We start from the raw sequence: 121778 nt of genomic DNA, 5'->3' as shown, positions 1-121778 counted from the left end.
CCCAAGCGTGGCGTGGAGGCTCACACGCGAACCGCGCCAGGACCCCGAGACGGGCGGGGCCCGCTCCCGTGCTCCCGGGCTGCTGGCGGCCCCTTCGGTCCCCGTCGTGGGCCTTTTCCTTTTATCGTTTCACTGACAGTCACACAGGCCGCACCTGTGCCGGGTACCAGGCTTCTCGTGGCGCCCTGACCAAGGCCGGCGCCCGCCGCGCCGGGCGGTGCCCGGAAGGGCCTCACGCGGGCGTCCACCCTCTGGCGTCACCACCCCGGGGCCGGGAGGAGGCGCCCCGAATTTTCATTCCATCAGCATTTGAGCAAGGGGCGCCGCACACCTAGTAACGGGTCCTGCCCGTGAGGTTAGAACGGCTACCGCTCCCGTTTTGCAGGTGCAGAACCTGAGGCAAAGAGCGGCGAAGGAGCTTGTCAAGGTCGAAGAGCGGCCCCCGGAGCCAGGGCGGGGGGCTGCACCCTCGGGGGACGTGGGAGCCGCAGGCCCGGCTCCAGCGGGTCCCGCGGCTCCCGCCGAGGTCACGTATTGAAGGAATGTGGGTTCCACGCCTTCCTCCTTCGGTCAGCGCTTTTTATAGATGCAGAACTGCAGTGGATAAAGAAAAGGAGATTCTGCATTCACAAACAAGCCAAATTTGAAAAAAGAACTGCTTAGCCAAATGAAAGATGAGAGGTTTTAAATGGCCATGGCCGGGACTCAGCTATTTAAATGACAAGCAGGCAGGGTCCCTTTGGGGCTGTTTCAGCTCTGGTCCCCAAATTAGAGCTTTTAGGAGTGGGCTCCAGAGGCCCACGTGGGGAACACCCAGTCAGCGGGCCTGGCGAGGCCACGGCAGAAGGGACACATCAAAGGCGCTCCGCTTGCTCACTGCCTTTTATAGACACGAAGCCGTGAACCCGTGGCCAATGGGCAAACAGAAATAAAAGGCTTGCATCAGCTGAGGATCAAGTACTAAAAAAAAAAGAGTAAAGATTTCCTGGGGGCTGGGGTCAAAGGTCAAGCCTCCTGTGGGGAGTCATCTGTCCTGAGTTTCCTGCCTGGCCCTTTCCATCCTGGCTTCTATCTAAGGAAACTGTGGGGGTGTTGCTTTGACTAAAACACAGGTACAAGGATGTCATTGCTGGATGACATCTTTATATTTCTGAACTTCAGTTTACTCATAACCAAAGAGAGAAATAATAGCAATTCACCCTGCATAAAGTCGTCATGAATATTCTGAAATCTAGCTCAGTGCCTGGCAAATGATGGTTTCCCTATCAGTTAAGACATTTTCATTGGCCATTAGCAGAATACTCAATGAAAAATGTCTTAACCAATGGACAATTATCTTCTCACAGAACAAAAAGTCCAGACGCAGGATGGGTTCATTTTATAGCTCAATGAAGTCGGGGTTTTTTATTAGTTTCCCTGTTGTTCTCATATCTGTATATCCTCATGGTCCCAAGATGGCTGCTGGAGCACCACACGCCACATCCTGCATATGACATCTTCAAAGGAGGGTGTGCGTCTGTCCCAGAAGCTCTCAGCCCCAGAACTGGGTCACATGCCTACCCTCAATCACTGCAAAGAAAGCAGGTATTTTATGATTAACTCAGACCGCTGTTCAATCTGGACAGAGCAGCGACAGGAGAGGCGATCGCCCTTGCACAGGCCGTCAGCAGTTTCTATGCTGTTCGCTGCCCTTCTGAAGGTCCACCCTCCAGGCCAGGCCAGTTTTCTCTAAGCGGATTTCATCACATCCCAGGATTTGAACACCAGCCACCTCCTCCCCTTAGCAGTCAGCCCGAAAGCCCCACGCAAGCCTAGCTCATCGCGCAGCCGCGAGCCTGGTAGAGGGGCTTGGTCAGAGCAGCGAGGAAGAGCCAGGATGGGTCTTGAGTCCCAAAGACAGAGGACAGGCAGTGTCTGTGGGTCCTCATGGTGGCTCAGGGGCAGACAGCGGGGCAGCCAGAGCCTCCAGCAGGCTGGCCCCAGGAAGGGTCAGGGTCTCAGAACCAGAACTAGGTGGGGAGTGGTGCAAGACACAGAGCCAACGCTGCCTGGTCAGAGCTGAGTCAGCTGGCGGCCACGGTGTTTCCATTCCGGGACTTGGGATTCTGGACTCTGCAGCCGGAGGTCATGGTCCAGGGCTGCCCTGCGCTTGTGTCCAGGGTGCCTGTGCCCCAGCCTGGTGAGAGGCAGGGAATGGAGAGGGGCCCAGCTCAGCTCTGCTCTCCAAGCTCTGGCCCGTGGCCGAGCTCCACCTGCCTGAAGCAGGGGCGCCTTTTCTCCAGAAGGACTCCCTTTTGGTGCTCACAGAGGACCTGAGGCCTGCCATGACCTGGGCCACCCATAGGAAATCGCTTTTCTGAGTCATGTGGGGACCCTGTGTGTTCCCTGAAGCCTGCACGCTGCACCTGAGACCCTGGGGCCTGGGATGGTGAGAAGGCGGGAGGCCCAGGACCCCCCGGGGCGGGAAGTCAAGGCCCAGAGCCGGGCGCCAACAGCCTGCGGCCTGCTTTGGGAGCTATCTTCAGCGACATTCCGCGGAGCAGAGCCTCTTCCGGGCCTCACCCTCCGCGGAGCCCTCCCGCAGGGGCGCTCGCAGAGGCGGGAGCTGCCCGGGCCAGGGGCCACTCTGGGCAGGACGCACCCTCAGCCCTCTGATGGAAAGCGCCCTGGAAGGTCACCGCCTCCGGGCCCCCTCTGAAGTCTTGCCGAACTTCCTGAACAGGAGCTGTGGAAACAAGGTCCCTACAAGAGGGCTTGTCACAGGTCCTCCCAGACCAGAGGCGGGTTCCCTGGCCTGCACCGGCGCCCCGCGCCCCCTTCCCCGCCCACTTCCCCTCCAAGTCAGGTCCTTGCTGCTCCCTCCAGGGCCCTCCGGGTGGCCAGGAGCACATCTCCCTGGGATCACAGTTTCCAGGGGCCACTCCACAGCTGGTCAGGGGACGTGGCTGGAGCCCAAGCGCTGGTGGCCCCAGACAGAGGCATGAGGGGCAGCACCTGACCTGCGGAAGGTGAATGCTCAGCGCAGGGGTGGGGCAGGGGGACCCTGGCAGGAGCCGAGGCCTGAGACGGGTCAGAGAAAGGCCTCCCTTTCCCGTTGAGTCCCCTTCCAGGATGGGGACCTGGGGACACCCAGCGAAGGTCAGGATCTGGGCAGAAGCACGTGAGAAGCGGCCACAGCAGGGCTCTGGGGCCGAAGACCTCGGCGGGGACCAAGCAGGGGCCGCTGACCAGGGCGGCATCCCTCGCCTTAGGAGCCACGTGCCTCCGGTGGGGAATACGCCCGATGCCCGGCCGCGGCCCTTCCCTGGCGCACAGCAGGAGAGCTGGTTATTCACAAATAACCCTCCGATAACTGTTGTCTGTACCGGAGGGAGCAGAGCTCGGCCCGAGTGACCGAAGGGGCTCAGAAAGGACACCGCTGGGCACGCCCGGCCGCGCGCCTGGGTCGGGAGGGCGCCCCAGGCGGCTGCATCCCCACGCGTTCTGGGCGACGCCTCCCACAGCTGCTGTCGGGTGGCCGCGCACACAGCCCTGATCCTGTGCGACTCCAAACGCCGCCGCTCGGGGAAGGGGTCGGTTTCCGCTCAGGGCCTCGCGGCTCCAGACGCGCCTTGGCTGCGGGCAGAGGTTGTTCGCCGCCCACACCCGCGGGGCGACCGCGCGGTGCAGGGCCTCGCACAGCAGGCTGGAGACGTGGACGCATCTCAAGGTGCACCAGCCGGTTCCCTGCGACACAGCAGCAGCTTAAACGTAACCGGGGACCTGCAGGGCTTTTCTGCAAAGGAGAGCGGAAGGAGCTGCCGGGGGAGCCTGCGTTTTCATTCGGATGTAGCTGACTGCACGTTACATTGGCATCAGGTGGGCAACCTACTGACTCCATATTTGTGTACATTGAGAAATGATCACCATAGCGCATTGTTACCAACAGCAACAATTACTTTGCTTGGGATGAGAACTTTTAAGATCCACTCTGCTAGTAACTTTCAAGTAGGCAATAGAGTATTGCTATCTAGTCGCCCTGCTAGATGCCACATCCCAGAACTCCCTCCTTTACAACTGGGAGTTTACATTTTGGCTCCCTCGCCCATCTTGCTCAGGTCCACGACCCCTGCTTCTGGCAGCCACTGGTCCGTCCTTTGCATCTATGAGCTCAGTTGTTTTGTTTGTTAGTTACTTTATTGTTGTTGTTTCTAGATTCCATACAGAAGTGATACCACATGGTACTTGTCTTTCTCTGTGGCTGACTTCACGCCGCACAACGCCCTCTAGATCCATCCACGCTGTTGCAAATGGTAAGATTTTGTTCTTTTTACAGCTGAGTAACATTCCACAGCGCATGTCACACTTTCTCTGTTCACTCATTGACGGGCACATGGCTGCTCCCTCGTCTTGTCTGCTGTGAATCGCGCTGCAATGAACACAGGGGTGCACATGTCTTTTCGAGTTAGTGTCTTTGTTTCCTTCAGATAAATACTCAGAAGCAGAATTGACTGTTGTTCTCAAGGGATCATTCGTGGTGGTGCTGATGCTGTGGATCCAAGGACCACACTTGCAGTAACATGACCTTGGAGGACCAGGAGCCAGGTTTGCACCAAAATGTGTCTCAAGAAGAAAAGAAATGTAAACAGCATCAGAGTTCAAGTTTATGTTAATGGGGACTTTCAACACAAATTGACAGCACAGATGCCACAGAGGGCTCGGGAGCCGGGTGGATGAGAACTGACCCAATCCAGAGGCGTCTGGCAAAGGCTCCTAAGAGATACACACAGAAATACCTTCTTTACCTTAATTTTGTCATGTGACCCCTGGAAGTCAAGGTCTGTTACCAAGAGAGCAAGCAAGAGTGTCTTATGCAACAGAAAGAGCCACCAAGCTTTCATTTTGTGTTAAATCCAACCCAAGAAAGGAAGAAAGTGCAAAATGCAAAACCTGCCCAACCCCACCTAGTCCCTGCCGGCTGCAGGCAGAAAAGGGTCCCAGCAGCTCAGGTCTGACCCCGCAGGTCAGACAAGGTGCCTCTTCACTCCCGAGCCCGCACACTGGTCAGAGCCCGGGCGAGGGTTGAGGCCACCACGAAAACCATGGACGTGCCTCCAGCAACTGGGGGTGCTCTTGGGGTCCATGTTCCTCCCGGTCTCTGATCCACGGAGTGGCCTTAGAGGCTCCAGGGACTGGGCAGCCCACACAGCATGTCCAGGCTCCCTCCCTGTGGGGGCTGCTGTGGTGGCCGGGGAGAGGCGGGGGAGGGTGGGCAGTGGCAGAGAAGCAGAAGGTGGAGGCAGTTTGAGGTTTGGTTCCAAAGATCCTACAATGCACCAAGCTCCACTGGCAGGTTCCCCAGCTGCTGCAACAATTAATGTTTTTGAGAGGAATTGGGCTTCTTTTTCTTGCGGAATTACTTTGTTCAAGTAGACAGTTGTATAATCAAGATGATTTTAGGTACAAGAAACAGAATCTCCAACTCGAAGAAGTAGTGCAGGAAGGGGAGGTACTGTCTCGAGTGCTAGGGAGAGCTGGGGTGGGGCAGCTCCAGAGCGTTAGTTAATTCAGTGGCTCGATGCTCCCCCCCACCCCCGCCGCCCGCCAAGACCCCATCATGGCTGTCCAGAGAGGCAGAGCCTGTCAGCTCTCCACTGATCTCTAGAAAGGGGCGTACTGCGAGAGATGGCCTCGCGCAATCATGGAGGCTGAGCAGGACCCAGAGACCCTGCCTCCCGCAGAAACGACATGCTGCATGACGTCTGCGGCAGCTTTGTAAAAATACTGAGCCCGCGGTGCCCAGCAGAGCCGCACCCAGATTCCTGACCCACAGAAGCTGTGAGACAAAAATGGTCACTATTTTAAGCTGCTAAATTGTGAGGCTATTTTTTAAAGCAGCAGTGACTGGTATACTCTTCTAAAGGATTTGTAGGACATGTCTCTAAACCTGCAACAACCAGCAGCCCTGCAAGCTGAGTATCAGCATCCACCATTCACAGATAAGAGAGGCTTGGAAGGTTGAAATGTCTTTCCCAAATTCAAAACAGCTAGCGAATGACAGGGTTAGAATTTTAAACCCAGTTAGGCTTCCAAAGCCACACTCGTTCTCACTAACAACGAGTTTTTCTCTTATCGTGCTCTGTGACCTTGGACAAGTGACTTCGACCTCTGCCATCCAGTTTTCTCATCAGTACAACTAGCGCCCCTCCTGCAGAGGGAGGAAGCCCAAGAACACGTCTCTTGCAGGCTCTGATGATGTTTGGCAAGGCAGTCCGGCCGGATGCGAGTGGACTTCGCTCTCTGACCCTCCCTTCATCCTCTCCCGCAGCAGCCCTGCCACTCACTAGCTGGGTGGGCACAGACCAATTATTTGCCTTCATGGAGCCTGAATACCCCTGTATTATTGTGAAAATTAGAGAAGATTATGTGAAAGAACAGTGCAGAGCGGTGCAAATAGTGGGAATTCAATAAATGTTTGGTTTCCTTCTTTTGCATTCTTTTTGTTCTTCATCAATTTACTCTAGACCTACGTTTTTAAAAGACTGCCCGGTGCACGGCAGAGAATAAACATAAATGGAAAGGATGAGAGTGGGAGGCCATTGTTGTGGCTCTGGTGGGGGTGCGGTGGGGCCCAGACGGTTTGTAATAAGGCCACCAGGCGACTGTGACCCACGTGAACATTGAGAAGCACTGCTCCCAGGGAGGGCTCTCAAGCTCTGCCCTCGTGCCATGTTAGGACAGACAATTCTTAGCTGTGGCGCTGTCCTGTGCATTGCAGGACATCGGGATGAGCCTCGGGCCTCAACCCACTAGATTGCAGCACCACTGCCCCAATATGACACCCAAAAATCTCCCGATATTGCTAACCACCCCTGGGAGAAGGGAGAACAAGGTGCCTGTAGCTGAGGACCCCTGCCCCGCAGCGGGAACCAGGATGGGGTGGGCCCGGCCCAGCTCAGGGCCTGTCAGCCACCACGGTCACTAACACACACACGTCCACGTGTTCACAGAGATGCAACACACTCCCATAAACAAGGGCTTGAATAGTTTTCAGTTTCCAAAGCACTTCCATCTATGCCAGTTCTTCGTCACATTCATCCCATGAGAAAGGCTTTATCATTCTCGTTTCCCGTGAGGAACCTGAGGTTCACAGGGATGACTTCATGTGCCCATGGCCACTGCCTGCTAAGGGGCAGCGTGGGAACACAAATCCACAGCATTGTTTTTCACAGAGAAAGAACATTATCTTATTAAACGGAGGCGATATTTCTAGCCTTGGACAAAACTGTTGCTCTTGGAACAAATATTCGCTGAGACGTCATAGTTGTAGCAATTCTTAAACAGAGTGTTCAATAATAGAACATAAGTTGTGTATCCAAGGTTAGAGTAAGCCAATCCGTAGCTGCTGGCATGAGCTCTTACTTGGAAATAAGAGCTTTATGACAGTTACCATGAGCCTTAGTCAACAACATCAGGGAGGTTGGTACTCAAAGCAGAAAAGTGAGCAAATAGCACAATTAAACAAACTCAGGAACAGCCTTTCTCCTCAAAACCACAGCCCCTGATGAGAAAGGGAAGCGCGGTCAGGACCACTGACTGAATGAGAGAGAAAGGGCGCCAGGCCACCGCGGGGCCCCAGCCCCGCTGACCCACGGCTCCCAGGGAGGGGTGCCGGTCTCGCCGGAGCTGAGCCGGGGGTTTCCAGGGCACAGAGATAGACTGGCTTCGGAGTGACCATCCAGCCGCCAGCAGCCAACCCGCTGACCTTTGATGGTCCTCCGACCTGGCCAAGCTTGTCTCAGAGCCTAAGGCTGACGTGCTAAGTATAGATCAAGGCCAAATCAAAGTCACGATGAGACAAATGGCCCCAAACAAACCTTTTGATATCAGTTCTTTTTTGACCTGAGAAGAATTTGAAACCTCTCGCCTCCTCCTTAGAGAGGACCGTTAATGGTCCTGTGAACTGGAGTTTAAATCTGGAAACATCTCTGCCTCTGGGTTTGGAGTCAGAAGGCCTGGGATCTAGTCTTGGAAGTTCAACAGAGAAGCCACTCACCCTCCCTTGGCCTCAGGGTTAGGCTTTAATTTTTCCTGTAAGACAGAGAGATCTGATTATAGGAAGTCTGGGATTTCTTCCACAAGTAGAATTCCAGTCTTTACCGACGTCCTACACTTGCAGTTAGTGCGCCCACCACTTGGGACACTGCACAGGACGTTAACGGAGCCACGATTTGGAGTCTCGCAGCCCCAGCGTGACACCCTCACGCTGCCACATTCTCGCCAAGTCACACTGGACAACTCCAGGACTCTCTGTGTCCTCGGTTTCCTCATCTTTAAAATAAAGGCGGTAATAATAGTACCAAACCCAAAGGGGTATTTTTGACTATTAAATGGGAACACATGGATAAAAGGTTATTACACAGTCCCTGGCAAACAGGAAGTAAGCAATGGATGGTCATCATTGTCATCTATTTGCAAATGGACACAAGAATAAAATGGAAGGTTTTAACATCCATACCTCCTATTGAAATAGAGGGAATTAGAGCCACTTAAAAATTGACTGGCCAAGAACTATTATTCACATTCTGTTAGCAAGACCTCAGACCTGGGAGCGACAGGCTCTCCGAGGCCCACGTGCGATTCTCAGGTTTGCCGCCTGGTCCAGGTTCGTAGAACATCGGACATAAAGGGTCCCTGCATGCATAGCTCCATTCCCTAACGCGCCGGCGCCCGCGTGTTTGGTGAGCGGTGGGGAAGCTGTGACTGAAAGAATGAAGGTACAAAGCTATGCTGTCCAGTTCAGCAGCCACTGGCCACACGGGGCTGTTTGGCGTTGAGATGCGGGCCATCCAAGTCCAGATGTGCCGTAGGGTAAAACGCGCACCGGGCTTGGAAGATTTCGTACCAAAAAAGGAATGTGAAATATTTCATGAATATTTTTCTATTGGCTACACATTAAAATTATGAAAATTGGATACATTGGTGTAAATAAAATATATTTTTAAATTAATTTCACCTTTTTTTACTTTTTTAATGTTGACTACTAAAAAACTTTGAAATTACATATGCGGGTTGTACTATTTTTCTATTAGACAATGCTGTTGCAGAAAGAGGGAAGAAACACGCACACGCGTGCACACACACACACACGCACGCACGCACGCGCGCAAGGAAGGAGGCGTCTCAAGGGCGCAACAAACTGAAACCCGCAGTCCTGGTGGGAGGACACGGTGTGGGGTGGAGGGGGCTCTAGCTCCCCCTAAGGGGGAAAAGTCTTTGGGATTGGTTTATCTATTAGCAAAAAACCTGAAAGAGGCCGTATGCTCTGTGCCTTTTTACACATTCTGTTCTGTAACATTTGGTAGCGGAAGAAAAAAAGTTGGGCTGACCCCCACCTCTTCTCATTGGGTAACAGTTTTCATCTTATAAAACACCTTGTTCCTCTTTTGGTGGTGGTTGGAAAGACCCAAATTAAGGAAAGTGCACCCTCTGCAGGCTCCTTGGTAATACTGTAAAAGAAAACCAGGCACAGTGAAGGAGACTGTGCACAGCACAGAACAAAGAACCGAATGAGCGAGTCACATTCCACTTCGCTGCGTGTACAGCTTTCACTCAGCAATGGCGAAATTAAAAGTAAAGAAACAGGCTTGATAGTGTGGAACCTATTTTTAGGTTAGATAAACCCTTTCTGTTTCTCTCCCCTCCTCCCATCCCTCCTGCCTTCCGCCCTCCCTCCCATTCTTCTTTTTCTTTTTTCCACTCTTTGAACTGCTGAGACACTCTTTTTTTTTTTAATAAATCCTTTATTAAAGACAGAGCCATGAGGTCAAATTCAACTTTAAGATGGATGCTGCTTAACTCTGTACAATGTCTTTATGATACTCATGTCTCTAAGCCCAACCTCGCAGACAAGGTCAAGAAATAGTAAGACCACAGACTCCCACCAACTACAGGCTCAGTCCTGTCCAGTGGGATGCACAGCCTTTGACCCCAGGAAGGCCTGTCCTCCCAGAGGCAATTTATGTGCTGGTTGTTCAGCCACTGGAAATCTTTTCCTCCTTTGTTCCCGGGCAAGTTTGCAAATATACAAACACTCACTAACCTCTAAGGTAGCTGGGACATACCAGTAATAACAATACTATTTCTACTCTACCAAACGTACGTAACAATATGTAACAGTATTTCGATAGGGAAGGACACATGTGAGGCCCAACTGAGATGCAGGACCCCACCCTCTGTGCCCAGACTCTTGATTTAGGGAAGAGCAGTACCTCTGGGAGGCCCATGTCCCAGGGCCCCAAGCCAGCCTCCGTCAGCTTTCTGCACTGCCGAGAACAGACAGTCATACCCCAAGAATTCCCAACTGGAGAACAACAGAAAGTTCTCATTATCATGAGATCAGAGAAAGCAGGACCCCAAAGGGTGGGCTGTCCCTGCCTCCTTTTACACTCACACACACATACTTTTTCCTTTGTTGCCAAAAACTCAGTTCATAAATTGGCCAGTTGCAGACTAAGAAGGCCTGTAATGACAGCAGAACTGGGCTTCAGTATCCTCAAGAAATGTAGCATTAGTGTTATGGAACATATTTCCTATTATCATTTTTATTATTAGCAGCATAATTTTTTAAAACCAAACTAATTCCTTTTAACCTACCCAATAAAACTAGCTTAGTTAAATTAAACTGCAGGGTGTGAAATAACTTTAGGAGAGCTTCTGAAAAGGAATATGGAAGAACTCAGAAATCATATTTTATTCCTTATACATCCTTCAAACCATGATGAAAATGTAATGCAAGCCTCACACCTGTACATTCTCTCAACTATGTGTCACATATTTTAAAATAAACACTTGCGAGAGAGCATGACAGAAGGTGGTAGGATTTATTAGTTGCTGCTTCTTATGCTCATACTTAAACTTCTTAGCGGAGGATATGTAGACCAGCCTTAACAGTGTGCCCACTTAAGCTTCACTTTTCATAAACTGCTGACAAAAACAAAGGCATCTATCCTTACCTAAGTTATTAGAACGTAAGTGAACTATTTTCACAGCTCTGCTCTCTCCTGATGGCAGTCTGGAAATTCAGCACTTTTGAGAAATATGGGCACTATTTAACGCTTAACAGTTCAATAAAGGTGCTCTTTCCCACTCAATTAATTTAGGAGATTAAAGCAGAACCGGCAGGCCCCACCCCCTTTTTGCGTAAGGGTTCATGACAAGCTTCACAGGGGTCCAGGGTCGCTGGAAAGAAAGCTCTGCATCAGGGCCCTATAGCACGGTCACTAAGGAATCTGGAGTCCCCAAACACCGGTCACAGTGATAGCGCATAAACAGCCACGTTTGCTCTGGAGCATCCTTGGGCCGGTGGAGGGCAGCTGGAGGGCAGGTGCAGGGCATGTGGAGGGCAGGTGGAGGGCCGGTGGAGGGCAGGTGCAGGGCAGCTGGAGGGCAGGTGGAGGGCAGCTGGAGGGCAGCTGGAGGGCAGCTGGAGGGCAGGCGGAACGTGAGTGCAGGGACCCATGCAGTCTCCCAGGCCCGGTGAGGAGCCTGCCTGCTGCCCGGAGCAGTGGGCAGCAGACGTGGACCCAGCCAGGCTGGGCTATGAGAGTCCCAAGCCCGTCTTCTGCCTCGGGTCAGAGCCCACAGGTTCATTGGGGGATTTCCCGTCCCTCTTCGCTGGCTGCACCTTCTTATGTCCCCAGAGCGCCATGTAGAGCGGCCCTCACTCTGTGGGTCATCCCGTTTACTAAATCATGGTTTATTTATTCCCCAGGATATCACATGCTATTTTAGAGTCAGTTTTCAAAAGGTCTTAAATGACTTGGCTCGAAATTGGTTTTGTATTAAGGGAAAGAACTGCCGTCCCAGAGTTTCAATCAGCACCTTGACCAACAGGCAGCTGACCTTCTGCAAACTGCCCAGAGAGGCCAATAGGAAGCGTTTGCCAGGAGACGGCCAGGGTTTGTCTCTCTGCTGTTTTGTACATTTTTTCCAGTGTTTTCCATGGAAGCAGGATTGCAGTTGATAGTCTTATAGGAAGAGGTAGAGGAGGGCTAGGACAGTAAGATCTGCCGCCATACCCCACAAACCCACTGGGGTTGCAGAGGTCACTTGATGAAAGTAATTTAACTGCCTCTGTTGTCTTTCACAGAGCGAGAGTTAAGATTCTGCCTCAAATCCATCATATGCTGCTTCAAATGACACAGCAACCATGTTATTAGCATTCAATGAATGTCGAATATGGTACAGCAGCACTTCAGTGCTCTGTATCAGAGGAGTGAGGTTTTCCCTATAAATGAATTTTTCAGCAACGTGAAGCCCACCCTCCATCAAGAACCAAAAGATATTTTGAAAAATTAAATCATTTTTTACTTTAATTATATTTTATTGATTATGCTATTACATTGTCCTCATTTTCCCCCTTTGCCCCCCTCCACCCAGCACCCCCCCCCCACTCCCTCAGGCAATCCCCCCACTTTGGTTCACGTCCACGGGTCATGTGTGTATGTTCTTTGGCTGCTCCATTTCCTAGATTGTACTTTTCATCCCCATGGCTGTTCTGTGACCACCTATTTGCACTTACTAATCCCCTCACCTTCTCACCCATCCTCCCCCACACCCCCTCCCATGCGGCAACCATCAAAATGCTCTCCATATCCATGATTCTGTCTCTGTTATTCTTGTTTCGTTTTTTAGATTCAATTGTTGATAATATCTATCAACAATTTTATTTTTGCCATTTTATTCTTAGTTTTGATTTTTTTCTTAAATAATTCACTTTAACATTTCATATAATAATGGTTTGGTGATGATGATCTCCTTTACTTTTTTCTTGTTTGGGAGGCTCTTTATCTGCCCTTTAATTCTAAATGAGATCTTTGCTGGATAGAGCACTTGGCTGTAGGTCCCTGTTTTTCATGACTTTGAATGAGTCTTGTCAATCCCTTCTAGCCTGCAGTTTGTTTTGCGAAGTCAGGTGACAATCTTATGGGAACTCCCCTTCTTTTCTCTTCCTTTTTTTTTTTTTTTTTTTTAGGTAAATGACTTTTCTCTTCCTGTTTTTAAGATTCTCTCTTTATCTTTAAACTTTGGCATTTTAATCATGATATTTATGATGTCTTGGAGTGGGCCTCTTTGCATCCATCTTGTTTGGGACTCTCTGTGCTTCCTGGACTTGCATGGGTATTTCCTTCACCAAATTAGGAAAGTTTTCTCATTATTTTTTTCAAATAGATTTCCAATTTCTTGCTCTTTCTCTTCTGCAACCCCTATGATGTGAATGTTGGACCTCTTGAAGTTGTTCCAGAGGCTGTTTATACTATCCTCTTTCTTTTGGATTCTTTTTTCTTCCTGTTGTTTGATTGTTTTTTGTTTCCTTATGTTCCAAATCATTGATTTCATTCTCAGCTCAATCCATTCTACTGTTGTTTCCCTGTAAATTGTTCTTTATTTCAATTAGTGTATCCTGTTTCTGACTGGATCTTTTTTATGCTGCTGAGGTCCTCGCTAAGTTCCTTGAGCATCCTTGCAGCCAGTGTTTTGAACTCTGCATCTGATAAGTTGCTTATCTCCATTGTGTTTAGCTCTTTTTCTGGAGTTTTGATCTGTTCTTCCTTTTGGGCCATGTTTGTCTCCTCGTTTTGGCAGCCTCCATGAGTGTTTCTGTATATTAGGTAGAGCTGCTTTGACCCGTGTCTTGGTAGTGTGGCCTAATGTAGTAGGTGTCCTATAGGGTCCGGTGGCACAGCCTTCCCTATCACCCAAGCTGGGTACTCGAGGTGCGCCCTTCATGTGGACTGAGTACTCCCTCTTCCTGTAGTCGAGCTTTGGTTGCTGTTGGCAGATCAATGGGAGGGATTTTTCCAGGCCAGTCAGCTGCAAGGACTGGCTGTGACCACTGACCACCACCTTCTGCCCTCTGTGGAGGATCAGCTGTGCAGGGGCAGGGTGGTGGTGCTCTGACATGGTCTGTAGCGGCCCGCTGGGTGCACTGGCCCTGGGGTTTCTAGGGCAGTGGGAGCAAGGTCAGCCCAAACTGTGTTGTGCCTGAGCTCTAAAGCCATCTGAGATGGCTGCCATTTGTGCTGGGCTTAGAGATTTCCCAGGTGAAGCCAAGCTGTGAGTCTAGGCTGGCTGCTGCTAGTGCCAGGCCTGGGGCTCACTGAAGCCAGCTGCTGCTTGTTTGAGAGGATTTAGGAAGTTGTGCATCATGAGCCAAAGCCAGGCGTTCATATGGAAAAGCATCTTGGATGCGTCCATCAGATGAGTGTGGCAGAGCCTCTGGGCATCTCCTACGTAGGTCAAACAGTTAGCCAATTTGATGGTGTGTCAGATATGGCACCAGCTTGCCGGCTCCATGACTGTTGGGGGGAAGGTTTGGAAAAGGGACAATGGCCTCTGCTTGCCTTGATGCCAGACACTTGAGTTTCTCCCTGTATACCACTGGGGCCTTTTAAGCCACTACCCTGGTCCTGAAGCTCGGAGTGAGCCTGAGTAAGTCTGTTTGTGGGTCCTTTAAGAGGAACTGCTTGGGGCTCTGGAAGTTCCTTCCACCCACTCAATTCCTGCGGGTTTTTTCAGTCAAAAGGTGTGGGGACTTACCTTCCTGGCACTGGAACCTTGGGCCGCGGGCCTGGTATGGGGCTGGGGCTATTTGCTCCCAAGACATCTCTCCCACATTTTTATCTATTAGACATAGGTGTGGGACCAGGCTGTTCTGCACCTGCACCCCTCCTACCAGTCTGATGGATGTGGTTTCTTCAATTCCATAGTTGCCAGATTTCCATTCAACTCGATTTCTGATGGTTCTGAGAGATAGCTGTTCTATATTTTAGTTGTAATTTTGATGTAGCTGTGCAAAGAGGCAAGCCATATCTGCCTATGCTGCTACATTGACCAGAGGTCAAAAAAATTAAATAATTTTTTTATAGAATTTAAATTTGACATGTTCCATGACCACCTAAGAAGATGCAAAAATCAATTATTCATAGCCAAGGATCACCTTATCGGCAACTCACCGATACAGGTGATGGCTTCACTAAAGAGCCCCAATTATGCTTCTCTGGTTCTTCCTTAAGCGGGTCCAGCCCTTCTGTCTGGCTCTTATCTGTCACTTGCACTATCATTCGGTCTGACTGTTCTCATCTGGGCTGTGCGAGGAATCAGACATAAAGCTTTTGGGAACAAGTAGCATTGTCTTACAATTCTCCGTTCAAAAGGCCCCACTGAGGGCCTCAGTCTTTCCACATCGCCAATGAGAAGAAAGTGCATCATCTGGAGACAGGCATTTTCCTTGGTAACTTTTTTTATTTCCTTTGTAACTTCTTGGCAAAGTTTGAGAGTCATCTTGAGATGAGTAACTGTGTACCATGACATTTTTCTATACATATTCATTTGTATCTCTTATTTCTAAATACATTTTTTATTTCATCTCATAAAGTTAATTTCTAATTGTTGTTAGAGTACACTTTCCTAAATTGTCAAAAGTCCCCATAGGATGATGTAGGGGTGAAACAACCTTCTACAAAGGATTTTCCTACCATTACCCTCCTTCTCCATCTGGATTCCTGGTGTGACTTCGCCTCAGTGGTGCAACTGGGCAGAGAGTCAGAACAGTGAATGTGTTACAGAAGAGAAACAGCTAAATCGAATAGCAAAGAGAAATGTAATTGTTCTAGCCAACCACCACATAAAGAGATCCTTCCTTAATTTTATTCTCCTGAGACTAATGACTGACCCTAACGAAAATCCTAGTGGAAATAATTTTAATAAAAATAACCAAAACATTAAGAATAGGACAAGTGAGGATGACAATGGCTGATAAGCATTGTGATCAGACCACCTGTGTTTCTAGAGCGGGACCACTCATACATAGGTTCCTGGGGAAATCCTCTACTTGGCATCAGGGATGCCAAGACATTTATTGTAAAGACCCAAAAGGGTGGAGTACCCCACTTTGAAGGTATAACTAGGCAGGCTCCAGACCACTGCTGAGACAGATGAGCTCCACACACCAGACTGCTGCTCTACACCATGCTGATCTCCCTCGGCATCAGCCACTGGAGGCTCTGTCCTGCTGCCCCCCTGGCTCCAGAGATCCCTCCTTGCAAGATGCTGATGACTCCCTCGCCCACCGTGCTGCCTCCCGGACCCGCAGACTGAGACTCTGGGACTCGGGTTCGTTATCCCCCATTGATTGCTCTGTGTGTGTGTTATAAATTCTCTTAGATTGTTAGAATGTGAGTAGGATACTAATGTACGTTGATGTTCTACTTTGAGTGAAACTGCATTCAATGAAGGCTGAGCGGACAGCATAGTGACTGTGTGTGACTTGTCTGTTCCTCGGTGCCGGGCTGCTCCGCACCTGGCTGGCCGGCTGCCTGACAGGGAAGACTGTTACAAACATAGACTCGTGACACACGTTAGTGGGAAGTATGAGGGTATGGACCTCAGGGACATTCAGCTGGGGGCCGTACTCAGGGAAAGTCTCTGGACAGAGGAGAATGGTACCATTTCTTACTTTTCTGAAATCCTTATTCACTGCGCCCTCTGAATAACCTCGTCCAGTGCAAGAGCCTGCCCCTGGCATCGCTGGCTGCCCCCAGAGCAGAGGGAAATGATTTCCACTTCTTTCTATTTCCTACTTATTAAGATTAATGTAAGAACAATTTTTATTACAAACTTTTCATGGCAATTTGATTCATTAACTGTTAACTCACGTTTAATTTTCCACAGTCCTTATGAAGGTTTGATTCCTTAGTCCTTTTAAGGTTAAATTTCATCAAGTGTCATTTTAACCCCTTTTAGTTTTAGTTTGTGTTGGCTGTAAGTAACACTCCCTTTGAGTCTGATGTTTTTATTTACATTTGAGTTATCGGTAAGAAAAATCGTGTGTTCTATTGTTTGGGACTGATCGATTGCAGGGGTTCCCTAACTCCTTGGGCTCAGGACCCCTTTACTCTTAAACATTACTGAGGTTCTCAAAGAGCTTTGATGTGGGTTACAGCTAACAATATTATCTATATTACAAGGTGAAACTGGTTTTTTAAAACATTTAACTTAAAAAATACAGTAATTAGCCCATCACATGTTAACGTATTTTTAATTAAAAACTGTCAAAACAAATAAAAAATGGGAAGGTGGCATGGTTTTACGTTTTTGTACGCGTCTTTTTATATCTGTCTTACTCGAAGGCAGATATAAAATGCCCTTCACGTTCCATCTGCTTGGCTCACGCTCGTCGCGGCGCCGCCTCCCGGGCACAGGTGCGGCGGCCAGGCCTGCGGTTGCCTTGGAAACAGGCGGGTCGCGGTCTGCAGGCTCGGGCGTCCCGGCCTCCGTGAGGCTTCCCAGCAGGTGTCCACGGACCATTTGATTTGATGTGGCAAAAAAAAAAGCATTTTTTTATCTTAATAATTAAGTATTTCTTTAATAGGAAAAAACTAAAAAACGTTGTAACGGACAACAGACATGAGACGTGGTTATTCCTCCAGGAACAGAAAACCTGTCCCAAGGTGAAGGAAAGAAGGAGTTGGCACCTGCCCGTCGGAGAACGCCCCGCTTCGCGTTTCCCGCATTCCCGGCGGGGCGCGGCTCTCCAGGGCGCTCTGCTGCCACCCCGTCTCCTTTAACGCAGCCCGTGTCCGGGGTGAAGCCACAGGCACCAACCAGGTGGCTCATCTCCAGGGAGAGCCAGGGAAAGGCGTCCGGACCGGGCGAGACGCGCGCGGTGCGACCGGGGTGCTGGACCGGTCCCCACGGCGGTCTCCGCTTCCACCGCAAGGAGGGAGCGTCGTCGGCTCCCGAGGCTGCAACCTGTCCGGCGAGGCGCCGCGCAGTGGGACCCTCGCTGCGTCGCGACCCGCACGGGCCCGGCTCCTCCCGCGCCCGGGCCCGAGAGCCCCGGCGACCGGCTCGGCACCTGCGAGGAAAGGGGGCCCTACCTGGCCCTGTGGGCCTGGAGCATCACGTGCAAATTACTCTCAGGAGGCAGGCGAGGCTTCCAGCTCAGAAACGGCAACAACGCGACGCGTCACGCCCGCATCTCCACAGCCGCGGCTGTGGGGAGGGAGCCCAACGGTCTCGCCGCCTGCGCGTGCGCAGCGCAGAGGACCGAGGCGCGCTCTGCGATCGGCCCCACCCCTCGAGTAAAGCGGCGCAAGTCTGTGTGGTTCCGGCCGCGAGAACTGCTCTATCTCGCGAGGCTTCAGGCCAGCGGCAGGGGAGGGGCGGGTCTAGCTAGAGAGAAAGGAGGAGCGTGAGGCCGCGCACGCTGCGTTCCCAGGAGGCTGTGCGGCGCACGCTCCTTCTGGGGTCCGGCGAACCGCGCGTGAACGGCTTTCCCGGTGCAGCCATGGCGCTTCACGTCCCCAAGGCCCCGGGCTTCGCGCAGATGCTCAAGGAGGGAGCGAAGGTGAGAGATGCGGGCCGGGGGAGTGGTGCAGGAGCGGGGGCGTGGGCCTGCGAGCGGGCCGGCGTGCTCCCCCATGCCGGGGTCGGGCGGAGAGAAGGTTCCAGAAGGGGAGGTGCCCCGGGGCGGCGGGCGGACGCGGCGATTCCTGTCCCACCGCGACCCCGGACTCGCGGCCCGCGGGAGCCAGCGGAGCGGCGTGACGTCTCCGGATGCCTCCCGCTCAGGGCCCAGGGCCCGACGGGGGAGGGCCGGGCCGGTGGAGTCCCCCGGCCGAGGCGGCACCGCGGCTGCCCACGTGGGTCCTGCCCCCGCCAGTGACCGGCCTTGTGCGGAACGCGGCCCTTCGGCATCTCGTTGTCTCTGGCCGCGGGGGGTGGGGGCTTGACGGTGGCACTTTTGAGGTGTGACTCGCAGGGTACCTGACATCCCGGCCTGAATAAAAGTTGGATGGCCGGACCTGGAATGTTGCTTCAAGCGCATCATTTTAGAAGTATTTTCGTGCGCTGCTGATGAATGTGTCCGTTGGCTGTTGAGCCGTGGTGTCCGATTTTCGTCCCCAGGCTTCCTAGAGGTTGGCGAGGTTCGGCGTCAGGGAGCTGGCGTCTTGTCGGCAGGACGCACCTTTGGGACAGCGCGATTGTAACTGAGTAACTGTCTCGGTTTGATGTAAATGCAGGTGGAGCAGCTTTGCCGAAAATGATGTCAGGCTGAAAACTTCGTAGTGTTCATTCTAAGGCAGAAATAATAGGCAATCAGACGAGAAAGACAGTAAAGGAAACCAAGAGCGGGATGGTGGAGAATGAGGAGTAGGATGCGGGCAGGAAGCTGAGTGGTGCCCAGCGGTGGGAGGGGCTGCCGAGGTCGGGATGGAAGTGTCCAGGCCGAGGGGCCAGAGGGCGCAGAGCCTGAGGATGGGGGTGTGGCCATGAGCTTGCCGAGGAGGGGCGGGCCTGTCGCCGAAGAGGGTCTCAAGGGGTCTGGCTGGTGTTCGAGGTGCCGGTCCTGCCAGAGCCAGTGGGGAGGGGCGGGAAGCAGGAGTTGGGGTGGTTATTGCACCTGAGACCCGGGGACAGTGCCGTCTGAGGCTCGGTGGTGACAGGCACCCTGTCCACTGCAGCGTCCCTGCACACGCAGCTGCTGGGCATGAGGACTGTGGCCCTGCACCCAGGGACGCACTTGGCATTATAGTTGCATGAGGCTGAGGCAGCCACGGTGGCTGTTGTGCTGGGCAGGGCAGCGCTAGACACATGTTGTTGGCGTGAACACGGCCCATGAAATGTGCGAGGCCACGGTAAGTCCTGAGTCTAGGGTCCAGAATTAAACAGTCCAGCTCTGGGCGCGGTTCAGGAACTGTGGGCCGCGTGCCCTGGAGTGGACGTGCCCCCCCCCCCCACCCCGAGCGTTGGGGCAGGTGCATGCGAGGGACTCCAGTGACACGCAGCTGCTGGCCTTGGCCTTGCAAAGCTCAGGCTCCAGCACGCGAAAAAAGCCGTCCACCCGCGTTTCGCCTGTGGCCAGAAAGGCATCTTCATCTGAAGTAGCGTGCGTGCCCCGCCTCCTTGGGTCACTCCTCCCTTCCCTCCCCACTGCACCGAAAACAGGACGGGCCTCTGGTTTGAGGGAGCGGGTGTCCGGGGTCCTTAAGAATCCTGTGTTTTGTTTGCTCCACTAGTGAGCAGATGTGTGGGTCATTGATGGACACCGGGCGCCATGCTACACGTGAGTCTAGCCTGGTTCTCGGGACGTCCCGGCGTCGGTACCGAGGTCGGCGCTGTCATCGTGACCCCATTGCTCACAGAGGAGGACAGTCCCCACTCTGTTGTCCAGCCTAACACAAAGTCTGCGTTCACAGCATTTCTCAGGACTGGAAGAGGCCGTGTACAGGAACATACAGGCCTGCAAGGAGCTAGCACAGACCACGCGCACTGCGTACGGACCGAACGGTAACTTCCAGATCCCTGCGCCCAAGAGGCACAGCCGGGGCTGGGTGTGCTGCTCCCCTGGACGCTTTTAGAGGCTTTAGCCTTTGCTACGCACAGGGTGGCGTCCCAACTTATGTCCTAGTGCAGCAGCACCAGCCGGGGGTTCCCGTTTCTAATGAACATGTCGGATAATCTTCAGAAAAACAGGAATTGAAATATTACTCTTACTGTATCAAGAGGATAGAAAAATCGTGGGTCATTCACCATTGAGATAGTAGCTGATGTTCACCGTTACAAATGGCCAGCACTTCACGCAAAGTAACACTGGTATAAGGGGGGGAGAGTCTCTCTTATCTTCTGTGTGAACTGAATTTAATTAACACAGGTTTATGGAATAAGCAAAAACCAAATTTACTTTTAAGTAGATTAGTTTGTATATTTTAGTATAATTTATACTTCTCAATGAAAAAGGAGACAAGATCAGCATTACCCTGAGTAAACTGGGGAGACGTAGCGTGCTGTGCTGTCCAGGGACATGGACGAGGGCGCCTCTGTGACAGGCTCTCCCACGGTCATTGAAGAAATGCCCAGACGCTCATGTTTCTTCACTAGATTTTCCTGGGTATTTGGAGGAGGATTTGAGTAATAATGGATTTGTTTTTGTAACTTATTTTCGAGGAATGAACAAAATGGTTATCAACCACCTGGAGAAGCTGTTTGTGACAAATGATGCAGCGACCATTTTAAGAGAGCTGGAAGTAAGTCCTTCTTTTCAAACAAAAGTCAGATGTTTTGGTGAAATCAAAAATTAATTTAACATTTTAGACACTCAGAAAATTCTGTCTCCTAAGTTAGCGGCTTACAGGGGGATTGATTGTGATTCCGCGTATTTGCTAATAATGGCACCAGATAGAATGGGTTGTCTGGTTCTGTGTTGTGTGACACTGAAATGGCAGGGACAGCTGATACTCAAAACAGTGGCTTTAAGAAAAATCACACCACTGGTTTGCTTTGTGACAGTAAAACTGCGTAGTTCTGGTGTCGCAGTCTGTAGCAGAAACAGTCTGCAGGTTACGGGGACCGTCCCGCATGTCACTGCTTGCCCGTGAGGGCTGTGTGACCTTAAAGCACCATGATGTAGTCCTTCTTCGTAGAACTCGAGATGTGTTCGCACTTCTGACTTGAGTAGGACACGCGGGGGCCTGTCACCGGGGTGTCGCGTGCGCTGTGCTGTCTCCCAGTGCCGCTGTAGTGCCGGGTTTTTCGTTTCCTCGCTGGCAGTGGTTCGTTACCCCTTGTTTGTCTCTGAAAAGCATCGAACTTCCAAGGGGAAAAATTTAAAATCTTGATCTACTGTTTTGGAAGAAATAAATATTTTATTGGACCACAGTTGACAGGCGCAGAGTAAGAATATTTGTAGAAACACACCCGTGACCAACCTAACTGGTAGCTGTCAGAGTTCTCATGAAGCTTTTTTTTTTAAATGTGCAGATTTAGTGGTGGGATCACTTTAATTTAGTGAACATATCATAATGGTCTGAACCGGACACGTGGAGATGTCCATGCCGGGTGGCCGCATGTGGCAACGTACGCACTTGGAGGTCATTTCCCTTCGCAGTGGCCCTGTGTGCCCGTGGGCCCCGGGGACTTGGTTGTCCCGTGCGGCCACGCCGTCCTGTGCTGCCGTGTGACTGGGGGGTCCCTGGCCCACTGGGAGAGTGGGGCCTGCTGACAGAAGAAATGGGGGTGGATGTTTTCACATGGCTGGCGAGAGCAAGCGCTTGAACTTGGTGTTTAAACCCACACCCCTCCCCCAGGTGCAGCACCCTGCCGCCAAAATGATCGTGATGGCCTCACACATGCAAGAGCAGGAGGTTGGCGACGGCACAAACTTCGTGCTGGTGTTTGCGGGCGCGCTGCTGGAGGCTGCCGAGGAGCTCCTGCGGGTCGGCCTGTCGGTCTCAGAGGCAGGTGGTCGTTGTAGAGGGTCCTCCCACCTAATTTTTGTCTCTGTGTGTACCTGTGCACACACACCTGCCCACCTGCTGCAAATAAGACCCACCCTCGTAGCAGCAGTGAGTGCAGAGCCTCACCTGGCGCACCTGCGGGACACGCGCTGTCTTATCCTTGCTGGACACCCTGTCGGTGAGGCCTATGAGAATCAATGCCATTTTAGTTTAAATGAGGAAAATGAGGCCTAAGTTAGAAAAATCTCCCTCGAGATCTTGTAGCTGGTAAGTGGCAGCTCGGATTCAAGTTTGGCCTGTTGTCCAAGCCTTTACTCTTAACTGGTAGGTTCTGCCATGAATGTTACTCTCGATGAAGCTTTGCTGTTTTACCTTGAAAATAAATACCCATATTCTTTGGATTGTCAGAATTGAGTCTTACTAAGAAACGTTTTTGCACTTCACATTTAAGGTCATTGAAGGTTATGAAATAGCCTGCAGGAAAGCCCATGAGATTCTTCCCAGTTTGGTTTGCTGTTCTGCAAAAAATCTCCGAGATGTTGATGAGGTCGCGTCTCTACTTCACACGTCCATAATGAGTAAACAATATGGTAACGAAGTCTTTCTGGCCAAGCTCATTGCTCAGGCGTGTGGTGAGTGAACAGTGAATGTAAAAGTCCAAAATAAGATGTCCTAACATGGCTAAGATGTTTCCTCTGTTGTCCCATTTATATCTCTTGATGTGTCTTATTTTCTTAACAGTATCAATTTTTCCTGATTCTGGCCACTTCAACGTTGATAATATCAGAGTTTGTAAGATTCTGGTAAGTTTAAAAAATGCATTAATGTTATCTGGATAGGTAATTTGTTTTGGGAGGATAAATTCTGTGTTAATCACACCTAAATCTGACTCTAGGTTTGGACACTTCCTGCCTTTTGAAGCATCATTTATGTAACACTTTGATTTTGTTAGGATGTCATGGTTATATTCAAAAGAGAGTTGGCATCTCCATGTAAAGTGACCGTTTTCCCGTGACAGTTTGAAGGGAGAGTAGTGCATAGACACGGTACTTTTGCTTTCTTCACACGTGCTCAGTAGGCACGGAAGGCCGTCAATGAATGCGATGGGGCTGTCCTGCTCTGCGGTAATAGAATTCACTTTAATGTTAGTATTAAAATAAGAGTGTGTTCTTGATAAAAACGACTGCTTGATAGAGTAAAACCTGAAACTGTAGTGGTTTTTGCATATCCGCGTGTGACTGTCCGCGTCGCTGGGTGTTGCCGACATACATACGTGTGCTCGTTCTGTGCGTCCGCGTGTAAAGGTGTGTCTGCACGCTGTGTTTTCTGAGTCGCTCCGTCTGGCGCCCTCCCTGTTCAACCGTAAGCTCGTGAGAACTGAACCTAGGCCTCATGCCCGAGTCTGTCCAGTCCTGACAGCGGTGCCTCGTCCCTGAGCACCCCACACTGCGTGGATGAGGGGTGGGTGGGTGGGTGGCTCGGGGGCGGGGGGCGTTCTCAGCCTTCGGTTCCTCCTACGATGCGGAAGTCCCTCTCCCCTCCCCCATGTCAGCGGCTTGTTCCCAAAGTGGGTTCTTCCCTGCACCACCCCGCTCTCCCCGGGAGGGCACTGCCCAAGACAAACGTGTGCTGCTGCGCGTAGACGGGGGTTTCGGGAAATGGCAGAATCCACACCGTGGTCCGGGTGGTGGTACCCCGAGCTCATGGGTGGGTTTGCCGTCACTCCTCAGGGCTCCGGCATCTGCTCCTCTTCAGTCTTGCATGGCATGGTTTTTAAGAAGGAAACGGAAGGCGATGTGACATCGGTCAAAGATGCAAAAATAGCAGTGTACTCCTGTCCTTTTGACGGCACCATCACAGAGACGAAGGTATGTGGGCACCCGGCCCTCGGCGTCGGGCGAGGCTCGCAGGCACCGCTGGGAGGGTGAGCGGACGCTGCGGGTCCCATCTGGGTTTTAAAACCAGGTTTATATCCTTTGACTGTGTAATTCAAGTCTGAATGTCGAATCTTCACGTGGTGGCAGTGTAGTTTATGCTGTGGTGTACAGCCCCTGACTTCTAATGGAACTCATTCATTCAGCAAGCAAAGTGCTCACTAAAGAGAGTTCCAGTGCGTGTGTGCCAATTGTTAAATTTACAAAACATTGTCAAGGTTCTGTAGCATCCTAAAACAAAAGTATGCTCATATAATTTGAAATTGATAAGTTTGGTTTAAAAAAAAATGCATGTCGTATGAAGTGTGAAGTTTATAGGTTGCTATTGACTTTGCCCCTAGAATTCTTGAAATCTGAGTAGTTGATAGTTTCAAAAGTTAGGCTTATGGTGGGGTATTGGTTTTTCAGTCCACATTTTAGGAAAAGTTCGAGAACTACAACATCGTTGTTTTGGTACATTACTTGACAGTTGTCAAAAGTCACATTCCAGGACACCAGCCAGCGTACCTCAAAGTGAGGTCTGTCTCCAACCAGGTGCCTGTCAAAGACAGAATGCGTCAGTTCTGGGAGCGGGATGGTCCGGGAGCAAACCGAGTTTCCATTGTTCCTGTAACGGCTTTGTATTCTGCTTCATGATACAGTTCTGTCTGTCTGCCGAGTTTCTCCCAAATCTTTATGTCCTCAGTAATATGCTATTCTGTGCCTTTGAACACCAAAGCAAAGTGGTTTTAAAGAGAGGGCTTCCTTGTTTGCTAGGGAACCGTGCTGATAAAGACGGCCGCAGAGCTGATGGACTTCAGTAAGGGAGAAGAGAGCCTCATGGACGCCCAGGTCAGGGCCATCGCTGACACCGGTGCGAACGTCATCGTCACGGGCGGCAAGGTGGCGGACATGGCCCTTCACTATGCAAACAAGTACAACATCATGCTGGTGAGGTGAGAGCCCTCTGCTCTACCTGCCGGAGCTGGGCGCGGCTGTGTGCGACACGAAACAAGCTGAGCGCACCTTGAGGACGTGAGGGGGGCGGGGAAGCGTGACGTGGTGGACCCAAGAGCAGAAGGACCTGCGCGATCTCGGCAGGCAGGAAGCACCTCTGAGAAAACGTTCTTTTCAGCTCAGAGCTGCAGGAGCAATCAGCAGGCGCTGCCACTTGGAGGGAGGGAGGGGCGCAGGCCCGCTGCCAGTGCACGGGAGTCGGGGGCACACTTGCAGGTCAGGAGCACGCACGTCCGCAGGACCACCAGGCAGCTTCCCGACCCACTCCCGCCCCTCCTCGCACCTGAGCGGACGTGCGGGCCCTCCCTGTTCCCCTCCTCGCGTGACGTGTCTGCCCAGAGTACAGCGAGAGAGCCCTCGCGCCAGGGCTCCCCTCCCGTTCCGCAGCTACCAGCCCTTGGTGGCTCCGGGGGACTTGGGCTCCTGGTTCGGGAAGATGCTGTGAACGCCTGCGTCTGGGCTGCGCGGTGCTGTCTGGACCTTTTCTGAGCTCGAACCTTTAGGTCAGAAGTTGTGACTTGGGGACCACTGTACAGTCTCCCGTTCAGTCTCTGCATTTTATCCTCTCTGATAGAATTAAAGCTGCTATTAAGATTTTTGTTTCTGTTTCGTGTTTTTAAGGCTGAACTCGAAGTGGGATCTCAGGAGGCTGTGTAAGACGGTTGGCGCTACGGCGCTGCCTCGGCTGGTAAGCACCGCGGACGGCGTTCCCAGGGGGTTGAACCTGGTTGTGGCTTTTATTACAACAGCTGCTTTCTTGCAGACTCCTCCCGTTGTTGAAGAAATGGGACACTGTGACAGCGTGTACCTCTCAGAAGTTGGAGACACGCAGGTGGTGGTCTTCAAGCATGGTAGGTCGTGCTGGCGAGGGGTGGTGCGCGCGGGGAGTTCGTTTTCTTCACTGATACCGTGTGTCCATCAACAGAGAAGGAAGATGGTGCCATTTCTACCATAGTGCTTCGCGGCTCCACAGACAACCTCATGGACGACGTGGAGAGGGCGGTAGACGATGGTGTGAATACTTTCAAGGTTCTCACGAGGGTCAGTAGTAGAGGAACCTGGATTTAGTGGCTTGCAAGGCCTCAGCAGCCCAGTTCCCAGACTCCTGGGCAGTCTAGAACTTCAAAATGGGTCACTCATGTAAAGCAAAGCACCTTTTTTACTTAAGATTTTTTAAACTGTGTTGAAGGGGTACTTATGGTTGTTCTCAATTATAAGCATTGTTTTTAGTGCTACATCTGGAAAAGCAGGTAAGGTTCTATTTGCTTTGGTCCTTGCGCGCAGATTCCCGCATTTGTTTACAGTTTGTACTTAGCATTTGACTAAGAAACGGTGGTGGGGGACTGGCGTCAGAGGTTAGGCCACGGGAAGCTGCTCCTTAGTGACCTTCTCTCACCACACGTTACAGGACAAGCGTCTTGTGCCTGGAGGTGGAGCCACAGAAATCGAGTTAGCCAAACAGATCACGTCATATGGAGAGGTACCACTTTCTCACTGTAACTTCGTTTTCTTCTCGCCGCTTGAGTCAAGGAGGGTAATGAACTTGCATTTGCTTTAGGCGTGTCCGGGACTTGAGCAGTACGCCATCAAGAAGTTTGCAGAGGCCTTGGAAGCGATTCCCCGGGCCCTGGCAGAGAACTCGGGGGTTAAGGCCAACGAGGTCATCTCCAAGCTCTATGCAGTACATCAGGAAGGAAATAAAAACGTTGGCTTGGACATTGAGGTATTTGGGGGAACAAACACTGAACTTAAATTGGTTTTCTGATTGCAGAACCTAAAAATAGAGATAATAAATGTAAAATGAGTGGGGATAGTGTTCTTCCTGTTTTTCTAATAAGTTTTTGTTTTGTAGGGTATATAGGGTAGTACTTTTGCCTCCTTTTCTAGTACAAACATTTTTACATAAAAGAACTTAAAGTGAAAGAAGGAAAATGGCTGTGTTGACAGGCTGAAGTTCCTGCTGTGAAGGACATGCTGGAGGCCGGGGTCCTAGACACTTACCTGGGGAAATACTGGGCCATCAAACTGGCTACGAACGCCGCCGTCACCGTCCTCAGGGTGGATCAGGTGCGTGGCAGGGGAGGTCTTGCTCTTCGGAAATACCCGCTGTCCTGCGGCCCCGTGGTGTGTTCACAGACCGGACAGAACAGAGTTCTCATTCGACTCAAAGGAGGGCCCCCCCCCCCCCAACAGGGGCTGCAGGGCCCTTGGCAGCTTGTGTGTGTTTGACCTGGAGTCTGAGTGAAGACCCTGCTGTTCAGACCCCTTGCGGCCCAAGGGTCCCTTGTGGGCAGTGGTGAGGGGTCCGGGAGGAAGGGAGCCTGTCGCTGGCCCGTTAGCCCTGGAGGCGGCAGGACCCGGGTGACAGATGATGTCTAGAGGCACTGCTAAAGGTTTGAAGGTATTAAAAATCCACTTTTCTGTGCGTTTTTAAAAAATTAAGGCAAAGAGGAAACATGGTTAAGACTGTTCTGGGCTCAGAGACAGGCTAGAATTCGTAATTTTTCAAGGTGTTTAGTAATAAACTGAAACTCATTTTTCTGCAAAACTCTAGAAATGATTATTAAGCAATGAAGTATTTGTAAGTATATAGAAATTTTAAGTCCTGGGAAAACAGTGAAAATCATGCTAAATCTTAGGATTAGCAGGTGAGGTGTAAATTAGGCCATATAAGTTTGGTGGTATGGGAATACAGATTTAATCTCAGTAGAAGGAAACACTTTTTTCCTACTGTAACATGACCCAAAGTGAAACTGGGTAGTTGTGTACTAAACTTATTAATAGGGTGCTTTTATAGTGGTGTATTGAACAGTTTTCAGTGGAAGAATGGGTATTTTCTGGTTTTTAAATAAACATAATGGATTCCATTATGCTTGTTTTAAAAGTAAGGACCAAAAAAGGAGGAAAGGAAATGGTGGCAGAGATTCTAATAGTGGAAGTTCCTTTTAGCCCAGATCCTTCGTGAGTGTCCATTGTCCAAGGCACTGCTGGGTCCCCGTGTGGACGGGAAGCTGGGGCTTTGGTTATTCGTTGTTCTCGCCCCCTGGGCTGCTCTTGGGGAAACAGGTGCCCAGCAGCCCACCCGACTGTTATGCGGACCAGCTTGTGTTACGGTAACAAAAGTGTACCTGATTCTGTGTAGCACCTGTGCTGGGACAGGACTTGGAAATCACATTGTAAGCACTGGATAAGGTAGAAGGGCTGGATTGATCTTTGTCAATACTCACGTCACTAGTTGTCAAATTATGGTCCACCCATCGGCAGCGTCAATATCAGGGAAAGCTTGGTAAAAATACAAATCCTTGGGCCCAACCCAGACTCCCCGAGTCAGAGCCTCTGGGGCGCAGGCCCCGCGACTAGCGGGGGGCAGGGGGTGGGGGAGCCCTGCAGGGGCCGCACTGCCCGGGGCGGCGGCTGCTCTGTCTCTTCAGACAATCAGGCTACACTTAGGTTCTGAAAAACGTGCTGCCTTTAATTGAGGCTGAACATAACTCTCAGTTAATAAAACTATTTCAGAAATTGAAGGTTTGGATTTCTTAGTGGAAGCTTCTGAAAGGGGTGTGGACTCTGCCGTGGGTGCCGGCAGTGAAGGCTTTTACAGCTTGTGCGCTTTAAAGAGAAGCCGAATTGCAGACCCTCTCTCAGAATCCTGTTTCCAGTTTTGAGATTCAAAATGTATGCGTTTGAGATTTCTACTTTGAGGAAGCCCAACTAATTTAATTTGGCTTCTCCCAAAGTTATTGGAGCCCAAAGTTTAAAGGATTTCAAATATGAATCCTTTAAAACTGCTAGATGGTTATACTTGTGAAACTCCGGTTAGCACATTGTAGATAAACAGGCGGCTTCTGCTGGGTATTTCTTTATGGACACACACTTCAGCCACTCGCACGATTCTCGGGACAGGTCCTAGCGACCTGCGGTGCTGGACTTGGTGTTTCCGAGTCGACCACTGTAGATTATAGTGGCAAAACTGGCAGATGGACCTGAAGTTCCTAGCCCACAAGGAAGTTGGGATAAAGATGGTTGGCAAGACAACCCTTGTGTATAAATAGCAAACCAGGGGCCAGGTGTGCATGTCCTCTCAGCTCTTGCCTTACTGACACGCACATGTGGAGGGAACAGGTGCCCTGCAGCAGCACATGTGTGTGCTGTCCCTGTGAGTGTCCAGAAAAGCAGGGAACTCAGGCTGCCACGTGCTGACAGACCTGCTACTGCGTGTGACACTGAAACATAGGATTTACTTGTAGGTGGTGCTTGATCTTGAATCAGGGTAATAGGAAAATGTTCCTTTCCATCCTTCTGAAGGTTAAAAGTTGTGTTTCTAAGTGTGTTCTCGTCCCCTTTTGCTTCGCAGATCATCATGGCAAAACCAGCTGGGGGGCCCAAGCCTCCCAGTGGGAAGAAAGACTGGGACGACGATCAGAACGACTGAGCGGGCGGCTCTCACCCGGGTGGCGTAGAGCTCCCAGAGTTGGCGGGTGCTTTCCTGTCCGTAAATTGTCTCCTCGGCTGCGTGATACAGTAAACACGTTGTTATCAAAGCCTCACTGTCTGGTGACCAGTGTCCTGGGGTCTCAGTGACCTGACTCAGCCTTGTTCCTGACACTACCTGGGGGCCGTCAGGCAGGTCGCCGCAGTAATTAGGGGCCTGTTCTCCCGCGTAAATTTCAGGGGCATGCGGTTGTGCTCCTGGGGAGGTCGTGGACGCTGATTTCCAAGGGGGAGGCAGGGCTGAGAGGTTGTGACACAGCAGGTGACCCTCCCCCCCAGACTATAGCACATTTTCTGTCTGCTCTTTCCTGGAAGTCTGTTGCCTCCTAGGTTACATTTTTCAGTGTGTGTGTTTCCCCACAGCTTGGGAAATCTAAGCAGAGAAGTAACCTGTTTCACTAGCAATGAGTACAAAGATGCTGGCAACACAACTGAAACGGCGTCTCCTGGCATGTGCAAATGCAAGCAAGTCAGGATCCCAAAGCAGATCTTTAGGATCAGGAAAGTTAACATTTATGGACACGTGATACTGTATGTGCTGGATAATACTTTGAAATTTCACATCGTTTTGGGTATGTCAGGAACTGGGGCTGACTGGGTTCACTGTTTGTCGAAGCAGCCCTGATAGACCTACGGGGAATCCACAGGCTTGGTGTCCTTGCAGCTCTCGGGGGTGCATCAGCTCCGAAGCGCTGGCTGCCTGGTCGAAGGAGCTCCTGGGGGGACAGCCGTGGGCTCTTCCTGGCAGGCTGGCGGTAAGAGGCCCTGGTGCCCTGTCACTTCGTGCTACAAGGGTGGCCTCGGGCCAGCTCATCACACACAGCGCTGCAGTCAGCCTGAGCACAGCTGCGCATGTGGTAGCATCAGAATTGCAGACACGCGTTTTCTGCCAGTTGCCTACCACTGCTGACATCCAATACCTGTGCTTGTAAAGTGAACACACGCGTGGTGACGTTTCATCAGCTATTCCAACGCTACCTGGTAGGGCCAGGCAGCGTAACTTCAAATATCCTTAGTAACAAAACAAGGTTTGGGGGTAAGTCAGTTTATTGATGCAGTGTAACCCACCACCAGACCCGTGAGCCAGAGGACGTGACCCAGAGTCCTTCCAGGACCTGGAAGCAGGAATTAAAAGCCACTGAGGGTACAAAACCACAGTCAACCTGCAGGCACTTTCCCTTCAGTATCTCAACGCACATGATTTCTTCTGGCATGGACTTAATTGTAAGTGGACATGATTTAGTCTTTACTTGTTTATTATTCTTACAGCTGTTATAAAAGCCATAAACGTGTTTCCAGAGAAAGCACTTGCTGAAACTCAGAGTATTCTCTCGTAAAACAGGAGGTACGCCTGTGAGTTCAGCACTTTAGCTGTAGACACAGCTTGTACATGGGTGTCGCTGATGTGAAACCACTGCCCTTTGGTTGATTCCATTTCAGAATCTGTCAAGGAAATGGAAAATGAGGTGTAAATAGAGAAATTCAAGTTTATCATTGGTTTGCCACTTACAAGCTCAAGCCAGAACTTTGCAGGCCTCACCTTGTGGGATGTCCCCATGGAGAACAAGATGAGACAGACGAGCGTTGGCCATTCTCGCCTTGACGTAGGCGGTGTAGTGCCCAGACCGCATGGTGCCGCTGTGCTCCACGACTCCGTACAGGGAGTACAGCACCCTGGTACTTTCTTCGGCAACATTCTTGAGAGACAGGATTCAAACATTAGTTCTAGTTCTGTTTACACAGAAAACAAGGGCAAGGCAGCTTTACCTACACAGAGCCTGACCCCACGCCGAGACCCCGAGAGTCTGGACCGGAGCCCCTGCCTACCTTGTCGGGTCCCTCTCGTTACTTCCCAGAGGCCACCTGCTGGGACCCGTCCTTGCCTAGAAACTTCCTGAGAGCCTTCAGGAGTGTCAGGGTCAGATAATGTCAAGACCTCAACCACGCGCATCCTGGTTTCTGCCCGGAATGGGAGTTAAGCCGCCTCCAGCAGGAGGACAGCACTTGGGTGACACTTGAGAACCTACCCGGGGTTCCGTGACGGGCGCTCAGCCCCTGTGTGGAGTGAGGGGCCCATTCCTCTGCAGCGCTCGTCACGGCTGAGTGGGTGTGGACAGGCCTCGTCCCCGCTGGCCCTCTGCCCCTCAGTGCTGCTGTGCTTTACCCCAAATCGGGTCGCCCTCCTCAGGGACCCCAGGGTCCTTCAGTGACCCTTGGCGCACTCACTGCTGTCCGTTTCAGCCTCATCGCTCGGAACTGTCCCAGATTCTTACTGGACACCCAGGCTCAGCTCACAACCCTTGTTCTTCCAACCCTCCCGGCCCCTCCCACCCCGCAGGACCTCCAGCCTCGTTTTCTCCTGGTCCCTTGGGCCTCGTTCCCAGGTCAAGTCTATCTTCAAGATTGAAAAGGTAATGTGGCAGCAGCGCTGGCGTTACCGCAGAACCTGTCCCCCAGCCCCTTGCCTCACAGCCGACCTCACCTCCCACTGCCGGGAACAAAGGCACCACCTGACCCACAGCAGGGCGCCCGCTCTCCCTGTTCTGAGATGACGCTCCAACTGGGTGTCACCTGCCCCTTCCTGCCTCCTCCCGGGTCTTCCCCTTCTAGATTTTCCTCCTGGACCCCAAACCTACTTTAGTCTCTCAGACTTAAGAAAATTCTCAGATCTGCCATTTTTCCTTTTCAAGGACAGTTCTAACAGGTGGTCTGTGGCCTGTTGGGAACCTGGGCAGCACAGCAGGTGGTGGCAGACGAGCAAGTGAAGCTTCCCTCCCGTTAACTGCCTGAGCTCCACCTCCTGTCTCCCGACTCCCACCTCCCCTCCCCGACCCCCGGGGAAAAATTCCACGAAACTGTTCTCTGGTACCAAAAAGGTCAGGGGCTGCTGCTCTGACATATCTCCCTGCTTTATCTCATTCACGTCTCAACCCACAGAAATTACTAGCGCTTCTTGAAAAACTAACGATGACTACGCTGTCTAATACGTAACTATTGTCTAGCCTTTTTCTCTGATACTCTGACACAGAACTCTTGGCCTTTTCCTTGGAACCCGAACACAGAGCATTGACATTTTAGGCAAAAGATGGATTCTTTTTGACCTTGTGTTCAAAAAACGAATGCCACCAGAAATTGTTGACCAGCAAAAATGTCAATAGCCTATAAACATACTGATTACAATTCACTCTAACTGTAAGGTCTGAATACATTTCTCGGAAAACTTTAGATTGGGGAGGAAGGGGGATTTCTATCATTTCAAATGTCACAGATGAAGTAAGATGTTCAACATGTTATTGCTGACATAGTCTGATTTTCCAGATCCTCAGCCTGGAGACCAGTGACACCCCAGACTCTCCTGCTTTGGCTCCCTGCGCACTGATGCCCAAACCCTCGCATGCAGCCCCAGCCTCACTGCCCTGGGCCTCGGACCTGTCCACCCAAACACTTTCCAAACACAGCCACACAAACAGCTGAAGAATGCCTGAAAGTCGACGTATCCCAAGCTGAACTCCTTATCCTTTCTCCACCCTCCCCGCTTCCTACACTTCCCTCCCCAGTTTACGACATACCCTTTGCCCACATGTCCAGTCACAACCAGGCCCAGCCATCACGCTCGACCCCTCTTCCTGGGTCACCTTCAGCACCCACGGACCAACCGCCCACTGTCTGGGTTCATCCACGGGCTGACTTTCAGCAGCCTCCCAACTAGTTCCCCTGCCTCTAGTCGACACACAGATCCGCTGTGACCTGCTTCCATGGCTCCCCACCGAACACCTCACAAAGCCAGGTGCCTGCAAAACCTCGTTCCTCGCCCAGTTCTCGAGCTTGGTCTTCCCTCCCTCTGCAGACATCGTACTGGGAGCTCCAGAACTGCTTGCACCCCTCACCCCACTTCCCATGGCTCCTCTCCGCACCAGCCCTCCTCCCCCAGAGCGGGCCGAGGCGAGCCCGCGCCCCAGGGCCTCCCCGGTACCACTCCTGCTCAGTGCGCACGGACTGACCCGATCAGCCGCGTTAGATGGACACTGTCCGTTACTCTATCTGCTTGGCTCTGGGGACAACGTCTGCCACAATAATGGGGGTTCAAAAAAAAAAAGTGAAATGACAAACCTAATGTTCAAAACAATGCATCACTGATCTTGAAATTATAAAGGAACAGAAATCAAAGACCACTACCCAGTAATTCTTACCAACTTCACCCTTATGCAAGTTGCTGTTGCAGTACTTGTTAAGATATGATTTCCTTTCAAAAGGATGTTCCCAAAAAGACCACTTGTACCTACCTTACATTTAGCAGTACAAAAAGGAGCCAAATCTAAGATTTCCGGAAATCTTATGTGTTTGTTAATTTTGCGTAGGTTAAAACCAGCCTGAAAAGGAGGGGTAATGGATTAGGGTTTTTCCTGCAAACGCAGTGCACGCTAAGTAAAGGAGCCCCACTCCAGTGCCCGAGAGCACAATGTCCAGCCCTAGTTCAGTCTTCTTAGTCTCCCCCAACCAGCAACTGATTTCAAGCCGCTGATCTTGCTAAGTGCCCCACACACATGCACACTAAGAAAGCTGCTCCTGCAAGAAAATTCTCAATGTTTCTGCCTTGGCTGTCCAGAAAAGCCAGGTCACACCTGATAGTTTGATGCTTAAAGCTAAGCCACAGCCAGACACTCTCTGCGGAAGCACTCACCATGCCCACGCCGAGGGTCTTGTCCCCAGAGACCTAACCCCTTTGCCAAGCCCATAGCTCCCACACGAGGGGACATTCCAGAGGCACTTCGGGAATTTGGAAGTGACAGTGAAGCCTGTACCGCTTATAGCAAAAGTCTTCCAGAAGAGACCGGGTCACCAAAGGTAAAATCCAAAGTCTGTTTATTAAGTCAGTTACACAAAACAGAAAAATACCACTCCATCTTCTAAATGTGGCATGTGACTAGTAAACTGGGTTGTTTTTTTTTAACCTAAAATTAAGGTTAGAGTAAGATGCTAATATTACTAAAAAGAGCAACAGGAGTTATAGAAAAACCGAGGAAGGATTGTGCCTAAATTTCTCCTCCACCTCAACAGGTGTCTTTATCAGAATGCTTATCTTACCAACAGGAATGTATTTTACTTTCCTACTATTTTTAAGTTAGAACTGAGAAATAACAGAAAACCAGAGAAATAGTGTATCTTGAGACATTAACAAATAAAGCAGGTGTTACATGTTTAAAACAAATTTTAGGTAACAAATGAGAGGTACCTGCTGAAATCTTTTTAAATGAAGGGTGAGAACAGGAGGAGCAAGAGAAATGAGCATCTGCTTTTTGGCATTGGTGTAAACATGTTTCTTTTCACCTAAAGAAAAAAATTATAGCAATGTGAAACTCAGTTTAGAACTCTAAAGCATTCACTTGGCTATAAAATCATTTCAAACATTGAAAACCAGGATAAGTATACTTTGAAAAGGACCAGGTAAATATTTTATGCGTTGTGGACCTAGAAGCCAAATATTTTGTAAGGATTTATATATAAGCTAAACACTTCCATAAATTTTTACTGAAGGAATTCAAAATATAATAATGAAGTATGACCGCAGCCTGCTGAAGAAAAGAATGAACTTATTTTTGGAGGTAACAGTTAATTCATTAGGGTTCAAAGTTAGTGTTTTCTACCACAAAAATCATTTTCAAATATGCATCTATAAAAACCGTTTTAGCTCAGAGGCAGCAGACCACTGTGACCTGCTCTAAGCACAACTGCCACGATATCAACAGTCCGCTCTCCGCACTGGCGTGTAAACACACAGACGCTGGACTTTAGGACACTCAGCGGGCCGCCGCGGGCGCCCCCAGCTCCTCCCGCTCCGTGCTGGGGGGGGACCGCAGGAGCGCCTGGGCCGGGGCCTCCCGCTGGGCGCGCCCCTTTGTTCAAGGGCGCCTTCCTGGGCGCGGGCGGGGGGCCTCTGCGGGCTGCCGAGGAGCCGCAGGAGCCCCGCAGCCCCCCCCGCCCCCCGCGCCTGCTGCGGCGGCCGCACGCTGCGTGCTCGTGCGCGCGCAGGGCAGCTCGTCCACCCCCGGGGGCCGTGCCCGCGGAGGACGCCGTGCACGTGCCGACCCAGCTCAGACGGCGCTGCCTACCATCGCCACGCAGAGCAGGGCCCCAACACTAAGTGGACTTTCCGTGAGGGGCCCAGTACCTTCCGGATCGGCCTCTGGGGCCCCGTGGTGCTGCCTCCGGGTGCACGCCTCACACAGCAGCTTGTTGGCGCCGCGGAGGTCCTCGTTGCGCGTGAACTGGAGCAGGCAGTGCTGGACGGAGCCCTCGTCGGCGCCCACGGCCTGCCTGCTGGCGAGGGCGCAGAACGCGGTCGCTGGGTCTTGGTTCACGGCCTCACACACCCTGGTCCCGCGGGCAGGGCCGCCACTCAGAACCTCTAGATGTACGTCGTCAGGGTGAAGAGCGGCCCCCAGGTGCAGGCCCCTGAAACCCCTCACAATGTCCTCTTCCCCGGGGCTCCCCTCCCCCACGCAGGCACCGTTTAAATTCCCGGGGTGTTCGGCGGGAGGTGACAGAACCTCCAGATCATTATCCATATCCACTTCTTCTGTGCGTTTCTGATTGTCAGTTACACTTTCTACCATCTTTTCTTGGCCATTCAAGTCTTTCTGATTAACACAATATTCTTTATTGATAAAGTCCTCTTGTGAGACGTCATCGGATCTAATATCCGTTTCCACCTGAACTGACATTTCAACGTCACATTCATTATCTTCAGGATGGTCAATGGTACAGATATCACTTAAATGAAAAAGTTTTCCTTGAATTTTTTGTTGCCTTCGCTGGTTCTGTGTAAAAAGCATAAAAGATTTTTTAAAGAAACAGTCCTGGTGGTGTGGCTCAGTGGACTGAGGGCCGGCCTGTGAACCAGGTGCCTGCCAGTTCGAGTCCCAGGCAGGGCACAGGCCTGGGGTGCGGGCCAAGTCTCCAGGAGGGGGTACACAAGAAGCAGCCACACACTGATGTTTCTCTCCCTTTCTCCTTCCCATCTCCTCTCTCTAAAAATAACAAAATTAAATATTTAAAGAAAAAATAGAAATGAGTGTATATGTACCACATCAAGTTCTCTTGCTTATTAATAAAAATAAGTTAATAATGAAGAGTTTGTTCCTAGAATTGATCCTAAAAGTTCCTTTACTATCAGGAATAAAATAAATTATGGAGAAAAGTTTCTTTAATTGGAATTAGGAATAAACCATCCCCAATCATCAGAAAATTGTCACACTGGGGCAAATGAAAAAGTACAAGACATGGTGTCTGTCCTAAGAGAAGGACCTAGACAGCACCCTGCTGTGGCTCCAATGCCACACGTGACCCGGGTCCAAGTTCACCAAGGAGACAGAACCTGTACTGCCTTGAACAGGGCTGCTTCAGACAGCGGGAGGAACACCGTCTGGGGAACAAGTGGCCCCAGGTCAGGGAAGAACCAAGAATGCCACGTGCACAGAGGACAACAAAGGACTTTCCCCTGCAGTCACCTTCTTTGCCACTTGCGGCCTGTTCCCAAGTGTAGAGGAAAAAAGGCATTTCATCAAGACTCCTGCCTCTGTTGAGAAGCAGGCCTCACCCCAGGGCGGTGGCTGAACAGCTGATGGGAACAGCAGAAGCTGAGCAGCGGCGCCCAGGGCATAAAGGTGCTCTCAGAGCTTCGGCTGAAAATGGTTCCACGTGAAAGAGAAACTATACCCCTGAAACCTGTGTCATTTTACTAACCAATATTCAATTTAAAAAATTTGCCGATAAGTTCAATTTTAAAAATGGAGAAACAGGATAAGCTGATACTTGAAAGAAAAGGAAACACAAATAACTTTTTTAAAGAGATTTTAAAAATTTATTCTTAGCATGGAAGGGAGGCCAAAGAGAGAGAGAGAAACAGTGATGGGTTGTGTCTTCTGTGCCCTCCACGGGGAGCCTGGTCTGCAACCCAGGCCTGTGCCCTGAATGGGAACTGAATTGGTGACCTTTTCGGTTTGCGGGACGATGCCCAGCCCACTGAGCCGTACCAGGCAGGGCACGAATGACTCTTAAACATAAACATATGATTAACTTCACATATTAAAATAAATGGAAAAAAACTTTACTAATATTTTCCAACTCTCACAATGGCAGAAATCCAGAAGTCTGATCACACAGTGCTGTCAAGGATAAGGAGAAACAGCTCCTTATCCTAAAGTCACACATATTGCTTCTAGGAATATAAATTGGTACAACCTTTGTGGAGGGCAATAGGGTAATATTTATCAAATCTGCAAATGCAATCCCTCTTCTCAAAATGTACCCTACAGACGACCTACGTGCTCAAAATGACGTTTCAGTAACAACTGGCCACCGACATGATGGTGGTCCCATAAAACAAGGGGGACACACAGTGAGGCTGTGGTGCGAAGTCCGTGGAAGCGCCAGGCTGCTGTGGAGACGGGGAGCAACCCGGAGCGCCCAGGCGCGGCCCCGGGGGGCCGGCTAACGAGCAGGTGTCCGAACTGGCACAGGGATGCAAAGCTGAAGGGGAGGCAAGGAAAACGGGGACTGCAGAGGAAAATCAAGAATCCTCAAGAAAATTCACCGTGAAGAGCTTAGCAGAAGCTTTTGCAGAATTCAACAGGCTCCTTAGAAAGTTTGAAAACAGGGACCCCAACACCAAAAGGCTTTCATTAACATCACGGTGCACTATCTGCTTAGAAGCAAATCTACGATGAGAAAAAGCAGCAAACCAAGCCGCCCACCATGGACATGTTTCTAAGTCGGGTGACACCCCTCAGGAGGAGCCTCGGGCAAGCCCACCAGGAGGTGCTCCCGAAGGAGGCCCGCTCTACAGGAGGGGACGGCTCCGTGCATGCTGCTGCCCCTGAAGACCTTCCGGGGGACTGCGCGCGGAAGTGGGAGACACCTGACCCTGGGTAGTCCTGCCTGTGCGTGCTTGTGTCTTAGTTTTTAACAAAATAAGTTTTTAAAAACAGAAAAAAGCTTATAGGCCCTGGCCAGATGGCTCAGAGTATCTTCCCAACACGTCAAGGTGCACTGCAGGTTCGATCTCCAGTCAGGGCACATACAGGCAACCAAAGAACACGTCAATAAGTGAAACAAGAACAAAACGACCTTTTTCTCTCTCTTCCTTCCTTTCTCTCTAAAATCAATTTAAAAAAGACAAAAAGCTTATAGAATAAGAATATGAAAAAATGAAATATTTTTGTATAGCTTACAATGTGATTTTAAGCTAACTGTTATTACAGGACTCAAAAAGTTTAAAAAATTTTTAAAGTGTATCAAGTAAAAAGTTACAGTAGGCTAAAGTTAGGTTATTATTATAGAGAGAAACTACACTTTTATAAATTCAGTAGAGCCTACGTGTGCTCACAGCATTTCTAAAGTCCACACTTGAGCCTAGTCTGCCTATGCTCACCCCAACTCACCCAGAGCAACTTCCAGTCCTGCCGGCCCCGCCCCGTCCGTGCCTGGTGCAGGTGACACCGTCCCCCTGTGCTTCCATGGCACCCACTCAAGGTTACAGACACCTGCACGCACTTGTGTTGCGATGGCCTACAGGGCTCAGTACAGTGACCTGCTGCATGGATGGCCCAGGGGCGTGCAGTGCACTCTGGGACATGCGCACAACCAAGCAGCCCAACTGTCCTTTCCAACACTGTATGATGCTGCTAAGCGACACCTGACTGCACAGGGTTAGCGCTGCAGCGTGGCCGCTGGAGCAAAAGAATACGAACCACCTCTACCAAGAGGGAGGGAGGTGGGTGAGCTGCGGGACAGACGGGCGTTACAAAACTGATCTGTGTCCTAAAATGTAAAGACCTCCAAGAATATAATTAAACAGAAACAAACAAAAACAATGTCCAGGCCCACGTGTACAATTGGTAAAAGGAGGAAAAAAACAAGACTACATACTTGTACTCGATCATGTTTCCCAAAACAATCTCTGGGGGACACGCGCATCCACGGCGTGGCTGTCAGTGTCACGGAAGGACAGGGCTCGGGCGGGGTCACGGGGACGGCCTCCACCCGCCCAAACGCATCTGTAAGGCCGGCCTGACCGGTAGTGAAGAGACGAAGCACAGCCAGCCGTCTCTTCCCTGGAAGAGGCCCCCGGCACAGAGCGCTGAGCGCTGCAGGGACGGGCGTGCAGTGAGGCGCTGGGTGTGAGGGCGGCCTGCCGGCCCAGGCAGGTCTGACTGCAGACCAGCAGGCCAAGACGCGGCCGCGGAGGGCCGGGCCGTCTGCCTGGTGACTCACCTTGGCTTGCTTCTTGGCCTGCTTCTTGGCCTGCTTCTTGGCTTGCTTCTGTAAGTGCTTACTTGTTCCCGACAGAACGTCATTTCTCTCTTTTCTTTCTTTTATGTAACTGTCGTTATCTTTTTCTTCATCGCTCTCTTTTTCGTCATTCTCCATTGTCTTTTTCAGATTTTTATCACTTATGCTTTTCTTACCACTCTTAAAATATGGAGAAAATATGGGCCAAAAAATAAAATTTTACAACTACTACTTGGCGAACAGATTTCACGTTACCTAAATATTTTTCTACTCCTATTACATACTAATTTATTTATACAATGTTTGAAAATATATCCAGGACAAAATTCATTCATCTCAAACACTAAGAAGCAACCTTCACATACTAAGAAACAAGCAAAGAGTGAAAGAGCTAACTGCACATGGAAGTGCCACGGCAAGAACAACACGCTGTGCCCGGCGCCCACTGCGCCGCCGCGGAACGGCGTCCGCTCCAGGGCACTCCCTGCCACAAGGGCCTGCACATCCCAACACAGGCACTTCTTTTTATTCACTCCATTCTTGGCATGTAAGTGACAGTTTCAGACAAAGAGAAAATAAAGTAGATTTGGTAAGACTTTAATCACTAAGTTACAGACATAAACTAATCAAGATAGTCATCTACAAAGAACTCTAAACAGTCTCTTTTTCTTTGTAAAAAAAAAAAGTATCCCATTCTTTGTCTAACTATTAAAAATTCTACCTATTCTACCTCAAATACACTTAGAAAAATTCTCCACAGGTGAATTCTCCACAGGTACATCTCCATTGGTGATGTACCAATTTGGAAAAGGTAACAAGGCTTCCCCACAAAACCTAACACAGGAAAATGTATTTAAATAAAATGAATCTTACCTGATCGTCTAAAACTGGTAGTGACAAGTCAAGGAAAGACTCATGGACCAAGGAGACCTTAACCAATCAAAAAAGAAAATGTAAAAGGAAGGAAAAAGATTCTCTGTAAACATTATATAGTAAGATCACGGGGGTGGGGGACTCAGCTTTAAGATAAAGACAAAAGAAAACGAAATGGAAAATACAGCACTGAGAACTCTGGGTTAGGGAAACAAAGCAACATGTTAACTAATTTCTTCTAGTATCAGAAATTATGCACATTTTCCCGCAAAGAACTATGCACATTTTGGTGGTTCTACCAAGAGTATCTTATGGAACTAGACCTTTCTGGTTTTGATAGCCACAAATGATAAACTGTATCTATGTAGTGAATCTACCCCGCACGACCCCCGCTTACCGTTCCGCATTCATCACACATGATCGTGCTAGTTAGTTCACCACCAAAGATGCGGTCCACAAAACTTGGTACTGATGTTTTCTTTTCATAATCTGATAAGGGGAAAGAAAGTTTATCAACTATACTTGTAAAATTAATCGAGTAAGTTCAACTTAACCTCTCTAACCCTAAAATTGTATTTGTAACTTCCTATCTCAGACTTGTTTTTCTCTATTCATAATCACCACAATTTTATTTTATTTTTTTTTGCTAATCAGTGGCACACACTGCACTTTGGAGCATTAACAGAATTTCCTACTTGGTCTCGTCACATGTGGTAAGAAAGAAAAAGCTCAGAAACAGTTCCTATCTAAGACCCAGCGAGTGGGCAGTGAGACCGTCTGTCCCTTTCTCTACTTGGAAAACAAGCAGAGGAGTGATGCAGGATGATGCTCGAGCTCCTGTTCAGCTCTACGAGGGGGACCCCCAAAACTGGAATTACCTTCTGGAGGGCGGGCCCCTTGTAGTCGAGGCTTCCCCCGCTAACCCCGTATGTGTCAGTGCACCAGCTGGCGTTGTTGCGAGAGGCTGAGTTCAGCTTCAGTGAAATTATTTTTGAAGACTCTTTCAACGTGTGTGCCGTTTCATGATGGGCAGCTAATGGGCGCACCTGCCCACACTGTGCTGCGTGCTCAGCAGGTTTTGACCACAATGGCATGACCCCCATGCCCCACCCTCCCTGTTCAACCCATCTCGCCCCCAGTGACTTTTTTTGTTTCCCCGGATGAAAAAAACCCTCAAAGGAAAACATTTTGCCCATGTGGATGAGGTGAAACAAAAAATGGCAGAAGCACTAAAAGGCATCAAAATCAATGAGTTCAAAAACTGTTTTGATCAGTGGAAAAAAAATGCCTTGATAGGAGTATTGCATCAAATGGAGAGTATTTTGAAGATGACTTAAGTTTAACATGTAAGAATAAATACGCAATTGTTTATAAATAAACTCCTTTTTGGGGGGGGTCCCCCCTTATAACATTCCAACATGCAACTTGCTTGGTGAACTCTAAGACTAACTCCATTTAAAATCAAAATAAGCAAATAAAAACGTTCATAAAAATGCTTCAGACAAAATTCTCTTTTATATCCCTTTGTTTGAAAAATAATCTTGGTAAACTTAGTATAAAGTGACATAACTTTATTACCTGGTCACCCCTTTTACTAAGTACGTGAAATTCATATGCTTTATTAAAGTAACAGATGCCAGTTTATACAACGGAAACACATTTCCTGACAGATGGTGGCAGCAGGAAAGACTCAAAAGGTGCCGAAGAGGTAAAGAGCTGCCCCTTTACTACTAATTCAATTTAATTAAAATAAATTAAAATTTAGCTCCTCAGTGGCACCGATCACATTTCACGGGCTCAAAAGCCCTGTGGCCATGGCACCAGACAGGAGACAGAAGCGCCATCACCCCAGCAGGCCCTGCTGGTCAGAGTGACGCCTGCCCTCTACAGGCCACACGGCCACCTGCCAGAAGGGGCCCCACAATTAATACACCAGCCGCTAACAACGCACCCGGACGAGTGCGACTCACTGACCGCTGCCGGTCAGAAGTCTAAGCTTTCGAAGAATAAAACTGTGATGTCATCTTCGCTGTATCTTTGTAAGTTTCACTATAATATTGCACAAAAAGAATACACCCGACTTTCTTTAAACTTTTCTGAATATCCACCTTGGGCGCACTGAACCAATTTTTTAAATCAATGCTAATAAAGAGAAGTGATATGTTAATAACTGTGGGTGCAAAACACATGTGCCAGCACTCTACTGCTCAGTACAGTGGGGTTCAACTACCGTGGTTTAGTTCAAAAAGTAAGACATTACCTTTAACTTTGTTTTTTAGTTCTTCATCCAATTTTTCAGTAGAATTACCAAATGCTTTAAGAATTCCTTTACTCACTCTCTAAAAGTAATGAAATGAATATATGCATACTATTAAATTTAAAACTTTATAACTATTTTCTTTAGAAAATATGTGATCAAGTCAAGAAAGTGATCAAAATTTAGCTCCCCAAACTTACTGAATAAAAATTAATATTTTTAAAATTGCATTTTCAAAATTAATTAAAGAATCTAAACAGAATTACAGTTCTAAAACCATGAACCCACGAATAAAGCCACTGCCTCATCGCTTCCTGACTGTGACCCACAGTAACTGAAGCTCTCAGAACATGCCCCACCCCGAGAGGCCGGGAACACAGGGAGTCCTGGAGGCGGGACGAGCCAGCGGGAGCTAAGGGGCAGCCTCCCACAGGAGCAGCCCAGCTCGGTCAGCACTGGCTGACCCTGAACCAGGCACGGGAGTTTCCTGTATCTCTGCTCCCGAATCTACGGGGAGAGAGAATGGTTGCAGGGTCTACCTCGCAGAATGGTTGTGAGGTCTCAGCCAGATCATTTGCATAAAATGCTAAGAACAGTGCTTGACATAAAATATGGCCAAAATAAATATTAGTTGTTATCACTACAGTATGACTATTGTTAATTATATTAGCATCCCCAAGTACATTCATTTCCATCCTGGAAATTAAAAACTTCAAAATGCAACAAATATTCCCCTGACTTGTACAAAATGAATGAATATACAGTAATTCCTCATTTACTGTGATCAATAGGTTCTGTGACTTTAAGCAAAATAACAAATAATGACACCCATGTTACCACTGGCTAACTGATATATAGAAGAGTTAAGTCCTGACGCGTCTCATCAATGTTACAAGGAAAGGGCGTGGGATGGAATGACATTATTCATTATTTGAGGGCCGCTGCGCTGAGTCACTCTCGGAATCAGGGCAGGGGCACCGCCACTGGGACCTGTGCTGGGAGGGACATTTTCTAGCTCGCTGAGCTCTTGGAGGACAGGCCTGTACGACAGAGCCCGAAGGAACAATAATGCAGAAAGTGTCATGCGACACAGCATCACAAAAAGGAAAGTCATTTCTGATTCTCTTCATTCATTCTCATGACTGAAACATAGTGGCCGAAAAGGCCGGTGTCGAAAACATGTCTTCAATCCAATGGCCTCAGTAACTAGCTTTCATTGAGTTAACACCCTTAAGATATCAAATGACAGGCAAGGCAATGAGGTGAAGTTATGAAATGCATGGTCGGAATATGCTAACTTGGTGTTCTTCTGCTCTCATGCCGTCCAGTAGATATCGGAGCAGCTCCTGGCTGTCTTGCTGCTGATAGCCTTTAAAACGCACTGCTCTACGGAAAAAAAAGGACAAAAAGAAAAAAGCAATGATGAGTCTACAAAAATATGAAACCCATTTTACAAAGTCATAGGATCATATTCCAAATCTTTCTCAAAATTTGTTTAGTCCAACAACACGCTTGGCAGATTTCATTTTCACATAAACTACATGTTTTTTAATCCAAATGAAATAAATGGCACTTTGATGTATGTACTGGGCTGCTCCTATGCTGTGAATTTTTCACAAAGCTCCTTGCCACCTGACCCCGCTCTAAAAGCCCAAGTGACGCAGATACTCACTTTCTACAGACCTGGGAGAACAGCTCCTTGGGCGTGACCACACCCTTCTTGGCCTCCTGCATCTCAGTGAGGAACTGGCTCATGGCTACGGTCAGGGGACCTGGGGGCTCAAGGTGGATTTCCAAGGGCTCCTGGATGTGGGAACAAAAAATGCTTTCCTCATTCCAACTTTAGAATCATTTATCTTAGCAAACTGTGACGAGTCAGCCCATACTGCCCATATTCCTGATAGAGCTGTCCATTTAAAGGTTCAAAATGCATATCAAAAGACACACAGTTTCTGGTCATACTGTTATTTGAAAGACTTCAGTTCTACTGTTTTAGTTTTAGATTATCAGGAACTTACACTGCCTAAGATGAAAGACCTAAAACAAAATGTAAATACAAAAATGGATAGGTAAAATTCATTTGGCTGCGCATTTGTATGCCTAGGGCTTCACAAATATCAAAAATATTCCCAAGAAGGCAGGCAAACACAAGAGCACAGCAGAACACAGCAAAAGACACAGCAAATAAATGTAAAGGCTCCTGATAACTTCTGCCTTGGCTGGCGTGGCTCAGTGGATTGAGCGCCGGCCTGCAAACCAAAGGGACCCACTTTGATTCCCAGTCGGGGCACAGGCCTGGGGTGCAGGCCAGGTCCCCAGCAGGGCGTGTGCAAGAGGCAACCACATGTTTATGTTTCTCTCCCTCTCTTTCTCCCTCCCTTCCCCTCTCTCTAAAAATAAATAAATAAAATCTTAAAAAATTTTTTAAATGTAATGGCCCCTGATTTTTTAGTCTGATTGTCTTTAACTTGGTAGTCTAAAGCCAAACAAATAAAAAAGGTGAAAATGAGTATCAATGCTTTAAAATAACTTAAAACATTGATATTCGGAGAAGAAAATCACTGATTATAAAGAGAATTTTAAAGTACATACTGTTAGTGTCAAGTCAGGTGGTTCAATTTTTACAATGGTTCCAGACATTTTTACTTCTTTTAGTAGTTCTCTCAGCGCTGGTGTCTGTGACAAATTCTGGAATACAGGAAGAAAAGGAAAGTTGTCTAAGGAAAAAGCAATCCATTCTATCAAAACAGAAGGTCGTTGCCAGCGCTGCAGCCTCTGCTGTCTCCGTCTGGGGAGCAGAGGGCAGTGGGCACTCCCTGGCCCCCAGCACTGCAGCTCGGGCACCGGGTCGCCGCCCCCACCCCGCGCTCTCACCACCACACGCCCAGCGGTGCCTGGCAGCTGCTCCCGAGCCGGGCTGGCCTGTGCTGCCCCCCGCCCTGGGGGGGTTCTCTGAGGGCAGGGGCTGCACTTTTTGGACCCTACTGCACCTCAGTGCTCAGCACAGTGTTTTACTGCCATGCAGAGTAAGAATTTCCTTGAGTTTTCTTTGAAAATGTAGAAATAAATTACTTAGGGGGAAAACCTCAATCTTGTAACAAATATGGAAACACGATTTTCACAGAAGGAAAAGTAAGGCTGGTACCTGCATAACCGCATTGAAGAAACATGTATTTCCCAGATTACTGAGCCCCTTCACAGTCAGTTGGGAAGTAAAATTCGTGGGAGTTTCTTTAGCTGTGTTTTCCTTTTTCTCTCTCTCTTGTTCATTTTTACTCTCCTTTTCTAATTTTTTATTTTCAAGTTCAATGTTACCATTATTTTTTGTTGCTTTAGGAAAAGTAGAAGAGAAAACGATTTAGCAAAATGTGTAATACAGCCACACGAAATGCAAAGTTACACTTGGGACAGAGTACTGGAATTTGTGTATTTTACCTAATATCATTATTTGCCACCTGTTTGATTTTAAATGTTTTCCAATTAATGAAATATATTCAATATTGACCTAAGTATTAGTCTGACAAATAAAACCAAACAAAACAGGCTTTTCCGCATAAACCCTTTTTTAAATGCACTAAAGTGTTTTACAAATGACCATACCTTACCTTGTGAAATTGGAACATAAAGATATCAAGTAAAGAATGTGGACATTAAATACATTTTTTAGTGAATTCTATGGGCCAAAAAAAATCCTGACGGTAAGAATAAACAATCATGGCTCTGCCAAAGACTCTTCTGTGATCATAAAAATCTAGACAAGCTTAAAACTAATAATGTATACCAGCCCAATTAATTACGTGTGAAAAACGGCTGAGAGTGTCTGGTCTTTTGAAGGAATTACAAGCACTTCACTTTTACGTCATCCACACGGAGGCACCTTTGGTCAGGAGCAGGGCTCCCTGCAGCCCCGGAGCCAGGCACGGGCACAGGGCATGACTGCCCACTGCTGGGCCCAGACTTCATCACGTCTGACCAGATTATTTATCAGATTCCCCTCTAATTCTAATACCTTAGAATGACCTACACTCTTGGTTTTATATTCTTAAACCAAAAATAGTTCCATGCGTTCAAAACCAACCATAATTAATGTTATTCAGCTCTATGCAATGCTGGGTAGTACAGTAAATTAACCTAAACATCAACAGACATATAAATCAACATTATAGTATATATCAAGAAACAAGTGATTTTTTTTACCTGACTCTGGTGGTGTAATGCAGGCTTGTTTCCTAATATAATCAACCACCTGGCCCAAACGGTGTGACGTGCAATACTGGACCTCATCATCACACAGGTAACACCTGTGCCCCAAAAGACCAGAGAGAGGAAGAGTGACAAACTGACAACCAGAAAGGGGGAAATATTACCATCCCTGCAATCCAAAGTGTGTAATCATCAAATGATTCCACTACAGAAAATGAAAACTTGTATGTTTTCTTGAAGACTATCCATCTTATAGCTACATATAAATACTGTGAAAAAAGCCCAAATAAACACTTTACTGAAATGGCTATTTATAACATTAAAGTCAAAAGTTTTTTGTATACATATTTCAAAGTACAAACCTACATTATCAGAATCAACAAATTTTATAACTGACAGATAATGTTCTGTGCACAGTGCTGTTTAAATGGTTTTCCACCTAGTATGGTTCGGTGGAGTGAGCACCGGCCTGCAAACCAAAGGGTCGCCAGTTTGATTCCCAGTCAGGGCACACGCCTGGGCTGCAGGCCAGGTCTCCAGTTGGAGGTGTGCAAGAGGCAATTAATTGATGTTTCTCTACCTTTCTTCCTCCCACTCTCCCTCCCTCCCTCTCTCTCTGAAAAGTAAATAAAAATCTTAAAAAAAGATGTGAAAATTTGTTTTAATGATGTTAAAATATAGGAAATACACAAGTCAGCCTAACATTTCTTTTCATGCAAATTCATTGTCAAAGTTTTACTATATTCTCAGTATATCTGGAATTTGTTCTTCATGTCTCAATTTTTAAAGTGTCAGTAAAAACAATCTACCATTCGCTTCCCAGTATCACAGGCAAGACAAAGAGTGAAGCTCTCAAAGCCCCCCGTGCACTGCCACTTTCATGTCTTTACAACACTAAACCAAAGCGTCCCATAGCAGTACGTTCTCTTGCCTTCTGAAAGTGATATTTAAACAAGTACGAAAGCTTTAACTTTCTTGTTCCTTAAACATTTCTAATGCCTCTGCCCTCCGGCACTTGAAACGACCTGTAGGCCATGGCCCAGAGGCGTACTCACCACACACTCCAGCTGTCCAGACTGAGGACCAGACAGTGAGTGTCGGACCTCGGCGTCATGTAGTGCTTCAAGGCGTGCTGCTCCTGAGAGTTCCGGCCACAGCCCTAGAGAGTCACAGTCAGAAATCTCAAGGCCACGGAAATTCACCAGGGGAGGAGAGAATTCAAAACCTATGATGAACGTGGAAGTAGTTCACAAAATTCTTCCTTTCTTACAATTTCGAAAATAATATGTTAGACTCCAGAGTCTAGACATTGTTAAAACTTAGTTATGTAGAAAACCGCACACTAAATGACCTGTTCCTCTCCAGCCTGCCCTCTCCCATCCTGACCAAACTGTGCTGACGCAGGCGTTCCCTGGGTCTAGTTGGTTCGGACTCCTTGTTGGCTTCCTAAATAGCATTTCCTAACTTCAGCCTCTTCCATGACATACACATTGGGTTGGCCAAAATGTCTGTTTAGGTTTTTCCATAAAACAAAAGACACAGTTTTCATTTTCACCAATGACATACTGACTTGGGTACTTTGAGTATGTTGGCTCTCCCCCGCTATTGGCTTCCAATACATAAGGCAGTCCCACAGCAAAGGACTGGGTGGACTGCGTATTTGCTGGCACCAGGCCAAGCGACCCACGCTGCACGGCAGCAAGTGGTCCTGCTTCTATTGCAGGTACACTATACTCTGCAGGGGAAGTCTCTGTCAGTGGCTTATAATCCTTTAACTGTGATACCAAACACTACCGATTTAATTTATCCCACTCCACATTTAATTCTAAAATGAGTTAAATTTGATGTTAATTTTGAGAATTATAACACCATTGGAGAGCATTCGAAACAGAACAAAATGAGTTGTCGTAAAACAAGCTGAGAATCACTTGCTAACAATGCAAAACATAGTGGGATGAAAGGGAGCAAAACATAAAATGTATATGAAGAAATATCATCTACAAAATAGTCATTCTCACCACACGAATGTAAGAGTTTCAACGAAAACCTTTCAAATACAGGTAAGTAAATATGCTCTTTGCTAACAAGTTTTAAAAAACTGTCTATCATGAGATTTCACTGCTCACCTATAAGAATGGCAGAAAAATAAAAACCGAATGAGGCAGGAAGCCTGTGACAACACCCACGGCTGCAGGGTCATGGAGAGAGCGCCACCCCCACTGTTGGTAGGGACGCAAAATGGCACAGCCTCTCTACACAAGTTTGGCCACTTCTTTAAAAACTAAACATTTAATTATTGCACGATTCAGCAATTGCACATTTTTTCCAGAGAAATGTAATCTTAAATTCACATAAAAACTTGTACAGAAACGTTCATAGCAGCTTTTCTCAAAACTACCAGAAACCGGGGTCAGCGCAGACGTCCCGCCCAGGTGCACAGTCATACGCAGCGGCAGGGCGCCAGCAGGCAGCGCCGCTCCGCAATAAGAAAGAGCAGGCTGCCAGCATGGCGCTGTGATCAGTCTTTGGTGAGTGTGCAAGTGAGGGAAACGCCTGAACTGCTCCATGGTGCCTTATATCCGACATTTCTTAAATGACAAAATTTTAGAAATAGAGAGCAGACAAGTGGCTGCCCGGGGCTGAGGGGAGGGATGGCTACACAAGGGCCACAGAGAGACCCACGTGATGCAGGGACCAGTGTCTGCTGCATATACACTCCACGAAAAGTAAAACTCGGGAGATCTGATTAAGACTGATGGAGTGTATCGATGCTATATACTGATTGTGCTATTATAGTTTTGTAAACTGTTACCACTGGGAGAAATTGCAAAGTGTACAGTGATATTTCTGTATTATTTCTTCTACTCCAAGTGATCTATAATTATCTCAATAAAATTTCAATTTAAAAGAAAATTAAAAAAAAATAAAACGTCTCTGACTCATTTTCAAGCTTCATGACAGAACTGGCTAGCAGCCCAATTCTCTAACATGAACCTAACTTGCCACCAGGGAGGTGACTGAGAGTCCCTGGCCGCTCACACCAGGGCCTCTGATGTCTGTGAGCTGTTCTGCCACCCAGCTGGCCACCCCCCAGGACCAAGGGACTCCTTCCCCAAGCTGCCAAGAATGTGACTGACTGACAGTTCACAGCTCAGTCTGTCCATCCCCAGGAATTATCCTCAAAGAAAGGGAGCTGCCATGGCTAAGGTTGGTCCCCCCTCCTCACCCCAGCCCCCCACCAGGGGCCGCGCCACCCGAGGACTGTTCTGTGCACAGGTACCAAGGCCAGAGCTCGTCCTCAGATCAGCTGCACCCCACAGCTCTGTGCTGCCCTCCCTTGGCCTGACCCTGCTTCCCTCACAGCCTTCCTGGTGAAACAGTGGGCACACAGCCCAGGAAAGTGCCCAAATCTCTCACCAATCTCAGTCTCAGAACCTGTTCCCCAGGCCACATGGCCCAGGCTAGCTGGCGCCCTGCTTATCCACCCTGTACTTAGACAACACCTTCTGAAAGACTTTCGCAGAGTGTAGAAAATCCCACACTGATCAGAATCTAAGCATACCTGATGGCCACATTTCAGACACAGCCAAACTGAAGGGCTTTCTTCCGTTGTTTCTTCAGATTTATCTTTTACTTTACTGTCCGTCTTACAGTCTTGGCAAATATTCCATTCCACGTTCACTAAGGCCTTTCTCAAACCACCTTGTTCCAACCCTTTTCTAACGTGTCTGCACACAGGCTCTAGTAAAACAGACAATACAGGAGGACGTGAGGTGAAACACAGCTTTCTTCAGAGAATCTCAAAGCTTGCCCTTCATTTGAACTTCAAAGATGAATTTACTCTATACACAAATTGTTAGATAATCTGATAATTTAAATATTATTAGACATTTGAATGGGTTGATTATGTGACAGATTTTACAGAAATTTGAAATTTCTCTTTTTTTGTAGTCTGAGGTATAACAACCACCACCACCAAAAGTTCAATTTATTCGACTACTTCCTTTAACTAAGGCCTGGTATCATATTTATTATTCTCTTTATTTTAAAATGTTTGTAGAGAAGGTCTTTCCTTAAGCTGGCAGGCCCAACCCTCAGTGCCTCTCAGTGAATAAATACACATATAGGTAAATAAATACATGTACAGGAATCTCCAAAACACAGCACAGCTGCACAAGAAGAGAGGGCAAAGGTCCCCAAAAGTTTCACAATAGACAGTACACTCAACAAATGTTGCACCATCTGTTCAGTCTCAGAAGATATGAACTGCAACTAAAATTTCTGATATTAAGTACTTACTATGAGCCTGAGATCGTGCTAAATGTTTTGCTCACATTATCTCATTCAATTCTCACAACTATCCTTGCAGAAGTCACTGTTCTATAACAGATGAGAAAACTAAGATTTCGTGCCCAAGGTCATGTAGCTACTAAGTGACTAAGCCAGAATTTGGACTCAAGTCTTTTTTACTTCAAAACTCATATTTTGAACTATAACCTCAGGGATCAAAAACAATCTGAAAGGACATGCCCAAGGAGCAAAGGCATAGGGTATAAAATGTAGAAGTGCATGCTGTCTACCCAGAATGGCTGTCACACGTGTGCAGACACAAACGGCTGAGCCTGTGTCTAAAAGCACTGTTGGGACCAGGTCAGTAAAGGGCTTTGAGAGTCACTTGAAAGGCCTTCAGTCATCTAAGAGACCGAGGCGGCTTGGAAACAAGTCAAGTGGCCCACACAGCTTTATGGCCAAGGAACTTGCACCAGGAGACTATACATGTAAACCAGATCATGCAAAAAACTAAGTCCCAGTAAGTAGTCAAAGAGACATGAACGAAAAAGAAGATGACATTTTCAATGAGCAAACCAGCAAAGATTTTTACAAATCATATTAATCAGTACTGGTAAAGGTTCAAGGAAAGGGGCCCTGCAGTGTGCTGCAGGGGGTGGTGAGTCAGTGAGACATTTCTGGAAGGCAACCTGGCAACAGAACCAACAGAGCCTTGAAAATGTTTATGCCACTGGATTTGGCAATTCTCCTGCTAGAAGCTGAACAAAGATGATAACTGGCTGTGCACAGAGGCTTAGCTACAAGAATGTTTACTATTGCTCCATTCGTAACACCGAAAAGTTAAAGTTTCCCTGAGATTATAACAACAGGTTCCCTAAATAAATCACAAAAGACGCACACATCCATGGTCTTTTTCATCAGTGCCATTAAAACATTGAAGACTGCTGAATGACATGTACTAGAAATAAACATTAGGTTGAAATGCAAATTACAGAACAATAATGTACACTTTGATCCCATTTTTATACATTAAAATGTGTCCATTTAGGGACATAAACATCACTTTAGGGGTTCAATTGGTGAAATATACCTAAAGATTCAGAAGAATCATCAATTGGAACAGTTTTTCCCTTTGTCCGTTTCTTTCCCATGTTGGAACTTCATGGATTACTTACTGACATAAAATAACAATCTAGAAAACAAGATAAAGTTAGCTGGATTTATTTTTTAAAGTTTGTTTATACTTCTCAAAGAGACAGTAATAGAACTCAGCCAGAGATAAAATTTTACATGTCTATCACACATTTTAATTTAAAAAGACCATCCACATGTATCATGACATTTTTAATAAAAACTCTGACGTAGACAGAATAGATGGTATTACCCTTATTTCATAGCTTAGGAAACTGATTCTTAGTAAGTTTAAGAGGTTTTCAATAAACGTGAAGGTCAGGAGAGAACCTGAAAAGCCTCAACACTTGACTCTGCTTGGAATTCAACGTCTCACTACACATATGTGGACTGCTGGGGGCACAGGGATGATATCCCTTCCTTCTAAGCTACCCTTCTTAGTTCTGCAGTCTATGCAAATTGAATTTATAATTTCTCTTAAATAAAATATAATTCTTAAAACAAATTAACAAATATGAAATGTGCTGAAAGTACAGACAGGTCCACCTAACTTTAAAATAATGTAATGATTTTGGAAAATTGTATTTAACATACATTACAATAACTTAACAGCAAAATCACTTAAGTGTCTATAATAATTATTTGCCCTGTGGTGCTTATTAAAATTCTGGTAAGAGCAACTTTCAAACTTTTTCATCTCATAGCACGCATAAACTAATCACTAAAATTCTGCAGTGCACCAAAGAATACATTTTCTTTGCCAATCTGACATAAATGAAAACAGGTATAGTTTTCATTCATTCACACCAATGGTTATTGTTGTGTTGGCTGCTGTCATTTTTTTTATTTGACACTCTGAGGGAAAATGAGTCAGTGTTCCTGACTAAAGAGACAGGTACTGTATATTTTAAAAATTCTTGTGGGACACCAGTTGAAAATCACTGACATAAGTAAAAAAGACGTGAGCATGTTTTTTGTTTTGTTTTGATGAGAGAAAAACATCGATTTGTTGTTCTACTTATTTATGGATTCAGCGGTTGATATATGTGCTCTGACTGAGCTCCAACCGTGCAACTTTGGCTATGGAGACAACCCTCCAACCAGCTGAACTTTCCGGCCAGGGCTCCAATGTATGTTTTGAAAACATTTCCCAACTAATTCTGTTACAGAGTTGTCACCTTAACCTGTCTTAGAGTCTTACACGCATTTTTCTTTTAGGCCTTAACAGATTAATGTACTTACAGGTAATTCAGAAAGGTATGTCTGAAAATTAGTGCCACATCAAGTAATTGTTAACCTTTCCAAAGATAATCTAAAATGTAACAAGCTCCCATGTTTACAAAGTAAATAACAAAAGAATACAAAGTATATAGGTACAGATAATACAATGTATATTTTATGTTCTCTTTCTCACCCTAAAGATAACATGTAACATAATTTCTTATCTAGAATTGCAGGTTTAGTGGGGAAACAATAGCGCCCAGGCTTTTGCCTCCCATCGAATTCCCTCTAGGCGGTGCTGCACCAGATGCACCTTCTGACGAGGCCACTTCCAGCAAGTCACTCTCCTGAGGAGAGCACTTCCGGCACGCCACTCTCCTGAGGAGAGCACTTCCGGCACGCCACTCTCCTGAGGAGAGCACTTCCAGCACGCCACTCTCCAGAGGAGAGCACTGAAGAGTTTTCCGGCCCACACTGCGGAGTCTTGCCCTCGTGGTCCTCTATAAATTGTCCCCAATGCTCCAGCCAGCCAGATTCTCATTACTTCTCAAAAAGAGCCACTAAAGTTTAATTATATGGTGCTTCTGATCCCTCGAAGCCCCTTCATGATCATCGCATTTGCTTCCGCAACAGCCTTTTAAATGGAGCATTTCGCTAAAGGAAGAAGCTCAGAAACCAGACGATGAAAGCCCACAGACTGTCACAGACGAACCAGAGGGCAGGTCTGTCGTTCCCGTTTCCAGCCGGATCTCTGGTAGCCTCGCCCCCAGCTCCGCGCCTCCGCGCCTCCCTGGGGCGTCTTTAACCTGGACCTGCGCGGTTTCTCTGCTGGAATCTAAAGCCCCAGGAGAGAAAGGTGGTTTTCCGCATCACTTCTGAATTGCCTACAGCAATGCAGGTGTTAGCAGGTCCTCAAGAGACGCTTCTTGCAGGGACACAGACCGAGAATAGTACCTCACGCACAGGCCGACCACCACGTGCAAGGGTGTGCACCCCAGAACGAGGCAACCGCGTCCCCGCGGAAAGACTAGGGTAAAAAGGCACGAGGAAGCGCGCGGCGTGGAGGCAGCTCGGGGCTGAGGGCCGCGGCGGCCCGCACTCCGCGGGGGAACTTCACAGGCGAAGAGCGACTGCTGCGGGGCGACTTTAATGCTGTGGAAAGAGCACCACTAGGTTTTTGACAACTATAAAGAGCATCTGAGGAGACCTGACCAGAGAGTGCAGTGGTGCCGCCAGCGGTAAAACATCCACGAGTCACACTAAGTTTTCCAGGCGAGTCTTGAGGTGACGATGGGCTTCTCAGCCAATCCACACAGAACTTAAAGGAGAGCCGGTCGCGCCGGCTCTCGCGTTCATCCAGCCGCTTCTCGGTCTGCCGACCCGGGCTGCCCACGCCTGCGCGGCCGCGTTAACAACGGAAGCGCTGCGCCCACCTTGGCGCAGCCCTGTTCCCCCTCTGGGGCCATAGCCGATTAGGGGCCAACCCCGCACGTCCCGCAAACCAGGCCCCTCCCTGCCCGCTGCCGCCCCCCGCAGGACCCGCAGGGTCCCCCTGGTCGAGAGGGGCGCCAGCACCGACAGCTCATTGGCCAGCTCCTGGGACTGACAGGATGTGAGGCCAATGAGGACGCGGAACCGGGCCGAGGCCGGGAACCGCGCCTGAAGCAGAGGCCGTGGAGTGGAGAACGAGACCGGGCAGGACCTTCGTGCTCCCGGAGCGCAGGAGGTCGCGCGGGCGCCGCCTGCGAGTCAGCGGGACCGAACTCACCCACAGCGACAGCACCCATAACTGCACCTCCTCGTGGGCCTCTGGGCAGCCAGCGCCGTCTTCCTCCCGGTGACGAATAGAAGCGACAGAGCGGAAGCTAGAGTGGCCACCAGAAAACAGCAACTTCCGCTGCGCGGCATCTTGGGAAGAGGCATCGGCCCACCGTCCAGCGGCGCTGACGCCGCTTGCGCCTGCGCCTGCGCGCGGCTCGCGCCGGAAGTCCAGACGTGAGTGAGTTTCCCGGCTGGGTCGCGGGTTGGTTCCCTGCTCTGGAGGGTGGGTTCCTCGGGCGGTCGGAGGCGTGCAGTCTCCTCGGTGGCAGCTTGGTCACACGCGCGGCGTCGGCAGGCCAGCTGAGAGGGCACCTTTAAATCTCAGCCGCCCCTAACCCTGCCCAGTGCGCAGGACCTTGGGCCTGCGGACTGGCTGCCCCCACCCTGCCGGTCCGTCCGCTCCGGCAGGACCTCTGGCGCCACGCCCTGCGCGCGGTGGATCGGAGGCCTCCTTACCCGGTCAGTCTGACACCGAAACGCGGTAATACGAAGCAGGAAACTGCAGGTGTCCCCAGAAACACAGGCCAGGGACGGAAAGGAACTCACAGCACAACCTACAAACGTCATCCTTATCAGCCCCGGAAGGAAAGTGGCCCCCAGGCCTGTCGAATGGCTGAGTCGGAGGGCACTGGCCCTCCCGCCCGGTGCTGCTGACACTGGGTTCCCAGCTGTTTTCACTAGGCACACAGGCTTTTGTTTCTGAAGCAGCGGTGTGGCCCTCCGTCGACCTGCTCCCGCCGCCCGGAATTCTGTTCCCTCGTGCTCCGTGGACGGCATCTCGCTGCAACTGTGCGCCGCGAAAGTCACCATCTCAGAGAAAACCGTCTGGGCGACCTAGGAAACCGCTCCCAGCTCACTCGCCTCACCCCGTGGTACTTCTTTGCCCAGCAGTTATCACCATCTGGTGTTTTTCTTACACACCTACTTGTATATTTACGTCCCGCCCTCACCCCCATCCCATCCAAACAAACGGGCATTTGTGAAGCCCTCAGGAGCTGGGACATCTTTGTCTTGTTCGTTGCTGAATCTCTAACACGCAGAAGTGTCTGGAACATAGTGTTTTATACTTACTGAAGAAATAGTCATTATTAACGAAGTGCTTGTACAAGAATGTTTATAGCATCCTTAAATGAAACAGCCGCGTTTTCATCAAAAGAATGGAAAAACTTCGGTATAGTCATGCGATGGTATACCACTCAGCAATAAAAAGAAACTACTAATACAAGAACATGGATGAATTTGTAAAATAGTCTGATACAAGTCACACACCAAAGTACCTACTGTATAATTCCTCCCTATGGAGTTCTAGAATAGGCCAATTTAATTATGGTGAAAAAAACCAGAGCAAGTGGCTGCCTCGCGGGGGTTGGGCAGGGTCTGACATAGGGTTTGAGTTACTCAGGTGTACTCAGGTGTCAAAACTCAGCGTATATACGTTTAGGATGTGCATTTCATTTTTACCTCAAAAGAAGAAGAATTTACATATTCATGTTATACATGCCGAAGTATGTAAGGAGAAGTATACTGATGTCTGCAATTTACTTTGAAATGCATCAGAATGGGTGGGTTGGTAGATGGATTAGATGTATGAGAAAGCAGGTAAACGAAAATGTTACAGTGTTTAGATCAGTTTCTTGACTTAAGCACTGTGCACATTTTGGACCAACAAATTTTTTTTGTAGGGGCATGTCCTGTGCATTGCAGTAAGTGGAGCAGCATCCCTGGGCCCTACCCATTAGGTGCTGGAAGCACCCCTCCATTGCAACAACCCAAAATATCGTAAGAGTCACTCTCCTCCTTCCCTTGAGGATTGCTCCACTGTTTCACTCTAAAATTCTCAACTTTGCTATATGCTTGAAATGTTTTATAAAAGTTGGAGAAAAACTAGATTATTTAATGAAATTTAAAAATGCCTACAAAACACTTCAAGTAGAAGATGCACCTAAGAAAATCTATACACTTAACTTATTTTTGAAAAAAAAATGTGTAAGTTAGCAACCATAACTGATACCAATGAATACCAGTGTTTACAAAGTATCTTATCGAAGATTTCCTAAAATGAGTATGTAACACAAAGAAAAAAGTGCATTGCGTATATTCAGATGGTGAAGAACAACATTTCTAACTACTCTTGGATTGTAGTCACCTGCAAACTGCCTTTTTATTTTCTGGGATAAATGTCTGTGTGTGTGGAGGGGCCTTTCGGAGGTCACGAGGCCATCACCCACACTCACCGAGCCTTAATGCCCTGCTGCTGTGTGTACACAGATCTGGGACCCCCACTGCCCAGCGAAACCCAGTCTGCACTAAACTAAGGTGCGTGCTTGTTTCCTCCACAAGTTCAAGTTTGGGAACGTTGCTTTAATAGACCATTCCTTGTCCCAGGCATAGCGCTGGCTGTACTTATCCCAGGCAGTGGCAGTGGCTGGGCGATGCTGATGGGGTAAAATAAAAACTGTGACTGAAAGGACATGGCCGGGCCAAGGAGTCTCAGTGGTTGCTGCACAGATGCCAGAGGAGACCTGAACTGTTGGTGCAGCCAGGAAGCCCAGGTCACCACATGCAGGGCGCAGGCTGGAAGTGAATCTCTCTGCAGCCGTCCATCCCTTGTCCTGGGCTATGGGGATTGGTGGCACGACCTGCCCACCTGCTGTACACTGCCCAAGGTTGTAGTCTGCCACCCCTGGCTCCACAGGGCCACTGGATCCCCAAACCCCCTGTCGTCAACACCACAGCAGCTAGGGTGGGCCGCTGCTTCACTAAGCCAACCCCTTAGGTGGCCTTCCATATAAGCCAGGATAAAAAATTTCCTGGCTCTGCCCTGGCTGGTGTGGCTCAGTGGATTGAGTGTCAGGCTGAGAACCAGTGGGTTGCTGGTTCGATTCCCAGTCAGGGCACATGCTTGGGTTGTGGGCCAAGTCCCCAGTACTGGGGGGGGGAGCGTGTGAGAGGCAAAAACACGTGGATGTTTCTCTCCCTCTCTTCCTTTCCCTCTCTAAAAAAGTAAATAAGTATTTTTTTTTTTAATTTTCTGGATAAAAAGCCAGGATAAAAAAAGATTCCTGGCTGTGTCTGAGTCCCCACATAAACGGTCCCATTTTTTCTCTCCAGCCTTGTCTGCTAGAACCCATCTCCCCCCTGAACTGCTGTAGCCACTTGGTGCAGCATCCTCTTACCTTCACCCCCCACTCGCTCTTTATCCCAGTTATACCTTTTCAGTCTTCATAATGGTTCCCCGTGGATTTGTCTGGTCTCCTCCCACTAGATGAAATCTCTATGACAGCAGAGATATTCTTGTACTTTTGTTCAGTGTTACAGTCTTAGCACCAAGGACAGTGCTGGGCACAACAGGTGCTTAAGAAACCCTTGTCGAATGAGTGGCCAATACCAGTAATAGCAGCACTTTTCGAGCACTCACCCTGTTGCCAAACACTGTTCCATGCAGTTCCCACATAGCCTCAGCCAGTCCTCACTGCAACCCTGTCGTTCCATTTTGGAGACTGAGACACAGAGAAAGTAAGCCAGCTACCTATGGTTACAGTTGTAAGTGGCATTTTGGCTGTCTGGCAGGAATATATAAACTATGACCAAAGTGAATTCATTTCTTCTAATAACCACCCAATGAGTTGTTTCCTAGAGCCTTTAGCTCCAAAGCAGGCTAGAAAATATATTTGTGGAATTCTAATAAGCCTAGGAATTGTAAATATTTATGGAGATTTTTTAGTAACAGAGCAAATGCTTAAGTTAGGATGCCAAGTGAAAATAGTGGGACATTAAAATTATATGAAATAACTAGTTAGTAAAGAACACATTGTGTTTCAAGGACTCAGTGAGGACTGTAGGTAGCCTTGGTAATTACCTAAATTGAGGTGATGAAATGACAACTAGGAATTCATGATCTGTGTAGAGAACAGCTAATGTCATTAGGTCTGGGGGGAAAATGATCTAGGTAGGTCTGGGATGCTATGCGTATTAAATCCTCATCTTAGAAAAAAAAAATCCTCATCTTAGAGATTCATGGTATGTATTGGGATCTAACAATAAATCCACACGCACAAAAAATGTGTCCATATAATTTACTGTCCAAATGCAGTCTTTTTGTCTAAGACAAATACTAGATCAGTCAGGACGATAGGATGGCCTATGGTCACCCTACAGAAACCTGTTGAACTTTGTGGTGGTCTGCATTTTAAGAACTTACTGAAAACGCTGTGTGTATTTTCCCCCCCAGCGTGGCACTGGCACCCTGGACTTCAGTGGGAATGACATGGTGTTGGCACTGATGACACCCCGAGGAGTGCAGGAGCCTGGCATGTGCGAGAGCACGTCATGTCTTCCTGACTCACGCCCAGTTCGCCCTAATGCAGTCCATACCCCCTCACACTGAGTCGTCCCCATAATCTTTGATGAGTTTTTGACAGGATTCAGGGCAGCTCATGATCTGTCACCTTGAGTAATTCACTTTTTTTCAGTGAAAGGTTTTTTGTTCTTTAAAAGGACCCTACTGTGAGCCAGCTAAATTGTTGATCAAGTACCATTTTCTGATACTAAAGAAATGATCCAACCATATTGGATGAAACAAAGAAGACTTGAATAGAGAGACACGTTCCTAGAGGGCTTCATAAAGATCATCTGAGGCAGCCAGTGGGTAGTGGATCCACCCTCAAGGTGTTGACAATTCCTACTTCTGAATCTGTGAAAGTAACAGCCAGATGGCAAACTTGGGTGAACTCACTTCCCTGTGTATCTGTGGGGTTGTCTGCTAGCTTGCCCTCCCAGCTCCCTCCCCTCAGATCGCAACACTGTTGCCCATCCACCAGTTACTTTAACTTTTTTCTATCATAGTTAGTGCTCTCTTGCTTGTCTCAGTATACATCTGTTAGATACTGCACATAGTCACTGTAATGACAATGTTGAGCACAAGTTAAGAGAACTCAAGTCTGGAAGAAAATAAACACACTCAACTACGAAACTTGGAGAAGACTTTAATGAAGGGGGTATTTACAGAGCAGTGGCCAAGTTTAAGGGAACCACCCCCACCCCTAGGCACCAAAGATCTGCTGGACATGCGGAACAAGGGCTGCCTGGAGAAGATGTGGTCTTTAGCCAGTCTCAACCTTTGTCCAAATCCCACCAACGCAGAGAAGAGCAGTGAAGTAGTACCCTGAACTCTCTCTCATTCCATACTCCCACTTCCTGCCAGAGCATTGGCTGAACCCAACCACAGGAAAGACAGGAGAGTTAGGTGCTGTAGGCTGTGGACATCAGCTGTCCAGAGGGAAAAGAAAGGCCAGAATAGGTTCAGGGGACAAACAGGAAGCAATGAGCACAAGAGACAATGATCCAAGTCATGAGCCTCTGAATTAGGCCTTGGCAGTCGGGTTTGGGAGGAAGGGACAGGCCCAGGCCTGTGCTACTTCGGTGCCCTCCCGCCTCACAGACCTTTCTGCCCTCCTGCTCTGTGCCTCCCCCTCCCCTTGTCTAAGTCTTGCCTTTCTTTCAGGGCTCCACTGAGATCCTGCCACTGTCACCAAATCTTTCCTGGTGGCTCTTGTCATTGATTGTGCCCTCATCTGCATTCCCATGAGAACACGTTGACTGGTTATTTAACACCAAGTCTTTTTATCTTCATTGTTCTAGGTCTTACTAGATTTATGTCCTGGCCCTCACACAAAATAGAAAGCTCTCAGAACGACTGATGGGTGAAGCTCTGCATATAGTAGCAGCTTAGTCAGCCTTTTCTGAAGAGGAGAAAGACTCCCGCGAATGTACCACTGACCTAACTGATGGTGTTTGATTGCACAGGGTAAATTCTCTCTGAGAAGGTAAGCCATGTTTTCTTTTACAGAAATGGGATTGAGAGCTTTCTTTCTTTTCAGAAGTGTAACCATTCTTTCTCCTTGCTGGATTTAGAACTGCAAGCTAATCATGAAACTTCAAATGATGTTGAAGCACCCGAATTGGAAAGTTAAAGTCCTTTCCTTCTTCCTTCTACCCACATTTAGCCAACTGTTAATAGTTGTTTCGTTCCTCTTAGAATGTTTTAATTTCCCCTTCATTCCTGAGGGATATTTTCACGGGATATAGTATTGTAGAATAGTCTTTCTTTACTTTCAGCATTTGAAAAATACTATGACTCTTCCTTCTGGCCTTCATAGTTTCTGATGAGAAATTCCCTCTTAAATGAATTGTTTTTCCTCATAGCTAAGGTTCATTTCTCTCTTGCTGCTTTCAATATTTTTTCTTTGTTTTTAATTTTCACAACTTTGGCTGTGATGTATCTTGATATAGATTTATCTGGGTTCATTCTGCTTGAGATATGTTCAGCTTTTTGAGTTTGTTTATGCCTTTTGACACAGTTGGAAAGTTTTCAGCCATTATTTCTTCAAGTGCTTTTTTTGGGGGGGTGGGGGAAAGGAAGAGAAAGAGATTCGTTGTTCCACTTATTGATACATCATTGGTTGATTCTTGTATGTGCCCTGACAATGAGATGGAACCTACAGCCTTGGCGTATTGGGACAATGCTCCAATCTTTTGAGCTACCTGACCTGGGAAGGAACTATATCTTAATTTTAAATTTCTCTCTACTGCTTGGATTTCCTAACCTTGTACTTTTCTAACGGTAACAGTGGTTACTTGAGCTGTGGGATAATTACCAGTCTTTATTTTCTCTTTTCACAGTCTTCTGCTTTTTAAAAACTAATACACTTAACATCCATATAATTAACTCTCTTACTCTGTTCATTTTAGGTTTCCTCTTTCCTGGCTATGTCACTGATATGGCCTTTGACTCCATAATTAGATTTCTTTTATGAAATTGCCTATTTTGATAGCTCGAGATGCCAGATCAACTATCTAGATACCTAGGAATTGGTGCCTAGTTATTATTAGAGTTTCACTATTCTTGCCGGATTGTCCCATATTTTAGGTCCTTAATGTATTACATCTATTACATACATATTACAACACGTTACAAAGTAGAATAATGGGAAAGATACTCTGATTAAATTTCACATTTTATGAAGAAATCAAATCTATTTTGAATATGCACCTTTAATCTTTCGAGTTCTTCCAAGATTGGATGTGTTAATTCCCTGCCTTATTTTTACCCCTTTAGAAACTTACAAGTAGCTGAAAATGGCTGAGCTTGAACAGGCTGCAGCCCAGCTCTCTGAGCTAGACCTGCTAGCCAGCATGTTCCCCGGTGAGAATGAGCTCGTGGTGAACGACCAGCTGGCTGTGGCAGAGCTGAAAGACTGCCTTGAAAATAGGTCAATGGAGGGCCGATCTTCCAAAGTGTACTTTACAATCAACGTGAACCTGGACGTATCTGCCGGAGCAATGGTAATTCAGTTTTGCTTTTGGGAGAACTGAAAAAGGTCAAGACTTAAAGCAACGCTTAGGGCATTTTTCTTCTCTTTTGACCAGGTGATGTTTTCTCTGGCCTGTATTCTTCCCTTTAAATACCCTGCAGTTCTGCCTGAAATTACTGTCAGGTATGTTACAGAAAGCTGGCTAACTTTAGAGTTCAAAATTAATCAGGGAATAAAAGCAATTCTTATATTTGTTTTCTGTTCCAAGAAAATTGATTTCATTTTCTATCCCATATATTTTCTACCAGATCAGTGTTGTTAAGCAGGTCCCAGCAGACTCAGCTGAACACGGATCTGGCCGCACACCTGCAGAAGAACTGCCTCGGAGACGTCTGCATACTGAATGCCACTGACTGGGTGAGGGAGCACGCCGCTCACTATGTCAGCAGAGACGCCGCCCCTCCTCCCGCTCCCAGAAGTGCAGTCCAGCCCGTCCGTCTCATTCTCACAAGGCTCTGGATCTATAGCCACCACATCTACAACAAATGCAAAAGGAAGGACATTCTGGAGTGGGCAAAGGAGCTGTCCCTGTCTGGGTTCAGCATGCCAGGGAAACCAGGTGTTGTTTGTGTGGAAGGCCCACAAAGTGCTTGTGAAGAATTCTGGTCCAGGTTTGCTTTCATAAGTTTTGTATGCTGTGTAAGTCATTTTAGTACTGAACTAGAACTGGAGATGTAGAACTAATCTCCCTGAAGTTGTATCTCCTGGGAGTTCAGTCTCAGGTCAGTGCATAAAATAGAACCCACGTGTGGTCAGTATCACATCCCTCACCTGACATGGTGCCCCTGGGAAACATCTGTAAACAGATGGCTGGTCAAGACCCTCCATTTCCATGGGTCCGATTCTTCCCTCGTGTTGATCTGTGTGAACCCTGTGAAACAAGGGAATTTCTGATCTCATTTCTGCACAGATGCCCTAAGTGTGTTTCTGAGAAGTCCCTTTTAGGAGTTTGAGATTCAGCAATATCCACATCAGTGATAATGGCAATAAATGAATTTGGGGATGGGATTATGACCAGAATCATAGTTGATTAAAATAAATCCCTGACATAAAAGTAGTTTTGTTCACTTCTAGGGAAATAATATTTTTAGTGCCCTAGAATAAACAACATACTTTCAAATTTTCTACTTTGAAAATTTCTTTTCAGACTCAGAAAATTAAACTGGAAGAGAATTTTGATTCGCCACCGAGAAGACATTCCTTTTGATGGCACAAATGGTGAAATGCAAAGACAAAGAAAATTTTCAGCTTTTGAAGAAAAAGTGTTCAGTGTTAATGGAACCAGAGGAAACCACATGGACTTTGGTCAGCTGTATCAATTTTTAAATGCCAAAGGATGTGGGGAGGTTTTCCAGATGTTCTTTGGTGTGGAAGGACAATAGCTGAGCACAGAAGCAATTGAAAGTATTTTGTCACTGTTGGCCACTTGTCTTTTTACCCACTGTTTCTTCAGATATTAAGTACGGTTACTTCAATCTCATTCTGGAATGTTAGGGGTAAAAAAAGAGGAAAAGTAGTACAGCTGAAGTGCGTCTGTTAAACATCCTGATTGAAAACAGAACTGAGTTTTAAATTATAATCTTAAAATTATTGACAGAAATGTCTTGACATATCTACCCATTTTGAAAAAGAAATTAATCTGAGTTGAGTTAGATGATGTTGATGATCCAACTGGCCACCCATTTCCCACTCCCTGCCCTTTGCCTGCCCCCATCAGCTTCCCCGGCCTCTCTGGCAGCTCAAGGGGCTTTGGCTAGGGGACGCCTGGGAAGACTTTTGCTTTCCTGATTGACATGATACACAGTGAGGGCACCTCTGCCCCCTCTTCCTGCAGCAGCGCCCAGGCGACAGCTGGCGCTGCAGTAGCCCCTTCAACCACGAGGGCAGGAAGAGCTGGGAAAACCGCTGACATGCCACTGCATGTTGTCCAGCTGCACCAGCCCCTGCCTATCTCTAGGCAGCATGTTGTGAAATAAAAACAATTTTATGTATATGTGTGCGCCTCTTAAAAAATTTTTTTTAATGCTTACTGAGAACACACTTACAGAGAGAAAGGGTGTGAGAGAGAGAAACATCAATCCATTGCCTCTCACACCCGCCCTGACCAGGGACTGAACCTGCAGTGTAGGCATGCGCCCTGCCCAGGAATTGAACCCGCAGCACTTCTCTCGAAATGTGTCCTGAACCACTCTCCAACAGAACCACACTGGCCAGGGCTATTTGTGTACCTCTTACTAGCCTTTGAAAGCTATTTTCCCAAATAGATTTTTCAAAGCTTTAGTTTTACATCTACCCCAACCATTTGATACACAAATAGGTGAAGTTTTCCTTTTCTGTTTTTTTAAAGATTTTATTTATTTTTTAGAGAGGGGGGAGGGAGAAAGAGAGAGAGAAGCATTGATGTGTGAGAAACATCAGTTGCTTCTCATGCCCCCCCCCCCCCCCCCCCCCGCCAACTGGAGACCTGGCCTGCAACCCAGGCAGGTGCCCTGACTGGGAATTAAACCGGTGACCTTTCAGTTTGCAGGCCACTGAGCCACACCAGCCAGGACGAAGTTTTTCTCAAATGGAGTTTGCCGCTCCTATCTATTTTTGTATACTTACATTCCACTCTTGGACTAGCCTTACAGAAGGCTGAGGCATGAGCTGAGCTCACACTTTTTAATAGTAATAATCAAATCAGTAATTTAGAGAATTTGTTTTTGACAAGTTGGATTTTAACAATATTTTTCTTATTCTGGCAATGGCTTTCTTTAAATTTAGTTTCAGCAAATTGACCTACAGTGAAAGACACACACAGCCTGGTTTGGGAGGCCCTCTAACAATTAGCTCCAAAGTGCTTACTAAGTATTTATTTGCTGCGTTGGGTTTCCTTGACAAGTGAGACTTGGTTAGAGGACTGGTGGTGGGGATGGGGGGGATGGTTAGAGGGACACAATGAGTCATTCATCTTAGTAAAAAGTTGTAGGCGACCTGTGTGCCCATCAGTAAAAGTCACAAGGAATAAAGGAGAACAAGGCAACGGGGTTAGGTGTTAAAGACGGAATAGGACGGACGGCACTCCAACTACGCTGGGTGAGAACCTTGTGCTCCTCCTCAGACTCCCTCCCTGCCTCCTGCGTGCACCCTCACCCGCCCGCCGTCTGCCATGTCTGTGGTGACCACACAGCCCGGTGGGCCAGCCCCTTGACTCTGGTGTCTCACTCCCCTGGCCACTTTCAGATTCGGATGGGCCCCACAGCACATGGGAGGTGACATCCCAAAAGGCCACAGAAGGAGTCAGGCGATGCACGTATTTTAGCAGGATTAAACTGCTAAAACATTTTTTAGCCTTTGTATATTTTATTTATTTATAAAACTTGTTTTACAAAGATTTTATTTATTTTTAGAGAGAGGAGGGAGGTAGGAGGGAAACATCCATCTGTGGTTGCCTCCAGCTCGCCCTCTGCTGGGGACCTGGCTTGTAACCCAGGCACATGCCCTGACTGGGAATCAAATAGGTGACCCTTTGGTTCTCAGGCCAGCACTCAATTCACTGAGCCACACAGGCCAGGGCCACAGTAATATTCTTAAGTAAAAAAAAAAAATACCAACAAAAGTTAAAAATTCCGACCTTAATCCCACAAGTCCAGATTGATTGGGAGTCGAAGTAAAACCGAAAGCCAATCTCGTATTCAGCATATCAATTTGACAAATTACATCCAAAATAAACTTACTTTCAGTATTTAATAAAAACACTGCTACACAGCTTGCTTTCTTTTTCTTTTTTTTAAAGAAAGCTGTATTTCAATATATTAGGGAAACCCAACAGAGTATTTCATTGGTGAGTTTCCATAAAAACAGCAAGGCAGCCCAGAGGTAAGGACACACACACACACACACACACACACACACTGATTATACAATTTAGCATAAACTGAGCCCATCAAAATTCTGCCAAGGGGCACCAGGAGGCTTCCACTGAAGCACAATCTGGCAATCTGAACCCATGGGGTCCAGTCAGGAAAACAATCTTCACTACTTAAGGAGGAAAAAACCCCACTAATGTGGGGAATTGGCTATAAGGGATTTTAACAGCCAGAAGAGGTCACGGAGGTCCTCACCTCAGCCACATCTTCAGTCCCTGAGGGGCGGGGAGGGGGGGAGGAGAAGAAGACAGGAAGGGAAGGGGGTGATCAGAGTATTTTGCAGGAGGCCCTGGCGGCTGGGGCTCGGTGCTTGCCGTGATGAGGGAGCGGCGCCCCGGAGCTCAGCGGAGGGACCTGCAGAGTCGGGGTGCGGACCTCTGAGCAGAGGCCAGGCGGCTAGGACCCAGGCCGCCTGGCGGGGCGGGGCGGGGGCGGGGGGAGGGTGTGCTGCCTGCAGCCTGCTGCCGCTGGCTCCCCGAGGTGGCGGTGAGGCCGGTCCGATGGTTTAAAGGGCGGGAGACTGAAACTCGCTGCTGCCTGATGCGGTTGGAGTTCCCGGGGCAGAGACTGCGGCCAGGGCGACGCTGACAGAGGGGGCTGTCCCTATTCTGTCCCCGTCTTTCAGCGTCCCAGCACCTGCCGAGGAGCCAGCCAAATAAAGAATTTGGTGAGCTCAGTATCCTGCCGTTGAGTACGAGAAGGGGTGTGGACACGCGAGGCCATCACCAGCACCACGTGCTCGTCTCTAGTGATTCTCAGGAGCAAAATCACGACCTACGAGATCCGTACGTTTCAAATTCAGGACTGCCACGTTACCCTCTTTTCTAAAACTGCACGTTACAGTTATAATATGGAAATGGGTGGATTCAGGGGGAATATCGCCTAGAGCACTACTTCTCAAATTCTAATAAGGCCTCGGTACTTTGCTTCAGACGCAGAATCTTTTAATAGTGGCGAGCGGGTCCGACAGCCTGGGTTTCCATCAAACGCCCCGGTGATGCTGATGGCTGCGTTTTAAAAGGTCTAACCCTTCCGCGTCTCCCCACTGCCACTGCCACGTCGTTCCGCCGCACCCGCCAGCCAGCCGTCGCGGAGCCGGGAACCAACTTCAGCCCCGGGATGGAGGAAGGAGGGATTCGGCGCCGCGGTCCCACGCTCGGCCGCCCATTGGACAGATATGACGTCAGTCAGAGAGGCGTGGCTCCCATTGTGACGTGAGGCCGGCTGGGAGTCACGGCGCCCTAGCTGAAGCCCGGCTGCTGGCAGGCTTGGGTGGGTGGCGGAAGGGGAGGGCCGGGGAAGTTCTTCCGTGCAACCACTTCCGGCAACAGGGCCGGAAGTTGTGGTCCGGCTGCCTCAACTCGGGGGCTGCGGCTGAGTGCGGAAAGACCGCGGCCATGGGCGGGAAGAACAAGCAGCGGACCAAGGGGAACCTGAGGGTGAGCGCGAGGTGGCCGGGCCGAGCGGGGACGCGCGCAGCGCGGCTGCGGGGCGGCCTGGGCGCGTGTGCGGCGTGACCTCCCCGAGTGCGTCCCCGCTGGCCGGTGGTGTCCGAGCAGGTGGCGGGACTGGGCGAGCAGAGGCGCCCACGCCGTGCGGCCCCCTCGCACGCCCTCCTCCCTAACAGACGCGCCAGCGGCGGTTTCAGCGGGGAGGCCACCTGCCGGGGTGAGCCGGCGGCCTCGGGCCCGGAGGCGGCGGGCGCGGGGGCGCGTCGGGGCCCCGCGTCCGGGCTGCACCCCGCGCCCGCCCCGCCGCCGCCTCCGTCCTTTCTGCGGCCACCCGGACCCCTCGCGGCGCCTGGGCCCCTTTATTTAACAAACGTCCTCAATGTTTTGTGTTCGCGGTGGTCCCAGTACCGGGAAAAGAGTATCACAGCGACAGCCCATCCAGTCTACCTGGGGTCGCCCGCTGTTGCTGTTGGGTCACGTGTGCTTCCGCCGAGTGTATGCATTAGTTGAGCCATATGAGAATCACCTGCAGAAATTGTGACACCTCCTAAATCATGTGTGTTCTGAAAATGATGCCTCCTTCTCCATAACCATGAAGAGTTGCAAGGCGCCGAAAATGGAGCTTCGGTGTGATACTGTCGGCTCCTCGTCCTGCGCCGTGTGTTCAGATTTCTGCAGTCATCTCGGTCCTGTTCTCTGTAACTTCATTTTTAGGGAGAGCGTTAAAAAAACACCCGGGACCCAGCCGGAGATCACGTACTCCCGTTACCTGTGTAGCTCCCTCCCGTCGCGTCGCGTACTTTTGTGATGGGGGAGAGTCTAGGCCACTGTTTTGCTTAATTTAAATGTGTTTAATTGTTCCTTATGGTTAGATTCAGGGTCAGCAGTTTTTGACAGGAATGCTTCGTGGGTGACTTTCTCGGCGCATCGCCGCAGGGACACGCGGTGCCCGTGGGGCCCCCGTGGGTGGTATTTGTTTCCTCACGTGGGGAATGCAGCGTTCTCCGCTGGCTATTGGAATAACGTGTTCCGTGGTGGCTTGAGCCTGGGAATGTCCTGTTCTGTCCCACACACTTCCATCTAATGGTTTTGGCATTCTTTTTACTGCGCTGCTTAAAAACTTATGTTTAATCCTGACAACAACCCAAATAACGATTTAGCTACAATTACCTCATTTTAAACATGATAGGACAGAGTTTTAAAAAAATTAATTTACCTGAGTTTACGTAACCAGGAAGTTGAAGAGCTGGGATTTGAAAGGCAGTCGTGGGTTCAGCAGAAGCCTGAATCCTGACTGTCCTGGATTCAGGGGTGATGGGCACATGCCCCCGTTTCTTGGTGATAGAAACAGATAAGTATACAGATGATTATGATACGTCAGAGAATGGTGGTAGAGGTCTGAGTAGAAAGGAAGCAGGAGAACAGGAAAGAAGGGGGGTTGACCTGAGGGAGGCAAGTGTTGAAAACACAACTGTGTTTTGAAAAGTGAGTATGAGTTTGTCAGACAGTGAAAAGGGAGAAGAGGTTTCAGGGGGAGAGACAAGATCAAATTGCAAAGGGCGTAGCATATTCAGGGACCCTGGAATTGAACCTGGGACTGGACCATAAATTGGGGCAGCTCTTTTGGAACAACGGAGGGAAGAGTGGCAGAAGGACGGACTGGAAACGGTCGAGGCGAAAGGTCTGTTCTGAGTTTGGGCTTGAAACTGTAGGCGCAGCTGTGCTGCCTCAAACCCCTTGGGAGACACGCACAGGAGAGCGAAGCAGGCGCAGCACCAGGCCAGTGACCGCCAGAAACAGAACCAGGGTTCTCTGAACTGTGGGTAGGACATCTTACAGTAGAGTAAATAATAAGAAACAAGTGACTGTATTTTAAACTCAAAGTAGACATTGAGTAAAAGATACAACCAGTACATTAAAAAAGTAATTTGTTACTTTTAAATTGGAAACTTGAAGCCTAATACCTTTTCTTTTGATCCTGTTTATAACTGTCCAACTCTGATAACTCAGGTTAGTTCAGAATTCAGTCTTGACTCCTTTAGCTTTTAGTAATTATTTCTCCTTTATACTAGTTCATTGTTCTGTTTCCTCATAAAGCAGTTTACAAAAGGGATTATAGATAAAATTCTAATGTACTGTGGTCATTTTATTTAGTTTTCAGAATTGTAGTTCACTAGCTTTCTTTGTAACTCTTTGTTCATGTATCAATATTGAGAAAGACATTGAATAATGTTCATTTTAATAAAGTTTTAAAATAACCTTTCTTTGCAATTAGTCTTAAATGCTCTTGTTTTGAAAAAGTAATTCAAACCATCATTTTCATTTTTGATCACCCATTTCAGTTTAGAATATAGTCCAGATTATTCCTTGACAAATCAGTTTTCCACACACAATTTTGCTAGGTATGAGCAAATTGAATTACACAGTTGGATAACCCTTTTTGAACATTCTTATAAAGAAATAAGAAACAGGTTTTGATGGATTGTAATGTCATCCTGGACATTGAACTGAGGCTTGCTTTCTTTTTTCTTTTTCTTTTTTAGATGACAGTATGTCAATTTCTTTCAGCAGTTCAAAAGTTTCTTTCTCTGTCACAACTAATCCCTTAACTTTTAGTACTAGGAAACTGCTACATTGTGTATCAGTCAGACAGACCACTGATTATTGTTCAAAACAAAGTAGTGTATCTTATATCCTAACCATCATATGGATTTTTATGTCCATAATAATGTAATTTGTAACCATTTTAGCCCAAAGAGGTTCCAGAGTGTGGCAGTGAGTGTGTCTGTCCTCAAGGAATTCCTAGTCTAGAAACAGCTATGGTGAAACTTGTTCCATGGTGGTTACTGAATAAATCTTTGTTGAATGAATTGATGAATGAGAGCATATAATGCATTTGAGTTAATTTTACATCATTATCATTACGCAGTACACATACTATGTATACAGAAGTTGGAAATAAAACATTTTATTAAACAGTACTTAGGCTTATACATGATGCATTCTCTGATTTTAAATATTTTATGTCTTTAAAATGCTGTCAGGACTGATTAACTTGATATCTTGAGCCACTTAAAGGATTGTACCCAATTAAAAAAAAACATTTTTCTGGTGTTTAGGAAACCAGGAAATAGCTCCTAGGATCATTATTGATAACTTCTTGCTGATAGAAACATTTATCTTTGGGGAACAGTGCAATTCATGAAATCTTAGGCTAAGAAAAAAACCTCGAATAAAAAGCTTGTTCTGTCATGGGAATTATTAAGGAATTATACTCTAAAGAACTCAGAGGTAAATTTGGAACTCCTCCTGGACTCTGACATTTTATTTTTTTCTATACTTCCTTATCAGCCTTCAAACAGTGGCCGAGCTGCAGAACTTCTTGCCAAAGAACAGGGAACCGTGCCTGGATTTATTGGTTTTGGAACATTCCAGAGTGACCTAGGCTATGTTCCTGCTGTTCAAGGAGCTGAAGAAATAGACAGTCTTGTAGATTCTGATTTCCGAATGGTGCTGCGGAAACTTTCTAAGAAAGATGTCACAACAAAATTAAAAGCAAGTTTTATTTTTTTCATAAATTATCTTAATAAAAAATAGTTGTATTATTAAAATGTCATTGGCATATTTTACATAAAGGAAAATGAATCATCACAAATAATTTCTTTTACCATTGTACTGTTTTCTGAGATATAAGCTTATACTTAGTTTGTACTTATCTTCTAGGTTATAAATTAGTGTGTTGTTCTGTACATTTGGAGCCACGTTGGATTTCTGGCTGTATAGTTTTGCTCCCATTAGAGAATATAATCGGACCCTATAATTTTAAATGAGATTTTTTTGTTTGCATGTTTCTTATTTATTTATTAAAAAAATTTTTTTTTAATTTATTTTCAGAGAGAGGGAAAGGGAGGGAGAAAGAAGGGGAGAGGAACATCAATGTGTGAGAGAAACATCAGTTGGTTGCTTTTCACACGCCCCCAACTGGAGACCTGGCCCACAACCCAGGCATGTGCCCTGCGAGGGAATCGAACCAGTGACCTTTCAGTTCATAGGCTGCTGCTCAGTCCACTGAGCCACACCAGCAAGGGCTGTGTGTATTTTCTTTTTTAAAAAACAACTGAAAGATATCTACCGTACAAGCATGTAAAGGGACTGTTTAAATTAGTCCCATGTGGCACAAACAGAAACAGTGTATTCTCCCATTCCATAAAATAGACAAAGCTTCCAGAGAAGAATAAATATAATCAGCCAATATTATGGCTGTTGATCCCCTCATGATGTTAATAATTTACTTTTAGGCTATGCAAGAATTTGGAGCCATGTGTACAGAGAGAGACACAGAAAGTGTAAAAGGAGTTCTTCCGTACTGGCCAAGAATTTTTTGCAAAATTTCACTTGTAAGTATAAGACTTAACTAGCTTATTCCTGTTGTATATTTTTTTGATGGATGCTATAGGGACTGTCAGATTTATGTGACATTTTTGGTGAGGGTAAGGAAATGTTATGTCACTCTTGTTATACGGGTTGGATCACTGGGGGTACAAGTGTATAGGGAGCCTGTGTTTTCAAAAACTAGGTCAGAATTACCCAGATGCTTCCCAATCTCAATAAATTTTGGCAGTTTGATTACTTTGTATATTTGCTATAGAAGAATGAGAGTCAGTTGTTTAATTGTTTAAGGCCTAGCCTTAACTCTAGCTTTAATACAGTTCTTACCTCATTGGGAAAAGGGGAGAAGGAAAAATTAATCAATTTTTTCTCATAGTTATTGATTTTCGTTTAGCTCTGTACATAGTTGAGGTCTTATTAATAGGTCATCATAGCATATTCCAAAATATTTGTATTTGTTCCAGTAGAGCGATTTTAAACCATATTATGCTTGCAACAGGACCATGACCGCCGGGTTCGAGAAGCCACACAGCAAGCTTTTGAAAAACTTATCCTCAAAGTTAAGAAACACTTGGCTCCTTATTTAAAAAGTGTGATGGGCTATTGGCTCCTGGCTCAGTGTGACACGTATGCACCCGCTGCATCGGCAGCAAAGGACGCCTTCGCAGCCGCGTTTCCCCCCAGCAAGCAGCCGGAGGCCGTAGCCTTCTGCAAGGAAGAGATTGCAAGTGTGAGTCCTGGGAACTGTTCTGTGTTTTTCCTTAGATACTTAAGGGACAACAGGCATGTTACTGTGACAGCTCTTCTTCCTGGCATTATGAGGGAGTTCGTGTGTGAAATATTTGCAACGGAAGGTTGTCTTTTTAGAACATTGTTTAATACAATTGTTCGTGTTACATCTTATTTATTTTTTTAATATTTAATTAATTTATTTTTAAAGAGAGGGAGAGAAACACTAATGTGCAAGAGATACATCGATCAGTAAGTTGCCTCTCGTGCGCCCCCAACTGGGAACCTGGCCTGCAGTCCAGGAATGCGCCCCGACCAGGAACCGAACCGACAACCCTTCAGTCCACAGGCTGCAGCTCAGTCTGCAGATCCACGCCAGCCAGGGCTCATGTTACATTTTTACTATAATTAACATGTTGTATTGCATCTTTCTAAGTCATTTAAATTTTCTATCATATTACCTAAAAAATTTAGATATATGCTTTATAATATATCGTCTAAAACAGATCTAAGAGTTCAATCTAAACATATTTTCCTCTATATTTTAATGTTAATACATGTTTACAGCTCTACTTCACTCTTTTTGCTGGCTCTCCGGTGTTCCTTTGTATGGACATACAGCAGTTTAGTTAACTTTTTAAAATACACATTTGTAGTTTTATCCTGATGTTTTTATTACAAAGTTTAGTGGACTTTTTTTGAATAGATCTCTTCATACTTTGTGGGAGTGATAAGTACCAGCACTTTTAGTCACCATTCGTTGGGTCAAAGAATAAGAACATTTAAAATTTTTATAGATATTGGTAAAGTACCCTTCAAATGGCCATACAAATCTGTTCTCCCGTTAACACATACGAAAGTTTCGTCAGCTCTCGGCCAGCACTTTTACCAGACTGGTATCAGCTATAACTTTTGTGCCTTTTGGTTTGTCTGCATCTAGTACTGCTTTCCTCATTTCTTCCCTCCATTGTACTGTTCCTAAGATGTGGGCTGGAAAAACCAGATGACCAACCTTCTTACTATTATGTGAAAAAAATTGAGGAGTGAACTCAAGATTTACAGAGCATGTGCTTGCACGCACTCCTGTCTGTGGAGCTCCTGAGTCTGTCCCTTCCTCCCTGCCTTCCTCTTCCCTGTGAGTCGGCCTTGCTGTGGTTCCCCGTCTCCCTCACGGCCCTGGCCTCCGGGGCTGTCCCCCGCACCTCTCCCACTCTCCCACGCCGTCCCCGTGCCTCCTCGGTTCTCGGTTCTCCCGCTCTTCCCCTTCTCAGGTGTGCCAAGCTTGTCTTTCTGCGGAGAGAATTTGTACCATTACCCATCTTCTCAAAGTTCTGTAACCCAACTACAGGTCAAGAGTCATTGGTTTATTTGACTATCAAGTGGTAACTTATGAAAGTGAAGTGTCATGAGCTTAGACACTAAGAGTTTTAGAAAATGGATTTTGAGACAACCGATCTGGCTCTTCGTAGTTTTTGTTTGTGTGGTTTTTTGTTACTGGCTTTGTTATGGGTGAGTCAGTGATCGTTGAATATGTGGATTTTTTCCTTCATGTCATCTTCCCTTTAGTTGTCCATGTTGCAGTTCACTGCAGATACTGGGTTTCAACTTTCCCAAGTATAAGACCAGCTAGTTAGAGAGGAGTTAGGCAAATGAAGATCAAAATATCAGATTTACAGACTATACGGCACATGTGTTCTAGTTCCCCACTTGGGTCCTCGGTTTTACTCTCTGTGCACAGCATTCTGTGCTGTCTGTAAGTGCATGGGCTCTGGGCAGCACCATGGAATTTCAGTCCCCTCTCCCTCCCATCAGTTAGGTGTGTGACCTTGGGCAGGTGTCTGTACCTCCATGTCCTCATCTGTCATGGCGGGAATTAACTACTTCAGTGAGTCGTGAGGATTAATTTAGGTAAGGTATGAAATGTGCTGGAAGCATTATCTGGCATGTGGAAAAGCTCAATAAACATTAGCTCTTGTTATTGCTGGTAGAGCTGGTACTGCAATAGTGTCTGGCCAGTACTGTACCCCAGAAGGAGGCAGACTTACATTTCAGATGGAGTGGCGGAGCAGAGCACAGCTTTCTTCTCCGCTAGCAAGGAGGAGCTCAAGAGAGGGGAGAGGGCAGCAGAGCCCAATTTCTCCCCCACTTCGCCACTGTGGGCAGGAGGAATGGAGAAGCCAGAGGCCAGGAGTATTTAGGGGACAATTCCTTTTTTTTTAATTGTTTTTAAAGGTTTTATTTATGTTAGAGAGATGGGGGGGTGGGGAGAGAAACATTAGTTGTCTCTCAGATACCTCCAGCCGGGGACCTGGTCCACAACCCAGGCATGTGCCCTGAGCTAGAACCGAACTGTTGACCTTTCGGTCTGCAGGTCGTCACTCCATGAACTGAGCCACACCAGCCGGGGCGGTGGGGCGGGGGGGCAGTTTCTCTTGATGGAAACTGCACTTGTTTGGAGAAGTGCCCTGTCCTTACCCCAGCAGCAGCCAACCTTCGGGGGATGGTGGGGAAAGAAAAATGGGTAAAGTTCAAACCTTTTAGCTTTGCTACTTAATTTAGCTTCTTTTGTTGGGAAGGGGTAAAAGACTTTTAGGGAAGAAGAGGGTTATGCTCTACCCAGCCACCACTGGCAGGAGCCTGAAGGCCTGGGCTTTCCCTCGGCAGGTGCTGCAGGACCATCTGATCAAGGAGACGCCCGACTCACTCAGTGACCCGCAGTAAGTTGTGTCTCTGTACCTCACGTGAGGGTTTGTTTCCCTCGTGGGTCATAACGTGACAGTTTTAATGTGATATTTTTAAAAGGGATGCCATATGTAGAGGTGAAAAGCTTAATATGGTGCTATATGCCACGTGTCATTTTAGGTGCTTCACCTTGCAAGGTGTCCTGCTGTTTAAGTTGCATCATCTGGGAACCACATATTTGGTTGTTTTTCAAAGAGATGCTTTCAGATTTGTCCCACATTCACCTTTTGACGGTCATAGCAGGGACCATTTTAAGGTCTGGTTGAAAACAGTTGAACAACTGTCAGTAGCTCTACTGAAAGAGTAGTGAAACGTCCCCCTTCCTTTTATTATGTTCTAATGAGACCGTTAAGAGGCCCCGGGAGAGGCCGTCTGCGGTGCGGTGACTCCCGTTCCCGAGGCTCCTCTCGCGCTGCTGCCGCCCTCGGCCACGGCTCTCCGTGCGCTTGCACCTGGTAGTGCATGGAAAGTATGTGATTAAAGTTCTGTGATTGTATTTTGAGGGGGCGGGGGTGGCACAGGAAGAATAGATACAGAAATAAAGCAACTCTGGTAGTTGTTTAATGACAAAATATTTAAAATAGAAGTGCCAAATATGTAGTTGGGCTTATATTCAATCCTTATACATATTTCATTTACTTTCACAATAAGAACTGTTCCAGAGGAAGAGAGAGAAGCTAAATTCCATCGGGTTGTAACGTGTTCCTTGTTGGCCTTAAAGAAATTGCTTTGCCTCATACCTGATCACGACCTCAAGTCTCTAGAAGAGAAATTTAAGTCCCTTTTGTCACAGAATAAGTTTTGGAAGTATGGAAAGCACAGTGTACCTCAGGTATCCTAGCCTTCCTTATTTTAAGACATTTCTCTTGATTCCTTTTTTTCCCACCTGATTGTAGTAGTTTATGCTTTATGTGTATTGTTTATGTTTAAAACTCTACAAATACATCTTCGTGGTGGGACTGATTTGCCTCTCATGCCTGAATGTTATTGTACTTCCACTTTTGTATTTAATTGTTTGGACTTCAGATTGAAAGCTGAATTATCATACTCCATTCCTGGCACCTTGACTGAAATTGTTAGCATGTGCAAGGCTGTTCTCATTGAATGTATGTATTTATTTTCCCCCTTTTGTTTCTGCTTTCATTATTTCTCTTAGATCCGCGCTGCTTATTTCGAGTTAGTTTCTGCTTTGTGCCAGCGTATTCCACAGTTGATGAGAGGTGAAGCATCGAGAGTGAGCTCCTCTGTGCTGCTCAGCATCGACGACAGTGACCCCGTGGTGTGCCCCGCCCTCTGGGAGGCTGTGCTGTACACCCTGACGACTGTCGAGGTCGGTGAGGGAGGGACCCTCCCTGCGTCCTGGAGCGCTTGCCCTCGAGCTGCAGTTGGCAGCCGCTTTCATCTCCTGGCACGCGTGACTAGTCACTGAGAACGTGCCGTGTGCGCCCTGGCTGGTGCGGCTCAGTGGACTGAGTGCCGGCCTGGGAACTGAAAGGTGGCCAGTTTGGTTCCCAGTCGGGGCCCAGGCCTGGGTGGTGAGACATGTCCCTGGTTGGGGGCATGTGAGAGGGGACCAACTGGTGTTTGTCTCCCTCTCTTTCTCCCTCCCTTCCCCTCTCTCTGAAAATAAATAAATAAAAGCTTAAAAAAAATTTGCCACGCACCAAAAAATGTATTTTTTTGCTGATATAACAAAAAAATAGGTATTCACACTATTGGCTTCATTCACACTAGATGGCTATTGTTGTGCTGGCTGTTGTCATTTTTAAAATTGACAATCTGAGGGAAAACAGTCAGGTAGTGCGTGTTTTAAATGTTTTTTAACATATTGGTTGAAAATTGCTATCTTAGAGAAAGCCTAGTAGGTTATGCTGTTTAAAACTTAACTGAAAAAATCCTTTCTTGGAAATAAAATACTTAATCCAAAACTTGGTATAAATCTTAAACTGCTGGTAAAATGGCAAAGAGTTTGTACCTACTTTCCATTTAGCCAGTGTCACTTGTCCCTTTGTGGCCCAGAGAGCAAGCGCCTCTGAATCTTGTATTTAGGTTCCATATAGCTGTCCCTTTCAGAAAGCAGCTTTCATGCAAATATTATAAGTTAAATAATTATTTCTGATGGATATTATCCTGGAAGCGTGTGGGATACATGATTGCTATGTGTAATAAATGTCTTGAAATTTCAGAGTTTTAGTTTCTAATGGCAGTGAGAGACGTTAGTCTCTTACTTGGTTTTTATTTTTGAGATCTATGTGTCTTCTCTCCTAATTGGGAAAAGTATACTTATGATCTGTATTATTATAATCTTTTTTCTGGTTAGGACTGTTGGCTTCATGTAAATGCAAAAAAAAGTGTGTTTCCCAAGCTGTCAGCTGTGGTCCGTGAAGGCGGTCGGGGCCTGGCCACTGTCGTGTGCCCTCACCTCCTGCCCTTCATCAGCAGACTCCCTCCGTCCGTCACAGACCCAAAGCTGGGCTTCTTCAAAGACTTCCTCGCCTCTCTGGCTGCCGGGTAAGGAGTTTCAGTGGTTGATCTTTAAAGCAAAAGAGATTTTCCGTGTTTTCACAGATGGGTAGAGTGATGTATACTTAATTTTCTTTCTTATTTAAATTTCCCCAAAACTGTTTTTGCTGTTTGTTAAACACTTTTTAAGTTTTCTGATAATTAAATTGGAATGTTTTCTTGAGTGCTTTCAAGGCTTCAGCTGGTATATAGCAGAAAATGAGGTAAACATGGTATAACCCTTAGGTGACAATGGGCCATTTTTCATTTGAGCCATTTTTTTTTTTTTGTATGTTGATAAGTACAAATGTGTAAATGCAGAAAATGAATCTATAAAGTTTCTAAAAATTCCACAGAGTTAGGGAAATTTAAAGTCACAATTAAAAGTTATTTCAGAAGACCCGGCCTGCAACCTGCCGGGGCGGCTCTGGTAGCCCGAGCCGCCAGAGTGGCCGTCAGCCGAGACACCTCTGGAGGGGTCGAGCTGAGGAGGAAGCAGAGGTGGCGCCGGCCCCGGTTGTTGCCTAGGCTCTCTGTGGACGCTCAGCGGGCACTACAGCACTCCTTCACGTGTTGCTGCAGGAGTTGTTGACCACGCCAGAAGGAGCCTACGTGGTGCTGGTCGGGGACGCGAAAAATCAAGAGACAGACGAAGGTCAAGTGACAGGTCACGAGATTCCTCTCACGAAAGAACGGAGTCTCAGCTCACTCGCTGTATTAGAAATGTTACTTCTCCAACACGACAACACCATGTTGAACGAGAAAAGGATCACAGTTCCTCTCATCCAAGCAGTCCTCGTCCTCAAAAAGCATCTCCAAATGGTTCCAGTAGCAGTGCTGGGAACAGCAGCAGAAACAGTAGTCAGTCAAGTTCAGGTGGTAGCTGTAAGACATCTGGGGAGATGGTGTTTGTGTGTGAAAATGCAAAAGAAGGAGCTTGGAATGTAAGAACGTCAGAACGCGTGACATTAATAGTGGATAACACTAGATTTTTTTGTGGACCCATCCATTCTTACTGCGCAGCCAAATACAGTGTTGGGCAGGACGTTTGGATATGGCAGAGAATATAACTTCACACGTCCCGGTGAAAAAGGAGAGTATGAGGTGGCAGAGGGAATTGGCTCCACTGTATGTCGAGCTATTTATTCTGGATTATTGTAAAACAGGAATAACCCGCTGTCCTGATGGCATATCTATTCCTGAACTGAGAGAAGCATGCGACTATCTTTGTATCTCTTTTGAACATAGTACTATTAAATGTAGAGATCTCAGTGCCCTAATGCATGAGTTATCAAGTGGTGGTGCTCGTAGACAGTTTGAATTTTATCTAGAAGAAATGATTCTGCCTCTCATGATAGCTAGTGCCCAGAGTGGGGAACGAGAATGCCACAGAGTGGTGCTTACGGACAGTGATGTGGTTGATTGGGATGAAGAGGATCCACCCCAGATGGGAGAAGAATATTCACAAATTATTTATAGCACAAAATTATATAGATTTTTCAAGTACATTGAAAACAGATGTGGCCAAATCAGTTTTGAAAGAGAGAGGTCTTAAGATTAGATTGGGAATAGAAGGTTATCCTACCTATAAAGAGAAAATGAAGAGAAGGCCTGGGGGCCGCCCAGAAGTGATTTACAACTACGTCCAAAGACCGTTTGTCCGAATGTCCTGGGAGAAGGAAGAAGGAAAGAGCCGGCATGTGGACTTTCAGTGGGTAAAGAGTAAATCTATCACCAGCCTTGCAGCAGCTGCCGCAGACATTCCCCACGACCAGCTGGTAGTCATGCACCCAACTCCACAAGTGGATGAGCTGGGTAGTGTCCCTGTCCACCCCGCTTCGGGCAACAGTGACCTCGATCCTGATGCACGGAATCCGATGCTGTGATGCTGATAGTCCGCGAAACCGTAGCGTGCTGCTCTTCACAGTGGCGTTGCGCTCTCCTCCTCCTGCGCTGCAAGGCCACTCTCTTCATCGTGAGATGCACATAACGATGTTTAGGATATTGCAGTGTAGCCTTTTTTAAAGAACAAAGGTAGCTGAATGGTTTTTTAAATGAGTACAACTCTAGCATCCTGAGGTTCCAGTTATATAAATGTATTTGTTTACCGGTGGGTTTGTGAAACTGGTTCTTTGTATGGGGGACAGTCCTTTTTCACACATCTAGATCTTTTCAGAAGTGGTGGAAATTGGCAGCTGGGGTACTTTCAGTATAGATTGGTATTTATCACACCTCAGATAAAAGGCAGAATATTACATAGTTGCACTTTATAAATGGTGGTTAAATGGAATTGTTCAAGCCATTTTTATAGTTGTGTGGTGCACAATGTAACTTAAGTGCTTCCTATGAAAGTATTCCTTCAGTAAAATGTGTATAGTTTGCTGCCCATGATGAGCAAAAAATGAGTATGTATCATTGGGCTCATTTGAATGATTAGAAAGAGATTCAATACCCATATCTTAACAGTTCAGTTACCTCCAGCGCCATTTTCACCTTTTTAGAGTGAGTCACATGCAGGAAATGTGAACATCATAGGTGGTTTATTATCCAGCCTGCCTTACCCTTAATCTGTTCACAGATATTTATTTACTAATGACTTTTTTTCTTAGTTACAGGATAGGAAAATGAAGTGTTTGCTCTTCATTTACTAAATGATTGTAAACTGGAGTTTTTCATCAAAATAAAAATTCCATTGTTTTAATGATTCTGATCAGCTTCAAAAAAAAAGTTATTTCAGTCTGTTTGCTGATCTTAATAAATAAAAGATACCCAATTTCATTAAGTTCTTAAATTTTTTTCACACTACTTTTTATTTGGTTAAGTCCTATCTTTAAAATTTGTAGCTGGATTGGTTCATGAATAGAAAATAAATGTGTTATTTTCTGTTGATAGTTTTTAAAAATAAGCTTTTTTTCACAGTTCTTCAAGTTCATATTCTTATCAAGCTGTACTTTTGTTGTTCTTAGTTTTTAGTTTAAGAATTTTATTTTAAAAAGTCCTCTTCTTTTGGTATGATGCCTTTTCCATGACTTTATTTTGGTGTTTCTGAGTTACTTACATTCTTTTTGATAAAAGAGTAAGCCACAGTTATGTATTATTTCTTAGGCTTTCAACAGAGAGAATCAAAACCAGCCTCTCAGAGTGCTCGGCAGTGATATCTGCTTTTTTTGATTGCTTACGTTTTATAATGCAGCAAAACTTAGGTGAGAAAGAGATTGAAGACATGCTCGTCAATGATCAGGTATTTATAGTGTAAAAATCACCAGTGCTTTTCCACACTGACTATAAAGAATCAAATTCATTGTGTCTTGTTGCCATTGTTATTAATTAGCCTTCCTTGTAAGGATTTCATAGTTGCTAGTATATATAATAGTGTAATACTGTGACACCTGAGGACTAGTCTCTGGATGACCAAACCCTGACTGTTTCCAAGTTGAAATGCATAACAATTTAGAAGACGTGGTTTTTGATCTTTTGCATTACCGTCCTTTGCTGTGTACAATGCACACCCCCGTTTGTGCACATTAAACACGGGATTATTATGCCCATGATTACACCCGTGGTATGTAATTGTTACACCCATGTAGAATGCACATCCTTATCTTTCCCTCAAAAGTTTGGGCAGAAAAATAAGCATTATACACGGAAAACTACAGTAAGTTTAAATATGGTAAGTTCTAACACACGTACTTAAGTATTTACTACTTATGAAATACTCAAGCACTGTGTCTTTCTGTGAACAGTTGGGCTCGGCCTTTAGAAGCTGCCGTGAGAGCAGGCTCTGGAATATGGCCCTTGTGGCAGGAAACTCGCCTACGAGCCCTTGTCGCTGTCTCACACAGTCGGCTTCTCTTGTCTTTGTGATTCAAGAAAAGGGTTCTGGAGGCTGTGGGTCCTCTGTGTCTTTCATATTGGCTTAGGGGAAAAAGCAGAAAACTTGATTAACTTTAGAAATGCAGAGAAAAGTATATTATTTGTTAATGACCAATAATCTTGGTCATGTATATCATAAAAATGAAGTAATTCAGGGGAATACAGTGAAATCATTAAGCTCTTTATATGATAGGAAAATAATTTTCAGGTTAACTTTTCAGAGTTCTGGGGGGGAAATCCTTGTTTTTCATGTATTAAATATGAAAATTTATAGTATTATACAACTACCTTGTTTAAATTTTATTTCTTCTGAAAACTGAACTTTTATATTTCCCTTTCTGTTTTAGTTGATTCCTGTGATTGATGCAGTTCTCAGAGACCAAAGGTTGCAGGACGGGCAACTATTTGACTATTTAGCAGAAACTTTAAGTTCTTGGGAAGCCAAAGCAGATTTGGAAAAAGATGTTAAAACTGCTCACAGCTTGGAGAACGTGCTACTGAATTTCTGGGAAAGACTAGCAGAGATCTGTTTTGAGAAAATCAATGAGCCAGAAGCTGATGTTAAGTCTGTTTTGGGTGTATCTAACCTATTGCAGGTCCTTCAAAAGCCGAAGAACTCGTTGAAGTCAAGTAGGAAAAAAGTTGGTAAGGTTAGATTTGCTGATGAGATGCCTGAAAGTAATACAGAGAATGAAAAATGTGTCTTCTCAGGAGAGAACAGTGAGGGCTGTGAAGTGGTGGCTGAGCCTCTTCTCTCCCATAACCGTTCAGACCTCCTGTCTCCACTTCGGACGAAACCTTTGGAAGACTTAGTCTGCAGACTCGCAGAGATGAGCATTAACTTTGTCAATGAACAAAACTCAGAGCAACATCTAAGGTTTCTTTCCACTCTGCTCAGTTCCTTCTCTTCAACCCAAGTATTTAAGATGCTAGTAGGTGATGAAAAGCAGAGTATTGTCAAATCTAAACCTCCTGAAATAGCCAGACTTGTACAAAAACATCCCGCAGTGCAGTTTTTATACCAGAAACTAATCGGTTGGCTAAATGAAGACCAAAGGAAGGACACTGGTTTCTTGGTGGACATTTTGTACAGTGCCCTTCGTTGCTGTGACAACGATAAGGAAAGAAAAGACGTCTTGGATGATCTAACTGAGGTATTACTGTCACATCTCTTTTCAGACTGTACTGGTTTACTCTGGCATCGTGACCGTAGACAAGGAGAAGGAGTCCTGGGGGGAGGCGGCGGGGGGGGGGGCGCACATTTGGATTGTGTCTTGATTACGAATGTCACTTTAAAGATAAGCAATATACTGATTGTGATTTGGGAGGTGTGTGAGACCTCACGGTAGGTGTTCAGTGAGTATGTGATCAGGACAAAAGCGTAGTAACAAAGCGGGGAGTTGGATTAGCTGAAAACGTTTTGTTCTTGTAATGGTTACCCGGTTACTTCATTTACTTGTAAATGTTTACTCTTCCTTCCAGTGATTATTTCTGACTCCTCTTTCAGGTGGATCTGAAGTGGAATTCAGTTCTTCAGGTCATCGAAAAGGTATCTTAGGGATTCTTTTTCTTCTGTTTTTCTTTTCGTGTTTATGGTTGTGGAAAACTTAAAACTACAGTCATAGTGATGCACTGGTATGTGGTCAGACACCTGTGCCAGAGGACTTCCTCATTATGATCACTTCTCATAATTTGGGAAGGCATTTGGTGCTTGCTTTTCTGCAGTGTTTGGCAGGTTAGGAATATCAAGGAAGAATGAACAGGCTATGAAAACCCACTGTTTCTTTCCTAGCAGGTAACAAGGGGAAGATTAAACATTTTATTTTGTTATTTATATATTTTTTCAAATTATAAGGAAAAGTTCGTTTAGAAAGTCGCAGGTGCAGAAGTGAGCCAGCTGGCCCGCATCAGGAAACCAGTCACAGAGGCAGGAGAAGGGCCCTCGGAGCTGAGGAGAGGGAGAGGCCAAGGCATCATGTCTGGCGGGGTGGGGGTGGGGGTGGGGGTGGGGCTGGGGGTGGGGAAGGACAGAGAAGGCGCGGGTGTGCTCCCCAGAGGGAGAGCGTAAACATTTCATTTTTTTAACGAAGGCTACAGGTTTGTACTCTTATCCTCGTCACTTTTTCTTCCATGGAAATGGATTCAGTGGGTCTAGTTTTGACTAGAACACATCAGGAAATGGTTGGTCTGGCTCTGGAATACTACGCAGGCAAATGAAATCTTCCAGCCTTTAATGGCGACCTAACTGAATAAGAAAGTTTATGATGAGAATAATGGAAAGAAAGCAAGGAACATAAAACAATTTGGAAAGTTAAAAAAAATAGCCTAAGTATTCTTCCCTAATGAAGATGTAAATAATATAATTAACAACACATTTCCAACAACGGAAATTTTATGACTACTTAAAATTTTATTTTACCTTTTTTGGATTATTTTTAAGTGTTACACAGATAACTCTTTAACCTACAGGTTTTTTTCTATCTTTTAAAATTATGGCATAAAACACAACCTAAAATTTACCATCTTAATGGTTTCTGAGTGTGTAGTTCAGTCGTGTTCGGGTGCTCACATTACCGTGCAACCAGTTTCCAGAGCTTTTTCATCTTGCAAAACTGAAACTACCAATTAAACAATAACTCCCCATTTCCCCCAGCAGTTTATTTTTTTACGAAAGAAATATACAACATTACTGTTTTTCAATGAGAAATATAATTTATCAGACACATCTTTGCAGTAGTTTACCCAGCACCTTCTCTCCCTATAGGCAGGCTACATAGAAACCACATTCACCGGAAGCTGCCTGACCAGTCTAGAATCAGAGTAAGGGGAGTTAGACGTTTGATAAGAGATTGATCCTTCCATTTCCAGCTGAAAGAGGTGCCTGCCCTGGGGTTTGGATGCATGTGTTTGGGAGACTGGCCTCTACCCGGGGCAGTCTCTGCTTCCCACTCACCCATGAGCGGCTGCCTCCCATCCCTAAAGCTGCTCGGGTTCTTTCTCTAGCTAAAATGTGGCGAAGCTGACCCTCATGTCTTGCCAATCTGAGACATTTTATTCAGAGGATTATTTTCTGGATTTTGTAGGATTCTATAAAATAGATGGGTCTTTTTTTGATAAACTGTATTAGGAAAGCCAGTTTTATAGCCATCTAAACTCTGGTTTTCCTTGTCTTTATGCAACCTCATGCTTTATGAGCAGAGCCCTAAAGCCACCTTTAAAAACAAACCTGGATTTTATATGCAGAAGAGAATCTTAGAGATTTTCTAGGTTAATCTTCATTTTTCAAAGTAGGAAATAGGCCCAGGTTGATCATGAGATTTGTCCGAAGTCATAAAGCCAGAATAATGGTAAAACTTGATCTAAAATAAAAACTATGTTTACCTACAATTTTTTAAGTAAAAGGATAAAGTTTTTCAGGCATCACCTGGTCCATACTTGGGTTGTTTTTGTTTTTTTTCTTTCCTAGATTGCTTTGAAATGAACCAAATTGCAAATTCCTTTCTTCTCAACCCTTAAAACAAAAGAAGCTCTGGGAACATGGATCAGCATGCTTTTGGGGTTGGATTTACAGTTTTTTTCTTGCTTCTCCACCCCATGAAAATAAACTAGTTGCTGTCACATTTTTGGCCCTAGTAACTATTTCAAAGAATTTGTGGGAAGAATAAGTACCATTATTCATATTGAAGTGATTTACCATTATCTATTAATTGTGCTTTAATTCTAATAAAAGTAATGAACAAAAATTGAATATCTGTAGGACATTTTTAAAAAATCTGTCCTCAAAGTACAGCCATTCATTATCGAAAATATCTGCAGTTGATAGCAGGTGTCAAGGAAGCTTTAGACTGTCTCTGCTCTCAAGGAACTTAGAGTCTCATTGGACACAAGACACACGCAGATGAAACATTTAAATAATAATACAATCCAGTAAGTGCTTTAGAAATTCAGAGAAAATCAGTGATGAGAGGATGGAGGGGAGACCTCAAAAAGCAGGTGGGATTTGTAGTAATTCTCGAAAAATGGATGGGACTTGGGGAAGTGGTTGGGAAGATGTAAGAGCAAAGCAAGGGGTCTAGTAAGCGAGGCTTTGCGGGGACCTCAACGCTGGGGAGGAGATGAGGGAGGAGGGGGGCCACGGGAGGAGCTCAGGGAGGCTCAGGGATCAGGAAGTAAGACTCCAGGCAGATAGATATTGTGGTCTTTCTTCTCATTGTTGCTTTAATTGTATGGTTTTAGGCATGTTCTAGTCCAGAGAAACATGCTTTAGTCATTTCTTGGCTGAAAGGAGACATCCTCGGAGAGAAATTGGTAACCTTGGCAGATCATCTGTGCAACAAAGACTTGGAATCCACAGTAACTTCTGAACCTAACTTCTCAGAAAGATGGACTCTTTTAAGCTTGGTATTATCACAACATGTTAAAAATGGTAGGCAAAAACATGACTTTTGTTTTTCAGTGAGGAATAACCCTATCACTTTTGGGGGGATTTCATGCTGCTGAGTTTGCATATTACTTGTTGAGAATACACGACATAATTTACTAAAATACCTTAAATTTTAGGTACCCTAACTGTTTATTATCTTGGTAGCATGACATGGATGACATTTAATATTTTGGTTTTTATTATAAAGGGTTTTGAATTTTGCAAAGTTCTTTGCCCTAATTTTGTAGAGCATAGCTTTTTAAGTTTAAATCAAAACTGCTATTTTTTACATGAGGCCTCTTTTTGTGAGAACAGATTCATTTGTTGATATGATTTTCTTTTGTCTAATACAAGCACCTTTTTTTAATAAACACAAAGACTCAAGTTGTAAGGTAATGAAAATTATGCTGTTAACATTTTTATTTTTTGTCTGTGGTTTTTTCCTCTAGATTACTTGATTGGAGAAGTTTATGTTGAAAGAATTATTGTTAAACTTCATGAAACTTTATCCAAAGCAAAGAAATTGTCAGAAGCTGAAAATAATGACTCTTCAGTGTGTTTTGTCTGTGATGTGGTCTATGACTATTTCAGCTCAGCAAAAGGATGCTTGCTTATGCCATCATCTGAAGATTTATTATTAACTCTCTTTCAGTTATGTGTTCAGAGCAAAGAAAAAACACATTTGCCAGGTAATAGCCTACTGCTCAAATGTTTTGCTGGGAATCTCCGGCTCTGACCTTCATAGTGTAAGTGCCAAGGCTTTATTAATTGAATCATATAATGTGTTTGAAAGTTGAAACCATTTTGAGTAAAGGACTCAAATCTTAAAACACTTTCAACTTTAACAAAACCAAGTTAAAGATGTATGTAGACATTATGTCTGAAGTTCTTACTGGATATCAAAGGAATAGTTTTGGAAGGCGTCGTATCTTACCTTTTTCCTTCTTTTAAATAGTTAAGAACATTTAATCTCAGTCTACATCAAAATGAAATCGAGATTGCCTTTTTAAGGACTATATTCTTGCCTTGTGTATTGACTTAGAATTACTTACGAAAGAAATATTTTTAAAAATACTGTTGTTGGAGAGCGTTCCTCTCCAGCACTTGCTTTAGTACTAGCTTTTCTATTTGGAAAAGGCATGCTTATTGGGTTGGCTAAAAAGGCCAAAAAAGAAGACACATTTTTTTGTTTTCACCAGTGACTTTATTGATTTGGATATTTTGAGTAGGTCAGCTATCTCCTGTGTGGTATAATGTTGATTCTCAATTAATGTCTTAATTTGATTGCTATCAACTTCAACTGGTCTGCCTGACCATGGAGCATCATCTAGTGAGAAACCTCCAGCACGAAACTTCACAATCCACTTTTGACACGTTCGATCAGTCACAACACCTTCTCCATACTCTGCACTAATCATTTTTTTGCATTTCAGGTGCGTTTTTATCTTTCTTGAAATAATAAAGCATACTATGCCAAAAATACTGCATATCTTCTTCCATGATAAATATTAAAATGGCTGCACAAATATTCACCCGTTTTGATGTCTTTTTTTAAATGCACACTGGTAGGACAACTGTCGCAATACAGTCTAACAAAATTGTTTGGAATGAAGTTAAAAACAACTAAGCACTACTAGAGCCATCTTAAGGAAAAAACAAATGAACTTTTTGACCAACCCAATATTTTTTGCATCTCCAAAAGGACAACTTTAATTTTACCATTTTTACTTTATGTGGCATGAGCTAGCTTGTATTATTGCATACTTATGACATAATTAGTTTGTTTGATGATTTAATACTAATAGTAATTTTTGTCTTCTTTTTGAATGTTACCTTTAATAATCTGAGCCCGGCAATGAGTTCTTTTAGACATTTTGTAATGATTATAATTACTGCAGTGGAATTACAAATTACTGTTGACATCTTGATTTTAGACTTTCTTATCTGTAAACTGAAAAATACTTGGCTCTCTGGTTTGAATGTATTGGTTCATCAAACTGGCCGCAGAGGTCCCCAGAGTGCCTTCCTGCACTTGTCTGCTCTGTGGCTGAAGAACCAGGTCCAGGCTTCATCTTTGGACATCCAAAGGTAACCATTTTTGTGCCCAGTTATACAGCATTTCTTAATACTTGTTCACTGTCCTTAAATCTTTAATGTGAGTGCCTGTGAAAAATGACTTGTTATATAAGAAATTGATAGGACTCCTAAGAGAATTTTTCCAAAAGAATTTGCCTTAAAGTCAGTGAATTGAAGAACAACTGTCAGGGCAGACCTGCCTCACTCCTGATTCACAGTGACGGGCTGCAGACGCTGTCCTGTGTCTCACCTGGTGTGGCTCACAACCATTATTTCTCCTGGTCGGCTCACACAGCGATTGTTCTGTTTTGGTTATCTTTTGGGGTCTGACAGCCACTGTTTTAAGGTATTTGAATTGCAAATACGTTTCTCATCGCACACTTCAATCCATATTTAAAAGTGAAAACTGAGCAGATGCATCCAGAGGCTTTGGGGTTGAGTCTCGTCTGTTTCTGATCACTGTGCTCTTTTCATGGACTGTGGGAGTGCATTTCAGAAATAATCTGATCAGGAATGGGTCAGACCCCCTTCACGCTGAGGTGGAAGAAGCACTCTCTTTTCAAATTGTAAATGTGGGATTAAATCCTGAGAGTGACCGTGTGTGTGGTTGGGGTGGATGGCGACATAGCAAAGCCACTCATCGTTACTTTGTTTGCCTTTTTGTTCAGGGAAGCTGTTATCTACCACAAGGCATTCAGTTTGTGCCAGGGCATTCACGTTTTTCATGGCGTAACTATAATAGTCACATTCTTTGTGTTATTTTTAGTCTTCACAGCCTCTTGTCTACTGTGGATGATTTGCTCAATAAGCTTGGAGAGAGTGAAGACACTTCCCTCCTGGGAGATTACATTGCAAGTGTCATGCCAAGCAGCAGCGAGTGGGGGATGATGAGACAGTCTCTCCCTGTGCAGGTATGTTTGAGGTTGAGGAGTGTGTATTTCACTCTTATGTTTGTATGTAATGGAAGCTTACATATTTTTATTTATTTCTGGTGAAGAAAAACAAGTAAATGAAGTAAGTATCTCGCTTTGCCCTTATGCCTCTGAATGCTTATATATCGTGTGTTTGCTGTTTGCAAGACCCCGATTGACACCAGCAGTAGCTGTGGTGCAAGGTGATGTCCGCAGGTGTCTGCAAGGAATGTGCATGTGAGAATATCTTATGGTAGAGACCAAGCTTTAGGCTTCTGTGACTGTATTTTTATATTGATAATGAGCTCATTTTTAAAAATTTAGTAACAACTTGAAGATGTCCTAGTAACTATTTTTGTTCCCTGTCTTAGTTGTATAGTTGGTGGTAAATAGAATATCTAATGATATTGTATATAATTTGTCTTTCTACAGTGGTTGCATAGACCTCTTTTAGAAGGAAGACTGAGTTTGAATTATGAGTGTTTCAAAACAGATTTTAAAGAACAAGATACAAAGAAACTTCCTAGTCATTTGTGTACTTCGGCATTATTGAGCAAAATGATATTAGTGGCCCTGAAGAAGGAGATAGTCCTAGAAAATAATGAGCTTGAGAACATAAGTAAGTATACCTGAGCATCCAGACGTAATATGAATATGAATTTTGAAAGAATTTTGAAATACTTTTGGTTATACCACAGTTTAACTCTTTATAGAATCAAGAATCTGCTGCTCCTATTTACTATTTTAGTGATGAGAAACTTGAGGTTTCTTAAGTGATGAATGTTAAATTGCAAATCAGATGGAAACATACTGAAATCTTGCTATAATCTTGTTAGGTTACAGCAGAATGTGGTATAAGATCACTTACTCAAACTGGCATGACATCAGTGTAAGTGGGTCCTGTGTCGCATAACCATGAGCACACTGTGCAGGGAGTCTGGTGTGTAATCAAGAAGTCTGAATTTTTAGTTAATGTGTGAGCCACTGGACCTCTGTCTTCCTGGCAAGTGGAGGTTGAAATAGTGTAGAACTACAGGTGGCATGCGAGCGGGGCAGATGGCACTGGAAATCGAGGGTTTGCTCAGTTCCCCTGTCGGCCTCGTGTGCAAGCCCTCAGCGGCGACCATTCCCGGGGCCGGGGGCAGTTCCTGCGAGGAAGGTGGGGCCTGTGGTTGGCCAGCTGCAGGTGCTGTTCAGGGCGAGGCGAGGAGCCCCCGGCTACGCGGTTGCCAGAGTGACTGTCCAAAAGCCAGCCTGGACGGTAGTGTCATTTCTGCAATGATGTACTTTTGTTAATTGTATTACTAATTCCAAACTGACAACGTTGTGTAATCTTCTCATCAATCCTATCAAGTTAGATATTACTGTTTTTCTCATTGTGACTTGCTTAGAATTATTTAGCTTGTAAAGGGTAGGATTAGGTTTTAAACAAGATCTCAGTCTTCTGGCTTCAAAATCCAAAACCATACATGAATTTGTAAAAGAGATTTGTGACTAAATGTATGTTAAAAGCCTGTGACATGCCAGGCTTATGAAAGACACTTGGTCCTTAAATTCCTAAGAGGCAGGCAGTCATGTCCTCACGGGTGGCTCTCGGTGAAGCTCATTGGAAGACAGACGGTCTGCATGGGGCCCACGCCCTGTTCAGGGTCCCCTGCCGCCCTCTGTTCCCTACCACGCTGGCTGGAGCGTCTCCCCTCAGGGCTCATCTCAGGCCTCGCATCCCTTAGTGGTTTATCCCGTGTGCAGCTTCTTACCGCTGTGGCAAACATGGTAGGAAGAGTCTTCCCGCATCTCTGGCAGTTAAGGTCCCTGTCCCATTCATAACTAATCAGACAAGGAACCAAGTAAGAGTTGGTGAAGGAGTGGTATTCTGTGTCAGACAGATGTTCTCAGTTTTCAGTATCTTGAAAGTCTCAGAGCAGGTTTGGAAGTCAGTTCACAGATGCTTTGAGACTAGCAGACACGGCCGCGTCAGAGACTGGGGCAGAGGCAGGAGGGGGCTAGGAGGCTGTCACCGTGCGCCCTCGCTAACATGCGCCCTCCTCTCAGCCGCAGAGCTGCTCTATTCCCTGCAGTGGTGTGAAGAAGTGGACAACCGGCCCACTGTCCTGACTGGATTTTGTGAAATGCTTGAAAAAATGAGTATTACATATGATAACCTATATGGACTTGGTAATACTGCTGGCCTTTTGCACCTGCTATTTAACAGGTAAAAATACCTTTCAATTTTCATTTTTAAATGACTATTTTACTACTTTATGGCATTGTTTATATAGAATATAAGCCCTCTCTATGCTCATTTTTTCAGAGGGTTGCTGTAAATCCAAATTCTTAATAAATACTTTGTGGATACTAAGTACTTTATTTATTTATTTTTTTCCTGGGGGGATACCTGGACTTTGTGTTGTTAAACTTATAAACACGTTCAAGGGGCAGATGATGAAAGGGACAGAGCCCGCAGACACAGTTTTGACGCGTCATCTGTGACCCGCTCTCCCACTCCTGTGAAACGCAGTCTGTGTCCTGCACGTTGTCACAGCTGCATCCTGCCGTGAGAGCCACAGACCCTCTCCCTAGACGAGGAAGTGGGTATGAGAACCAGCCACCGTGAAGGTGATCACAGGTAGAGGTTCTGCAGGTGAACTAACTGGGCGGAACTGCTTTCTCTTAGGAGCTTCCAGGGTCTGGGCCCGGCTGGACAAGTCTTTCTCGGCAGCCCCGCTGCAGCCGGCAGCCGCCTGAGCTGCCTCAGCCCCAGCCCCTTGGCCGCGGTCAGCCGAGGCCGCCGCCTGTGGCTTCAGGCTTCATCCTGAAGCTCAGGGCTGTTGTGTGCCCGGTCCTCCCAGTCCTGGGGGCAGAAGTCCTATGTGAGGTGGCACCCTCACAGGGCAACAGATTCAACTCTGTTCCAGGAATGTAGGGAAACAGGTTTTAGAAATTGTAGGTACAGTTTCAAAATGGATTTTTTCTTCCTTTTTTAGATCCATGGAACATGGCACTCTATGGTCTCTTACTATTGCTAAATTGATCTTTTCCCGAAGCATTTCATCTGATGAAGTAAAACAGCATTATAAGAGAAAAGAAAGGTATAATTAGTTAAATTTTTCACTTTGTAATTTATTGTATTTGGTCACCTTGGCAACCTCCAACTAACCAACAGTCTCTAATGAATCGAGAAAACAAGGCCTAGGCGATGAAATTTAGGTAAAGGAAATGAGAATTAAAGACTGAAAACAATTTGAGTTGTTTTAGGTTTGGAACATACCTTTTTTGAATAAGCATTCTTAACTTTATAACATTTTGGTGTGGTTCATACTGGTTTTAGACAAGTAGCATTTTATAAACTTGTTCTCTTTTCCCCAAAAGTCTCCCTCTGGTGCATATCTTTCTATTATTTTCCATCTCTGACATCGTTCATCATGTTAGTTGTTCTTTGGAAAGTTCCTTACTCTTCTCTTCATAGGGGTCATCCTATTGAAGTGTGTTCTAGAAATGCAGTAAATGTGTTCTTAAGACAAAGAAATACACTACAATTAGACCGAGAAGAGACCTGCTGGGGTTTGTCATGCTGGAGAAGCTGAGCATTCAAAGTCAACACTCAGCTGAAATTCACCAGGAGGCATTTTAAATTTATTGATTTACCAAGAAACATTCAAGAATGATACGTTTATGTTCTGGCACAGTAGAATTGTAAACTAAAGTTTGATTTTTTAAAAATCTTATTTAAAACTTAAAAAAATTTTTTTTTGAGATAAGGATTCACATGCAAATATAAGAAATAATACAGAAAGTCTCCATGTGTCCTGCGTTCAGTTTCCCCACCGGCACCATTTGGCACAATTTCAGCACAATATCACATCCAGAAAATGACCTTGATACAATGTATTGGCCTGGTGTACCTGCGGTCATTTGTGCGTGTGCGTGTGTTCCCTGTAGACTCCACGGGACCCCCAGCCAGCACGGTCTTAGGGTTGAGAACAGCCTTGATCCTAAGCTTCGCTTGTGCTACGTTTCACACCCACAGCCACCTCCCTCCACCCCGTGTCCTCATCTCTGGCCACCCAGTCATCTGCTCTCCCGCTGTAGGTGCCTCACCCGGGAATGTGCTGTCAGTGACATCATCCACTGTATGATATTTTGATATTAGCTGTTCTGTTCATCATAATTTAAAATTTTTTTGATTATAAAATTAATGGAGACTTAACTCAAGAACTATTTAATCACTGCTGAGGTGGATATATACTTGACATGCAAAAATCAGTAACTTTCTTATCAGTAAGAATAAATTAAAAATTGTCACAGGAAAAAAGATTTCATTGCAAATGACAAGACTATAAATACATACAAATTAATTAATAAAAATTATAATTGTAAAACTTAAAAAAGATTAGGAAAGAAGATAGGAAGATAAATCATACAAATGGTCTTATCAACCTGTAATTTAACTGCAATCCCAATAAAAATTTCAACAACATCTTTTGAAAAAGTTGACATGCTGTTCTAAACATCAAATGCCTTTGAAGGAAAAATGCTTAAGAATGGCTAGGAAATTTCTGAAAGAGAAAAGTGAAAAGAACTTGCTCAGCCAGTCATTAAACTCCATGGAAATGGTGAATAAACAAACCAGTGGAGCATAGTCTCGAGCCCAGAGACCAATCCACACAGACGTAAGGGTTTAATTTTCAATACTGGTGACCTTCAAATCAGTGGAAAGAGAATCAGTAATAAATGATGTTAGGAAAACTAGGTATATGTTTATAAAATATAGCAAGACCTGTTCCTGATATTACACCTAAACATAAAGTCCAGGTGAAAGCTAAATGTAAAGAATAGACCTGTGAAGTTTTAGGGGATTAAGGGACCGGATTGTCTTGCATGGAGAAGATCTTAAGCAAAACACAAAACCCAGAATTCATTGAAGAAGTGATAGATATTTGATAATGTAAAAATGATAGCTTCTAGCAACCTAATTGTCCATCAACACAAACAGACAAAAAATATGGTACATATGTACTGTGGAACATCCCTCAGCCTTAAAAAGAAGAGGCACCGGCCACCACACACATGAACCCTGAGGACGTTATGCTGAGTGAAACCAACTAGTCACAAAGAGGCGAAGACTAGACGGTCCCACTGGTTTGAGGGACCCAGCTTAATCAGAGTCGTAGAGACAGACAGTAGAAGGGGCTGGGGGAGGGGCAGTTCTTGGCTATCGCATAGCGTTTGAGTTTTGTGAAATGGAAGGAGTTCTGGAGTATGTTTGCACGGCAGTGTGAATACAAGTGACAGTACCAAAATCTACTCTGAAAAATAGTTAACATGATAAGTTCTGTTACTCATATTTTACCACAATAAAATACCACAGTAAAATATTTCCTTAGAAAAGAAAACTATGACAGAAATACAGTAAACAAAGATTAAAAGGCCTAGTGACAAAATGGAAGAACACATTTGCAAATTAACAAAGAATGTCCATAATATATCAATACCTTCTATTAATTCAAACAATCCAAATTGAAGAATGTATCAAGGATTCGAACAGGAAATTCACAGATGAAACAATCAAAGGTAATTCACTTACAAAATACAAAATATGAAAGGAATTATCTTACCAATCGTAATGGTCAAATAAAGCATATCTGACCTGGTGCCAGGAATTCAAAAGATTCATTAGGTGTACAGCAAAAGAGTCATGTGTACATTTTGTGATGGTTTAAATGGGTTAGGGTTTTTTTTGGAAAGCAATTTGAAATTCAAAATACAGTGCCTTCAAATCCTTTGACGCCGCAATTGTACTTTCAGGGCCCTAGACTGAGGGGTATATGCATGTGGGTTCAAGGACACTGAGTGCAGCCTATTTACAAGAGCAAAAAGGTGGGGAATGAAACCTAAATGTGCAGCAACAGAGAAATAGTTAAGCTATGAGACTGCCATCGTCTGGAATATTTTTGTTTGTAACTTAGTTATGTAGTACATAAAAAATACTAATACGAAGAATAATTCATACCTATGTGTTCTGACACAGAAACACTACAAAGTATAGAAGTGACAGGTAACAACTTGTATACTTTGTATTTAAGCCTAAAAGTGGCAGATAAGAAAACTGTTTAGTATTATGTGATTATGTAAATGAACCCAACTATCTATCTACACACACACGCGCGCACACACGAGTATTAGTTCACAGAGAAAGGACACATGGTACTGTGTAGATCCACAGTGGACTCTTTCAGGAAGCTTAAATGTGTGTTATGTGTATAACGTAAGGCAGTCATAGATGGGGTAAGTTAAATACACTTGTTTAAAAAATTAAAAACGTGTTAAAAAGAGAAAGCAGCAGCAAAAAATAATTATACTTTCATCATTCCAAATTTGCAGTTAGCAATCTCTGCATAGATTCTATTTTTTATATACAATTATTTTATATAGTGGAATGACTAGTCCTTTTGAAATAATCTGAATAAGGAATTTTCTGAAATAACTGCATATTTAGGATAAATATAATTCAGTTTTTCTTTTCTTTGAACAGCTTTTTCCCGCTAACAGAGGGTCATATGCACACCATTCAAAGTCTCTGTCCATTTTTGTCTAAAGAAGACAAGAAAGAATTCATTGCTCAATGTATACCTGCCCTTTTGGCCTGGACCAAGGAAGATCTTTGCAGTATAAATGGTTAGTTTCTTAATAATAAATATTCTATTAATTACTCCTTGAGACATAAGAAGTGCCTCAATATCTACACCCAAACCTAGCAGAGATAAATTAAATTATAGCTGACCTATTCCTGGTTTATACCTTTACTGCATAACAAGCTGACAGTCAATACGATTAGTGTCTTTGGTGAGTGTCCATTCCCATTTTGTCGGGCAAATGCTGCAGCCTTCAGGAGGATTTACAACCATAAATAGCCTCTCTTTAATCATTTCCTTTTCATCTGTAGCTTTTTTTTAAATCCTCATCTGAGGACATGGGTGGGGGGGCAAGAGGAGGCGAGAAACATCAGTCAGTTGACTCTTGAACGTGCCCCGAACGAGGGCTGGATCCGCAACCCAGGCTGTGCCCTGACCGGGAATTAAACCTGAGACCTTTGGTTTATGGAACAACGCTCCAACCAGTTGAGCCATACCAGCCAGGGCTGACTGTAGCTTTTTAGTTCTGCCCCATCCCTTTCTCCCTAGTCAGCCAGTGATGAAACACAGTCAAATGAGGGAAAAGCTTTTGCTGTATTTTAAACTTTTTGGGACACTTTTCCATCTTTAGTTCGTCTGTTTATTGATTGAATGATCACTGTGGAGCGCTGGCTGTGTGTCAGCCCCTTTCATTGAGAAGACAGACACAAAGTATGTCCTGTGGTAGCTGATGTGGCCTCTGTGTGGAAGTGGCAGGAAAGCAGTTTGCAAATCTGTTTTGAGTGTCAGTGGCAGTTTCAGAAAGAGAAATGTTTTGGCTGAATGTTGAAGGGTCATCTTCTGTAGGTCCCATAGTTCAGGAAGGACAGAGTGCAGATAGCTCAGTTTAACTGGCATCAAAGGTCGAAGGTTCATGGCCCAAGAAGACGGGTTCTGAGATGGGAGGGAATGGATCCTAAGGCCTAGATTGTAGGCTGAGTTTGGACTTGAAGTTGTAGAGCTGTTGGACCATATTAGGTAAGAGAGTAGCACGTTTACCTTAGAAAGCCTCCTTTGACAACTGCCCAAGGTGGACGTGAGACGTGAGACTGGGGGAAGAAGACGAGGTAGGAAGCTACTAGATTAGTCTTAATGAGCGGTAAAGAGAGTGTAAATCAAGGCCTAGATGGCAGAGAGGATATGAAAATGAGAGCTTTAGGGCCTAGAATTGAAGGGGCTCTGGGACTATGTCCCATACTGGGGAGATGGAAGCGCCATTAGCCCTTGCAGGAAATTCCATAGGACACCTGAGGATTGGGAGGATGGGGAAGGAGCATACGGGGAGCTACGTTCTAAACGCATGAGATGAAGGTGCCTGTGGAGTAAGTACTCGAATGGAGCCTTTGAGTTAGCCTCACGCTCTTGGCTGGGTAGTGATGCTGCTGTCAAGGTCCAGTTGTCGGTGGTGTGACGTCTGTAAATGAGGGTGGGCTTGTCCAGACACAATACCAAGGGGACATGAGCACAGAATTTAAAGGGTATATGGGAGGGGTGGAGCCTGGAGAATAAGGACAAAAGATAAAAGAGAATCAAAGGAGGAATTTGAAGTAATGCCCATCGCCTGTGTTAAATGCTGCAGAAGGTTACATAAGATTCGGGGCTGAGAATGGGCGTTGGAGTTGGCATTGCTGGAGAGACTCGGGCTGAGAAGGTGGGGGCGAACCGCCTAGTCCGGGGTCTGCTGAGAGGGTGGTAGAAAGAAGATGAGTACTGGAGGTCATGGGGAAGTACATGTGGTGGGGAGGAGGGATGGAAAGTGGAGACAGAGCAATCGGGGCAAGTTCCCAGGAGCAGAGGAGGGAGGCAAGAGCGGGGGACCTTGAACGCCATTGGAAGATGTCTGTTGGGAGGTGTCCTTCTCATAGGTGGTGACTTTCTTCTGAGACAAGGTCAGGCCAGGTGGCAGAGTGCAGATGCCAGTACGGGGTTGGGACCCGCGTACGATCCAGACCGATGAGCTTCAGGTCTCTTCAGGCCGGGCCACTTGAGGAGCGGGAACTGCATTGTAGGCTTCATGAAGGGGCAGTAGAAGTTGAAGTGAGGGAGGAAGCTGCGCCATCAGCCAGCATTGCAGGCATTGCCACGCTGGCACCCAGGGCTCGCCAGGGCGAAGAAATAGCCTTCCGGGTGGGGGGTGGGTCTGGAGCAGGAAGCAGGTGACCCCGCTGCGGGGAGGGGGGGGGGGGGGAGGGGGGAGGGGAGGGGAGGGGGAGGGGAACGGAACCCGACAGGAGCAGGTGATTTCTTCGGCACAGGCTGCACAGAGGGTGGCCGAGAGGTCGGGCAGGGGCGAGGTCGGGCAGGGGCGGGCGGCAGTGTCGGGCCCCTGTGTAGGGCCCTGCAAGAGGGACACTGCAGGGGGCACACGTTTTTGATGTTTGACAACCAGTTTTCTTCTTTCAGCCACACTGATATAACAATTAGCTAACAAATATGGTTAGTTGTTGGAAAATCAGTTATTTCTGGTTATTCAGGGGTAGGCATGAGTAGGTTTACAATTGTGAGTACATGAAACACTTTATTGTATTAGTAATTATTATATTTTCTATACAACAACTGTAAACTGCTTTTGCCTACCCTCTACCTGAGTCTGTTCTACGTAGCCAGCAAGATTTAACAAAAAAAAAACAAAACAGTCCTTTCTCTGCCTGTAAAGGAAGAATAAAGGCATTACACATTCAGCCCTTGAACAGCATGGATTTGAGCTGCATGGGTCCACTCATGCCCGGGTTTTTTCCAATAAATTCACCTTCCCCCTTGTGTACCCTGGTATTTTCCATCTGCAGTTGGGAACCTGCAGTGTGGAGGGCCGTTGTTCTAGGTGACTTTGTATAAGGGGCTTGAGCATCTACAGATTTTGGTGTCAAAGGGTGGGGCATTTTGGAACTGGTTCCCCACAGATAAAGAGAGATGATGGAAGCTTTGGGGGAGTCATCTCCCCCAAATTACATGCAGATTTCCAAGTGCATGGGGGTCGGTGCTCCTAACACCTCCTCAACCCCTGGCACTTCTCAGGAAAGTTTTGATCTACCTCAAAGGAGACTTTCTTTTTTAGTAGCAGTACAATGAAAAATTTTATAATTTTTTTTGTTTTTAAAAGATTTTATTTATTTACTTTTAGAGAGGGGAAGGGAGGGGGAAAGAGAGGGAGAGAAACATCAACGTGTGGTTGCCTCCCATGTGCCACCCGCACTGGGGACCTGGCCTGCAACCCAGGCCTGTGCCCTAACTGGGAATCAAACTGGCGACCTTTTGGTTCACAGGCCAGCGCTCAATCCACTGAGCCCCATCAGCCAGGGCAAAATGTTTTAATTTTCATTTTGAATTTTACTATAGGAGGTTTTGGACATCTTGCCATTTTAAATTCTTGTCTGCAAACCAGAAGCATAGATGATGGAGAGCTCTTACACGGTATACTGAAAACCCTGATATGCTGGAAGAAAGACCATGAAGATATCTTTCTCTTCAGTTGGTAGGTGATACTTCTGTGTTTGCCTCTCTGTATACAACCTGGACATAGAGTATTTTACAGTCACACTTTGTAGGTAGTAGGATGGTAGACCCTTAAGTCACTCTTTTTTAAAGTATGTAAGATTTAAAATGGAATATTTCTAATACAATGTCTTTGTAATTCTTTCATGCTTTTTGTTCACTTTGCCTTTGTCTCTGTCCCAGTAACCTCTCAGAAGTGAGTCCAGAGATCCTTGGAGTGAATACAGAAATAATGCGATTCCTCTCCCTGTTTCTCAAGTGCTGCTCTCCTCCTCTGGCCGAGAGCGAGTGGGACTTCATCATGTGCTCCATGCTGGCCTGGCTGGAGGTGAGTTCACCTGGCATCTCGTGGCTGCTCCCGGGTCTCCGTGCGTATCTAGGTCCATAGCTGTGGGCCAGCCATGCAACCTAACGATTGTCATCAGCGCCTCTGTGTGTGTGCGCTCCTCGCCAGTGTCACTCTGGCCCAGCCTCCCAAATGCCACTGAGCTCACGTCCGCTCGTCTGACGTGACACCTGCCGCACGGCCCACTAGGCCCAGTCTTCCCATGGCCAGTTTTTTGGACTTTTTGTTTCTAACTTCAGGCGCAGGTGTCACTGTTGCCACAGTAACGCCCCAGAGATCGAGCAGGTTCGGAGGGAAACGAGTGCTCTCAGAGCCCAGAGCAGCTGGCGTGTCCCGGCCACCGGCTCCCGCGCAGCCCCCGGGGCTGGCCGAGTCCGCCTGAATTGGCCTGAATCTCAGTTCCGCCTGCTCTTGCCGAGGTGCTGTGCGATTGGGGTTCTAAACTTGACCTAGTTGAACCTCAGTTTCTGTATTTTAAAGTAATTTAATAATGCCTGATTACTAGGGCTCCTGAGAAGATTATAAATGTGTTTTTAATGTATTTCACTTGGTAACTGGTAATTGGTATGATTTTCTTTTGTAGTTTTAGAAATAAAAAGCATTTCAGAATAGGTAGATTCTAACTTGTAGTATTTAATTTTGAAAAAAGTTATTTTGATGTAAATTATATAAATGTCTCCTGAGACTGTATGTATGTATGTATGTATGTATTTATATTTCAGCTGCTTTTTATTTTAAAATTTAGAGAAACGAGGGGGATTTTTGATTGTTGATTTTTGATTCTCTGGCGGAGGTCCGCTGACCTGTGTAACTTTCGCTTTCTTCAGACAACGAGCGAGAACCATGCGCTGTGCTGTGTCCCCCTGGTCCAGTTGTTTGCCTGTGTCAGCTGTGATCTGGCCTGTGAGCTCAGCGTTTTTTTTGATTCTGCAACTGCAGATACCATGGGCCACCTCCCAGGAAATCTAATCAGTGAATGGAAAGAGTTTTTTTCCCAAGGCATCCACAGTTTGCTTTTACCTCTTTTGGTTACTGTTACAGGCAAGTAAAAAAGGGATATTCATTAATAATGACTTGTCAAAACATTCAAAACATCTTTGGACGTTTAGGTCAAATGGTATAGAATAGTCAAAGAAAGGACTGGAGAGAAAGCCAGGCTGCTCAGGAGTATTATGGGCTCGGTTCATGATAAGAGTTGAAAAATGGCAAGGCATCGAAGGCCTTTGCAAATTAAAGTAACAGCAACTCAGACAATGCAGATAGATCATTTGTAACTGGAACCTCTCTGTCATTTTTAAGAATGAGATGCCAGAAGTCATTGAACAGTTCAGATGATTTGATATTCAGCTCATGTTTGTAGTTGCAGTGGGTTAATGCCTGTCCAGTTATTTCATTTTCTTTAATAACATCTGATTATCTGTGAGTCATTCAAGCTGTATTGCTCATTTTGTTGTGGGATATAACCTTTTTTCCTTTTTGTTACCATCAGGACAAAGCAAAGATACATCTGAAACATCCTTTCAGAATGCAATGCTGAAGCCCATGTGTGAAACATTAACACATATCACAAAGGATCAGCTGCTGAGTCACAAGCTCCCTGCAAGATCAGTTGCTGGGCCAAAAGCGAGCTTGCCGGAGCACCTCCAGACTTTACTGAGTACATTGGCCCCATTACTCCTCTTCAGAGCGCGGCCCGTGCAAATCGCTGCCTATCACATGCTCTACAAGTATGGATTCCCAGTCAGCATTATGGTGCTCTGAGAAATAGAATGTCTGTTTAGTTCTAATTCTTCATCATTGAAAGTGTCAAAGTTAAACAAAAAAACAGAAAAACAAAGTAAACTTGACAATGCATTTTTTAATGACAAGCAATGCGAAGTTTTTGATCTTTTGGTTCACTGTTCTCCATCCAGAATTTACAGTCAGATAGTCCTAGCCATAGGTAGTTGTTTCAGAAAACATTAAAAAATATGTTCATTAATAGATAAGTATTGGTATTTCTGCTCTTAAGCATAAATTTTTAACAATTTAAAATAAAATCATTTAAAATACTGTTCTGATTTCCAGATTGATGCCAGAATTACCACAATACGATCAGGATAATCTAAAGTCAGATGGAGATGAAGAGGAAGAGCCAGCCCTGTAAGATTTTTAATAGTTTGTTTTACTACGTTTTCATAGGCTGTCTCAACTATAGTGACCTCAGGAGACTGGGGTGATGCAGAGGCTCTAAGCACGGAGTACGCTTTTCCCCAGTCTCCTGTAGGATGTCAGTGCATCCTAGAGTTCACCCAAACAGGATTGGTTCTCTTGCATCTTAATTGCTCCTAAGTCCTATTTTCAGTTTGCTACACTTTAGTAAAGAATTCTTTTGGTTCATGTGGTAGCTTTTGTGGTTAAATGTATCAATGGAGCACCCTTTTTTGTGCAAACTAGTGATTAGATGCTGAGAGGAGAATACAGTGTTTAATAGATGTTCTTTTTTTTAAGGAGCTTGCAATCTAAGGTAGAGAGTATTACCTGTAGTAGCGGACAGTATTTGACAGGTGCTGAGAAAAAGGATGGGTAGCATGTTATCGGCCCACCCTGCTGTGCACCAGGATGGGAAGGCTTCTCTTGCAGAAGAGACACTGGTGCTGGGCCCTCCAGGTGAGGCAGTGTGCCGGCAGGGCCAGAAGACCACCCAGGTGAGGGGGACGCCTCGCACAAAGGCGCGGTGGCACAGACGTTCAGGATGTGCTGCGAATGTTGAGTAGTTACCACGTAACTTGTATTTTCATCGTCTTTGTCTTCTTCCATGGGGACGCTAAGCTGTGTGACAGCAGAGATTTTTGTCTCTTATTCTCAGTTATGCATAGCTCCCAGGGTGGCTCCAGCCTAGAACAGACTCATGAGTGTGCTCATTCGTGGAAGAATAAATGAATGAATGTGTGGAGTCAGCGGGGAAGGGGAGGCGGAGCGGAAGACGAAGCTAGAAGGGTACAAATGACATTTTTTAGGATTTGGGCATTATTTGGTAGAAGATGGGATATCACTGGCTGATTATGGTACTAGTATGCAGAAAAAATTGTACACAGAAGCAAACGGGAAGAGAGACTGTTCCAGAATTCGTAACGTGCGTGCAGGCGGTGTGGCAAGGGAGCAGTGCTTGTGCAACCTAGTGACTGCTGCATGGAAGAGAGAGAGGCTGGTGCGTGGCAGGGTGGTGTTGGGGGAGAACACCTGCATGCAGGAGCTGGCAGACCCTGGCATCGGGGCTGGGGGAGGAGGAAGCCTCAGGGAGAGGAACACAGGTGAAAGGAGAGCAGAACTCAGGATTCCCAGCCACCAGGGGTTCACTTGCTGAGAGCCTCTGAGGTTCACCTGAAAGTGTTGATGAGTGCGTAGTTCAGTGAAGACCACGTTAGTTTGCCCTGTCGTGAATTAATGTGAACGTTACATTTCCTGAGAAGACAGAGTCGTACAGTCTCTGCACCGTTGCAGGATGAAGGACCTGGTGGGACGCGGCAGCCCTCGTCCCCGTTAGCTGAGGGACTGTAGTCCTTTTAGCTTGTCTGGGTGTGTGATTTTTTTTTTCATCTATAAAACAGGAAGTTGAAATAGATGTTTTCTAAAAGGGATTTTAAGTGGTAACTTCTAGAGTCTAAATTGTTATAGCATGTTACATACTTTTTAATATATACTTTTAAAATTTACATATTTAAAAGCATTTTATATGTAACGTGTATTATATTCCAATGTATTACATATTATATACTTTATATATAAGTATAATATATAATACATATATTTTCATGTATAAATCATACATATTTACATATTTTGTCTTTCGGGTTCTGTAATTACCATTATTTGAAATTAGGAATTAAAGTTGAATTTATAAAGGGAGGCTTTTAAGTGGTGTTTGGAAAATAGAGAAAGATTTTCTCCAGCCTGTTTGGGGTTTGTACCTGCTGTTGTTTGTTAAGGGTGTGAGTTGTGAGGATGACTGTGGAGATTCCTCATTCTTAGGTCCCCTCCAGTGGCGCTGATGTCCCTGCTCAGCACTCAGGAGGACCTGCTCGACAGTGTTCTGGGGTGTGTTCCAGTGGGACAGATAGTTACGATTAAGCCGCTGAGTGAAGACTTCTGCTACGTTCTGGGATACCTCCTCACCTGGAAATTAATACTTACCTTCTTCAAAGCTTCTTCATCTCAGGTCAGTAAGTATGGGACAGCTTTTGACAGTTTTGTCTTAAGGAAATTTAACTTATTTAAAAATCAGGATTTAGAGAAAGATCTACAAAGTATTACTTTACATATGTAATTTAAGCTATTATCCCTAAATGGTGAAAATATCCTGTAATAATTTGCCCCAACTCTTCTGCAGTCACCAGACATCTCTGTTGCCTCATGTTTAAGAAAGAAGCTTGGAAAAAAATTTTTTTTAATTCTTTTAGGCAGACACTGACTTTAAAAATTTCCATCAAGCTTTGATCAAATCCATTTAATAAAGTATGTGGCTTCTTTGACAGGTCAATATCAAAAGACTTCTTTTATCATTTCATATTGAAAGTGTATGGTGTTCATTTCTGAAGTGATTTTTCAGAATGCTTAAGTTACAGTTATATTGTTGGGAATAACCCATGTCTTGGTACAAATATGTCAGCATGTGCATGTTTGCATTCACAGCTGTGAGGGGAAAGTCAGGTTAAGGAGACAGCAAGATCTAGGTGTGGAAACCCTTTGTTTCTCTCCAGGCTTGCAGGGTGACTTGAGCTAGTTTTATTTGCTGATGATAAACTTCAAGAGCTCGCTGTTGGGCTTTTACATTTGTTTGTTTCCTTTTTTTCTTTTTAGCATTTATTTTTATTGTTCTATTACAGGTGTCCCAGGTTTTCCCCTTTGCCTTCCTCCTCTCAGCCCACCCCCTGCTCCCACAGTCAATCCCCCGCTGCTGTCCATGTCCATGGGTCATTCATACATGTTCTTTAACTAGTCCCTTCCCCTTCCTTCCCCCATACCACGCCATCCCCCGCCCCGCCCCGCCCCGCCCCGCCCCGCCCCTGTCGTCCAGATCCAACTCCCAGCCACTGTCTCCGTTCCTTGTTTCCATGTTACTGGTTCTATTTTGGTTGTTAGTTTATTTTGCTCATTAGATTCCTCTTATAAGTGAGATCATATGGTACTTGTCTTTCACTGACTGGCTTATTTCACTTAGCATAATAGTCTCCGGTTCCATCAAAGCTGTTGCTAAGGGTAGGAGTTCCTTCATTCTTTCTGCTGCATAATATTCCATGGCATAAATGCCATAGGTTTTTGATCTAGTGATGGGCACTTAGGCTGTTTCCAGTCCTTGGCTATTATAAATAATTCTGCTATGAACATTGGAGTACGTAGGTTCTTTTGAATTGGTATTTTGGGATTCTTAGGGTATACTCCCAGCAACAAAATCACTGGGTCAAAAGAGAGTTCCATTTTTAATTTTTTGAGAAAAAAAATTAAAATTCCACACTTTTCCACAGTGGCTGCACAAGTCTGCTGCATTTGTTTCTTAAAATATTGTTGATGTCAAAAAAACTTGCAGGAAATTGAGGCCAGTAAGTATAGGAATTTTGGTCTTGTCATTATGTATTCAGAAATTTGAAAAGTGGTCCTGTTCCATCTTATTCATTAAACCAGAGTGTGGAAGGGTGGGGGACAAAGGGTCACACGGAGCCCGAGCTGAGCCCAGAGCCAGAGCAATGCGCCGAAAACACTAATTTGGCAGGTCCTGTAAATGAAATCTAGGTGAATCCTGTAACAGGATTTTTAAAAAAGTAAACTTTAATTGGTCCTAAATCTGGGTTATTTTTAACTTCCTTTTCAAAAAACTCCTAGCAAGTCAGATTGAACTAAATCCAAAGCCGTGTGTGTGATTGCTTTACTGAGGTGTATTCCATGTACCATCAAATTTACTTGCTTGAAATGTATAGTTAGGTGTTTCTAATATATTCACAGAATTTGTGCAACTGTCAGCACTGTGTAATTTTAGAACTGTTTTTAACACTCAGAAAGGAAACCCTCACTCATTTGTAATCACTTCCCATTTCCTCTCAAACCCTCCAGCCCCTGGTAACTACTAATCTGTGTTCTGTCTCTGGAATTGCCAATTGTGGACATTTCCCACATGTGGCCTTTTGCATCTGGTGTATTTCACTTAGCATAGTGTTTTCAAGGTCCATTCATGTTGCAGCATGTGTCAGTACTGAATTCCTTTTTATGGCTGAACAGCATCATCACATGTTATTTATATGCCACAAAGTGAATGTAACATGTTCATCCATTAATGAATACTGAGGTTGCTTTCATTTATTGGTGATTGTGAATGAAGCCACTGTGAACATTCATGTATAAATTTCTGTGTGGACATGTTTTCTCTTGTGTTGTACACCAAGGAGTGGGATTGTTAGGTAAATATAAATGTTTTTAAAAGCTCATTTGAGATATATGATTTTTTAAAATTCTCCTTTTCTTTCTACTTTCTATTTAGAAAAATGTCAAAGTTATAGAGAAGTTGAAAGAATAATTCAGTGAAGTCACATACCCTTTTCCTGCAGTCACACATTTGTAACATTTGCATGCTTTCTCCATATTAACTTTTTTCCTGCTGATCTGTTTGAAAGTAAGTTGAAGATACCATGATGCTTTCTCAAAAGTCTTTAAACATGTATCTCCTGAGAACAAGGGTGCGTTTATACATAATTGTAATATAATTTATTACACTCCAGATTATTGGATGCAATGACACTAATTTGCATTCACATTTCTAAGTCCACGTCCTTTGCAGTTTTCTTTTCCTCTCTGTGGAGGATTTAGTCAAGGACCATCGTGTGTTTCCTTAGCCTGTAACTCCCCATCTTTCTTCTCCTTGTTGTCACTCAGCAGGTCATTGGTTCTGTAAGACTGTCTTACAGTCTGGATCTTTCTGACTGTCACCTCATGATTAAATGCTGGCTAGTTTTCCACAGGTGTGCTGTTGCCTTGTGAAGTGTCCTCATTGTCTTACCTCGGTGGGGCGCAGAGTGTCATTATATCCTTTTTTTTGGGAACCCCGAGTTTGGTTTCTTGGTAAAGGTACTATCTGTCAGAATTCTCCATTGTAAAAGTACATCAATCAAGATATTTTAAGAATTCCAAATCCCACGGCTTGATCCTTGTATTTGAGCACACATGGTATTTGGAAAATGGTGCCTTTGTACTGTGAGGAGCTGGGAGAAATCACAGAAAAACAGGTACAAAGAGTTGAAGTATCTGTGTGAGCCCATGAAAACCACAGTGTCACCGAGGGACAAGCGCTCTAAAGTCCGGGCCTCCCAGGGGCCCACAGTGCACGCAGTAGGGCCAGGTTTTCGTAGTTTAAGAAAGAAACCAGAAATCCATATGTTTGTTGAAATTTCCTGATTTATAAAACGACATTTTGAAGTACTGGGTGGCGCACTCTGTCCTGAAGGGAGGATGGAGTGTTTTTTATAGGGTGGATTGGCCAAGAAAACAAGGTAGTTTTAGGCACGATTTTGAAGGATGAAGTACTGTGGTGTCTAAGGAATGTGTGGAAGATGGGATGGTGAACGAGACCCCAGGGGAGGTGACTGTGTGAATAGGGAGGCAGTTTCAGGAGGATGTTGGCAGCAACACGTCACACCATGAGGGGATAGTGACAGTGTCTGCTTGTTCCTGAGGAGAGAAGGTGATGCCAGCCTTCTGCAGAGAGAACATGGCCTCTCTGTTGTGGGACTCTTCTACGTAATTCTCAGTGCTCATGTTAATAATTTTTATGGTTGTGTTGTGCTATCTGTTATACTTTGTTTTGTTCTTATCTATCGATTCTCTTGGTTTAGTGGATTACTAACACACATTTGCTTTCCACCAGCTTCGGGCTCTGTATTCGATGTACCTCCGGAAGACAAAGAGTTTAAATAAACTGCTCTATCACCTGTTCAGGCTCATGCCAGAAAATCCGACCTGTGCAGAGACGGCTTCTGAGCTATCCAGTAAGGAACCTAAGACCTTCTTCACGGAAGAGCTCCAGTTGAGTATTAGAGGTCAGTGATGGGGGTTGGGGGTGTGGGTGGGTGTGTGTGTGTGTGAACCTGGACACAAGGTTCACACCTGATGGTGGGACACAGCCCCAGCCGTGGGTCCAAGTGCAAGGATTTCCATGTTTCTCTCAGGAAATACAGTGAGATCTGTGGGTAAGTTTGTTAAGAATTTCATGTTTTTAAAGCCTCTTTTGTTGAGACTTATCTTTTATTCTGTAAACAAGTATTTGTTATGTGATAATGTTCTGTAGGGGAAACAAAGATGAGTAAAATGTATTTCCTTCACTGTGGGAGCTCAGACTTTAGCCGAGGGGACAGGCATCTAGCAGTATTAGTGTGTCACCATTGATCCCCAAGGATAAGTTTTTAAATACCTTTTAGCTCTAAGGGTGGGGCACTGAGGCCGAGCTGGGGGTCCCAGGACCACCACAGACAAAGCAGTGATGCTAGGGGGTGAGGGAGGCCAGGCTGATTTTGTTTTTATTTTCCCTTTTTAAAATATATGTTTCCTATTATTTGTGACTTTTCATGTGAAATATAAAATGCTGTTTCTAGGCAGATTTTTCAGTGTCTGTTTGGACCATCGTTTACTTTTTTGTTGCCATTCTAATGGTTCATTTTAAATGTGTGGGGAAGAGGCAATACTGGAGAACCGCAGTGTCTTTGGTGTGTGTGTTTTGTGAGCTCAGCACTCATGCTGAGGAATTGGGATTTTCTAAGGAAAAGACCCCTATTAGTCTGTTATTCCATGTACGAAGTACACGTTACTCAGAATCTGCCTTTTCCGCAGAAACGACGAGCCTCCCGCAGCACATCCCGCACCTGGCGTGCGCCGTCTACCACATGACGCTGAAGGACTTGCCCGCCATGGTCCGGCTGTGGTGGACCAGCAGCGAGAAGCGGGTCTTCAACATCGTGGACAGGTTCACGAGCAAGTATGTCAGCAGCGTGCTCTCCCTGCAGGAAATATCCGCGGTGCAGACCAGCACGCAGCTGTTCAACGGCATGACGGTGAGCACTCCCGGGGGTGGTTCTGGGAAAGCGGTTTCAGGTGAGGAGCCCGCCGCCTGTGGTGTGCGCGGCCGCGGGGTCATCTGGTTGTCGCGTGTCCGGCCCAGCGCGCCTTCAGCGCGGGGAGCCCCTGACGCCGCCCCCTGGGCCGGCCGCGGGGTCGGCGGCCGCGGGGACGGAGAGACAGGTCCCGGGTTTCGCGCTAGAAACTGCACAGGCGCGCCCACGCGGGGCGGCCGCCGTGAGGGGAGCCGGAGTTCGCTGGCGGAAGGGCGCCTGGCGCAGAGAACACAGCGGGGCTCCTGCAGGCGGCCTGGGCGGAGTCTCCCTGCGGGCGCGGGGGGAGCAGGCCCCGCTGTGAGGCGCTTGGGATGGGCCTCAGGGGACGGCCTGAAATGCTGTGCCTGTTTACTCCTGAGGAGGTTCCCGCGAGCCGGCGGGGGGGGGGGGGGGGAGCGGCGGGAGCGCTGAGGCTTTTAGCGCGGGAACGGAAGGGGAACGGAAGGGGAACGGAAGGTCGGAAGCTTCGTGAGGGCGTCCCTGGGGTTCGGGGGAGCCTGCCGGACTGTGACTTCCGGCTGTGAACTCGGGAGAGCTCTGCGGTCCAGAAGGACTTGGGAGACATCCAAGTACGCAGCGCTTGATTCCCCGGGAGATGAGGAGCAATTATTCTCTCATTTCTATTCAAAACCTACTAGTATGTGGTAAACCTAATATAATATACTGTTTTATGAGCAATGTATTTCTTGTAAAACAAACTTTGTCCTCAAATCGCTGCCCTTGGCGGGCCTCCGCCCAGGGGTTCGGCCGCGCGCTGGCCCCGGGGGTCAGCCCCGCGGGCTGGGGGGCGGGGGGCGGCTTCCTGGGGACGGAGCCCCGCAGACACGGGGGGCGGCTCTGTGTCCGGTATTCCTGAAATGCGGCGGCCAAGCGCATGGGCGTGCTTGCCTGTGTTTCCTTTGAATGAAAACCTGCACTGCTACCAGTCAAGCTATCAAAATGATTTTTGAATAAAAGAAAGAAATTTGGGAAAACGAGTATTACCGTTCGTGTGTTGCAGGTTAAAGCCCGAGCTACTACTCGAGAGGTGATGGCTACTTACACCATCGAGGACATCGTCATCGAACTGGTCATACAGCTGCCGCCCAACTACCCGCTGGGCTCCATCACCGTGGGCAGCGGGCGGCGCGTGGGCGTGGCGGTGCAGCAGTGGCGGAACTGGATGCTGCAGCTGAGCACCTACCTCACCCACCAGGTGGGTTTTCCCGCCCGGGGGCTGCGGCGCGGCTGCCGGCGGCGGTGCCCGCTCGCTGCTGCGGTGGAGCCGGCAGGGCAGTGCCGGCGATGAGCACAGGTGCTCCGCCTACGTGACTCGGTCTGTCAGGCTGGTTCAGGCTTGAAGGCTCTACAATTTTCTTTTTCTGATGTTTGAGAAAAATTGGTTTGACTTCATTGATATTATAGATGATGTAGAAGAAAAATACATGGTATTAAGGAAATTGAGAGGGAATTTTTTTTGTGTGTAAGATGCTGGACAAATGAATGTCTTCTGAGCTACTTTTACTCTTAACATTTCAACTCTTTTTCTATGATTATAGACATTCTAGTACTTTCAAAGACCTTTGACTTTTAAACAACCTGTAAGTCTTTTCTAGTTTTGTTTGCACATTGTGAACAATGCACACTAAAGAAGAATTATTTTAAAGTAAATATATTTAGCCCAGGCTAGTGTGGCTCAGTGGAGTGAGTATCGGCCTGCAAAGTTAAAGGTCACTAGTTCGATTCCCAGTTGGGACACATGCTTGGGTTGCAGGCCTGGTCCCCAGTTGGGGGCATATAAGCAATGTTTCTCCCTTTTTCTCCCTCTCTCTAAAAATAAGTAAATAAAATCTTAAAAATAAAATAAATGTAATCACTAATTTGTAGCTGGAACAAATCAGCAGCTGCGAAAGTGAGATGATTAATTATTTTAGTTAAAAATTAGGAGAAAATCAAAATGATTGAATTGGTAAAAGAGTTTCACCAAGCACAAGTTGAGACTATCTAATCCTTGTAGTATTTGTCCAGAAGCCTTTTTCTCATCTGTCTTTACTGGAGAAAGATTATATTTCATTCCTAAAACTTGGGTGGTCATTTTTTAAAATATATTCTTTATTATATATTTTTTCCATTGGGTGGTCATTTTAAAAACTAACATTCATAAAACTAAAAGATATAAATATAGTGAAACAGAATTTATTCTCTCCAAATTATATCTCAACTTTAAAATTTTTGAAGTTAAATAAAAATAATTTGATTTTTTTTTTCAGTGTATATTTACTCTTTTTTTTCTTCTTGTTAACAGAATGGAAGTATTATGGAAGGCTTAGCATTATGGAAAAATAATGTGGACAAACGCTTTGAAGGTGTTGAAGATTGCATGATCTGTTTTTCAGTCATTCATGGTTTCAACTATTCTCTTCCCAAAAAAGCCTGTAGAACATGCAAGAAAAAATTCCACTCAGCCTGCTTGGTGAGTCTAAAAAGAAATTAATGTTTATTGTTTTATGTACATTATAAATCTATGACATCTAAATTTGGAAAAGAAAACAAAAATAACTTCGATTGTATGTAATGGGAGACATGTTAAGATGATTTTTGAAAGTCTGTAAGAGGTAATTAGTAAATTACTAAGAATGACAGCATCAGGGCTGGCTGATGTGGCTCAGTGGATTGAGCACCCGTCTATGAACTGGAAGGTCACAGGTTCTATTTCTGGCCAGGACACATACCTGCATTGCAGGCCAGGTCCCCAGTTGGGAGCACATGAGAGGCAACCACAGATTGATGTTTCTCTTCCTGTCTTTCTCCCTCCCTTCCCCTCTCTGTAAAAATAAATAAATCTTAAAAAAAAAAAAAAAGGAATGGTAACATCAAAGCATTTTAGTCATTGGGTATTTCTAATACAGCTCTCAGCATTCAAAATATAGGTGGTCTTGTAAGATCTAGAAGTAGACTGAAAAATTGGAGCTGAGGGTAAACTGGCATCAGAGCTCAGGGCTGTGAGACCCTCACGCTGACGTTCCATTGTTCTGCCAGAAGCCCTGCATCCCCATCTCTGCCTTTGGCCTGGGCACCTGAGCCTCGGTGGGCAGGACTGTACTCAGCCTCTGAAAGTGAGGCTGAGTTGTGTTGATGTAGAGATGAATGGGAGGAGCAAGAATTTCAATATTCTCTCTTTTTTACTGTAGCATTTTAAGGATACTTTTAAATGTGTATGTAAAATGCACCTTTAAAAAGTTGTTTTAACATTTAGAACTTTTTTTCTTCCAGTACAAATGGTTTACTTCTAGCAACAAATCCACGTGTCCGCTCTGTCGTGAGACCTTCCTCTGAGGTGTCTTTCCCATTGGAAGGACACCTGCGGGACAGCAAGGGCAGGGCCTTGGCTCCATCCTTCAGGGCTGCGGGGAGAGGCCAGCGAGTACCCGGTCTACAGGATCAGCCCTGGGAAACCACTCTGGTTAGTGTGATGGTCCGAACAGCCGGCCACTTGCCTTTAGATGGCTTTGTAAATGTTTGGAATCCTTTTCTTTTCCATATGAATATTACATATTTGAGAGAAAATATTTATATTAATAGTTTAATCTCTTTGTATATTTAAAAATAAATATGGAAAAATCCTAAATTACAGATTTGGAATTTGTGTAAACATTGTATTGATCTATATTCTAGGAACAGTCCAATGAGGCAGATGAATTGAGAGGAGTGATTTATACCTATCACTGTTTTAGGACTTATTTATTACTTAATGACAACAGAATTAATTAGTATTCTGATATTTGTAGATTATTTTAATGATAAAAATGACACTGAGCTATTAATATAGCTTATCTTAAGCTATTTGAAGCATGCTCTGAAATCCTGCATATAAGAGTAGAAACTTAACTTTACAGTGCCTCCATTTATTAAGGGTTGTAAAATTCAGAGAATTACATTCATGACACTGAACTGTGCTGGGGAGGAAGACGTACCATGTATTAGTGAAATCTGAACTGCAGACTTGTCTGTGAATTTCGTATTCAGCTGAGTTGAGGCTTCGAGAGAATAGGAAGTAATTAGATTATTTAATTCACAAAGCAGAGTGGTAGTTACTCCTCTGTGGACAGAGAGGTAAAAAAATGAGTATTTAGGAAGCTTAAGATGGGGGGAAAAACACAAAAATGTTAAAATGCTATAGACAGCTTTCAATTTGGTAAGTGAATTTCGCTATTCTTAGTTGGCCAAAGTTACTTTAAATTAGATTTAAGGGAGCTAATTTTTCCAGCCATGTTAAGAATTTTTGTACCAAGTGAAATGTATAACTGGCTGAAGTGGAGCAGGCGAAACCTGCGTTTGGCCAAAGCACTGTTACCTTTAGAAATTGTACCCAGAATACACACTGTGGAAGTTTGGAACTTGGAACAGTATTATTGTGGTCTTCCATCCGTGGGAAATACCAGCCTATCTAATAGCAGGGTTTCCTGAAAGATCAGCTCATCACCTCTGTTACAAATGTTTAATTGGCAAAAAGCAACTCATGTTAAATAAAAGAACTGGTTACCATCAAATGGGTACAATGGTTATTATTCAAATAGTATGAGTGTGGTCAGAGTATTGTCGTGGAGAGTGAAGTATTGCAGGAGTTACAGATCTCTGGAGTTGTGTTTGCAGGCAGTGTCCTGCCCAGCACCAGCTCCTGGGTGTTTTCTGTAGTTATTACCTTAAGAGCCTTGAGGCTCAGAGAGCAGTAAGTGATGTACAGATAGCAAATTTCTACTACCTCTTCTTAACCTCTTCATTAAAATCTTCTCTCTTCCTATGTCTCTGTCTGACACAGTAATAATCCCAAAGGATTGTGGTACTTCTCTGTGAAAGTTACACGCTTTTTCTTTAATAATTGTTCTGTAATAAGAGTTTGTCTTCAGCTTTTCTAGTATTGCTATGCCCTGGCTTCTGACCCAAATCCCAAGTAGAAAAGTAAAGGGAGAGGTGGAACATTGTTTTCCATTGGAGGGCAGGGTTTGGGCGCCGGTGTCTTGTGAAACCTGTGAGAAGGTGGGACACCCGTCCTTCACACTGAGGCTTGTGAACACATATATTGGAGGGTTGTAAATACACATGTAAAGTGTGTTGCTATTTATGTGCTAAAGAGAAAGCTTTCCAAAACAAGACTGAGATTCAGAACACTACAAAAAAGTTTTATTTATACACCTTTGACGAGTCTAGAGAGCATCTCTAAAAATTCAGCATATAGACATTTTAAAATTGCATGAGACTTAAAGCCCATTATCAAAATTATTAAAACAATGTAAATTGCAAATTTCAGAATTTATCTTTCACTCTTATCACATGCTCTAATGTATATACCTAAGTTTCTGAGGCTTAAATAGTTAATGTTATTACTACTTTTTTTAAGTTTTAATACGTTTTTTGCTGTGAATAATTACTGTTATTGTTATATCATGTGTCCATTAAAATTTTTTTTAATTACAAAACGTCAGATGTACAGAATAATACAATATAAATGCTCTTGTACTCTTCACAAACTATTTTGCCATTTTTAGTTTTTTTTTTAAGATTTTTACTTATTTTTAAAGAACGGGGAAGGGAGGGAGAAAGAGAGGGAAAGAAACACCTATTCGAGAGAGAAACACCAATCAGTTGCCCCTTGCACGTGCCCCGACTGGGACTGAACCTGCAACCCAGGCCTGTGCCCTGACCAGGAAAGGGGCCAGTGACCTTTCACTCTGTGGAATGATGTCCAACCCACTGAACCACACAGCTCAGGGTTTCCTTCTGATTTTTAAAGAAATGAAATGTTACTTTTGTGCTCCTCCCTGAGGACATCTCTTTCCCTCCTGAAGCTAATCTACTAACCTGAAGTTGGTTGGATTCTTTCCTATTTAAGAGTTTATACTTCATCACATGTTTGTATCCTTCAATAATGTATAGTGGTTTTTTAAACAGTTATATTTGTGATCCGCTGATGTATGTTATCTTCTGTCACTTGCTTTTTCACTGGCCATAATGCTGTGTAGAATCACACTATGTCAGTTTACTCACCAGTTCTCCCACTGGTGGTCATTCTCATTTTTATTTTTTGACTTTTTTTTTTTTGCCATTCTTGAGCAGGGCTGCATGTGTACGTTCTTAATATGTTCTCATGCAAATGTGCTGAATATTCTGGGCAAATGCCCCAAAATAGAATTGCAGGGAGTAGACATATGCATTCTGTGGCTATAGACGTTGTCACACTGCTCTCGAGTGGTTACTGTGCAAGTCCGCACAGGAGAGAACTTGGGTTTTCCTCATTGTCACAACACGCAGTCTCACCAGAGGTTTAAAGTTTCCCAGTTGGAGCTGTGAGACAGTAGGTCTTTGTTTTTATTTATATTTACCTGGCTACTGAGAATATTAGCTACATTTCATCTATTTATTGGTCATTAGTTTGTGAATTTCTTATCTATGTGCTTATTTTTCTCTTGGATTACTTATGTTCTTATTGATCATAATGCTTTATCTTTTACAGAGCTTCTTCTAGTCCAGGGCTGGACTTTAACATAGTCTGTGGCTGTCTTCAGTTGTACAGAACTTCTAGTTAAATTTAGTCAGAGCTATCATTCTTTTAAAATTTCATTTGTTGCCTGAGGTTTAAAAAAACTGTGCTAATTCATCTGAAATTAAATTTTGTGGCTGTTGCAAAGTGGAAATCTTAACCCATGTTGATAGCCAGCTCCCTTAGCCTCGTTTACTAAGTAGCATACCTGTCCCGTGGTTGGGGTGTCTGGTCTCACGTTACCAAGCCAACAGTAAAGTGCTTTACTATTAATCTTGAAGAGCAGGCAGAGTCCTCTACTCTTGCTCTCCCAGACGTCCCTGGGACAGGCTCCCTTTCCCTGCTTGTCTGTATCATGGCCAGTTTGTCCAACTGGAACGAGTTGTCTTAAGGAACTATTTGGCAGGTTTCCATCTTAGGGTTTCTCTGGTGTGACTGGGGGACTCTTCTAGCTTTATCAGATCTTGTCCTTGGGGTCCTTCAACCCAGTTATTCTCACTTTGTTTACAAAATTAAAGGCAAAAAATTTTCATACGTATTTGTGATGGGCTCCTTGAACCTCTCCATGCGTTTGTCTTCTTGTTTTAGAAGGCTTCCAGCAGAAGGACTTAGGGCTTCGCAGGGTGTGTAGTGTGGAGTGTGCTATTTCAGTAACTTTAATAATGTCTTTTTTTGTTACTATGGACTCTTCTTAAGGACACCAATTTCTTTGGGTAGCACTGAACCATCTGAGAATTAGTATCTTTGGTGTTAAGATTTCAAAGCAGTGCCTGAGGCAATTTAGAAATCTCTGTTTCTGTGGCATTCCCAATGAATTTGCTGTTTCAAAAATATACTGGCTGCAGTATGTTGATTTACTCTGTTTTTCTTAGCATTTCGAAAGATATTTTTCTACTGGCTTCTAGCTCCATTCTTGCTGTTAGAGAAGCATGTGGTTATTTTAATTACCATTCCTTTTTAGCAAGGGGTGGCATACCTAATACAGGGACAAGTAGTAGTTCGTGGTCTGTGGGCCTCGTGGGTTCTGGTCTGTCACAGCGACTCTGCTAGGCCACTGGAAACCAGAGCTGCCGTAGGCAATACGTGACTGAATGGGCTCCTGCGTGCTAAGATTTTAGTTGCAAAAAGTTTGCGGACCCTGGTTATCCTTGACTTTATGGTGTCTGCTCCTGGCGTCTGCAGTGTCGCCACTGTCTGTCGGGGTGGGGACCTCTGTGTATCCTGCTTATGCTACCAGGTTCGATCTACTTTTTAATAAGTAAATTCTGGAAAAATACTAGCCATTATCTTCCCAAATATTGCCTCTTACCATCTTTTTGAGTCTCTTGCTTTGCTAGACCTTTTCATTCTGTCCTACGTAACCACTCTCTTTGTAGAGTTCTGTTTACCTTGTCCATTGTGGTTTTTTATTTCAGTGATTCTATTTCTAATTTTCTCTTAAATATTTTATTTATTTATTTATTTCTAAAGAGAGGGGAAGGGAGGCAGAGAGGGAGTGAAACATCAATGTGTGGTTGCCTCTTGAGTGCGCACAACTGGGGACCTGGCTCACAACCCAGGCCTGTGCCCTGACTGGGAATCAAACCAGTGTTCACAGGCCAGCTGAGCCACACCAGCCAGGGCCTATTTCTCATTTTTAAAAGTTGTCTTAAAATTTGTTCTTTCTAAATAGTATCTTGTGCACTTTTCTTTGTGATTATGTTAAATTCCTCAAACATCCTGAAATCTGAATGTAACGATTCCACTATTTATATTCATTACGTGTCTGATTCTGTTGTTTCTTCCTGCTCTTATTGCTTGTAGTTTAACTTCTTGGGGATCAATGGTCTAGATACTTTTAGCAGTCCATCACCTTGACTACTCAGCCACCTCGTCCACTTCGTCCACAACAAGATACTTTTAATGTTAATTTTTTCATGTTGATGTTGCTACCCCACATAGGTAGTATAAATCCTACAACAGGGTAGCACAGGCCTGGGGTTTGATTTCTCATAGATTATAACTTTTTTAAAAAAAAACCTTGTGTAATGTAATTTGATATGCCTTGATGTGTGTTTCCTTAGGTTCAACCTCTTTGGGATTCTCTGAGCTTCCTGGACTTCTGGAAGTCTGTTTCCTTTGCCAGACTGGGGAAGTGCTCCATTATTTTTTCAAATAAGTTTTCAATGTCTTGCTCTTCCTCTTCTCCTTCTGGCACCCCTATGATTTGAACGTTGGAATGTTTAAAGTTTTCCCAGAGGTTCCTAAGCCTCTCATGTTTTTTTTGTTTTGTTTTGTTTTTTTGAATTCTTGTTTCTTCATTCTGTTCCAGTTGAATATTTATTTCTTCCTTCCACTCCAAATTGTTGATTTGAAACTTGGTTTCCTACCCTTCACTGTTGGTTCCCTGTATATTTTTATTTCACTTTGCATAGCCTTCACTTTTTCCTCTATTTTGTGACCATACTCAACCATTTCTGCAAGCATCCTGATTACCAGTGTTCTGAACTCTGCATCTGATAGGCTGGCTGTCTCTTCATCGCTTAGTTGTATTTTTTCTGAAGTTTTAATCTGTTCTTTCAGTTGGGCCATGTTTCTTTGTCTCAGTGCTCCTGTTACATTGTATAGGGCGGAGCCTTAGGTATTAAGATTATTACTCTTTTTCTTTCCATTCAAGGTCAAAGTTAATTTTTTTGCTGCTGCTCTTGGGCTAAAGGATGTGATTGTACAAGTCCTCTTGTTTTTCATGTTTAGCTGTGTTTTTTAATGGCAGGTGCGCTGTATGTGCTGCCTCCTCCAGATGGCTCAGGGCCAGCTCTCATTGATCACCTGGACATTAGCACCTCTTCACACCTGTGTTGCTGTCTCTTGTGTGCACAGTTTTGGTATCTCTGTCTTTGACAACTATATTGGTCTCCTAGGGCTGCTGTGACAAACCTGCAGGCTGGACAGCGTGGGCAACAAAAGTTACCTTTCTCATAGTTCTGGAGGCTGGATGTCCAAGATCAAGGTTTTTGGCAAGTTCAGTACGTCCTGAGGCCTCTCCTTGCTTGCAGGCAGCTTCCTGTCTCACAGGTTCTTTCCTCCGAGTGCCACCCTGCTGTGGGGCCCATCCACCTGACCTCATTTTAACTCCTCCCATCAAAGGCCCTCACACTAGTCACATTCTGAGGACCAGGGCTTCGACATATGAATGGGCGGTTGCGGGGCGGGGGGGCACATTCAGTCCATAACTGTTACTTTATGTGATGTTTTCGGTCTATTTTACGAACCATTTCCATGGTTTTAAGTTTTTTATGTTCATGGAAGTCCTCTACGCTAATTTAAGTGTTCCAGACATTATCTGAACACAGGATTCATAATTTTTAGTAAAAATTATGACTGAAAGTCCACAATAAAATTCTGAGGTTATCTTTTTTTCTTCCTGGGATACAAGAGGTTATTTACTACAAGATTTCTGATGGCAGTGTTTCTAGGAAGGGTAATCTATTTCCAGATACCAAAGTCGAGTGAAGCCCCGCTTTGACGTGGGGATGCTCTTTACAGCAACAGTCCTGAAGTTCGGTGGGCTTGTCCTAAGTAACTCTGGGGAGCACTTTTACGAAGATGTTTTTAGGCCTGTTCAGCAGAGGATTCCATTGGTCCCTGCCGGGGTTTAGGGTTTACACCTGTAGACACCTGCTGCAGGTTGCTCTGATTCTCAGACAGTCCGAGTGAGAGCAAGTGCGGGACTCGGCCTTGTGCTGCCCCACCCTGTTCCAGGCCGCGGGGGGATGACGTGGACGTCACGGAGGCAGTTCCAAAATTCAGGAAAAGTAATTTGATATGTCTTGACAGACACATAGAGAAGCTTTTAAAAATGTGATTAACTTAAGAGTGGTGAGAGTATTTACTTTCAGTTCTCCTTGATTGAAAACAAGTATATGATAAAGGATAAAAGGTAGGAAAAATCTCTTCAGGGAGAAGAATGACAGCAGAAGGCATTCTAAATAATAGAATGAAGAAGATAAGCAAGTAAATTTTAAAATATTTTTTAATAAAAAACTTTTTTCAGCGGGGGAGGGGGTAATGGGGGAAAGAAGGGGAAGGGTCAAGTTAAGGAACATGTAGAAAGAACCCAGGGACAAAGACAAAGGGGGGGAGGGCCGGGCAGGGGAGAGTTGTAGGGGAAAAGGGGGACAACTGTAACTGAACAGCAGTAAAACAATTTAAAAAACAAAAACTTTTTAAAATCGCACGAGTAACATATCTTCATGGAAATGCCACCACAAAGAGCGGCAGTTCCTCTGCTCCCACCTGCTGTCTCTGAGGCTTCCTCTCGTACACACACACCTGCCCTCTCCACTGGTTTCTTCAAAATACACACATAATACTGTTCTGTAACTTTCTGCTTTTTTAACTCAGTAGTACATCCTGAACCCCTGCTGGCTCAGTGCACGCAGACCAGCGCTCTCAAGGCTGGAGGCGACCCACACTCAGTGTCATCGATGTATTGCAGGGGGGTTTCACCAGCCCCTTAAATAGCGGTTAGATAGGTTGATTCCCTTGTTTTGCTATTACAGGTAATGCTGAAGTGAATATCCTTTCATACATAATGGAAATACAAATGCACAGTCTATATAATATATGTATGTCCTTGCAAATATTTCTGTAGGCTAGACTCCAGGGTGGAAGAAAGTGCCTTACCCTCCCCCCTTTCTCTGTGTGACACATTTCTGGCAATTTTACTTGGTAACCAAGAAATGACTTCAGTTTCAAAATATGGTGAATATCTTCAGCTTATAAATATATATAATCACATATATGATATATATTCAATATAATATGTACTCATGTATATTAAATATATTCAACGTAACAGCAGACACTGTGTACTAGGACTTGGTGAACCTCAGGACTGAAAGCAGTTCTTGGCCTGCGCGTCTGGAAAGGGCAGTAGTTCCCTGTAGACCTTTCATCTTCATTGTTTTCAAAATTTCTTCTAAAATGAAAATTAAAACCAAAGGTAAAATCCAGTGGAATAATTTGGTGAAGTGTATAATCACTAATAAGTTAAATAAACAACAGACTATTTACAAATTATATTCATTTGAGAACACAATGTAGACTAAGCGAATTGCTATTAAAGAACTTGGACTTCAGGCAGACGGGAACACTTAGTGTTTTTAAGGTGTTGCTGAGACTATCAGACCGGCCATTGGACTCAACATAAACATTAATTATACTTGTTACTATAATAAATAAGTAGTAAATAAAGTGGCTTTTAGGCATATTGAGAAAAGCAAAACCTTCCCTTTATAAACAAGTAACACCAAGAAGGTTGAATTAAGAGAATGGAGTTGGTCTGTATTACCTGTTGTCAATAACTAGAGTCATAATATTCCCGATTACGTTATAAATCACAGTCTTTGACATTATTAACTTGTGACTTCAGCAAAGTCAGTGGTTGAAAGATAAACTGGCTTGTGTTACCTGGAT

The 121778-nt window shown here is 45.5% G+C and overlaps 6 protein-coding genes across 12 annotated transcripts in view; 4 read left to right on the top strand and 2 right to left on the bottom strand.

Annotated features, from left to right (window-relative positions):
* The first annotated feature begins 18221 nt into the window (after positions 1-18221).
* On the top strand, positions 18222-29753 carry CCT8 (chaperonin containing TCP1 subunit 8). The gene is made up of 15 exons (XM_054577747.1): positions 18222-18391; positions 20244-20334; positions 20992-21071; positions 22131-22280; positions 22732-22912; positions 23022-23083; positions 24011-24148; positions 24971-25149; positions 25832-25898; positions 25974-26061; positions 26136-26251; positions 26619-26690; positions 26769-26933; positions 27158-27277; positions 29565-29753. Exons 1-15 carry the CDS (start codon positions 18332-18334, stop codon positions 29640-29642), a joined length of 1647 nt encoding a protein of 548 aa, XP_054433722.1. The 5' UTR covers positions 18222-18331; the 3' UTR covers positions 29643-29753.
* Positions 29754-30730: 977 nt separating this feature from the next.
* On the bottom strand, positions 30731-55853 carry USP16 (ubiquitin specific peptidase 16). 2 transcript variants are annotated; one of them, XM_054577727.1, is made up of 18 exons: positions 55735-55853; positions 52705-52806; positions 50887-51065; positions 48380-48483; positions 47319-47422; positions 46267-46451; positions 45714-45809; positions 44794-44924; positions 44420-44507; positions 43125-43203; positions 41262-41353; positions 40865-40921; positions 39974-40171; positions 35871-36519; positions 34935-35029; positions 33985-34071; positions 31242-31398; positions 30731-31144 (listed from the first exon to the last, which is right to left on the bottom strand). In XM_054577727.1, the coding sequence occupies exons 2-18, from the start codon at positions 52763-52765 to the stop codon at positions 31020-31022; spliced, it is 2487 nt and encodes an 828-aa protein (XP_054433702.1). In that variant the 5' UTR covers positions 52766-52806; positions 55735-55853; the 3' UTR covers positions 30731-31019. The 2 variants fall into 2 exon arrangements, with proteins under 2 accessions (XP_054433702.1, XP_054433711.1); XM_054577736.1 differs by lacking the exon at positions 52705-52806 and having other exon boundaries at positions 55735-55799.
* RWDD2B (RWD domain containing 2B) lies at positions 55835-65141 on the top strand. 6 transcript variants are annotated; one of them, XM_054577778.1, is made up of 8 exons: positions 55882-55961; positions 57470-57566; positions 57983-58103; positions 61428-61612; positions 62905-63131; positions 63216-63283; positions 63409-63771; positions 64308-65141. In XM_054577778.1, the coding sequence occupies exons 5-8, from the start codon at positions 62925-62927 to the stop codon at positions 64540-64542; spliced, it is 873 nt and encodes a 290-aa protein (XP_054433753.1). In that variant the 5' UTR covers positions 55882-55961; positions 57470-57566; positions 57983-58103; positions 61428-61612; positions 62905-62924; the 3' UTR covers positions 64543-65141. The 6 variants fall into 6 exon arrangements, with proteins under 6 accessions (XP_054433747.1, XP_054433753.1, XP_054433731.1 ...); XM_054577756.1 differs by having other exon boundaries at positions 55930-55965; positions 56133-57566; XM_054577769.1 differs by having other exon boundaries at positions 55940-56659.
* A 3254-nt stretch (positions 65142-68395) lies between these two features.
* LTN1 (listerin E3 ubiquitin protein ligase 1) lies at positions 68396-114863 on the top strand. Its single transcript, XM_054577716.1, has 30 exons — positions 68396-68507; positions 71871-72074; positions 72818-72916; positions 73408-73638; positions 76302-76354; positions 77031-77211; positions 77536-77709; positions 78700-78890; positions 81987-82122; positions 83102-83908; positions 84262-84303; positions 86991-87180; positions 87627-87866; positions 89112-89265; positions 90020-90164; positions 90597-90783; positions 92217-92376; positions 93149-93253; positions 96697-96839; positions 100172-100307; positions 100511-100655; positions 101501-101714; positions 102163-102400; positions 102741-102815; positions 104685-104871; positions 108565-108736; positions 109524-109744; positions 110805-110999; positions 112089-112256; positions 113057-114863. Exons 1-30 carry the CDS (start codon positions 68466-68468, stop codon positions 113117-113119), a joined length of 5298 nt encoding a protein of 1765 aa, XP_054433691.1. The 5' UTR covers positions 68396-68465; the 3' UTR covers positions 113120-114863.
* On the top strand, positions 78948-80767 carry LOC129072354 (BTB/POZ domain-containing protein 10-like). The gene is given in 5 exon segments (XM_054575843.1): positions 78948-78951; positions 79371-79870; positions 79872-80024; positions 80026-80396; positions 80398-80767. Coding segments are annotated over 5 exon segments (1398 nt in total).
* A 5497-nt stretch (positions 114864-120360) lies between the features above and the next one.
* N6AMT1 (N-6 adenine-specific DNA methyltransferase 1) overlaps positions 120361-121778 on the bottom strand; it is a 6089-nt gene continuing 4671 nt past the window's right edge. The window contains exons 5-6 of the mRNA XM_054575854.1: positions 121773-121778; positions 120361-121281 (exon numbers count right to left, since the gene is read on the bottom strand). The exon at positions 121773-121778 is cut by the window's right edge and continues 136 nt beyond it. Of these exons, the coding sequence (XP_054431829.1) occupies positions 121175-121281; positions 121773-121778 (113 nt within the window). The 3' untranslated portion in view covers positions 120361-121174. The remainder of the gene's footprint in view (positions 121282-121772) is intronic.

Source organism: Pteronotus mesoamericanus, unplaced genomic scaffold (assembly GCF_021234165.1).
Source record: "Pteronotus mesoamericanus isolate MK-2021 breed Mesoamerican mustached bat unplaced genomic scaffold, CSHL_Meso_final contig_116, whole genome shotgun sequence".
Lineage (NCBI taxonomy): Eukaryota > Metazoa > Chordata > Mammalia > Chiroptera > Mormoopidae > Pteronotus > Pteronotus mesoamericanus.
The sequence above is the reverse complement of the archived record's forward strand: the minus strand, read 5'-3'. Positions and strand labels throughout refer to the sequence as shown.

Coding starts and splice junctions, on each gene's coding strand:
- RWDD2B (XM_054577772.1), top strand. CDS start 62,925: ATGGCTGAGCTTGAACAGGCTGCAGCCCAGCTCTCTGAGCTAGACCTG. Junction 63,132..63,215: donor ACGTATCTGCCGGAGCAATG/GTAATTCAGTTT, acceptor TCTTTTGACCAG/GTGATGTTTTCTCTGGCCTG. Junction 63,284..63,408: donor CTGCCTGAAATTACTGTCAG/GTATGTTACAGA, acceptor ATTTTCTACCAG/ATCAGTGTTGTTAAGCAGGT.
- USP16 (XM_054577727.1), bottom strand. CDS start 52,765: ATGGGAAAGAAACGGACAAAGGGAAAAACTGTTCCAATTGATGATTCT. Junction 51,066..52,704: donor TGATTCTTCTGAATCTTTAG/GTATATTTCACC, acceptor CTGTTTTACTAG/AGCCTGTGTGCAGACACGTT. Junction 40,922..41,261: donor TGTGTGATGAATGCGGAACG/GTAAGCGGGGGT, acceptor TGATTGGTTAAG/GTCTCCTTGGTCCATGAGTC.
- CCT8 (XM_054577747.1), top strand. CDS start 18,332: ATGGCGCTTCACGTCCCCAAGGCCCCGGGCTTCGCGCAGATGCTCAAG. Junction 26,062..26,135: donor GGTGGTGGTCTTCAAGCATG/GTAGGTCGTGCT, acceptor GTCCATCAACAG/AGAAGGAAGATGGTGCCATT. Junction 26,691..26,768: donor AGATCACGTCATATGGAGAG/GTACCACTTTCT, acceptor CATTTGCTTTAG/GCGTGTCCGGGACTTGAGCA.
- LTN1 (XM_054577716.1), top strand. CDS start 68,466: ATGGGCGGGAAGAACAAGCAGCGGACCAAGGGGAACCTGAGG. Junction 77,212..77,535: donor GAAAGCACAGTGTACCTCAG/GTATCCTAGCCT, acceptor TATTTCTCTTAG/ATCCGCGCTGCTTATTTCGA. Junction 100,656..101,500: donor CCATGCTGGCCTGGCTGGAG/GTGAGTTCACCT, acceptor CGCTTTCTTCAG/ACAACGAGCGAGAACCATGC.